Source organism: Trachemys scripta, chromosome 3 (genome assembly GCF_013100865.1).
Source record: "Trachemys scripta elegans isolate TJP31775 chromosome 3, CAS_Tse_1.0, whole genome shotgun sequence".
Taxonomy (NCBI): Eukaryota; Metazoa; Chordata; order Testudines; family Emydidae; genus Trachemys; species Trachemys scripta.
In genome coordinates, this window is record NC_048300.1 from 16,524,283 (window position 1) to 16,663,456 (window position 139,174).

At 44.2% G+C, this 139,174-nt stretch overlaps 1 protein-coding gene across 2 annotated transcripts; it reads right to left on the reverse strand.

Moving 5' to 3' along the window:
• Positions 1–14,778: 14,778 nt before the first annotated feature.
• Positions 14,779–77,952, reverse strand: PELI1 (pellino E3 ubiquitin protein ligase 1). 2 transcript variants are annotated; one of them, XM_034764202.1, is made up of 7 exons: positions 77,656–77,952; positions 31,906–32,050; positions 30,782–30,911; positions 26,737–26,838; positions 17,936–18,133; positions 17,640–17,828; positions 14,779–16,666 (listed from the first exon to the last, which is right to left on the reverse strand). In XM_034764202.1, the coding sequence occupies exons 2-7, from the start codon at positions 31,974–31,976 to the stop codon at positions 16,100–16,102; spliced, it is 1,257 nt and encodes a 418-aa protein (XP_034620093.1). In that variant the 5' UTR covers positions 31,977–32,050; positions 77,656–77,952; the 3' UTR covers positions 14,779–16,099. The 2 variants fall into 2 exon arrangements, with proteins under 2 accessions (XP_034620093.1, XP_034620094.1); XM_034764203.1 differs by lacking the exon at positions 77,656–77,952 and adding an exon at positions 45,391–45,504.
• Between the last annotated feature and the right edge of the window lie 61,222 nt (positions 77,953–139,174).

The following is a 139,174-nucleotide window of genomic DNA, read 5'->3' on the forward strand; positions in this document are numbered from 1 at the left end:
AGGGGGTGGGGAGTGGTTGGATGGGGCATGGGAGTCCCAGGGGTCTGTCTGGGGGTGGGGGTGTGGATAAGGGTTGGGGCAATCAGGGTACAGGTAGGGGGGTAGAATCCTAGGGGGCCAGTTAGGATGGGGGGAGGGTCTCAGGAGGGGGCAGTCAGGGGACAAGAGGCAGGGAGGCTTAGGTAGGAGGTGGAGTCCTGGGGGGCAGTTAGGGGAAGGGGTCCCAGGAGGGGGCAGTCAGGGGACAAGGAGTGGGGGTAGGGTTGGGGGTTCTGAGGGGGGGGAGTGGGAGGGGCGAGGGGGGGCTAGGGCAGGATGGGGCGGGGCTAGGGCAGGACAGGGGCGGGGCTCCTCCCGTCCTCTTTTTTGATTGCTGGATTATGGTAACCCTAACCCTGCTGCTGGGAGCGAGCCCTCCAGCTCAGGGAGACAAATTTGTGCTAGGGGAGCTGGAGCTAGTGGGCTAAAAAAAGCAGTTGGACGTTGCAGTTCAGGCTGAAGCTACAATGCCCACATGGCTATTTGCCATATGCCAGCTCAAGCCCTCCTAGTGCAAGTCTGTCTCCCTGGGCTGGAGGATTCGCTCCTAGCTACAGTGTAGACACACCCTTTGTTCTTAGCAGATAGCACAAGCACTCCCATCTCTCTCTCTCTCTCTCTCACACACACACACACACACACACACACACACACACACACTATATTTAATAGGATTAACTACATTTCAAAATTAATAATTATTAAAATGTCAGAGGTGCTTTTGAAAATTTTAGCCTGAATCTAGGTGACTTAAGCCCCTAAATCTGATGGGGTGGGGAGCCGGGGTCAATGGGATTTAGGAGCTTAAATCATGTAGGTGCTTTTGAAACAGTTATCCACAGAGCTACCTGGAAATAAAGGATATTAACATCGGCCCATTAAGCAAGGTATTCTACATGTTCTTTAAAGTTTGCTGAAGAGATGACGGCATTGCTAGAGGCTGCATCTGCTTTAGTCACATTCATTCCTCTGACTAAGTAATTCTCTCTTCCTCCCACGGTACAGAGCAAACAGTGGGTTTTGGCAAGGATGATTTCACTGAAATATTTTCTCTTTAGCATTGCACTGGAGTGAACTTTTTAGCTTTGCCATCTAATCAGGTGTCAAGGATCAGTGTATGTAACCAAATTCTTGCCCCCTGCCCCTGCCATGTAAGATGTAGTTTCCCAGTTTAAAAAAAATAAACATAGAAGTTGCAACTATAAAATAGTAAGTAAGGATTTGGGGATCGCAAAGGGTAAATGTAACATCTAAATCACATGAGCCAGTAGTAGAAATGAAAGTAAAAGTAACTTGTAATTCTGTGTCAGTGAGTCCGCTCGCTGGCACGTCCCCTCATGGCTGGGCGTGGTGTAATGGCTCTCTTCAGCTGGTGTCCGGCTCTGCCCCTTCTCAGGATGTGACCCTCCAACAGGGTCACTCAGAGTCTCACCCCTATAGGGGTGAACTGAGCTTCATATGTCTGGCACACAGCAGCTTCACAAACACACACAAGTTCTTTCCAGCCCCTATCTCCAGGGCTGCCATACCCCCTTTGCCAGGAGGCTGGTAGTAGGGGAACCCAGGCCCACTCTCTTTGGGTTCCAGAAGCTTCCTCCCTGGGTCACTTCCTACCACAGGCTGCCCTCTAGGCCTTACACCAGCCCCTTCCTGGACACACTCCTTCGCAGATCCCCAAAAGGAAAGACCCTGGAGTTTCGGGGAACAAAGTACATGTAAAAGTCCCTTGCTGGGCCTACCTGCCCCTAGAAGCCCTGATGGCTAGTTGTCATCCAGCCCCGGCCAGCCCTTCCTTCAGGCAGTCCTGGGATAGGCCCCAGGGGCCCCAACTAGCCATCTTTTCAAGGGGCTAACACAGAGGCCCTCTCCTCTTCCCACTCAGCCCCCTGCTGACCCTTTTAACCCCTTCCTCCAGGCTTGGCACCTTTAGGGTTACCATATCTCATAAATAAAAAAAGAGGACCCTCCACAGGCCCTGGCCCCGCCCATTTCCCACCCCTAGCCCCGCCCCAACTCCGCCCCTTCCCCACCCTAACTCCGCCCCCTCCTCCCTTCCACTCCCAGCCAGGGGGAAAGGGCTGCCCCAGTGCTACCGGCTTCAGGGTTTGCCGGGCAGCCCCCAGACCCTGCGCCCCCAGCCGGCGCTTCCCCAGCGCAGCTGGAGCCCCGGAGGGGAAGCGCCCAGCCGGGGGTGCAGGGTCTGGAAGCTGCCCAGCAAACCGTGAAGCCGGTAGCGCTCGGGCTTTGGGCAGCCCCTATGCCTCCGGCCCCTGCGCCCCCAGCCGGGCACTTCCCCTCCCGGGCTCCGGCAGCGCAGGGTCCGGAGGCACGGGGCTGCCCGAAGCTGGTAGCGCTCGGGCAGCCCGGCTCTTAAACAGAGCCGAAGAGTCGGGGAGGAGCAGAGCCGCCATTTTCCCGGACATGTTCGGCTTTTTGGCAATTCCCCCCGGACGGGGGTTTGAGTACCGAAAAGCCGGACATGTCCGGGAAAAAGAGGACGTATGGTAACCCTAGGCACCTTGCAGCTGGAGAGAGGCAGAGCTAATTGAGCCCATAAGTTCTCATTAACCCCTTCCTACCTCACACAGCGTTTGTACACTCGGTCACATAGGGCTACATTAAAAGTTATTTAAATCAAGAGGTAACTACAATTGCTTTATGGCTAGGGTGACCAGATATCAAGTGTGAAAAATCAGGACGGGATGGGGGCCTAATAGGTGCCTGTATAAGAAAAAGCCCCAAATATCGGGACTGTCCCTATAAAAATCAGGACATCTGGTCACCCTATTTATGGCCCAATTCTGTGAAGTGCTGAGTCACTCCTGATCACCCTCAGTTCCCCTTGAAATAACTGTAGAGTCACTTCATCACATGAAGTTAATGGGAAATAAGGATACTCAGCACTTCACAGGATTGGACCTTTATGTAGCAGTATAAGAAGTTAAACCTCTCACCTTCTTTGTTCGCTCATGTTTCTATAATGCCCTGCATTACTCACTCGAGCCTGAAAAAACATCTCAATTTCTTACGTTCAATAGATGTGTTTCCATGCTTTTAAAAATAAAATGTTCCGAAGAAAACTTGTCTGTTTTGTTTTTTAAACAAACATTTCCCTGCAATGTGTGCAAGGGAGAACCTGACAGTTATATAGATAGCTCGGGCAAATAAAATCAGCGGACAGAAATGCAAGTAGCACAGCGAACAGTGTAATGTAAATAGACACTAAACTGGATAATTTAAGGTGATATTAGTTACAGATGAAATGTTACCTGTAGGGGTTTTAATTAGATAGTGCGGAGGCGGATTAAGGTTTTGTGGGATGCTGGGCCAGAGCAAGAGGGGACCCTTCCCCACTTCTTCCATCTGCAGTCCCATCCCCAGACTCCCTACACTCCTGCCAGGGAGGGGGGTTGGGGCGCGGGGGCTTGCCCCACTCTGGCTTCGGCAGTTTGGGCAGGAGTCCGAGCGGCTTTTTTTTTTTTTTTTTTTTTGCGCTTTGGCGCAGCAGCGGGTGCGTGCTCAAAAAAAAGAAATTTACTGATAGGGGTGCGTGATCAAAAAAGTTTGGAGACCACTGCTCTATAGAATTCTCCTACTTAACATAATATGAAACATGGTTCTCCCTCCTAAGGATTCTCTCCACGAGTGTAAATGCATCAGGAAAAGCTAGTCTTTTGCTGAGAACTAGGTTCTCTTTTCTCTTAGACCCAAGAAACAGACAGTCCTGGTGTGAATACGAGGCTATAACTCATTAGAGGGGCCCCACTGTTGTCATTGTTATGAAAGGCAGCAGATCCTTCCTAGGAAGCTAGCCATATACTCAGTTTAGGGCTGTCTGTCAATCTTCATTATAGTTACAGACGTACAGCAGCGGAAGAGTAAAGGAAAGGGAACTTATGGTTTACTAGCGACCAAGAGTTTAGGTGCCACTAACAGCAATATTTGGAGATTTTAGAAACAAAAATGTCACAATATTACAGGACATGCTGAGGTATGATTTATTTGCTTCTCCAGTAGGGGACCATTCCTTACCTCTACAGCTTAGTGTTTGTCCTCTAAGATTGTCTAAGGGAAGCTCAGAGAGACAGAGACTTTAAGGCCAGAAAGGACCATCATGATCATCTAGTCTGACCTCCTGAACCTTGCAGGCCACAGAACCTCACCCACCCACTCCTGTAATAGACCCCAAACCTCTGCCTGAGTTACTGAAATCCTCAAATCAAGTTACAGAGAACCCACCATTTACACTAGTTTAAACCTGTAAGTGACCCAGACCCCATGCTGCAGAGGAAGGCGAAAACCCTCCAGGGTCTCTGCCAATTTACGGAGGGAAAATTCCTTCCCGACCCCAGATATGGCGATCAGTTAGACCCTCACCTTGGGGGCAAGATAAAGAAACGGCTTGAACTGTGAGAAAGTTCTAGTACAATTTGAAGTTCTAAATGTGTTAGTTTCCAACCCTTTCTGTACTTGACCCCCTTTTCCATACCAGGACTCCCACCACCACCACCTCCTTCCCATTTAACACTATGGGAATCCTCTGACGGGTGTTGCGGGTTGAGAACCCCTGCTGTAAGCTACAGTGCTCTTCCTAGGCAGCAGAATGTAAGTTAGGATAGGCATCAGATACATATTGACACGCAGAGGGAAGAGGAGGGGGAAGAGCTTTTAGGCTTCAACTGCTTTTTCAGCTAAAGCATATAAGAATTAGGTGTTTTCCCACCTTCCCTGGCCTCTACCCAGCTGATGTTTATTACTCTTATTCTCTCACCTTTTAATGCTGATTCCGTGATTTCCAGTTGCCTGTTCATCCCTGTTCTGTCCCCCTTATTTGTTCCTGCCTCTTCTCCTCCTGTTATTCCTTCCACTGCAATGCCCCTATTTGCTTCCTGTTATAATTGACAGCAGGAGAGCGATGGAGGGGGTTGGGAGCAGAGGGTTGGAGTCAGGGAGTGGGCTGGGAGCTCATTACTGCCAGAGTTGGTAGTTTGCCTCCAGCCACTCACGATCCCACAAGCACATCCTCAGATGGTGCTGTATAATCATCGTGGTTACCTGGCCCCATGCAGCATGTGGGGGGTGGGAGGCAAGACAAACGAGATGGGGACCTAACTAGAGGTGCCTTTGCATGATTTCCTGGGAATTGCAGTTGCTGAACAGATTTGTGTCAGCCAGGGCTGAGCACAGGCTCTGGCCCCATGCAGAACATAGCAGACAGCATAGAATACAGCAGCTCCCAGGGGACTGAATAGACACTTAGGTACTAATGCCCTTCCACTATGATGTGGTCATGGGCCTCAGCTCTGTTTTAGTGCTTCACCACAGTTCCTAGGTAGGGAAAACTGCCCCCAGCAGGACTGAAGACAGTAATAGAATTGTAGAAACGTAGCACTGGAAGGACTTAGAATAGGTCTACACTGGCAGAATGTTTTCGCCAAACAGTTTAGTCGCTGATAAAAAAAGCACTTAAAGAAAACCGCTATTGTGTATTCACATTGTCTTCCGCTGGTGGCATAGTGTATACACACTTGCGGCACTCGCATCACCAACAAGAGCAGTGCTCTGTGGGTAGCTATCCCACAGTGCTGCTCTCCCCCTTCTGCCGCTAGGTCTTGTGGGAAGGCAGAGGGGATCACGGCGCATCGTGGATCTTCCATGTGCTTCCGTCTTCAGTTTGTGGCATTTTTCAAAGTCCCTTGTTTTCTGCTTTCCTGCCACATCTCTGTGCAGGAATGGATCCCACACTGCTCTGCTAGCTCTCAGTAGTACATCGCGAGTGGCAGTGGAGTTATTCTTGAGGTTACAATGGCAATGGCAGTCATGGATACCCTGTCAGGCAACTAACATGGAAAGCAGTAACATTAGGTTGCTTTTGGCATTCACGGAGGAGCTGAACACAGTGGAATGTCGCTTTTGGGCTTGGAAAACTAGCTCAGAGTGGTAGAATCGCATCGTTATGCAAGTCTGGGATGATGAACAGTGGCTATGAAACTTTCAGATGCGGAAAGCCCCCTTCCTGGAACTGTGTGCTGAGCTCACCCCAGCCCTGTAGTGCAAGGACACCTGAATGAGAGCTGCCCTCTCGATGGAGAAGCATGTAGCAATCGCAGTGTGGAAGCTGGTGACTCCAGACTGCTACTGGTCAATCACAAACCAGTTTGGAGTGGGGAAGTCGACCGTTGGGGCTGCATTAATGCAAGTGTGCAAGGCCATTAATCGCATCCTGCTGCGAAAGACTGACTCTTGGCAATGTGCGTGACATTGTGGATGGCTTTGCAGACATGGGTTTCCCTAACTGCAGAGGGGTGATAGATGGCACGCATATTCCAATTCTGGCACCGGACCACCTTGCGACCAAGTACATGAATCAGAAGGGGGTACTTCTCCATGGTTTTGCAGACAATTGTGGAGCACCATAGGCATTTCACTGACATTAATGTGGGGTGGTCTGGAAAGGTGCATGACGCACATATCTTTAGGAACACTGGCCTGTATAGAAAGCTGCAAGCAGGGGGACTCTCTTTCCAGACTAGAAGATCACCATAGGGGAAGTCGAAATGCCCATAGTGATCCTGGGAAACCCGGCGTACTCCTTAATATCATGGATCATGAAACCATACACAGGCTGAGTAGGTGCAGAATAACCACGGAATGTGCGTTTGGCCAATTAAAGGCATGCTGGTGATGCCTATATGGCAGGTTAGACCTGAATGAGGAAAATATACCCATGGTTATAGCCGCGTGTTGTATGCTGCGTATTTGTGAAGGGAAGGGTGAATGGTTTATTTGGGTGTGTACTGCTGAGGCACAATACCTGTCTGCTGATTCTGAGCAGCCAGATACCAGGGCTATTAGAGGGGTGCAACGTGGGGCAATAAGAATCAGGGATGCCTTGAGGCAATGTTTCGAAGACGAAAACCAGTAATGTTTGCTGCTATGCTTGGGACTGCAATGGTTAATTACGTTTGGTAGGCTAGAAAGCAGTTGTGATTGTTAAGGTCTAGGATTCAATGCAAGGAACTAATGAAAGTGCCTGTTGATTTGCAGGTGCCACGAGATAACATACCTTGCGTGGAAATAAATAAAGAGTGCTTATAATTCAAAAAAAAAAAAAACTTTGCTTTTATTGCCAAATAAACCACACCACCCCACGGAAAAATACAGGGGGGGGGGGGGGGAGAAGGTACAGGGGGGGGGGGGGGGGGGAAAGAAGAGCTGATTTTCATAGCCGAGTATAGGTCCAGCTTTCATTTGAAAAGCTGTCTGTGGGGGTGAAGTGTAGAGAAAAGTGTGAAGTGCCAGAAGGCGGAAAGGAACGCACAGGGGTAGTTTGGGGAGGGAATGTGCTGAAGGGGAAGGTGGGCACGCGTCTGCTCAGTCTGCAGTGTTATGAGAGTCTGGAGCATATCAGTTTGACGCTCCAGAACTTTAATCAGCCCCTCTGTGGCATCCCTGTTGTAAGAATCCTTCTCTTCTCTTTCCTGCTTTTTGCTTTCCCTCCACATCTTGCATTCAGTGTTTTCTACCTCTGACTGTTGCAGCACGAGCCAGAACATATCTTCCTTGGTCCACCTCGGCCATTTTCTTTTCTTGCGCAGATGCTCTGCTGCTGTTGGGGGGTTGGTTCTCAAGGTGAAGTCTGGAGAGGCATAATTCACAATAAACAGACATTCTATTGTCAATTACACACAAAGGATTGAAATAGTAACATTAATACACCGCTGGTAACATACCTATCACTTTCTCTGTGACCCTAGGCAAGCACACACAAGGCAGAAGACCCCAAGAATGGTGAGTGTACCCAGGGGCAGGGCCTTCTGTATTGTAGAAAAGCAACCTGAAAAGGTCACGGGGCACATATGGAGGGCAACACTTTAAACTGTCCCACTGTTTTCCACAGGCAGTGGTCACTATGGAAGATCTCACTCCTGAGGGTAAGCAGGGAAGAAAGGGTGCATCTGCTACATACTTGCAGCTTCTGTCCCGGTTCCTATGTTGCTCACCTGTGTGCAACTTTGGTCCCTGCCCAAGTAATTGCAGAGTGGCGTGGGAAAGTGTCTCAATGGGGGAAAGGAACAAAGCAGCTCTGCCAAGGAACTTCTGGCAGAGAATTGCTGAGTACCTCCAGGAAAGTTTCCTAGAGATCTCTTGGGAGGATTCCTGTGAAATCTTGGAGTGCATCAACTCCCTGTTCTGCCGTACTGCCTAGCTGTGCAAGAAAATGCCCAGCACACAAACAAAGCCAGCCTTCTACATTTCTCTGCCCTTAACCTGCTTCAGAATTCACAAAGCAAAACCACTTACCAGGGGTCTCCTCTCCTGCTTCTGGCTCGCCAGAGAGCAATTGCAGAGACTGGCTAAACAACTCTGGAGTGGAGAACAGCTCCTGGACACATCACGGGGCTCCACATCATCTTCAGCATCCACATCTTCATCAGTGACTTCCTCCTCTGGGTTAGGTCCACTTTCCACTGGCTCCAGAGCCGCCAAAGTATCCACAGTGCTCTTTTCGGTGGAGGTGGGGTCGGCACCTAGGATAGCATCCAACTCCTTATAAAAAAGGGCAGATTTGGGGCACACCATCAGAGCGATGGTTTGCCTCCTTTGCCTTGTGGTATGCATTCCTCAGCTCCTTCACCTTTGCTCTGCACTGCAGCATGTCCTGGTCATATCCCTTTTTGTGCAAGCGGTGAGCAATCTGGCCGTAGATATCAAAATTCCTATGGCTAGAGCTCAGCTGGGACTGGACAGCCTCCGCTCCCCAAACACTTATCAGATTCAGTAGCTCTGCAGTGGTCCAAGCGGGAGACAGTTTGCTGTGTGGAGCCACCACGGATGTGGGAAGATACAATGTGAGCTCTGCACACCAAGCAAACAGGTGTAGGGATGGAAGGTTGTTTACCTGGTGTCAGGGCAGCAGAGTTGAAACTGCTGACCAGAGTGGTCAGAATGGGTATCGTGGGACACTGTCTAGAGGCCAGTAACAGCACTAAAAATCAAGCATGGTGTCTACGCTGGCACTATGGCGCTAAAGCCTTGGCACAAAAAGCCTTATACCTCTCATTGGGGTGGTTTTATTACAGCACTGCAATATGAGTTTTGGTGCAAAAAGTGGCTTTGCAGTGTGTACACCTCTACTGTTTCATCGCCAAAAGCTGCCTTTTGGCAAAAAAAAAAACAAAAAACAAAAAAAAACCTTGCCAGTGTAGACCAGGCCTTATATAGGTCACCTGGTCCAGTTTCCTGCACTGAGAGAGGACTAAGTATTACCTAGATCATCCTTGACAGCTGTTCGTCTAACCTGTTCTTAAAAACCTCCAATGATGGAGATTCCACAACCTCCCTAGGTAATTTGCACCAGTGCTTAACTACTTTGACAGTTAAGAAGTTTTTCCTAATGTTCAACCTAAACCGCCCTTGCTGCAATTTAAGCCCATTACTTCTTGTCCTATCCTCAGAGGTTAAGGAGAACTATTTATCATCCTCTTCTTTATAACAACTTTTACATACTTAAAGATTATGTCCCCCTTCAGGCTTCTCTTATCCAGACAAAACCAACCCATTTTTTCCCATCTTTCCTCAAGGGCCATGTTTTCTAGTCCTTTAATCATTTTTGTTGCTCTCCTCTGAGCTTTCTCCAATTTGTCCACATTTTCCCCAAAGTGTGGTGCCCAGAACTGGACACAGTACTCCAGCTGAGGCCTAATGAATGTGGAGTAGAGTGAAAGAATTACTTCTAGTGTCTTGCTTACAACACTCCTGCTAATATATCCAAGAATGATGTTTGCTTTTTTTGCAACAGTGTTGCACTGTTGACTCATATTTAGCCTGTGAATCACTATGACCCCAGATCCCTTTCCACAGTACTCCTTCCTAGGCAGTCATTTCCCATTTTGTATGTGTGCAACTGAGCGTTCCTTCCTAAGTGGAGTACTTTGCATTTGTTCTTATTGAATTTTATCCTATTTATTTCAGACCATTTCTCTAGTTGGTCAAGCTCATTTTAAATTCTAATCCTGTCCTCCAAAGTTCTTACAACCCCTCCCAGTTTGGTATCTTCCAGACTTCATAAGTGTAGTCTGCCATTATCCAAATCATTTATGAAGATATTGCTTAGAACTGGACCCAGGACAGAGCCCTGAGGGAACCCACTTGATATGCCCTTCCAGCTTGACTGTGAACCATCAATAACTGCTCTGAGAACGGTCCTCTAACCAGTTGTGCACCCACCTTATAGTAGGTTTATCTAGGCTATATTTCCCTAGTTTGAGAAAGTCATCTGAGACACTATCAAAAGCCTTACTAAAGTTGAGGCTTGTTACCCATTCAAAGAAAGATATTACTTTGGTTCGACGTGATTTGCTCTGGTCATCTTCATATTGAGAATCACTTATCACCTTATCTTCTAGGTGCTTCCACACTGATTAACATCTGTACTTGAGATAATGGAGCAAATAAAGTGACTGGTCTATAATTCCCTGAGCTTTCTCTATTCCCCTTTTTATTGATAGGTGCTGTATTTGCCCTTCTCCAGTCCTCCGGATCTCTTCGATCCTCCACAAGTTCTCAAAGATGGATCCCACTACTTACCTGGAATCTAGCCACCACATAGATCCCCAGCCCCAAACTCCATTCTCAAAGCTAGATGGCTAGAGAATGTCAGACTCATGACAAGTGCCTGGGTTCTGTGCCACTAGGTCTCTACTGAGGTGTTTAGTGTAACAGAGGTCTGTATATTTGATGGAATGGAACCATTTCTTGTAGCCCACAGCTAAATCAATCATTGAAGTGTGTGCCATTTTAGAGGGGACCCAAGTGCAACCAGTACAGATAGGGAAAGGACTGTTGGAAAACTCTGTTGTGGGATGGGAGGTAATATAGGTCTTACTTGTGCCAGCCTTACTCTCAGTTAGTACCTTATTACATGAATAGTCCCATTGAAATCAGTGGGGCTGTATGTAGAGATGTACTATTCATTGCGAGTAAAGTGGCCCATGATCGATAATCCTGAAACTAGCATTCAGAAAACACTCTACAGGAGAGCTGGCAGACTAGCTTCGTTTCGTGCAATGACCTCAGCTGGTTCTCTGGCAAGACCATGCTGCCAGGGAGTCTCAAGGCATGAGTTGCATTAACCACTACAGGCATAAATAGGGCTTGTGTGCGTGTTTTTCCAGATCCCCCTTACAATAATCTAGGGTGGTTTGAGTGTCCCCATTTCTACCTTTGACAGACTTACTCAAGTGGTTACTGAGAATACACACTCACGGTCTGCTGATCTTGTTGTGGGGAGATCAGGCCCTGGGCAGTCTATAGGTCCCGTGCCTTTCCCCTATCTGAGCCGGACCTTAGCCTCAAGCTGGAAGCATACTGCTGCTTGCAAACAGACCTGTCAAGGGTCACACATCTCTTGCAATGCTTATGCATCTGACAGCCCTGTCACACCTTCTTGAGTATCAGGAAAAAATCTCATGCCTAATATGAGTGACACCCACACAATACCGTGTGGGGAAGTGGAAGGTGGGCTGAGAGCTATGTACCAGTCTCACCTCTTTGTGCTGCTATGTTTCTGCCTCTATATATTTCACAATCCTTATTACTGATGGCTACTCTATAGGCAGGCAGGCAACGAGCATTCTCACTATTTTTACAAGTAAGGTAACAGAGGCAGCACAAGGTCACTTCAGGAACAGAACCCCAGTCTGTAATATGAAGGTGTAGCCCATTCAAATATTAGAAATTAAGCTGTAGAACAAATGTAATTGTTGAAATGGTTTTATATTGCAAAATGGTAGTTGGTAGGGAATTTGGATTTTTATTGAAATTCTATTATGGTTAATGGGAACTGTCCCTTTAAGAATAGGGGGGCCCTTGACAGTACACTGTATTTGAAGGAGTCTGCCCCTCCCGGCAGGAGCGTGTCCTTCCCACGCGTGTCTCCAGGCCCTGCCTGCTTAGTGCTGCCCCTGGACCCACCGCTCTGCCCCGGGGGCTGCAGGGCTGGAGCAGCCTCCGCGCTGCGCTCCCGGCCATGGCCCGTGTGCAAGCCTGGGAGGGAGGAGGAATGCTGCATGGTTGGGGGAAGAGGCGGTGCCAGGGTGGGGATTTGGGGAGGGATCCAATGGGGGAAGAAGGTGGCAGAGTCAGGGGGGCGAGAGCCCCTCCAGACTCTGCCTGTGAGCCAGAGTGGAGGGCAAAATTGCTTGTTTGTCCTGTGTCCCGACTGAACATCGGTCGGGACAAACAAGCAAATATCGGGACAGTCCCGATAAAATTGGGATGTCTGGTCACCCTAGTTCCAGTTCCCATCAAAACTTGTTACCATGCTTTAAGCTACCTGGCTGCCTCAGAGGAATCAACAGCTGCAACTCCAGAGGAAGGCTCCCCCACTTCCCCAGCAGCGGGTTAGAAGCATACAGGCAGCGAGAGTAAGGCTGTAAGTAGTTTGCCTCGCTGCTCTGGAAACACAGGACTTCCCTGAGCAGGGCTGTTAAGCTGCTGCCTTGCACCAATATTAAATCCACACAATTTAAACTGAAATATGGTCAAAAGCAAATTAGCTCATTAATCTGCATAAAACCATCACATGGAACCACACAGAACACAGCACCTCCGTGCAAACCAACTACAGACTCACTTGCTGTTGTCTCTGCTCCCTGCATGCTGCTCTAACGCAGGCCCCACTCAGGCAAATTTTCCAGGCCTAAAATATTTGCATCCCTTGGAGGCTTGAGGGCCTGGCTCAGCAAGACAGTCTAAGGCCTTGGCTACACTGGCAATTCACAGCGCTGCACTCGCTGCGCTCAGGGGTGTGAAAACACCCCCTCTCCCCCAAGCGAAGCGAGTGCAGCGCTGTAAAGTGCCAGTGTAATCAGCGCCTGCAGCGCTGCACGCTCGCTCGCAGTGCTGCAAGCTATTCCCCTTGGAGAGGTGGAGTACTTGCAGTGCTGCGAGAGAGCTCTCACAGCGCTGGTGGCACGACTACACTCACGCTTCACAGCGCTGCCGAATCCGCAAGTGTAGCCAAGGCCTAAGGGAGCCCAGGCTGGTGGAACAGGTGGGCTCAGTGGTACCCCAGTACATCAGGTGGCACCTGGGCGGGGGGGAAGGGGGGCAACCCATCAGTTTCATTTTAAAAGCTGGTTTTGCTGTAATTGGGCTTTATTTTAGTGTTTACTCAGACTACACTGGGCAAGTAAGAAGCAGTCAGATATGCCCAGGGAGCAGCAACAGTCAGGATTCAGAAGAATGTAACTACATCAGTTAGGTGCAGATCTTGCCCTAGCCATCCATGCCTCTGTCACTTTGAGATCAGACTATCATAATGCACGCTAATAGGCCTGAGGTCAATAGGAGCTTACTGACTACTTCAATGGGCTTTTGCATCAGGCTGTACCTTAAGGTCCCACAATCTTATGCTTGCACAGACTATGGCTGCAGGATCACTGATGGATGTTTCATGTCAACTGTGCACAAACACAACCTACACCGGCTGCAAGTTAGATATCTCAGGGGCAGGTTTTGATCTATAACGCCATGTGGTGTTTGGTCCATTACTATCCAAGAGATCACCTCATCCCCCTCAGGTGATACTGAAGGAGCTCCAACTAGCACAGGAGCTGTCAAACATTTCCCCCCCCCCCTTTTTTTTGGGGCAGAATTATCAGCCTCAAAAAGGAGATGCAGAGGGAGGTATGCCATTTTACCTCTGCCTGGATTTCCACTTTGGACTCTGGGTGTAGTGTAGAGCTGTACTGCCCATACTGTCCTCTTCTGAATGAAGTGCCAAGGAGGGAAGATGGTGAGTAATCACTCTTTCCCATCCTTGCCAAAATGTGGAGGGAGACCCCCTCCACATGGGGGGAGGTATGGATCTAGCCAAGCCATGAACATGCCAAATCTCAAACCCCTGATGGTCATCTCATCATAGTTCTCTGCTCTCAACACAAGTGAAACTAACATGCTTAAAGTGAAGGAGATATTTTCTGAACAGTTGTTTTTAAAAAGTACCATAACCTTTCCATCTTCGCTAAATCTTTTCCATACGAGCAGAAACAAATCCAAGAGAGCAATAGGCAACTCTGCAATTTCTATTTTTAAAAAGTGTTTACTCACATAGTTTGAATAAATTAATTTGAAAATAAAAATTAAACTACAGTATATATAGTCTGAATATAAATGATTAGAACAACTACAATACAGGGATTCCTTGTTGCATAAGTCTCATTACTTAATGCATGAAACCTGAAAAATGTCAAAATCAATTATATTTCTTTGAAATGGAGTAACAGCAGTTACTTATACATGACAGCTAATTGAACTTATAATACAGGTTTCCTGACACACACATTTCCTGAGTGAACCAAACAATATATATATATTTTTTAAAATGGAGAAAGAATTCTTGACAGTTGAAGTAAATAATTCATGACTTCTAAAGAACACAATTCAGTTTGTTTTTACCAAGGAAAGTTCAGAACAGCTTTGTGATAGGATAAATTAAAGCTATGCTACAGAGTACAGGAATTTGCTACTATCCGTTTACACAGTACATATTTCCAATCCAAAGTAGAGAAACCAGTTTAAAAAGCTAGTTAAAAAAAAAAAAAAAAAAAAGCTTACCTCAATCCTAAAAGGATTATTTGAACATTTGTCACAAAGCATGGTGGATTAGCCTCAGGTTCCATGAAATGCATTGGCCTTTTCTGGTAAGGGATTGGGGGGGGGGGGGGGGGGGGCGGCGCGGGGGGGCAAAGAAAGGGGAGCATTTGCGGGGAGGGATATTGAAAGTGAGACTAAAAACTGCTTAAAAATCAGCCACGGTGCGAGTAACTTTTCTGCAAGCTTCCTCCACCTCAAGCGCCATGAATACAACTCAATCTCAGTTTTTCCTGAGCACAGACTGCCAATTGTCCCAATTTACACAATGGTTTGGGGATGTGGGCAAACATCTTAGCTCCAAGGCTGAAATGTCTTCATTTGTCACCTAAATGCACATTTTTGTATCCAGCTCTGTGGAGCTGAAAGGCAAAGCGTATGAAGGTAGTGTGCCACCTACCCACCCAGCATACAAGTTAAGGGGTTAGATTAAAAGCAGAATGAATAAATTTTCTTTAAATTGAACACTCAGCTTTCTGGCTAATTCACAGCTTTTTTCTAAGAGTGATGAACAGATGAGTCTTGGCTGTTCATTTTTTGTTGTTTAAATAAATAAAAAACCTCAAACATGGCTAATGGTAAACAAAAGATTAGTTAACAGAAGGAGAAAAATCCTTAATGTAGTTTAAAATTGCATATTCAAAGAATCAGGTAAATGTTGTCCTGTGACCAGTTCTTTTATTATAGTCCTACCCAATGGGCAGACATTTGAAAAAAAGTCCATCATAATGATCTTTTGTGAGGTTAAAGCATATTTTTACACCAATGTAATTTGCATTAATTTTGTTTAAAAAGCATTCAGCTACTCTAAGAACTCAATAGTACTCTAGATTTTAAAAAGGTACTTCTACAGTTTTCTTCTAACCTTCCCCATCAAGAACTATTCTATGCATCCAGTCAATGGATTTAACACACTACTACCATGCTGCTCCTCTATCAAAATGCCATAAGATAATTTCAATAATAAAGATAAATAGAAAAAGTTAATATACATGTTGCTATATTTTACAATGTTTGCATCCAAGCTGTAAACTAATGTCCTTTGAACTGACCATATTTACCCTCAGTTATACAAAAAAAAAAGCAACTTTTCAACACCAAGGGCATGTCATTCAAAAATATTAAATTGAAGGCATTGAATTTCACTATGCATAAATTCCCTTCCCCTCTCCAAAAGTAGACACTAAACAAAGTCAGGAACTTTCCCTTTCCTCCCCATAATCTATCTCGTTGTTTCCAGGCTTTTCCTCATTTAGAAAGGGATTTAGCTGCTGTAACAAAACAAAACAAAAAATCTTTTTAATGCAAACTGTCAAAGCCCAGAGAATATGAAATACACAGTTTGTTTAAAATCAGAATTGCTTAGCTTATAAATTTAATGAAATCCTTGGTGACACATGTATTAGTCAAGAGGTCCTTGGAAAATAAGTCTGATGTAACCCTGTTCGCCAGCCAGCTGATGTGCACAGAACGGACAGGCTGCATGAAAAGTGTGAGTACCATGAGGAAGAGGAATTTGGGACCAATATGCAGTTGTTTTTTCTGAGCACACGTGTCCACATGGGCTGAATGCATGAGTTGGAGGTCCTGCATCTACATAAAATCCAGCTTCACATCCAAGCCACAGAGGCACATAGGGGCCAACAGAGCGGCACATGGGACATTCTCGATCCTTCCCGTCTCTTTCCTCTTTGTTTCCCCAGTTGTGATAGCCATGTACGTGGCCACAGTTCAGATACACCCATGGTTGCTTTTCATCGACAACATCTTTCCTCTTCATACTAGGAAATGCTAATGTGTTAAACCCTACAGGGCACTGAGGCCTGGCGGCATTTATCTCCTGTCTTAGAGCTTCCAAGTGCTTCACCGTAGGAGTGCGTGAAAGGCCTTCGGCAGTACGCCACAGCATCGTTGCTCCACACAGATCGATTAATGAGCCATCTTGGAGTTGGTTGGTTTCATTCTCAACCTGGGATGGAAATGCATAGAGATCACAAAGTTACTCAAACGGACTGTATAGATTTTGAAGAAAACAACTGTAAAACCTTGCTAGGGAGCTCGGGCCAAGAGTTTCAACTAAGTGATTTTGGGTGCTCAATCTGAGATGCATAAAAGAGCTTGATATTTAGAGGGTGGGTGCTCAGAATTTTTTGAAATCAGGCACTTTTAACTATGTCTTAAGTTCGGGACCCTAAAACTGAAGCCACCAAAAGCACCCATATGCCTAATCATCATCAGCTTCTTCCTGATCATGCATCCAGCTAAGTCAATTAAAGAAAGAGCGATAGTTTGCCATGGAAGCAAGCAACATTAGTCTTACGTTAGTAGTAATGTATCCAAACACACACACACACACACACCGCAACTAGCACATCATCCTTCCTAAACAAATGCACCACAACTTAAAACAAGTAAAACATCCGATTTAAAAAAATGTTTACTCAGGAAAAAGTCATATCAAGACAAGCCTGCTTTTATACATCATGAATCTTTCTAGAGCAAGGTTTACATTACATTAGACTCTGAAACAGCCAAACTACTGTGGGAATTCCCCCCTCCCCCCAATGAGAAAATCGTGAGGAAAGATGCAAATGAAAAGGGAGGGTTAGGAAATAATTAAAAAAAAAAAAAAACCACTTTAAAAAAAGCCCACATCATGATGTAGCAAAGCTTCCACTGCTCACAGACCAACATGCTAGACTGGGCCACTAAATTTAGCACAGCAGTGTAGACATACAATAAATGGCAGAATCTGGCCTGAAATTGTTCAGTCTTACTCAGGTTGAGTAGCATTTTATTCCATGAGCACCCACTACATTTAACCTGACTAAATACAAAGTAAGGCACTATGCTGTTTAAGTCAATCACGCATACTCTGGCCTAGGTACAGCCTTAAACAATGTATCAAACATGCAGCATAAAGTGCTATTCACTACACTTACCATTTTTCCCCTCTGCTGAGCTGATCTGGTTTCACGGAGGCTGAACACATTCCCACACACAGATATCTCCCTCCACACCCCTGGTTTGGAGTCTTCAGTAAATCCATTGCGCGGATGCATAACAAGAACTCCATTTGTGGTTAACCCATCCATCTGTCCATCGGATGTCTTCCACTTGGCAGCTTTTTCCTATAAGGAATGACAATGACAGAACTTCCATTCATCTGTAATTCTGAGGTATAAACTAGTTTAAATATAAGCCTGCAGTGAGCTGGGAAGAGAAAGTGTCTCTTTACCCCAAGAAAGATGTTTTTTGACGAGTCAAATCCCGCAGCGTATATTCTTGCTGTAAAAGGAGGGTTCCGTTCACAGATGATTCTGCAAGCAAACCTTGATATAGTGCTCTGTACGGACTGTGTATCTGAATTACTCTGACTTCCAGGAACCGTATCTGTCACTACGAAGTCAATAGGGCTTTCTGTTGACCGGCCAATCTGAGGAGGGAAGAAAACACACGACTTAGAAGCTACAGTACAAAATATTTAAACTTAACATTTTAAAGTGGTCAAGAATAAACTATGACCTTTCAAAGACTAAAGGCATTTTACCACCTGAGACCCTAACCCCCTCTGAACTGCTAAGTTATTCCACCTCTTATTTTATTGTAGACATATTGTCTCTCTCAAAGTGGGACCAATGTAGCTGAGGTAATATCTTTTATTGGACCAGCTTCTGTTGGTGCAGACAACAAGCGTTTGAGTTTCACAGAGCTCATCTTCAGTTCTAGGGAAGGTAACAGAAGTGGCTAACCTAAATACAAGTTGGGGCAGATTGTTAAGCATAATGGATTCACACATGCTGTAGGAGACCACTTAAAAAGAAGTAGGCAATTAAGGGTTGGCAGGCAGTGGGGTGTGTTACAAATGGTTGTAAAGCAGTGTCTTGGAGTTCATGGATTTTAGCATCTAGCAGAGTTATGAATTTAAGTTCCCAGGCTTGCCTTTTGAAGGTGTGCAGGTTTCCTTTGAGGATGAGGACTGAGAGGTCAGATATGAAGTGATTGCTTTATGAAAAGCGTTTGCCCACAAGTGATACAGCGTTTTTGTCTTATTTTAATGTGGGAGTTCAATTGCTGTGCTCTCAAATGCTGTGCTCTCTTTCATGCACAGAATAGTTGAGGTACATCACAAGTTGTGATAAGATTCATGGGTTCTATACATGCCTAACAGATGTACTGTGGATGGTATTAATCACTGTAGCAGTGGAGATATGTCTGCAGGTTTTGCATCTGTTGTCGCTTTGAGTTGGTGTGTCCTGATTGTCTTGCTTATCCAGTAGCTAGACCACCACCAAAGTCGGATGGTTGTTTGAAGGCCAGAAGTGGGGGTTTGGGAAATATTTCCTTAGGATGTGGTCCCCATCAAATATGGGTTGTAACTATTTGATGATACCCCATATGGATTCTAGTGTGAGGTTTTAGGGGACAACTAGGGGTATGTGATCAGTGGGTTCCCCGTACTGAATCAGGTTCTCCCAGGGTATTTGGGTTACCCTTTCCATGATACAATCTACTTCTTCAGTGGAGTGCCCTTGTTAAGTGAAGGTTTCAAGTGCGTTTAGGTGTGTATTCCAGACTTTGTTTAGCGCAAGTCTTGTGGTATCTGAGTGCCTAGCTGTAGATAGATTTCTTAATTTGTCTGGAATGGTTGCTGGATCCATGAAGGTAAGTATGGGGATCCAGGGATTTCTTGTATATAGTCACTTGTGGGGCTCCATTGTTGAAGCTGATCATGGTGTCCAGAAAGTTGATGCTACTATGGGAGTGTTTTAGAAAGATTGGACAGATGTCACACTTTCTATCAATTAGGACCTTCCACAGAAACACAAGGGGCTGGTTTCCCTTGTCCACCTTCATAAAAGATCTTTACCTAAGCAGGTTTTTCACTTATATTCAATTTCCAGGTATTTCAACTCGTCATTGGTTGAAGGAATCATCTTTCTCAGCTTGCAAGAGCCTGGCCCCTTGTGTCTGTCTAGTGAGAGATACCAGAGATGGACTTCTGTCTTGCTTATATCTTCCAAAAGTTCAAGAGACAGGATGACCTCATGCTGTTTTCCCCTTCCTATGCACTTCCGATCCCCCTGTATGTAAATGGAGCTTCCATTGTTTTGATTCCACCATGCTTAATTTACATAGGAGACAGGTAAACAGCTGTGACATTGCCTCCTGTCTGGGAGAGACTTGTTACTCCGTTTGTTTGGGCACAGACTGCAAAGCCGAATATCAGTGAGTATCCATAATTTCTTATATAGTGTTAATACACACACACACACAGTAGAACCTCAGAGTTATGAGCACCTCTGAAATGGAGGTTGTTTGCAACGGTAAACAAAACGTCATGGTTGTTTTTTCAAAAGTTTGCAACTGAACATTGGATTTCATACATCTTTGAAACTTTACTACGCAGTAGAAAAATAATTTATAGTTAACGTTTAACAATACTGTACTGTATTTTCGTGTGTTCACGCTGCTGCCTGTGTGTGTACTTCTGGTTCCAAATGAGATGTGTGATTGACTGGTCAGTTCGTAACTCTGGTGTTCGTAACTGAGGTTCTACTGCATTTCACAATGACATTAAATGACCAATGTGTTGTTAAGTTTCAAATATATTACATTTTTAAAATAAATATGACACTAGTGTGGGAGGTGTAGTGAATATGTTAGGCCTGACAAGAATTGCTGACAGTGGTGAATCATAAATGGGCCCCCGTGTCGCAATGGATGATGGGAAATTTATGAGAGAGTTGAGATCTGTCCAGAAGATGGAAATATCAATGTATCTCAGGTATATAGTTAGTTTCATGGTATATTATTCCAGAAATTCTTCGTCGAGGTGGCCCATGAAGAGGCTGGCATGCTGGGGAGTCATCCTAGTATTCATGGCTGCTCCCCAGGTTTGGACAACGTGTTTGTTGTTATATGTAAAGTTGTTGTGGGTGAGAATGAAAAGGATGAATTTGACAACCTGTTTAGGGTGGATTTCTGAGCGTTGTACATTATCTCCTAGGTATTTGAGGCAGGCAGCAATGCAATTATGGTGAGGGATGTTGGTGTACAAGGAGGTGACATCTACATGGCAGAGAGAATGTTCTGGGTCGGGGGGTAGTTAATGTCATGGAGTTTCTGGAGGAAGTTGGGTCTGTGTGTGGTGTAGTTTAAGGATGTTTCTATGAGTCCTGATATTTCTTCAGTAAGTGTGCTATGGCCAGATATGATGGGTCTGCCTGGGAAGCATGTAGAACCTGGGTTGGTTCGTGAGGGATGAGGCTGTAGAGTTTTTCTTGGAGTTGTTTGGGGAAGGATTTGATGGCAATTTTAAATTCCTGTGTGAACTGTGGTGTGGCATTTTAGAGTTCTTTATAATAAGTGGTGTCAGAGTTGTCTGTTGGCCCCGATTAAAGACTATGATGGCATCCCCTTTGTCTGCATGTGTGATCACTTTCTGGTGGCTGGATTTCAGATACCATATTGCTATCCTCTCAGTAGTAGAAAGATTGGGTGAACTGTAATATTTGTTGAGGATTTCAGAGTATCTTTTCCTGAAGCAACGAATTTAATTATTTAGAGTGTGGTTTCTGCTGCTGGGGGACATCCAGTCAGATTATTTCTTTTTTTTTTTTTTTTTTTTAAATCTTATTTGGTGCGGATGTGGTAGTTGTGGGGGGGGTGTCATCTTCACTGTGAAGGAATTCCTCGAGGGAGAGTCAGCGGAAGAATTCTTCTAGTTCTCCACATGTTAATGTGGCATCAAGTTCTGTGGTGGGGCAGAATACGATACTTTAGTTCCAATTAGGTGGAGTCGATAGGTTGAGGATGCTGAGGTGTTGTGTAGCATCCATGTGGTGGACCTGATGTCTTGGATTCTCTGGAGTTGTAGTGGTTTTCACTTTTGATTCTGTGTTGGATGGCTGTCAGCTTTTTTGTCTTTATCATTATTTTGGGTTTTCTACATGATCTTCAGGTAGGTTTCATGGTTTTTTTCCCTTCCAGTGTGTGATTTTTGTTTGAGGTGGTCCCTTCTGGAGTATGTAAGGTGCAGGAGATGGTTCCTTGACAACCTCTAAAATTTGGTTTATTCAGGAGGCAGAAAGCAGCCAATAGAAGAAAAAATAGTGAAGGCAGATGTGACAGAAATTCCCCCTAGAGGCAGTCGCATTGGAAAGGTGAGCCCCAATATCTAAATCAGCCCGAGATCAGCAGCTGCAATGTCAAAACAGTGGGAAAGTGATCCCTTTAATCATGGGGGGCAGGGGTGTGTGTGTGTGGGGGAATAATTGAGCCCCTAGTGGCTGCATGAGCCCAGCACACGTTCCAATTCTTGACATCAGGTTTAGGACCTATTGGAAGTACACTTAGAAAGAACAACTGGGACATGTGAGTTAGCCCTCCAGTTCTAATGGGGCATTGGAAAGCAGGGTCCTGCTTGTTAGGAGAGACCAGGTACAAGAAGTTTGCATTTACAATGAAATATGCCTGCCATAACAGAACAACTTTGGAAAAATAGCAGCCTGCTGTAATCAAGCCACGAGGCTGGGCGGGAGGGAGGATATCTACCTTCAGTGCATTTGCTGACAAGGTAGTTCCCCCCCCTCTTCTGATTGCAAACAATTGGCTTAATTATGCCTTCAGTGCAGACCTATTCAACACACCTGACTATAGTAGGGCAGTCAGTTTCATGCAACCCCGTCAGTTGGACTTGTTACAATGCTTGAAGAGTGTACAGGGAAGTTTTTAACCTATTCCATCCAGGACATTCAGATAGCCAGATCTAAATGACTGGGGTGCTACTGAATTCAACAACTTGCTGCCTGAGCTCTCCAATTCCATACCCATTTATGGAATTGACAGACAATCCCTCTCCCAATTTTCATGGTATAGTGGATTATACTATATCTAATTTACTGCTATGCAGAACGACACTGCAAAAGTGAGAGAAAAACTAAGCACTCTGGGTATTTTTTGGTGGGAGAGGAAGGGGTTCGCTGTAGGGGATGTGGGGTGTCAATATATTTCTTCTATTGCATTTACTCTGCTTTCTAGGCAGGATAACCCATCAGCCCACGTGGACTGCCACAGGTGATTTTAAAGAAGCCTGCCTGAAGAACATTTTTACCAAGATAGCTTATTTGTTCCCCCTCTTTAGAGGATCTGGGGAATTACAGACCAACCAATCAGACTAACTTTAATTCCAGAAAGATACTGGAACAAATTAATAAACAATTTTCAAGCATCCAGAGAATCTTCGGGTGATAAGTCATAGCCAACATGGATTTGTTGAGAATAAATCATGCCAAATTGACCTAATTTCCTTCTTCGACAAGGTTACTGGCCTAGTGGAGGGATGAGGTGTAGACATGATATTCCTTGATTTTAGTAAGGCTTTTTATAGTCCCAAATGACAGTCTCATAAGCGAACAAGGGAAATGTGGTCTAGGTGAAGTTACTATAAAGGTATCTAGTTGGGGGAAAAAAAAAAAAAAAAAAAAAAAAATCACTCAGAGTAGTTCTGAATGGTTCACTATCAAACTGGGAGGATGTGTCTAGTCAGGTCCCGCACTATTCAATATTTTCACTAATGATTAGGATAATGGAGAGGAGAGTATGCTTATAAAATCGGTGGATGGCACCACGCTGGAAGGGATTGCAAGCCAGGATTAGAATTCAAAATGCCCTTGGAGAAGTGGTCTGAAACCAGCAAGAGAAAATTCAATAAACACAAGTGCAAGGAAAGAAGGTAGGAAGGAAAATAATCAAATGCATTAATACAAAATGAGGAATAACTGGCTAGGCAGTAATACTGCAGAAAAGGATCTGGGGGTTATAGTGGATCAGAAATGGAATACAAATCAACAATGTGATGCAGTCACAAAAAAGGCTAATATTCTGGGAGGTATTAACAGGAATGTTATATCTAAGATACTGAGGGTAATTGTTCCTCTCTACTCAGTACTGGTCATGCCTCAGCTGGAGTACTGTGTTCAGTTTTGGGAACCACACTAAGATGTGAACAAACTGGAAAGAATCCACAGGAGAGCAACAAAAATGATGAACAGTATCAGAGGGGTAGCCGTGTTAGTCTGAATCTGTAAAAAGCAACAGAGGGTCCTGTGGCACCTTTAAGACTAACAGAAGTATTGGGAGCATAAGCTTTTGTGGGTAAGAACCTCACTTCTTCAGATGCAGGAAGTGAGGTTCTTACCCACAAAAGCTTATGCTCCCAATACTTCTGTTAGTCTTAAAGGTGCCACAGGACCCTCTGTTGCTTTTTAAAAATGATGAAGGATTTAGAAAACGACCTGTGAGGAAACCCATGGGCATGTTTAGCTTGAGAAAAGACAAATGAAGGGGGAGCGGAGAACAGTCTTCAAACATATTAAGAGCCGTTATAAAGAGGATGGTGATCAATTGTTCTCCAGGTGCACTGCCGGTAGGACAAGACGTAATGGGCTTAATCTGCAGCAGCAAGGGAAAGTGAGGAAGTTTTTTCCTAATGTCTAACCTAACTGTAAAGATAGTTAAACACTGGAATAGAGTAGGAAGGTTGTAGAATCCCTGTCATTGGAAGTTTAAGAACAGGTTAGATAAACACCTGTCAGGGATGGTTTAGGTATTCTTGGTCCTGCCTCAGCACAACAGGATGGACTAGATGACCTCCAGAGGTCATCTAGTCCATCCTGTTGTGCTGAGGCAGGACCAAGAATACCTAAACCATCCCTGACAGGTGTTTATCTAACCTGTTCTTAAACTTCCAATGACAGGGATTCTACAACCTTCCTACTCTATTCCAGTGTTTAACTATCTTTACAGTTAGGTTAGACATTAGGAAAAAACTTCCTCACTTTCCCCTGCTGCTGCAGATTAAGCCCATTACGTCTTGTCCTACCGGCAGTGCACCTGGAGAACAATTGATCACCATCCTCTTTATAACGGCTCTTAATATGTTTGAAGACTGTTCTCCGCTCCCCCTTCATTTGTCTTTTCTCAAGCTAAACATGCCCATGGGTTTCCTCACAGGTCGTTTTCTAAATCCTTCATCATTTTTAAAAAGCAACAGAGGGTCCTGTGGCACCTTTAAGACTAACAGAAGTATTGGGAGCATAAGCTTTCGTGGGTAAGAACCTCACTTCTTCAGATGCAGGAAGTGAGGTTCTTACCCACAAAAGCTTATGCTCCCAATACTTCTGTTAGTCTTAAAGGTGCCACAGGACCCTCTGTTGCTTTTTAAAAATGATGAAGGATTTAGAAAACGACCTGTGAGGAAACCCATGGGCATGTTTAGCTTGAGAAAAGACAAATGAAGGGGGAGCGGAGAACAGTCTTCAAACATATTAAGAGCCGTTATAAAGAGGATGGTGATCAATTGTTCTCCAGGTGCACTGCCGGTAGGACAAGACGTAATGGGCTTAATCTGCAGCAGCAAGGGAAAGTGAGGAAGTTTTTTCCTAATGTCTAACCTAACTGTAAAGATAGTTAAACACTGGAATAGAGTAGGAAGGTTGTAGAATCCCTGTCATTGGAAGTTTAAGAACAGGTTAGATAAACACCTGTCAGGGATGGTTTAGGTATTCTTGGTCCTGCCTCAGCACAACAGGATGGACTAGATGACCTCTGGAGGTCCTTTCCAGCCTTACATTTCTATGATTCTGTGTTGGGAATCATTAAGAAAGAGATAGACAATAAGACAGAAAATATCACGTTGCCTATATATAAATCCATGGTATGCCTACATCTTGAATATTGCATGCAGATGTGGTCGCCCCATCTCAAAAAAAAAAAATATATTGACCTGGAAAAGGTTCAGAAAAGGGCAACAAAAATGATTAGGGTTATGGAACAGCTGCCGTATGAGGAGAGATTAATAAGACTGGGACTTTTCAGCTTGGAAAAGAGACGACTAAGGGGGAATATGATAGAGGTCTATAAAATCATGACTGGTGTGGAGAAAGTAAATAAGGAAGTGTTATATACCCCTTCTCATAACACAAGAACTAGGGGCCACCAAATAAAATTAAAAGGCAGCAGATTTAAAACAAACAAAAGGAAGTATTTTTTCCACACAATGCACTGTCAACCTGTAGAACTCCTTGCCAGAAGGAGTTGTGAAAGCCAAGACTATAACAGGGTTAAAAAAAAGAACTAGATAAATTAATGGAGGATAGATCTATCAATGGCTATTAGCTAGGATGGGCAGGGATTGTGTCCCTCGCCTCTGTTTGCGAGAAGTTGGGAATGGACGACATGGGATGGATCACTTGAGGATTACCTGTTCTGTTCATTCCCTCTGGGGCACCTGGCATTGGCCACTGTCGGAAGACAGGATACTGGGCTAGACGGACCTTTGGTCTGATCCAGTATGGCCATACTTATGTTCTAATAAAACCATTTTTGGTAGCTCAGTCATGGCAAATTAGTTTAACTTCAGCACAGCATTCAGTCACTGGAAATTAGAAGGAACAAACCCTAATTTTTAAAAAACAAAACCCTTTCCTTTTGAGGAAAGCTACAAGAGATATGAAAAGTATGCTGTGGGCCCAATTCTGCTTGTATATGCAGACTCCACTGAAGGCAATGGAATGACTTCGGATTTACAATGGTATCAGAAGTGGACCCTATATGCCAACATTTCACAGTACAGAATTCACTCTTAAATATTATTAGACTTTCTTGAAAGAGTTTGTGCTGTTTTTTCACAGCACAAAATAGCTATTGGTCCAACTAGTCACACTTGCATTTCCACTGCACCTACTAGTGGCTGATTCTCAAAGCACTTTGTAAGCATGAACTTCGCTTCAGGCTCCCCCTGTGAGACAGTTATCCCTTACTCTCCATTTTATAGAAGACAGACGAATTAAGTGACTGGCCACAGACACAAAGGATGTCTGTGGCAGAATGAAGAGTAGAATCCTGGTCCTTGTCCTGGTGGATTAGTCAAACATGTTTCACCTACAAACACTGAAAAAAAAACTGAGCAAGAGCATGTCTTGATCGATTTTCTTATAATGGAAAGAAAATATATACTGCACATGCTTTACATACCTGAAACATATCAGTGTTGCTGTCATGTGTATATTCAACCACCACCGTCTGGGCCCGAGACAAGGTATACGATATGCTATGTTGGTCCTTGTTGCTTATTGCCTATAGAAAATTAAAATATATTAAAAATAAAGACTATTTGAGCATCACAAAGGAAAACAAACACTAGTCAATTGACAAAGAGGAACAACCCAAGTTAAACATAGTAGACTTACAGTAGTGACAAGTCAATGCTCATGTTATTTTGTAAGTTAAAAGATTACAAGAAAAAGGCACAAAAATTATGTGGCTTAGCTGTAGACAGATACGGATTTTAAACATGACACTCACACAGTACACTGTCTGAGTCTTAATTTAATAGTCTGGGTTTAGCAATCTAGAGGTTTTGCATTTTAAAAAGGTATCAAGGATATCTTGGTAAAAACCGCAGAACTCAGATTTCCCAGACCTGGTACCCTAAAAAGAATGTAAGTGGAGTATGGACAGCATCAGCGCTGCTCACAGAACACAGACTAAATCCACGAGAGCGGAATTTGGCCTGGCCCCCAAACTAGAAAATCCAAAGTGTTTTATTATCACCAGCAACCCACTTAGTTATTATTTCAACCACCATTCAGCTTTGGAACAAAGAGTTGAGATTTATTCAAGCTATGATCAAGAGTGCGCAGTACAGTAACTCCTCACTTAAAGTCGTCCCTGTTAACGTTGTTTCGTTGCTGATCAATTAGAGAACATGCTCATTTAAAGTTGCACAATGCGCCCTTATAACGTTGTCTGGCAGCTGCCTGCTTTGTCCACTGCTTGCAGAAAGAGCAGCCTGTTGCAGCTGGCTGGTGAGGGCTTGGAACCAGGGTTGACCATCCGCCCCCCCCCCCCCCCCCATCAGCTCCCCGCTGCCCTAAGTTCCCTGTGCGGCAGCTGCCCAGCAGGCTATCAGTTGCTGGCAGTTCAGCTGTCCCTCCCTGCACTGCCATGTGCTGCTCCTGTCCTCTGCCTTGGAGCTGCTCCCAGGAGCCTCCTGCTTGCTGGGGGGGCTGAGGGGGGCTAATGTCAGGGTGTCCCCTCCCCACTGCTCCTGCCCCCCACTTACCCCATCTCCACAGAGTGGGGGGGGCACGACAGGACTCAGGGAGCTTGCTGGCAGCAGCTGCTGCCTCAACTTGCTGATCTACTTAAAAAGGCAATGTACTTAGAGTGGGCTCAGTGTACTTAAAGGGGCAATGTGCATCTCACACACACACACACACACACACACACACACACAGTGTGTGTGTCTGTCTGCCATGCTGTCTCCCCTCCCTCCATTTATGCTGCCTTGTACAGTGTGAGGCTACATTAACAACAATGTGTTAACCCTTGAGTGCTAGTTCATAATTTAGCAGTAAGACATTCCCTGGGAAAATATCCCACTCTCTGACTCCACCACCTCAACCAAGCTTCGCAATCATCATCGCTGTGTACAGTATGAAATTGTTTGTTTAAAACTTGTACTGTGTATATACATAAAATTAGTCTTGTCTGGTGAAAAAAATTCCCTGGAACCTTACTCCCCCCCCCCCCCCCCCCATTTACATTAATTCTTATGGGGAAATTGGATTCGCTTAACATCATTTTGCTTAAAGTCGCATTTTTCAGGAACATAACTACAATGTTAAGCGAGGAGTTACTGTAATCAAAATGAAACATTAGGTAAATGCTCTCCTCACTACATGGCTATGCAAGACACCAACATCAATATCGCTGGGGCAGACTGAAGCCACCCCTTACAGGGATATGTACAGACATAAGTGTGGAAGGAGCCTTCTCGGTTTAATTCCTCCCCTCAATGGCTGCTGACAGTTGCAGTCCCTGCATGCTCCTGGTTACCATTGCTACAAGTGGGGGAGCCCTGATCCTCCTCCTCCACTTCATCTAGTGGAGTTAGCCAACTGTGGAAGAAAGTACATACTATCCTCTCCCCCTAAGGAGGTGCTCCCCCAGCAGATTAGTAATTCTGCAACACCTTGCAATAGAGGCCAGTGTCAGAAAGGCACTACAGAGCTCTACTGTAAAGATAGCAAATAAGCTATGTAGCTTACAACAAACATTAAGGGCCAGGCTATGCCAGGCTCTTGTGTAGGTGCATGGAGGGTGGGGAGTGAGGGTTCAAAGCACTCTTTACCATGTACCCCCACACCCCTCAAGTTCCAGACACAGTCACAGTCACTGCAATCAGGTAATCGCAAGACTGCTCCCTCCTAGCAGCCCTGGGGGAACAATCCACGACAGAGCATGGCACACTGCGTACATGCCTCCTGCACATCTACAGAACTCTAGAAGGGGCAGTGCCTTCTGAGTCTCAACCCCTCCAGGATTTCCTGCTGCAGCTTGGCACTGCCCTCGTTGGTGGGCAGGATACAAACACTATGCTCAGGTCTAGGAATATAGCCAACCTTCTGTTCTGCTTGATGACTGCACAAACTCACAGGTGCAAATCTGCTAAAGGTGTGTCACTGCAGTGCTAAACCTGTTCAGACACTGGAGTTAAAAATAATAATAATAATAATGCAGGACTGATCCAGAAACAGACCCAACAGGTCCCTTCACCACACTGCAACAAGAAACGTGTTATGTGACAGACACATTAGTCATGGCTAGTGTTAGACACACTTTGGCCTAGACACAAAAGATGCAAAGAATGATTAAGCATGGTAAAGGCTAAAAATACAAATGCAATGCTAGTAAAACCTCCTCATCCTGACCTTTTGCAACAGCAAAGGAAAAAAAAAGGTGGATTTTATTTTAACAGCCCTTTTAGTCACTGTGATATCATGGGGTGATTAGTAAGCTACCTGGACAAAAAAAAGCAGTAAGTGCTGCTAGCAAAGCAAGGAAACGGAAATTTACTCACAGGATGCAAGCTATCTAGCACAATACATTAACTTTCAGTTTGTCAGCCAGGGCTGTGGGTTTTTGGAGGTTTGTGCCATTTTTGACTTGCAAAACAATGGCTAGTTGTCTATAACTGAACAAGTCTTCATAGTCTGCTTGTGAATGAAGTACTTGTGAGGCTGGAGAAATAGTGAACTCAGAATAGGAGTTGTGAGCACATCAACTGAATTACAGCATCAGATCCAAACCCCTCTTCTATACTTCTCCCAAATTAAAAAAAGGACTCAGCTATTTGATGTAATTCCCGGAGCTAAAGGTGCATGAACTGGTACTCCCCATTGTCAGAGCATTTAGAGACATTAACAGAGTCAGATCCTATAGCCCTTACACATGAGTGTGTGACCGCATTGGCTCCAATGCATTTAGTCATAGGCTTTAAACGTGCCGAATACTTCCTGCAAGACTGCTGAGCGTCCTCAGTTCCCATAGATTTCAGTGGGAGCTGTGGGCACTTGGCAGCTCACTGAAAAATATTCCGCATCTGGCAGGACTGGTTCCAGTGCAAGTGTCCATGGAGCCCAGACATGGTAGTTATCAGCTCCAGTCAGAATCGCCTTTACGCTTTAAGCTTCATCAGTGCTCGTTCCTGGGTTTAAAACCTTCCCCTCTCTCCCTCCTAGGGAGGATCGGACACTTGATTTTAAGCCCCTTGCAACACTTTAAAACACAGCTCCTTTCACCCCTTGCCCCATCTGTGGCCGGCCACCACCAGCAGTGGACTGAGTAGCAAGTGTACTCTGAGTGCTCTAGTAAGGGAGTGTGGCAAGCACAGCTCCACACGAAGCACAGACCTAGCGCTAGTTACGTAGACTGAGAAAACAGGAAATCTGAACTACACCTTGGTAGCATGCTCTGGAGGAAAACCAAACAAAGTGTTTTATGTGACCAGCTTAACTTAGTAGTTATTTGTGTTATGTGGTGAGGACTGGGCACTGGATTTGTTTGTGTTAAATGGTTTCTTTTTCATTAAGTGAAACCTGGGATAGACACCTCCCAACTGTTTCCCACACAGGGCCTGATGCTTCCAACATCTGGGTAATTACACTGAGCTCAGTAGATTTACACTGGTGTCAGAGTAGAATCTGGCCTACAACTAACAAGCTGTCAAACTTACCTTTGCTGCTTGAGGAGTGCAGGCAATATGCACAGTGCTGGGTTTCACCCCATTTGCCTTGGGTCTTTTAAATAAAGCAAACCTACTTTTCCTTCTTCCTCGATCTCCATTTGGCAGAGAGCCATTATACCTGCGGAAAAAGCCATTATGCAAGATAAACTATATGAAGAAATAAATAATGGTATTTAAATTCATTTGGACCGATTGCTAAACAATTATTGTATTGTAGATCTAAAAACCAAGTTTCACTGTGAACAGTCTTTGTGGTAACTAATGTATTATGAAAAAAGAAGCAGCCGGAAAGCTGCACAGAACTATACGCCTGAGAATAAATGACTATGGTACAGACCTCTCTCTGGGTGCACAGAATTAAAGGTTGAAGTCAGAAAAACAGATGGAGAAAACCAGTCATGTGCATTTAGGGCCCAATCCTGCTCACGCCAACTTCAAAGGGAGCAGGAGCAGGCCCTAAACTGCTAAATGTGTAAGATTTATGGTTACAAGTAGCTTTATCTTCAATAATTTGCTTGTAAAACAGAAGCAGGCTCCGATGAGAAACACTTACTGCAAAAGGACTATTTTTTCCAGAGAAGATCTCAAATAAATAAACACCCCTTTCCTCTCCTTAGGGCTTACCTAAACTAGACGACAAGATGTTTGTATAAAGTGTGTTTGTTAACATGTTTTAACACCCTAATGTAGACAGGAGCAGCCCCCACACATCACATTGATCAGCTAATGTGTTATAGTACAATTTGCCTAGTTTGCACTAGGATTCTAAAATACGTTAGCTAGTGTGTTTTTAATAAAACCCTGTTTATCCTAGTCTAGACAAGACTTTAAAAAGGAGGATTTCCATCTATGTTATCAAAGATCCTGTCTTTCCAGCCACAGACTGGGATCTCTGAAGAGGTCATTAGTATGCTGGGGGTTTAATGCCACATAGCTTGCCTGGCCTGGAAAGCGAGAGAATGGAGCTGGAAATCAAACCCAGACCTTCTACACAACAGTTCAAAGCCCTATCAAAGCCCCATGTGATTGGCTCATTTTTCATTGCAGAAGCACTGCAGTAATCTAACATTTGACCTCACTCCTATGCACTCATTTCTAACCAAGACACTTACCCTAATACAATCAGTTCACCATATTTTACTGGTGTTTTAGATGGATGATTTTCTTGATCAGGAGAAAACATGAGCTTAGTTAGTGACTTCTTCTCAGATTCCAGTTTTCTGATCAAGAGCCTTGACAGACTTTTTTCATTATTTCCTGTAAAATAAAAGGTAAAACAAATTAGCAAGATGGCAAATAAATTACCTACTGTCTGCAAATCAGCTATACACAATGGCTTAAGTGAACCTGCACATCCAACATAACCATATACTGTTCCACGTGTCTATCTTTTGGTCTGCCTGACCTGCTGCAGTAGTGGAATCATTTCATATACACCGTTTTCCCCTGTTTCAGTCTGTCTTGAATAACTGCTTCTGCCTTGTACAGTATATAAAAGAGTGCACACACTAATTCCAGTTAGACTGTCTTCAAGTAACTCCTGGAATCACCAAAATATAGCCTATCAAAAGGCGAATTTAAGTGTGGCAATAGGGTCTAATGTTGCCATGGCAGAATGGAGTTACCCCTCCTGATTATTTAAACATAAGTGGTGTAGAACTGCACTAGATATGCTTGGTGATACTTTGGGGTAAACCCTCAAGACAGGAGGTTGCCTAGTAAGACTAGAATGAAGAATATATTTAAAGACCATATTTTCTGATCATTAATTGTCCAGAAGCACATAAGTTTTATCAAATATATTTGCGAGTCAAAATTATTTGCTGAATAATAATTCTTGCGCTGTTGATTGTGAGCAGTTAAGGGCAAGTATTCGATACTACAGTGAGTTTTGATTGGACACAGAGGTCACACGGTATTGCTTCTGTCTTCAGACTGGATGAGTTTAATTCTTAGAACCTGATTTCCAGTGTAAATACCTGTGATTAAAATTTCACAACTGTTTTACCATGGATTCTCTAAAATTACCTTAAAATGTGTCGTTTTTGCAAATTTCCCTTCCAGTAAAGTTATTCACTAGAGCTACTTCTGGACAGAACACATAGGGAATATGAATGCAGACACAGCGAACAGCCTGTTACTTCAGAAAATGCCCTGAATTATTCTCCCACATCTGTTAGTAAGAATCATTTCCAGTAGTACAGGTCTCATACTTCTAAGGAAATAGACAGGTTAAGTGACTTGCCCCACAGAGAGTGAGTGTCAGAAGGAGGATCTGAACTCAAGATTTCTGCATGCTAAACTCAATCCACTAACCTCTGCTAGCTCAATGCAACAACTCACCCACTTGATGTAGGTGTTTGTGCAAGTAACAACCTCTTTTATCTTCCCATCCCAACAAAATAACGTAGGGTTAATAATAAATAAAATAAATGATTAAATTATTTGTATTACGGTAGCACATAGGATCCCTGGTACTTGCACAGGACTTCACATGTTTAAAAGCTCCTTACAAACCCTAAATCAATCCTCACATTCCTGAGATAGGGAACCATTATCTGCATTTAACAGATGAGGAAACTCCGGCAGAGCGGATTAAATGACTCGCACAAAGGCATTCAGCAAATCAGCAGCACAGCTGGGTGTAGAACCCGTGTGTTCTGGTTCACAGTCCCATGTTCCAACCACTAGACCACACTGTCTTTAAGCTGACCCAGGTGAGACCCTAAATCTTTCACTTGAAAAAATACTAAGGAAGGCAAAAATTTTAAATGACAGAATATTTAATCTGAAACACAGGGCGGAAAAATGACCTGAAGTAGAACTAACCTACATAGTAGCTACAAATCCAGCTAAATTAAAGACTTGTTTGAACACACTCACAGTAGCCATTTAGGGTCTCTTGCAAAACACCATGAACCCTGACTGGGAATCAGGTGTTCAGCACTTAACAAGAGATGCTCAGCAATGCAGAACTGGGCCCTAACTAAACAAAGCTTTGAGTACCCTTCCCAGTTTACTGGCAAATATTTAGATGCGCTTGATATTAAGCCCAATTAACCTAGTCCCACAAGTCACCTGTTATGTTACAGGTCATAAATTATGTTACAGGTAATTGGGATTGAGAAATGTATCCAGTATTTATTTAAGGGGGTGGGAGTCAGGAGTCAAATTAAAGTCAGTCCATTTCTCCATATATACAAATAATGGATTTAATACCTTACCTTAATATTTTCAATTACTTGATTTTTGCCTACACACAGCCCACTAACATGGGGTCATATCTAGTAACATACTGCAAAGAGTCAATCCTCCAATTATGGAGACCAAAGAATTTAGGGCAAAACATTTCAGATTTAAGTACTTAAGTAATTTGCCCCACCAGCAGCTCTCATTAGCTTCAACAGGAGCTACAGGTCCGCAGCACCTTTTGAAAATCAGGGCACTTTTATTTAGGAGCCTAAGCATGGATTTAGGAGCTAAATTTAGGCACCCAGGTTTGAATCTATTGGCCACGACTGCTTAGGAATTCCTACGCAATGAAGTCAAAATCCAGAAAGAAAACTTGCCTGCTGGTTTGATGCTCAAAGTTAATACAGGCAGGCATGTGCGGGAGTGTTTGTTATTATCTCAAAAGATGAAAAGGAAGATTTCTTTTTAAAAATAACCTACAAGTTTAGGGCTCAGTCCTGAAACCCTTACTCACTGAACAGTACTTACATAAACATCACATCAACGAACCGGATCACCAGCCCCCCACACCACCCAGGGTGAATGGAGTCCAGGAATGCAAGAGCCAACACCATGGAGAGACACCGTGCCTACACACCAGCTCTGCTCCTCAGTGGGATTGCTCTTATACCCTGGCAGCACAGTTCCACTGGAGACAAACTACCAAGGACTCCTTGGGGGCCACATCTCCCCTATGATGGGACTCACTAGCAAGATACAGCCTAGGCACTCAGAGCTTGTAGCTTTGGGCCTGTATTGGGTGCCTTGAAGCACATGGGCTTACGACAACATCATCTTTGTTAGCCATAACTGCAGTAACAGCATTTCCTGTTTTGCTTTCTCTAGGGTTTCTCCGTGCAAGTACACTGAAGCATTGCTCAATATAAAATGGATTTACCTCCATGTTGGTCTGGGCAAAAGCATGTTACAAGCAACTATTCATCACCTTTAAAAGTCAAAAACGACACCCCAACATTTCTAGTCTTTTCTTTAAATGACTAACCATTTGTAAAATGCACATAGGAAGAAGAGAGGCTGCAGAAGAGATCAAAGTTCAATCTTCTCTGCATACTCCCACTTTCGCCTTAGCGATCACATTTCATAGTCAGCACTTTGCGTTTTTTCTTCTGAAGTGTACATTGGAAGTCATTAAAATCTTGACATTTGCTGCTCAGTCATTTAACTGCCATGGAATCTGCAGTACTGCCCATTAGGGAATATTATTGGACTGGTAAATAAGATTGTAATGGTACTGTGCCTTGCTTACTTTTAAGAGTACTGAGCAGTATACTTAAAGCTACCTCATGCTGGCAGGACCAGAGGATATGGGAAAAGATCTGAGAGAGAGCAGTTTTGGTTTTGGTGTGAAGAGGTCTGGAATGTTCTCCCCTTGCTATTTTTCAAGTCATAAATTATTTGCTCTGTGGAGTGCCCTGGAAAAACACTACTGCCAGCCCCAAAGTCAGGTATGACCCTCTGCCTCCGACTAGCTGCAATGGGAATTACACATGCACATTGAGAGGCGAATAAACCTCTTTAAAGAATTACCTAAACAGATGGCCAGGCAATCTGTTCTGTAGTGGTCTTCTCCAGAAAGAGAGACCAAAGAGACTCCTACCATTGACCAAAATGGTGGACAATGTTTCATGTTAAACACCAGTTCAGCCAGGACAACAGCCTCCTTTGATGCATCACTTCAGACTGCTAAAGAAAGTTCTTTTAACTTGGAAACCACAGTACAAAAAGATTTTGTTCACACCTAAATCTAAAAACACACCCTAGTTAATTTTTGTTAAGCTAAGAGGAATCCAAACTAAACTGATTTTGTGAGTACACAACCATATTAAGATTTTTATTCCCGCAGGGGAAAATTCAAGAATTACAAATCCAATTATTGTGATCATGGGAACAACTGTTCCTCCACTGCCAGGGGAAGGCAGTAATTTGCATGAATGGTTTTGAACTAAAATTCTCCAGCTTTTTATGCTAAATTCAAGCTTATAAACTTTTGTCAATTGCACATGGAAGGCCTGTTTTTCAGCAGTACCGAACACCAACAACTCCAAAGTCAAGTACCTACAAAACTCAGGCCTGCAGTGACAAATTCAGAGGTGGCATACATGTTGACATACACATGGGTAAGTCAATGTAAGTGGGTGTAATGTAATACATGCTAAGGAAGCCAAGGGGGAGGCCTTCAGCCGTCTCGTGCACTCTCTCACCACCCTTGTTAGTTGCATTTCTTGTGACACTATCCCCTTGACATGTAATTACACCCAATTTTTTTGGAATGATGCACCACCATTTATATCTACTCTGAATATGTCCCCTCTGCCAAACGTTTGCAATGAAACCGGGGCATGCTCTACACTGGAATTTCAGCCATATTGGTTTAAGCCCCTACTGTCCTCTAGCACGATTCACACTAGTGCAAGTCATTTCTACACTGAGGGTTTGCACCAATGGCTGAAAAGTATAGATAAAGCCTTTGTCGGGTTTGTCTTTGTTTTTAGTGTTATAGACAATCATGTTTTCTTAAAATCATCTATGACTTTTAAAAAAGAAATCCTTTACCCTGACCTTTTGTGGACTTCCCACCAAGAATCGCAAGAACCTTAATCATGTCTAAATAAAGTCTTCCAACGAAATTTCTAAGTAGTCTTACTGGAATTTCACAAAATTGAAAATTACACTCAATATTATACAGAGTCTTCTAGGGAAGTGGTGGAGGCTTATTTGCATGAATCATTTAGAACTGGACAAAGTACTTAAGGATTTACTGTAGGAAACCTTTCTGATCTGGCAGGATAGACTGGATTTATCTAATAAGCCTTTTCTTTCTCGATTTCCTGCATTTCTATGATCAGTATAATGTGCCTTTTTAATCTTTCATAAGAAGACAAGAAAGTCTTTAAGAGTCAAATAAGGTTAATGTAAGAGATTATAGAAATACAATTTAGTAGTCTCCTTGAAATCTCACATCTAAAAGATCAATTATCTTGGCACAATGATAGTCAAGATCTTCAGCACAGGCAGCTGAAAATTCAGTAGTTATCAGATTTCCTCCCCCTATTACCTTGTCAGTAATTTCTTCATGTCAGGAAAACTTTCTTCAGTTTTACCATCTAGAACAGTTCAATAAGGAACTGAAAGTGATTTTCTATTTTCTAAGCTTGTAAAGGTTCTTGTGAGGTGATCTAGCCTCTCAGACTTCCAACAACTAATCAGACTGGAAAGAGAATGTTATGAAGCTTTCTTAGCTGAACACCCTTCTCAAAGTCTCCTACTGTTTCCTCCTTTGAAAAGAAGGCATTGTCAGGACATATGCCATACACAGCTCTTAGGTCAGTGGTTTTCAACCAGGGGTACATGTACCCCTGCAAGTATGCAGAGGTTTTCCAGGGGGTACAACAACTGATCTAGATATTTGCCTAGTTTTACAACAGATTATATAAAAAGCACTAGCAAAGTCAGTACAAACTAAAATTTCATACAATGGCTTGTTTATACTGCTCTATATTTCACTGTATAGTACGTAAGTACAATATTTATATTTCAATTGATTTTACAATTATACGGTGAAAGCAAGCAATTTTTCCAGTAATAGTGTGGCTGTGACTTGTCTTTATGTCTGATTTTGTTAGCAAGATGTTTTAAAGTGAGGTGAAATTTGGGGTAGGCAAGAGAAAGGGGGTACAGTAGTCTGAAAAGGTGGAGATCCACTGTCTTAGGACAGAACCCACTAGGCTAACCAATCTACGAGTTGAAGGATTTATGTGAAAACTCACCATTTAGAACGCAGTAGTACCTAAAGGCTGGTTCAACCCCATTGTATTAGATACTGTACAAACAAAGCTACTTTAAAATTCTTAGGAAGGAGCAAGGCTGGTGAGGAAGACACTAATTGCAGAACTTTGGTCTCAAACAAATACAATTTTTACTCCAAAAACAAAAGCCTTATTCATTTACATTTTTGCAAGATCAGAAGGGAAGATGACTTGACAACTCAGAGCACTGGGAACAGGGTACATGTCCTTCACCTCAAGATCATTGCTTCAGATACAGCAAAGGGGTCAAATCTTACATACTCTTATGCATGTGAGTAGTTCTATTAAACTCAATGTGATTATTCATATAAGCAAAGTGACTCATGCATAAGTATTAGCTAGGCTTGCAATGGCTGAAAACCATTATTCTATGGCTGTTTGGTGATTTACATGTAATGAGCTGGTGATCTCAGTCAGCTCTTAAAGGACAGCTGTTACTACCACAAAAGATACCATCACAATGGACACTAATTTGCATCCTTATTGGCAGTCTCAGCAAAGAAACCTAACTACTGAACAGTCATGGTGAATGGAGGATACTTTCACCCTTAGAACTGGTTCCTCCAGAGGAGGGAAGAGCCAGGAGGGTTGGGTAGTTTTCACTGCTGCTGTCCAGGGTGTACGTATATTGTGGAAAGATTTTGTATGCATTTTGTGGACCTCATGTCCCCAAAGCTGTCAAACAGACCAAGTTCAAAACTGGAATATTTTTAAAATGTAGTCTAAAAAAGACAAAGTTTCCTTTCCTAAGAGTTCTCTTCCCCCCCCCCCCCCCCTTTACATCTTCATCTCAATCATGGAAAGGTTTGTCTTTTGCTGTGACAGGAAGAGAGTGAGATTCTCGTATGCAATGTTCTTGTAGCTGTATTGGTCCCAGGATACTACAGAGACAAGGTAGCTTTTATTAGACCAACTTCTGAGAGAGAGAGAGAGAGAGAGAACTTCTGTTGGTGTTCAGAAGTTAGTCTGATAAAAATCTTACCTCACCCACTTTATCCCCATAGATTATTGGTTATACTTAGGCTAAGGGACAGGGGAAGAGGTTATTTCCACATCTTTTCTGTTAATTAGACAATGCATGCACTTAGGAATACTTCAAACCACATAAGGACCAACTCACTTGTATCAAACCATATGTTGTGGGAGCAAGCAATATATATGCAAGAAGCAAACACCAATGGAAACCTGCAACATCTTCACTGACTGCTCTCAGTATAAACGTAGAATTTGGCTGTAATGTAAGTGATACAACAAATGCTTTCATACTTTGAAGGGGAGCTGGCTGAAGTCGACCAAATTTGACAAAGCTTTTTTTTGAAAACTCAGGTTTGTTGGGGAAAAAGCACAACCAAGTATTGAGGTTTTTCTACCAGTTGTACTTTGATGTCCAGTTCTCAGCCACATGATTATCTCAGTATTTTCTGATCAAATGGGACCACATATACATTAGTCTTTCCTGTGTCTGCTATTATAAGTCTATAGATCCTGCCTGGGATTTTTTGGTTTATTCTGACACCAGAGGGAGATCTGATTGGTGCACAGCATTTTGAGGAGTTAATTAACGAAGTCTACTGAACTCCCAACTCAAAACTCAGCTTTCCGAAATGCAAATTAAACCGGCAGCATCTTAATGGTTAACGTGCGGGGAAAAAATGGCGAGTTCAATGAGCCCAAGCAGAGATTCATTAAATACTCTGCTGTGAGCTAAAAATACTAGAATAAAAGTCTCTTTGTAGTAAATTACCATCATTTTCTAAACACAGAGCTAGCATTATGGGCTGTTAGCAACCGTAGTTCATGCCAGACTAGGCTTTTCTAAAATGCTGCGATTAAAAAACCACCACACACAATATATTCATTGACAGAGGTTTCTTTAAAAAAAATAAAATAAAAATATGCTGATTCAGACGCAAAAGCAAATTTTAACTGATGTCACTCAGCACTGCAATATTTTCCTCTTCACGTTCTACCTACAAGCTCTAAATCTTTATTTCTACCCACTAAAAAGATGAAAAAGCGCCACAGACCTTGCAATTGACAAGCACCATAAATTCTGTATAATGTTAATTCTGTATCTGGAAACCATGCAGCCCTTATGTATTCCATTCCTTTCATTCACTTAGAACAGGACAACAGGCCAGTCAATCAGTTTGGATATCCTGGTTCATTTACAAGCAGCAAACCCAGCTAAATTGAAACTGAACTGGTGAATTATACACTTAGCAGTCTGATTCTGTTCTGTCACAATGGTGACAATTACACAGAAATCAATAAAAGAACAGGAGTACTTGTGGCACCTTAGAGACTAACAAATTTATTAGAGCATAAGCTTTCGTGGACTACAGCCCACTGTGGTCCACGAAATCTTATGCTCTAATAAATTTGTTAGTCTCTAAGGTGCCACAAGTACTCCTGTTCTTTTTGCGGATACACAGACTAACACGGCTGCTACTCTGAAACAGAAATCAATGGAGTTTCACTAGTATAAAATAAATGAGACCGCAATCTTGCTCAAGTTAATACATTACTTTTTAGTAAACAAAATTACTCAGTCCCAAAATACAAAGGGTCTTCTAATACAAAGGAAATTCTATGTTCAGTGATGTGGTTGCATGACTAAACAACCCCACAATCAGGCCCCAATTTTGCCAACAAAACACTTACACACGTGCTTAACTTTAAATTCATGGAAAGTCCCACTGACTAACATGACTACTCGTGTGCACAAAGTTTGTAGGATCGGGACTCCACATTTCCCCAGTAATTCTTATGAAGGAATCCAATATAGTGTTTTCCCTCATGTCCTCACCCCAATCACTGAAGCAGCAGTCCTGTTTTCTGGATTTAAAAATGACTGGCTATTTCTCTCTTGCCCAAGTACCTGGATTAAGATTCCAAATGTGTTTTTTCCCCATGCTACCACGGGCCTTTTTTCAGCAGAAGGACATTTTTAATGTGAAATCTAGGAGAAAGAGAGGCAGAGAAAGTAGTAAGCCGGCCTAGTGAAATGAAAAACGTAATTCCCTGCAGACTACCTGCCTTCCTGATAGACTGATGGGCTTTTCCTGTCAATTTGCTGGATCCAATGAGTGGGTTGGAGAGGAGGGAGGGTGCATGTAGTATAACTTCCTATTACACACACACAAGGACTGGATCATGCCACTGAGATTGTCAGCATACATTTATTGTAGAAGGCACACCACCATCTGATACCATGCATTCATTTAAAAAAAAAAATCCAGTTTTTGACAGACTTATCTTTTCATTTGATGCTTTGCTTCATGAAGATGATAGTTTGTTTTATATCACGAACCCGATTGTGAAAGTCAATAACGTTATTGCTGATCTACACTGGTGTAAGTGACAGAAGAATCAGGCCCCTAGACTACAAAGCTCTTTGAGGCAGAAACAATGTCTAAAGCACAATGTCCATCGGGGATGGTATAAAAGCGATAGCGTATATTAAGCTTCAATACATTATATTTTTTCCCCACTCATTTTTTTTCCAGAAAGCTTATTAAACTGACATCACCATTGTCTTTACTTAAGTAATTATGGGGCTCAAAAAGTACATAAATATTGTCCTCTGGTGTATGCATTTATTAGGCCTATAGTTTATTTTCAATGCTTCTCTTTTCCTCCAAATGAAAAAAAACTCATTCCCATATACACGCTGAATTTTAGTTTCTGTGAGTTTTATATTGCATTTGGCTTTAAAGTTATATTCTGCTTTACACTTGAGGCTGATACTGTCCTTTCATAGATTCATAGATTATAGGACTGGAAGGGACCTCGAGAGGTCATCGAGTCCAGTCCCCTGCCCGCATGGCAGGACCAAATACTGTCTAGACCATCCCTGATAGACATTTATCTAACCTACTCTTAAATATCTCCAGAGACGGAGATTCCACAACCTCCCTAGGCAATTTGTTCCAGTGTTTAACCACCCTGACAGTTAGGAATTTTTTCCTAATGTCCAACCTAGACCTCCCTTGCTGCAGTTTAAACCCATTGTTTCTGGTTCTATCCTTAGAGGCTAAGGTGAACAAGTTCTCTCCCTCCTCCTTATGACACCCTTTTAGATACCTTAACTCACATCCCTTTGTATTGGGTAGTTAGGGAGTAAAGATGGGTGTGTGTGAAAGTAGAATGAATTATATTGTAAAAGTAGAATGGACTAAAGAAATGTGGTATGTTGAGATAAAGTTGACAGGAATAGAAACATTAAGGTATTGAACAATGGGTCCACTTAAGCTGATGGTGGGACAGGAGATCGGTAAGAGTTAATAAGGAAATAAGATGTGTGTGTCTAGCTCCAGGTAAACTTATCAGTTCTGCTTCCTTTGTCATCTTGTTATGTTCACGCCCTTATCTGTATAAATAAGGTAGTTTGGGCCTTGCATGGCACTCACATTATCTGGGTGTACTAGCAGAGCACTTTTGCTAATAAAACAGAGTGGTCTGACAAATTGTGAGTCCTGAGTCTGACTTTGACAGGCGTTACGTGTGAAGTGACATCACTGGTAGCATGATTTTACTGTTCTAAAGGAAGAATATTTCATTCTTCTCTCTGTGAAAATGTTGATTTTCTTTTTAAATACCTAAAATAGCTCCGAAGTTCAGTGTACACCTCTTAAAGTCAATGATAGGGGATTAACTATTTGAAGGAAAAAGACTCTCAAAGTCTGTGCTACATATTCCCTTCCCCTTGAGGCCCTAAAAAAGCTTAATCATCCATTGTACACACAGGAGAGATTTCAGTTTTATTTTCAAACATTTTAATATTAGTAACCTAAAAAACCCCACAAGGCCAAACTTAGGCAGCGTGTAGTCCTTCCTACACAGGCCACCAAACATAACATAATATTAAGCAAGATCTGTCAGTTTCTGTGCCCTGAGACTCTTTACTACAATCTCATTTATTAGAGTAGCAAACCTAAAATCTCTTTGGTAAAATAGATTTATTAGTAGATCATTAGCCTTGAAACTATGGTACAAAAGGTCAAACCACAAACAAAGGCTCCAAACCTCCAAATACAAAGACAAGTAACTTTACACATAAGAGTAAACTTATTATGTTGGTCTTGATCAGAACATCTGACTTTCTCCAGTTTAAACGTTAATTTCCATAGAGTTGACAAATCTGTGCTGTAGCCCCACAATTTGTTCTATTTGTATAAATGCAAATCAATGTCTTTGGGTACATCTACACTGCACTAAGAGACCCACCGCCTGAGTTAGAGGACTTGGACTCGTGGGACTCAGGCTGCAGGGTTAAAAATTGCTGTGTAGACATTAGGGCTCTGAGACCCTTCCCCATTGGGGCTGCAGGCTGTTTTATTGCAGTGCAGATATTCCCTTTGAGGCTTCAGGAACCACAGCATAAAGAACAAAAACATCTTTGTCTGATGAACAAGACAAACATTTTAGCAGATGTGAATTACAAACTAGTTAAAAAAAATTCTGCACCTTGCTTATGAGATGTACAAGTCAAAAATATGATTTCTCTTCAAAAGATGGTTAAGCATAGTGGGCCAGATTCTGTTCAGTCATATCAGCATTACTCTGCATTTACACTGAGATCAGAATCTGATCAACTATGTAAACACTACACTCAGGAGGGGGAAAAAAAGTTACATAATACTCCCTGCAATATTAAAAAAAAAAAATCCAGCATATTTTTCTGTTATGAAAAGTAACAGCTGATCCTCCTCTGAGGAAACCACGATGTCCTCCCACAGATAAGTGATGTAATTCAGAGACACTGTGTGGGAAGCTGAGATCATCTTTTAGCACAAGATGGCTATTTTAAAGCTGCAACTTTGATATTACCATCTAACCTCATTAATTAGGAAAAGTCTTAGCCACTCGCAAGGTGGAACATTCACATGCAATTTACCCCTCCTTTCCCATGCCCATTAAATAAGACCATGTCTACCCCATCACTTTTGTTGGTATAACTTTTTTCAAACCCCTGAGTGACACAAGCAGCCCCCTGTGCAACATAAGTTACACAGACAGCACTTGTCCACACTGGCGCTTCTATGTCAGCGGGAGAGCTGTGCCGCTGTAAGGTTGCTAGTGTAGACATGGTCTAAGTCCAGCGATAAAATAATGACAAACCACATAACCTTTGCACAAAGCCCACAAGTTGGCTATGGAGCTTTTTCTGCAACCAAATACTGCAAACCTTATTCAGTTGGACTACTCACAAGAATAAAAATTACTCATGAATGACTTGTGAAGGTAAAGAGCATGGGATCAGGTTTTCAACTTGCAGCTTTATGCATCAGCCCTTGGTTGCACTTGTAATGTAATCTAGTTCATACAATTTCAAAAAGGGAAGATCTCTCCTTTGCACCAGATACCCAACAGACTTAATTTAACTTGTGAAAGTGCTACATAAATATACGATCCCATATGAATGTTTTAAATAAACAACAACATATCAGGTGGCATGCTTATAAAGACATTAACATATCCTTACCCTAGGGAGAAAGCTATCAGCCAGAAAGTAGAGCTTTTCCATTTGCACAAACTGACAGTTAGGGACTGGTTCTCCAAGAGGTAGAGACCAGGAAGAGCTCCATACTATGCAAGATAGTGCCTTTTATAGCCATCTTTGAGTCCTCTGCGTTGAGGCAAGAGAAAAGCACCCAAGAAATTAAAGTAGATCACCTGAAAAAATTCTTCAGTTTGTGTGTCATTGACAGAAGCTTCTCTTCTAGTACACAAGAGTTTTGGCCATGTTTATTAAAAGGCTTGCCAAAAATATAGATGTATACATTTTTATTTTTTAAGGACCATTTATCAAAGTATTTACATATTGGATGGAGATTCCAGTGCTTTTGTGACTGAGCACGTTGGGGGAAGGGGTATCTACCCTATAATGCACCGTTAGCTAAAATAGATGGAAATAGACAGACACTTCCCCACTACAAAACCACCTCTGAAAGCTTGTTCTGCAGATTTGGACCAGAAAGCTTTGATTTTTGACAAGCTTTCTGACAATTAATACCATGGCAACATATAAGATTGTTTAGACAACACATGTTCTAATAGCAATAAGACATATTCAGAGCACCTTTAATACAAATTTAAACTGTTGGTTAGACCAATGCACAGGGTAAAGAAGCTAAATATTCAGACTTTGGTAAGACTGCAGTTAGTAGTCATTTGATTAGACACACCGACTGCTTCAATCACATCTCATCCTTAAGTTGTAGATCAAGATGCCCCAAAATCATCTTAAGCTATTTTCAAAAACACAAGACACAGTGTATAACCTCCACTTTGAAAGCCTCTCCTTATTTTGGGTGGGAGAGGAGCCCACAAACACCACACAGCCTATTATCTCAGATTCCCTCACATCAATTCGAACAAAAAACATTAGCTAAAATGCTTTGAATTATTCTCCAGCTACTCACAGAAGGAAACTCACTTATTTGTTATAAAAAAAAAAAAAAAAACCAACACATGCCTACTAAGTCCAACAAGACAGAGAAACATGATATTAAAACAAATCATCCAAGCACTTACCAGTACCTCTTTATTCTTCCTCTATTTCCACAAAGTATGCAAGGGGGTGAAAAAAGCCAGTCTTTTTAAAATAAAGATGAAATCCACAGAGTTCAAGAGTATCCTTCAAACCACAGCAACTCATAGGCTCTGACTGCCTCTCCTGTGTGTTCGTTTACTTAAGCACTCGGTAATGCCTGCTGACTGAAACGGGGGCTGGCTCAGAGTTACGCAATCTAGGAAAACACTTCACTGCCAATACACCATTGGCTGAAATCAGAGCTCACATCTCCCTTACCCCTCTACAAATTAATTGGTGGCCCCAAAAGGAAGAAAAGGAAGTAGAAGATGTAGAATACAGTTTTTAAACACAAGCCTGATCCCTAGCAATTCTTCTGGATTTGCGCCTCAGAGACTGTTCTATTTCTTGTCAGTCTTACATAACTGTATTGATACAGCCTATACTGGGGGGGGGTGTTAAATCAGCACTTATTAACCAAATTAGCTTTCCTCACCTCCCACATCAAAAACAATTCCCTAATATAGTCCCTACAAACACAGCAACAATGGAAACTCCTCAGGGTACATCTACACCAGAATCACTGCAGCTGTGCCACTGTGGTTTAGATGCTACAGCTATGGAAGGAGTTAGGTGGTAGCTAGGTCAACAGAAGAAATCTTTCGTCTATCTAGCGGTGTCTACTCTGGGCTTAGGCCGTCTTAATTACATCACACAGGGCCTGAAACTTTTCATAGCCCTGAGCAATGTAGTTAAGTTAACCTAATTTTGCAGTGTAGACCAGCCTGTAGGCATTGCCAATCCTGTTTTAAACTAGATACATTTGGACCTTTACCTGTTCTAAAGGCACGTATAGATGCCACTTGTGTCTATCCACTTTCAGACACCAGACACTGCTAGCCAGCTGCTTCTTACGGGCTCACTCCCATAGCATATCAGGTTCTGATCTCATCTCTTAGGGCTTGTCTACACCACACAGATTTTAGCGACAAGGCTGTGTCACTTGTGTAAAGTTAGCGTGTGTAAACGCTCTTTGTTGGCACTTTTGCCAACAAAATACTTCCAGCCTGGTGAGCGGCGTTAGCTTTGTCAGCAGAAGAGCGCTCCTGATGACAAAGCCGCGTTCACACTGCCACTTGTGTCGGTAAAACTATTGAATTTCACGGGGCGGGGGGAGAGGGCTTTTTTAAGTACCCGTGAAGCAACTCCTGTTGAATTAATAGACTTGATTCATTATTGTCTTACATCTCAAGTGATTATTAACACCTGAGCAAAGTAAGTGCAAGACACTGCCAACCAAATCAGAATGGTAGCCCCTACCATTCAACACTCACTTGGTTATCGCTTTGCCCATGTGTAAATGGCTAGACATGATGCAAAGTTGGGGGGAGATTCAGACCCAATGAGTTAGACCAGATTTGCACTAGGGTAATAGAGATCAGACTTTGGCCCAACTTTTCTTATCTGTTTGGGAAAACAGTCCAACTTTCTTTCCTGATGAAATATAATCTTTCATTGATTGTTATAAATCCATCTACCTCTGGCAGGAGGAGACATGGGGAAAAAAATCCAATTCCATTTTCAAATGATCTCATAGGTTCATCATTATCCTCAGAAGAAGATTTATACAATGTTTTTGTGTGATTTAGTTAAAAAACCAAAATAGCATCAGGACTGCCTCTAGTGTGGATGCTGCTATATGGTACAAAGGTACCTTATAATGGTACAGCTAAACACACCTTTAAACTGATGTAATTTCATGTACATTAAGGAGTTGTACAGCTTTAACAGTACCAGTTTCAAACTGATATAGTTAAAGCAGTACAAAACCTGTGTTTAGACCAGCCCTTTGATTAATTTGGCACTCATGAAAGCAAGACCATTGGCAGCACTAGTTGGAGCCAAGCATAGTGCAATTCTGTTGTGCAACTCCACTCCCCAGATAATACCAGCCCTCACTTTTCACACTCCTGTCCTGTTTATATTCTGAACCTTTCCCTGAGCAGAGATGCTGCTAACTGGGCCAGGATCTGTGAATTGTTTGCAATGTGGACAATGGAGAATCTCCCCACAAGATCTCTGCCATTTCTGTGGAGTGGATCCTAACTGCAGAGAAAGGTTCTTACCTGGACACTGAATAGCTCTCCCAGATATACACCCTTGCTGTTTTGACTCCATTGCTTTGCCACCTGGCTCAGGCTGAATTTCCCCCTCCCCTCCCCCCATTTGCTTTTGTGGTTTGTGTGACCAATTGAGAATAGGAGCTTTCATTTTATGAGTAGCAAGTTTCTAGCCATCATGGTCGTAAGAAAACCTTGAATATCTGAACCAAGAGTAAACCAATACAGTTCTCTCCCCTTGTGTGCAGACAGCAGGAAAACAATAGTTCCAAAAGGTATGAACTCTACTTATCCCACCATTAATCTCATTGAGCTATTAACTCTAAAACCCAATGATAAACTGTTTCACTGCTGAGCATGTTAGCAGATGGATGGACAAGGAGTGGAACAAAGCCCATGGGGCAGGAATTGGGAGTTGCTGCAGAGAAGGAAATGGAGAAGGAAGGGGGGAAAAAAAAAAAAAAAATGATGACTGAGAGGAATGAGAATGGAGAAGGAAATGAAAGAAAGGGCAGAATTTGCACTGGCCCTGAAGGAGAACACATTCACATGGAGCGATACTGACAGCAACAATAAGGTACAGAAATAACCATAATGACTAAAGTTTAGGATGGGATTTTCTACAGCTCTGCACACTTACCCAGTATGCACTGAAGTCAATGGTAAAACTCCCATTGAAGCCAATGATTGTAGTCTTGCAGAGTTAGGCCAACGCTTAGTCAGAACTTCTGACAGTCCCACCTTTAATTACTACATAAAAGTCCTGCTCCACCCTTGCTCTTTGTGAACTCCTCCCGGTGACACCAGTGGAAGTGCCTCTGTACATCAAAGCTAGTGTTTCATCCTAAGTTATACCCCACCCACAGACAATAGCTAAAAATGGAGTATGGCCCTCTCCACTGAATGCGTTTGATACTTCGGTCTTGGAAACATCCATGGCTGTTTTGGCACCCTAGAAGAGCTCAGATGACCTGACTGCTCATGGGGTAGGCACCTGGAGATTCCCCTTACCAAAACACTACAGTGAGAGAGAGAGAGAGAAAGTGTATTTCCAGTAGGAGCCAGATATCCCCACCACTCCGTTCATACATTAGTATCTAAAGTGGGAGATTATCGGTTCACAACATGAACCACTCGCCAACCACATACCCTCCTCCAATTCACTCTCCTTTTGTAGATGGCCACAAACATACATCTCCCCCAGTATGTAAACCAAAGAACTGCTCTCCTCAATCCCACCTTCGGCAACAGGCAACATTTCTCCATTAATCTTCTACATACAATCCAAACCACCATCCACCCTTTCTCTACAGACTACCAGCATACTTACTCATTTGCCCTCCACATGCAAGTGCAGGACCTATTTATCCATATAAACTCTAGATATATACCATGATCTTGACCGCACATTGCAGGCCACAGAGTGCCCAGCTCTCTACAGAAGGCGATTAAGTTTCTATTGCTACTAGCTATCCATATGTAGGTTACATCCTACATAACTGGGTCACAGTGTGGAGAGGTCTGAATGCATAGCTAAAATTGTTGTCCACGTTTCTTTGAATATTTACATATTTAATATTCTACCATTCATATATTTTCTAAGATTGTTCTAACACTGTGTGCATGTACTCACATAGAAGTATGCCTCCAGAGAGCAATAAAAATGGACTTCTTTACAGAGGTGGCCTTCTGATAATCAAAGTATTTGTCTCTCAAGGCAAGACATTACTTAACCAGGATGGTCTCTAGTACAACATCCACTGTGCCTATATAATGCGCAATTATTTAACTAGTGAAGACTAAATTGCATATTGAAGTTACCAAGTTAACAGACCACCATTCCATGGCAACCCATTGACTCCAACAAATTACAAACAGCACTGTACCTATGTTTTAAATGTTTCCCTCAATTATTTATCTTCTCCTTTTCTATTAAGGAGAAGAGAAGAACTGCTGTGCCTCTGATTCTGTAATCTCATCTGTCCTTTACCTCTATTGCCTTATGGGCAACTCACTTATGTACCACATGTATAGAAAAATGACACTATTTCCCACCCTTCTAATCTGATTTGGATAAGAAGTTTGCTACCTATAGGAATATATAGGCCACTGAATTCTAGAGGATGCAGCAACCACTTGTTCACCTATACACAATGTCTAGCCATATCCAAATACAAGAAATTACCAAACAGTAGCAAGAAAATCTTAGAGGATTCTAATCCCTAAATTATATTATACACTCAGGACAAAAATCCAGTCTTGTTTTCAGATGCAAATTGAGATTCAGTAATGTAGAGTTGGTTCCACTCCCCTAATGCTTTAGTGCAGCCAAGCTTGAAAATATTCAAAAATGTGAATTGTTTAAGCATTTCTGTGGTAACTTAGAATGAAAAATGAGCCCAAAAAATACTGCTTGCATAGGGTGCAAATCTTCTAGCATCTAACAGCTACGAGAACAGAATCCAGTTCTGAAAACTGAATAAGAATTTCTCTTTGTTAAACCAGTTACATACAACTTTTTGTGCACTTTTACAACTGAATTTAGGGTTTCAAGTGGGAATTGACAATCCAGGTCTTTCTTATACTGTGAACTTTTACTCAGGGATGCCAAGCGAAGTGACCAGCTTCTCAAATGACACACACAGCACCCCGATTATGCCAGGCCATATCCCAGCTAGGATCTCATGCATCCAACAATTCATCCTCCTGGAAATTCATCCCCCTGGCCACCAGCGGTGCAGTGATGTTTGCCAAGTAGACAGCTGATTCTCTTGCTGCTCCCCCTGTTCACTTGTAGCCAGAACTCAAGAGGTAGCAACCAAGTGAAGAGACAGCACTGGCCCCACTCAGGATCCCCCTTCACCGATATACAGATCAGACACCAGTGCTCCATCTCCAATTACAGTCAATGATAGGAAAAAAAATTCATGGTTACCTTCCACGTGCAATTCAAGCCACCAAGCCACTAAGGCACAAATCTAGACTTATCCCAGAAGTGTATGGGACAGCTGATAACACTCAACATTCCATGGCCAGATACTCCAGGTTCCCCACCGACCATCTAGGGAGACCGGGTCCCTGCATTTGTGTAGTTGGTGGGAAGGCCTCTCCAGATGCTTTCCTGTTTTCAAAGGTTTGTTTACCCTTTACTGACTGAAGAGTACTCATTTCATTTAGAGTGAAATAATGCAATCATCAAAAGTGAGTATTTTTTGTTCCAACAAAATGACTTTTTTTTTAAAATAATCATGTTCTCAATCCACTAATCCCATTGCTGTTCCTTCACTTGTCTTCATGGATGTGTGGGTGGGAAGAGCAAGTCAGAAAATGCTTACTACAGAATGGAGGGACATTTTAGGCAACAGTACACTAGGATGTTGAGGTCCACTGTATTAGAGAACTCTTTTCCTAATGAGCCCAAATGAGGGCCAAATTCTGCTCCCATTACCAATGTAAGTATAAAGCATTACACTGCATAAATCCAAAATTTTAACAGAATTTAACATCAGGATTTCTCTCTTTGAAAATAATGTAAGTCCCTACTCAGTCCATTGAACTCACTGGGAGTTTCGCCTTAGTTAAGATTTCAAGATTTGACCTAGACACCAGTAAATTTTAAGAACTCTGAGCTTGAAATCAGTCCTTTTCATGAGAATAGCTGATCATGTTGCAAATGTAGTCCCAGTGAAGAACCTAACGCAAACAGGTTTGTCCAAATGCTTCCTCCACCTCACCTTGGCCTTCAGAATAAAAAAAGGTGTTGCAGTGGTCAAATAAATACCTTTTTCAAACATCTAATACATGACACTTCACACCACCATAGGTTACAAATTATGTTACCCATAGAAAGTTTTCAGGTGTGGCCCTAGTGAATAGTTAAACTTGGAAGGATTTGATTTTTAATTGGTAAATATTGTCAACATCAATTTCACCATATACACAAACTGCAAAAATATTTCCATCTATAATAATAATCAATATACACAGATAGAAAAATACTGCTTGAGAACTGAGTTTGATTTAAGGATATTTACTTCGTATAGTTTGACATTGATGTTGACATTTTGTATTAGCGGTTATAAAGCTTTAACTTTTTGAATTTTAGTGTCTACTGTCTTTAAAAATAATTGTAGTCTGACACCCCCCGACCACCACAATTTTGCACAACTGTGAAAGTTTACATAGATAAAAATAGAAAAAATGCTTAAAAATAAAAATCCATATTATCCATCAAAATTATAAAAAATAAAAATCAAATTCTTATCTTATTCTGCCACGCCTAAGGATAGTTCACTAGATTATTGGTCCACTGAGACATGATTTAAGTCTCAAGGTGGCTAAATTTGACAGCCCTGATGGATATCCACTTGTATCACAAAAAGTTACCTCAAAGCCTTAACTCAAGAGAGACCAAGGCATATTACAGGTTAGGACTGCCGTTTATCAGCAGAGATGTGTGGTGAAGTTTGTGACGAACCTGCCAACACTAAATCTGGCCCAGTGATGTTAAAATATTGGTAGCACAAGGCATTGCTGCCACGATTCCCTCTTTGCTGGTGATAGAACTCAGTGTCCTAGGGAGACTTTTGCTGGGAGACGGGGGTTGCCAATGACTGGGAAATGTATACATTCCCCTCACACATTTAAAGAAAAAAATGCTCTCATAACCAAGGACCAGGCAACACTACTAAGCAAACATTAAGGTGCTTTGACGGACATGATTACACTATGCTTCTGAAAACTGCACTAAGTATAAATTGATAGAACACCAGGGTTTCCAAGTTGTATACTTGGAAAGGCTGGGGAGTAGATCTTGTAGGGTAGTTTGGGGGAGGTTTCTCCTCCTAGGAATTAATTCATTTAAAAAAAAAAAAAAAAAAAAAAAGTCAGCCATTTATTGCAATCTGATCCACTCCAAGGACAAGAAACAGGCTCTTGAGGAATAAATTTTGATAAACCACCTCTGTCAGAGATAATTTAGCATCATTGACAGTTGAATAGAAATGTTTCATTTCAATTTACATATCAAACACTAACAGCTGTTCACTTTGAACACATTTGCATCTTTATTCACTATTCACAAACATTTGTGCAAAACTGTTCACAAAATGCCTACTCTTATGAAAACTAATATTCACTCATAAAAAATAAGAACTGCCATACTAGCTTAGACCAATGAACCATCTAGCCCGGTATCTTGTCTTCTGACAGTGAACAGGACAATTATCGAGTGATCCATCCCATCATCCACTCCCAGCTTCTGCCACTCAGAGCTATGGACAACCAGAGCATGGGGCTGCATCTCTGACCATCTTGGCTAATAGCCATTGATGAACCTATCCTCCATGAACATATCTAATTATTTGTAAGTTACACTTTCACAATAAAGAGATTGCACTACAGTACTTGTGTGAGGTGAACTGAAAAATACAATTTCTTTTATTTTTACGGAGCAAATATTTGTAATCGAACATATAAAGTGAGCACTGTACACTTAGTATTCTGTGTTGTAACTGAAATCAATAAATTTCAAAATGTAAAAAACATCCACAAATATTTAATAAATTTCAATTGATACTTTATTGTTTAACACTGCAATTATGATTAATTTTTTTAGTTAACATGAATTAACTGCGATTAAATCAACAGCCCTAAATAAGTTTGTTTTGTTTTTTAAATGAGTGCAGTACAGCACATTTAAATTATTGCATGGGGAAAAAAATAGAAGGGGTAAGAACCATTCCTATTGAGACCTAGCCTACACAGTGTTTGCACTGGTAAAAACAATTTGGTTAGAATAATTTGTTTTCCTTAAATGGTATAGTTATAGTGGTATAACTGTATATTTGATGTCGTTATCCTGATACAAAGGTCCCTTATACTGGTGTAGTTTATTCCCCTTCCTGTATGGGGAATAAACGTTACTGATAAACACATATTCCACTTTACCTACACCAGGGAACCTTGTGGGTAGACAAAGCCTTCATTGCAAGCATTTTGTCTATAATGGCAGGCATTTTCAGGTTTACAAATCCTTCCACCTCCCCTCCTCACAAAAATGGTTGGGGGGGGGGGGGCAGTGTTCCAAGTACTGCAACTCAATTAGAGCATGATGTATATTGCCCTGTACTTTGTTGAACAAAGTGGCAACAACCAGAGCAATTTCCAGACATACCACTAACTCAGAAAACTCACTCTGGAGAATGGTTTAAAAACAGTGGCTCTCAAAGCTGTGGTCTATGGAACAATAGCGGCCCACTGAGCTGCTTCTGTTACAATGGAAAAGGAACAGTCAGGTCCTCAAACAGGGTGCTTCCTGATACTTGGAGCCCAGTCCAGGATTCTTGTTTTCCCCAAAAGCTTTTAAAAATCAAAATAAACCCACAGCACCTCTCTGCATGCTGTCTGGTGCTCCTGTCTTTGTTGCTTTTCTTCTGTGTACATTTCAATGTAAAGACGACACAAACCGCAGAGGTAGAAAATAAACAGGAGCAGAACTAAGCTGTTGAGTGATCCAGAGAGATTAAAGCAGTGGGGATTGCAGGTTACCAGGGGAAATGCAGTACTGTAAACAGAGTCACATTAAAACAAGTTTATCTTCCTTCTGTTTGGCCTTCAGACTATCTAAACAGTACGTTTTGTTCATAAACAGGTTTTATAGTGACCACAAGAAAGGTGTGGGGATCAGTATAGGATTGGGTAGGGAGATAGTCCACAAAGGACCTATGTTTAGGAAGTGAGCCACAGTGTGGAAAGAGTTGTAGAACAGAGTTGTCAGCTCAGGTATGAAATAAGTCATTAATCAGGTCTCATTTAATGCCCAATATGAGATTTGGTGCTAGTAGTAACCCTTGGGGCCAAATTTGGTCTTAGTTGCACTGGTGCAAATTGGAGTAACTAGATTGAAGTTAATGGCATTCAATGGCTGTAAATCTGAAATAAATGGGATCAGAATGAGGGCTATTTTTATTTATTTAAAACAGAATTGCCAAACCCCCTCCAAGACGGAGCAGTTGGAGTGTTCAGCAGTTGCAGTAGCCTCCATATATACTCCCTCTGTGTATGAGCATGTGGCCAGTGGAACCAGACTGTTTTGTTTTTGAAGCAAATGAATCAGTGACAAACAACCCCTCCCCCCATAAATCTGGCCCCAAACAACCATGTGATTGTCTTAAATCTTAGTCATTGGATTATTTCATATCCAACTTTAGTACTTGAAAGGTATGGTATAAACATTCTACCCGAGATGCACAAAGACAGCAACTTGCACAAAGGCTTAGTTCCAAAACTAGTTCCCACTGGCATAATAAATCCACCTCCTCAAAAGGTGGTAGCTATGTCAGCCACCGACATAGCGCCGTCCACATCGGTGCTTAGGTCAGTGTAATTCATGTTGCTGAGGGGGGTGGTTTAGTCACACCCCTGAGGTTATACCAAAGTAAGTGGTTGTGTAGACCTGGCCACAGACTGAGCCTTACCAAAATTAAGCAAATGCAGCTACAGATAGACTAACATAAAGAGGCAACAAAAGTTTAAAATTAAAGTCCCCATTCATGCCACAGCTGATAAAAAAATCAAGGATCACAAATAAGGCCTCTTAAAGCACAGAATAATTTAAAACAGCTAATCTGTTGCCAAGATCACATGCTTCCATAGAACCTCAGCTTTTTGGAATAGTTATTTGTAATCATGTTTCCAAAGATGTGACTAACTCTGGCACACACTGAAAATGTTCCATAAAAAAGTTTATTCACACCCTATAAAAGTTAACTCAGATAGAAATGCTGCAGTGAAATTTCCCTTTTTCTGGGGCTCTTTAATGGATTTGGCATACTTTATTTAAATGAATAATATAAATAAAGCCATTGTTAAAAAGCAAAGTACATCTCACTATTGCTGGACTAGCCATGGAACCAGTTGGAGAAGGAGTATTTCTTGGTGGAGTAATGTAGTGGAGTGCTGAGGTTTTTTTGGACTTACTATTATGAAAAACAGACCTGAGGGGGTTGTAGACCGTGTGATCAGCCAGTGACGGGTCTACATTTGTAGGGATACTGTCCAATAAATTCTCAAGTAAAATCATATTGGAATAGGGAGAGTGTGTTACAAGTCAAGTTCTGTCCTTACCCCTCTTGCAACCTCACTGAGCGAATTGGTAGAATTCTGAAGTTAATTTCAATGAATTCAATGGAATTAAGCGACTAAGTGAGATCACTATCTGGCCACTTGACTTCAGGGAGGTTGCATTGGGACAGATTTGGGCAATACATATAATTTAACTAACCACTGTGGTTTAGGGTAAGGCAGACACTTTAGAAATAATTATAGTGCAACCACAGAGGATTCTCGGATGTCAGTTCCCACTATTTTATTTTGTTCACATCTTGTTCAAAAAGACTTAGGCCCCAGAGGGCTATGTATTTTGCAACAACATTTCAAGACACAAGCTTCACAGACAGTTGTACAGCATGTGTCAGTTAAGGAGCAATTTAATTCTTTGCTGAGACTAAAAGTTAAAAAAATATTACAAATTAAAAAAAATCCATACTATGTGTTACGTACCTGTACATCCTCCTCCTGCCCCAAGGCTAATAGGGACATTGATAAAGAAGATTATTAGAGCTGATGGTTTTCAGAATTCATCTGCATCACTGCTATGGGCCCTATCAGCGCTAGTCCACTGATATTTAAAATAAACCACTATCAACAAAATAAGTTTCCAAAATTGTGTCCCAAAACAGATTTTCAATCCTAGATGAAGAGATCAAATACAATGGGCATGATTCTTCTCTCGCTTTCATTAATATTAATCAAGTGTAAAAAAGTAGTTCAAGAGAAGAGAATTCAGCTCTCACAATATCCCTTTCCATTAACTTGGTGCCAAAAATAAACTTTAAATAATGCACTAAAAGGATTTTTACCTCCCTAACCTGACCTCCAACCCCTTGATTTCCATGTTTCTCCTAGGGTAGCTGATGAGCCTTATGCTGATCACACTAACACTAGTGAAAATTAGGAGTCACATCAGACTTCAACAGTTTTACACTAATGAAATCAGAATTGGGCCTGATGTCACTACCTGCTCCCCTCACCAACTTTTCAGTGGTTTCCCTAGGTTTCAGGAGACAAGGCTGATCAGTAACTCACAGTCTGAGAAGTATTTGAAATTGTCTACTCCTGTTTTCTAGTAGGTCCAAAGCCTCTCAACCTCCCCAAACCCTGGGTGGGTGAAATTCTTCACAGGGGTTGGTGATGAAATCCTATCGTCCCCCTCCAAGACGGAGCAGTTGGAGTGCTCAGCAGTTGCAGTAGCCTCCATATATACTCCCTCTGTGTATGAGCATGTGGCCAGTGGAACCAGACTGTCACTGATTCATTGGTCCACCCACCAGGCCAACCCCCTCACAGCTACCACCAAAGGAGATGACGAAGCACAACTCCACGCCATGCACAGTGCAATCCTCCATATCTGGGATTCTGAGACAGCACTCTGCGGAAGGACAGGAACAACTCTGCTGCCAGGTGAGCTCTGCATGCCCACAGAATGGGATGGAGAAGGGTTTGGAACATAACTAAATCCTTACAATACTGAAAACGACTACACTCCTCCTCAGTGCCTGAGCCGCATACTCCAACACAGGCTCGGCCATCTTACCCTCGTCCCTGTAAAGCACAGGAAGATACCCCACCCTTCCCAGCAAGCCCCTGGCCTCTCATAACCAAATTTGCAAAGCCTCCAGTTATGCCACCCTAAGGAGGCATCTCTGTACCCAGGATGTGCTCCTGACATCAACCCACCTTCCTTTTATTGGCTGTGCCTGAGCTTTAGGCAGGACCTGGTTGATGTTGAGAGCACAGCCCTGAGGGTGTTCTAGAAACAGGGAGGTGGGGCCATTTAGCAGAGAAATTTATAGTTAGGCATAAAACTCCACCCTTCATAATGCTCATGGAGCATCTTATTACAGTATCATTTATCCAGGGTCACTGGTGTACATACAACTTCACAGACAAGCTCACTGCTCCAGTCTTGCAAGCTCTTAGATGAGTAGTCCTTACTCACACAATAGATCCACTGACTTAAGTCAGAATACTCACACCAGCAGAAGCTTGCATGATCAGGTCCTAAACGTACCAAAGAAAGCAGAGAATGGATGCAACATGCAACAAAGAGAACTTGGAAGTTACACATGACACTTGTTTTGTTCGTCCCACAGTTTTTTACTTGTTTGATCAATTAATGTTTAATCATAGTTGACCTAAATTAAATGATTATCTGGAGAGGCATAAGGGTAGGGGATGGAACATGAATTGGGAAAAATGAGGTTTGTAGAAGTGTCTTAAGGGGGAGAGCCATATTAAAAATAATGGGTGACAGCATGTATTGAGTTCTTACTAGACAACTCATTTATTTCAATAGGAACTTGAGGTTAAAAAAACAGCTGGTGTATCTCTGATCTCATGTCATTGTACGTACCAGATACCCTGCATAGTGAGTAAAAGAGGGTGAACGTAGAGTTCCCATCATAACTAAGTTTCTTGAACTTTGAAGGATAGTGTCTTAAGTTTTCGTATTTATAAGTAAGAGCCAGATTCTAATACCCGTCTTCACCCTGAGCAATGGGACTACTCGTGGAGTAAGATCCTACTCGTGAGTAAGGAAAGCAAAATCTGGCCACAGTATTTAACCTGATCACCATGGATCAAATTCTGATTTCAGTTACACTGATGTAAAACCAGAGAAACCTAGGGAAGAATTTGGCCCCTGTCCTATTACTTGTACATTACCAAAAACATGATAGGTGCTTTACAAGCTGATCCTTCTCCAAGGAGCTTATTTTGTGCAATAGCAAAGAATGATGGAGAGAAGGTAAAGGGCCAGTGAAAGCAAAGGATTGGGTTACAATAAAAGGATCACACTGATTAAAATTGTTGTGTTCCTACCATGATGGTTCCACGAGGGTAATTTTGTCCTCTCACCTGCATGTCTCTTATTGCTTCCTTCTTTGACTGACATGGGTTATGGTTTGTGGGCTTTGAAAAAGAAGTGACTCTTTAGAAGTGATTTTAATGAGAAAAGGGAGTCTGGTAGACTGGAGCCAAGTTCCACGTGTAGGGTGGCAAAACCACCACGTAACCTCAACTTCCCCCGTGGAATTAAGGAGGCAGATTAGGCCCACGACCAATTGGGATTTTAGTTCCCTCTTGGGAGGCTCTCAGATACCACAGCAAGTGGAGCAGTTATAAGCAAACAGACCGGATAGAGGGAATGCAAAGGCTGGCATCCCTGGCAGAGCAAGGAGGTCAGAGGGATATGGGAAGAAATGAAAGCAGAGATGCAGACAGGGGCAGAGATGCACAAGGCCTTGAAGGCAAGGGCAAGAAGTTTGAACCTAATATGGTTGGCAAAGGGGATCCACTGCATAGTCAACCAGTGTAGGAGATTTAGGTGGCAGTACATTATCAAAGCACGAAGGAGGGCAGCAGAGGGTTGTCAGTCCTATTCAGCAAAGTACGCCTCCCCTTTTCTTCTTTTGGGTAGATCAGCATGGGGGTGTTCCACTCGCAGGTACACTGTATGCTTTATAGAAGCTGCTGTATTATACTAGCTTTCTAAGTTTAAAGGAATAAACTTTAATACTTCCCCTGGCTTCTCCATTTAGTTTTCCCACACCCCCTCCTTTCATACAGGACTATAATATTTGCCCAGCATTAAGTATGGTTAAAGACCGCAAGTAATAAGGCAATACAAATATATGTGGATCTAACACTTATACTGGTATACAAATGATACCATCTCAATTAAAATCCTAGGAGGTAACTGAAAGACTCGTTGCCAACAGAGTTGTAGGAGTGCATTTAATCAGAGAGAATTGTTTCTAATATGTACTTGGACAGCAGTTAATGGACAAAACTGTTGATCTTGGAGGAATACAACAACATCTATCACATTAAACTAAAAACCTGAATAAAGAAAAAGATTAAAAGCGTGGGTGCTAGCTGACATGTTATAGCACCGCACGCTGCTAGGCTTCATGTGACTGTAAACGCACTACGTCCAAAAACAATATGATTGGAGACTGCACTTCCACTTGGATCTAGGGTATGTGATTGAGGCCCCCATCTGCTTTGGGAAAATGGCCTGTTGCTGATGAAAACTTTGAACTATAAGTCCCCTCTATTGCGGAGTTCAGTTTAGTTGTTAGTGTAGACAGGAGAAAATAATTTTCAACACCATGACAGGAAGCACTGTTATATGCCCATCCACTCTAGCAGCTAAACAGAACCACCAGTTGAGAGGAGTACCAGCTAGGGGTGCCTGTCGTTCTAAACTGCCAGCAAGAAGCTGTTCTCTTATGTGTAGATGGGGCCTAAGATTTCACAAAATCGAAGGCTGACTGACGGTCTACAGCTGCACTATTCCAACATACACACCAGACTTCGAAAATAAAGTCATCATTTTGGTACTTAGTTTGTCTTTTCCAACATGGTGTATGCCTTGTGTTCAATCAGTATTCTAGGGCAGTGGTATTCTACAAACTCAAATGCTCAGTTATCCAAAATAGTTCGACTGACTAAACAATTTCAACATACTAACAATTTAACAAACAGACTTCTGGAACTTAAAAACCCTGCCATAAAATGATTGCCAATCCTAATAATGCTGGGTAACTAAGTCCACTCTACTCCAGTTTCCACAATAAGTAGTATTTTTCAAAGACAGGAAATAGTGGCATGTTAAAGTTTCACACGTGAAAGTGCAACAACATTATTACAATTAAAATAGTCAGCAGAATCAATGGCCTAATGCTTTTGCAAGGCTACACGAGAGATCCAGGTTCAATATACAGGCCTGACAGAAGCTTGGCACAGAGGAAATAGAACGGCATCAAGGTGCTGGACGACTGGGATGCGAATGAATGCTGGTCACATGGAAAGCATCCCTTCTTGTGTAGTAGTACTGCTTATACATTCTATAAACTGCAGCTGTGACAGTACAGTGTTACCACACATATTTGAGTTGGTCTGGCATTATAGAGGGAGCTGGTAGTGACCCCAAGGCCTTGTCTATATAATTTTTTGTTTCAAATTTAACCATTAATTAAATCAGTGCAACTTTTGTCTTTAGATAAGGTCTTATACCTAGCTTGCGCAACACTTTCCATTATAATTAAAAAAAATTATTTTCAGGGGAGAAGTTTTCCATTCTTGGCAGGGGAATAGTGCCTTTTCTTTGTACTATGAAATTCTGTTCAGGTTTGGTGGAGATAGTGATTCTTAACAGTCTCTATTTCCCTCTCTCGATTTGTGCAACCATAAATCTGACATTTCCAACTTTTAAGTGCTTGACTTTGCAATCAAATAATATTTTTAACATTTTGGTTTTGGACTTTAAAATGTATGCAGATAACACACAGTGCAAGGACATACATATCACAGAACTCTATTGCATTATTTGAGAAATAACATGCAATTATAAACCTTGCTGTCAAGTTTGCATACAAGGGGACAGAGTTAAGGCTGTGCCTGTAAATTTAACTCTAATTTACTTTTACTTGCTTCATTGTACAAGCATAAATATTCTATTAGCAGTTTAATGAGTAACTAAAGTAAAGAACTTAGTTAAAAGACCCTGTCAGGATGCATACCAAGGTTAATACTTAGTTTATCTGAAGGGTTAAGGTGTTAAAATTAAACAAACAAAACAGATGTTCAGGTATTGCAGTAAACTAAAATCTTGAATTCAGTTTCTAGGTTACAGCAGTGGAATCACAATGTTCTCTTAGAATCACAGAAACATAGGGTTAGAAGGGACAGCAAGGGTCATCTAGTCTAACCCTCAGCCAAAATGCAGGATTTGTTGCGTCTTGACTCTTAGTCTGCCGTCTGCAGATTCAGTCATAGCCTATAAATTTTTCCATATGCTAATTATTCTATTACATTTTGCCATGCTCAGGATAACTAGATGCTCTGAAGGAAATCTCAATTTAGGACAGGGGCAGGCAAACTTTTCGGCCTGAGGGCCACATTGGGTTTCTGAAATTGTATGGAGGGCCGGCTAGGGGAGGCTGTGCCTCCCCAAACAGCCAGATGTGGCCCGGGCCCTGCCCCCATCCAACCTCTCCTACTTCTCGCCTTCCTCTCCCCCCTGGGATCCCTGCCCCTTCCAACCACCCCTTCTCCCTGTCCCTTGACCGCTCCCAGAACCTCTGCCCCGACTGCCCCCTGCCACCCCATCCAACACCCCCTCTCCTTCCTGACTGCTGCCCCTCCCCCCCAGGACTCCCGCCCCCATTCAATCCCCCTGTTCCCCACCCTCTGACCACCCCGCCCCCTATCCACACCCCTGCCCCTGACCACTACCCCAAACTCCCCTGCCCTCTATTCAACCCCCCCCGTCCCATCCCTCCCCGCTCCCTGCCCCCTTATGGTGCTGCCTGGAGCACCAGTGGCTGGCAGCGCTACAGCCGCACTGCCTAAAGCACCAGGACAGGCAGGAGCGCGCAGCCTCGCCACCCAGAGCATTGCTCCGGCGGTGCAGTGAGCTGAGGCTGCAGGGGAGGGGCCACAGCAGGGGAGGGGCCAGAGCCAGGAGTTTAGGGGCTGGGCAGGAGGGTCCCACGGGCCGTAGTTTGCCCACCTCTGATTTAGAAGAGGGAAGAAGCAAACAATCATTTTCAGCCTAATCAGTTCTGAAACCTTGCAGCAGCAATTCTGTTTTTTTAGGGGGACAAATAGCCTCCAAATAATTTCCGGAAATTATTTGGAGGCTAACAGTTGTGAAAACTGGTCTAAGCTGAATTTGTCCACTAACATTAAGAAACCTGTCATAGTAGGAACTCTTTCTAGTTAGCTTAATAAAACTGCCGCATTGTTTAAAATACAGTACACTGTAACAACTCTTGGGGGCCATATTGCAATCCTTTACTCCTGCCAATACAGTCCCACACACTTTAATTGGAATAACTAGTGTTAATAAGGCCTGTAGGATCCTCAGGCCTGTGGCCGCCACTGAACTGCCTCCTCTTTAAAGGTTTGCTCATAGGAGACGCTGTGCACCCTCATTTTCCATCAGTGAGAGTTGAGGGTGCACAGCAGCTCTGCGTACATGAAAGTAGGTATTGCTGCACTGAGGGATCATTGTAAAATGGGGTCAAGTTAGAGCCACTTCTCCCCACACCCCACGAGACTTGGAACTGTGGAGGGGAGATCTCCTGCTCCTGGGGGCACTAGGACCCAGGTGGCATCCCCACTTCCCCCAGCCACATGGCCTCTGGAATGAAACTGTGGGGATGAACTGGTCAGAGACTACACCCGGCAGCAGCAGCGGGAGAAGCAGGGACCAGTAGTCATGGAGGATGACTGCAGTTCTCACTCAGAACATTTCACCTCTGGCACTGACTGGCTGTCTAGGAAAGGACAACAGGATTGGAAAAACCTTTGGCTGTCCATCCAGCTAATCCCCTCCCACCATAATCCCTGTTCACGCCACTTGTATGTGCTATCCCTTTCTCCTCTTTGTGCTATCTATCTAGATTGCTAGCTCTTTGGGGCAGGGGCTCTTGTTATACATTTGTACAGTGCATGAACGTACCACCACAGAGCCCCGTTCTTGGTTCTCTCCTAGGCACTACCATAAATAAATAAAAATAAAGAGGTCAGATTAAGTAATCAGAATGGTCCCTCAAGATTTTCAGAATGCAGGATAGCTGAGGGGCTTGTGCCTCCAGGACTATCCTTAGTCACACAGCATCCAGCTTCATCATGAAAGACAGGAGTTAAACAAAATAATTCACTGTGTTCATTTAACTTTACAAATTGAGAAGCAGGTAATCTGGTGCCCAGTCCTGCAGCTATTACTTACAGGAGTAGTCCCACTGACTTCTATGGAGCAAGTCACATGAGTAAGGGCTGACAGAACTTCCCCAAAGTCTTACAAGGAAAGAATTTAAAATGATAGTAGTTAGGATGTAGGAATTCTAAGAAAAATCAATGTTAGCTGCAGAGTCTAAAATTAAAGGAGGTCTGTTTTTGATGCTTTCAGTACATGCAGTATGTTTCTGGCATAAATCCAGTGGAACATAAAGTACTTGTGGACAATGTCTGCCAAGAGCTAGAAATATAGCACTTAGGCTTTGAAGAACAAATAGCATCTCTGTTTCCATTCAATGCACTTTAAAAAAAATTAAATCAAGGTGAGCCTTCTGAGGGCACGACTGCATTAGAACTAACTGGCATGTTTTAGTAAAGGCTGTAATGAATACATGCCGATTGGAAGGGAATCAACGCCTGCCATTTTATAATCCATTTCCCTAGTGACAAAGTTTATATATACAGATGTTAGACTTCATGGATTACAAATGCAGTTTTCCTCCCAATATCAGGTAAATACTCAACAGAAGCTCAGTGCTTTCCTTTGACCTGCCTCTAGTTCACACTTCCACAAATTCCACCAATTGTTTTAGTACTGCATATAAAAGAAAAACCGAGCAAACAAAGATAGTTGGAATGTAAGGCTATGTCTACACTGCCCATGTTGTGCCCAGCGCTGTGACATGGGCAGTGTAGTCATGCTACATCGCCGGAGGAGAGCTCTCCCGGCGATAAAAAAAACCCACCCCAAAGAAGCAGCGCTTTATAAAGCTACCACTATCTATACTGGCGCTTTTCAGCGCTAAAACTTTTGTCGCTCAGGGGTGTGTTTTTTCCACACCCCTGAACGACTAAAGTTTTGGCGCTGAAAGTGGTAGTGTAGACACAGCCTAAGACTCAATTAAAAGTGCTTTATCAGTTCATATATCATGCTTCACGCATCTGTACCTCAGTTTACATACCTCAGAGCGATGCTCTGAAGATTAGTTAGTAATTGAATACTAATTTGCATTTCTATAGCAGCTTCCAAACATTAGTGAATTAAGCCTCAACATCCCAAGGTAGTTACCATCAGCCTTATTTTAATAAAGATAAGGAAACTGAGGCACAATAGGGTTAATTTTCTAGTGTGGAATAGGCCTTAAGTTGGCTTAATTGTGTTGCTCAGGACTGTGAAAAATACACAGCCCTGAGTGGCATAATTAAAGCTGACCTAATCCCCAGCACAGACAGTGCAATGGAAGAATTACACTGGTCTACAATTTTTGAGAAGTCGCCTGCTTCAGAGATAAAATGTGCTATTTATAATGTATTTTGATGTGCTGAATTCAAATATGACAATTAAAACAACTGATTGGCTACTGTTTCTAAGATATTTAAGTTTTTACATTTTATGTCTATGTATATTGTGTAGACAGAGTTTTAATCATAAATTGTAAACCTAGGTCTTTTCATGTGTTTATGGTTGCTTTACATGATAATATTTCACCTGTCCTGTTTATGTAACACTTTAAAAATCAACAAAAGGGTTATATAAATAAAATTTATTATGAAACAAAAGGGAAGAGCTATTATGTACATAGTTTAGTCCTATTCAGTGTCTACTCGGCGCTTCTTGGCTTGTCTCTTGTATTCATTAAATGGAGCATCTCTTGTCACTGTCCAGCAATAGTCTGCAAGCATTGATGGGCTCCATTTGCCCTGATTGCAAGAATGGAGAAATGCTATGTCCTGGTGAAATCGCTCGCCATGCTCGTCGCTCACTGCTCTGCAGTTCGGTGGGGGAAAAAAAAAAAAAAAAAAAAAGCATCTAGATGAGAGTGCAAAAAATGTATCTTTAGTGACATGTTGCAACCAAGGCTTTTGTATGCCTTGAAGAGGTTTTCCACCAACAACTTGTAGTTGTCTGCCTTGTTGTTTCCGAGAAAATTTATTGCTTTCCATGTCGTCTTTTCCTTGCCACGCAGTGCATGGTCAAATGCATCATCTCGAAGAAGTTCACGAATCTGAGGACCAACAAAGACACCTTCTTTTATCTTAGCTTCACTTAACCTTGGAAATTTTCCACGGAGGTACTTGAAAGCTGCTTGTGTTTTGTCAATGGCCTTGACAAAGTTCTTCATCAGACCCAGCCTGATGTGTAAGGGTGGTAACAAAAATCTTCCTTGATTCAACAAGTGGTGGATGCTGAACACTTTTCCTCCCAGGCTCCAATGACTGTCGGAGTGGCCAAACTTTCTTGATGTAGTGGGAATCCCTTGCACGACTATCCCATTCGCAGAGAAAACAGCAGTACTTTGTGTATCCAGTCTTCAGACCAAGCAAGAGAGCAACAACCTTCAAATCGCCACAAAGCTGCCACTGATGTTGGTCATAGTTTATGCACCTCAAAAGTTGTTTCATGTTGTCACAGGTTTCCTTCATATGGACTGCATGACCAACTGGAATTGATGGCAAAACATTGCCATTATGCAGTAAAACAGCTTTAAGACTCGTCTTCGATGAATCAATGAACAGTCCCCACTCATCTGGATCGTGAACGATGTTGAGGGCTGCCATCACACCATCGATGTTGTTGCAGGCTACAAGATCACTTTCCATGAAGAAGAATGGGACAAGATCCTTTTGACGGTCACGGAACATGGAAACCCTAACATCACCTGCCAGGAGATTCCACTGCTGGAGTCTGGAGTGGGTCCTGTGACATTGATGGTTCAGGACCAGAAGTTTCATCCTCTTCCTCGTCTGACTCAAGTGAGAATGATTCTGGTGCATCAGGAACCGGCAGTCCTTCTCCGTGGGGTACTGGGCATATAGCTGATGGAATGTTTGGATAATGCACAGTCCATTTTTTCTTCCTTGACACACCTTTCCCAACTGGAGGCACCATGCAGAAGTAACAATTGCTGGTATGATCTGTTGGCTCTCTCCAAATCATTGGCACTGCAAAAGGCATAGATTTCCTTTTCCTGTTCAACCACTAGCGAAGATTTGTTGCACAAGTGTTTGCGCATATGTGTGGGGCCCACCTCTTGTCCTGATCTCCAATTTTGCAGCCAAAATAAAGGTGATAGGCTTTCTTAACCGGAGTGGTTATACTGCGCTTTTGTGATGCAAAAGTCACTTCACCACAAACATAGCAGAAGTTATCTGCACTGTTCACACAAGTACCAGGCATCTCTGCTCACTTTGGCTAAACAGAAATGTGTCCCTTTGCAAAATCAAACACTGACAAATAAGAGAGCATGACACTGTATGATTTCTAGAGCTGCTATAGGGCAATTTTTGTTCCACAGAGTGATGCAAGCTTCGTTATGATTGTATCATCCATGACTTCTAGGAATAACATGATGAAATTCATATCATGTATGATGCAATACCAGCTTCAGATTGCATCATTCATTGTTTTGCCTAAAAAGCAAGTACTGTCCAAACCCAGTCATAGATTTATTCATAGATCCAGTCAAAGATGTATTTTAGTCATTTCTGGTTTAAATTGAGATTCCCTTCCCTTTATAACTCACTTATCCTCTGCCATTCCCAAGTCAAGGGTCGTATATACTGACCCAATAGCATATCTTGAAAACTGGAGCCAATCAGCAATTTTAAGCATCATTTTCGTTCTCAGTGACCCAGAATTAGTAAAGTTTGACTACATTTATTTCAGAAGCATTTTGGCTGTAGAGCAGTGTTCTGTTGTCGACCTAGCTACTGCCTCTCGGAAAGGTGGGTTACCTACACCGATGGAAGAATTCTCCCACTGGCGTAGGTAGTATCTACTCCGAAGCATTAACAGTTCTAAATGTAGACAAATCTTAAGTCATCACACAGCAAGGCCACCTAGTCACTCTGCACCGCAGTTTTCACATCTGTAAGATGGAGATAAAAATATATAGGGCTCAATGTGGCTTACACAGGAATGGAGCGAACAATCCATCTGCTCCCAGGGAGTCAGGGTGGAGCCCGTCCACACTCTCTCCATGGCCAACATAAGAGGCTAGTGCAAGAAAATATCATGGCCACATCTCCTTTTGGGGTATCTTGCTGCCCAGGAGGTGCTAGAAGTGAGTAGACCCTGGGCTTCTCTACACTTGAAACACTACAGGAGACTGCTGCAGCAGCACCACTGTAGCATTTCAGTGCACACACCCCAAGCCGACAGGAGAGGTTCTCCTATGGTCATAGGTAACTTACCTCCTCGACAAGTGGTAGCTAGGTTGATGTAAGAATCCTTCCATCGACCTAATACTATCTACATTGGGGGGGGCTACGTTGGCTTAACTACATCATTCGGGGTGTGGATTTCACATCCTTTAGCAATGTAGCTGGGTCAACCTAACTTTTTAGCTTAGACCAGGGCCTGTGATTGTACCTGGCCAGTGTGGGAGAGATGCAAGACAGGATGCTTTTTGAACCATCCCCTCTCCTTGCAAACCCCGACACAACCTGGCCCTTTAAGGCCACAGAATGTTAGTGTTCACATGGCCTGTTGGAAAATATGAGCTCTTTGCTTCTCCCTACCACACATGCACCTCTACTCTTCTTCCCAGCCTCTCCTGGCTGTAAGAAAAGGCAAGGGTTAACTCTCCCTTCACCATCTTGGATCAAATACCTATTTCTGCTGCTGTTCATAGAGACACTGCCAACTTGAGTTTTGGAGAGGAGAGCTGATTTAAGATTTCAGTAACTGAAAGATCAGAGAAAGATATTATTGCTCTATTTTTAGAGACAATTTCCCCTGTATAGTCAGGGGTTTCCCCTGCTGAATGTGTGGGTCTTTCAGAGCAGTGAGGAAATATTATAAATAGGAAAAATACAATTACGAAACTTCAAATATCGGCAGCAGGACTCGGAAACAGGTGCAGCAGGTAAAGCTACTTTTAAAACACATTTACTGAAGCTGACTAGATTGTCTTCATGGGGGTCCCTATAGTTTTCCCCAGCAACAGTGTGATGTTTACAAGAATCTACTCCGTTTCACATCTGCTACTCAGAAAGCTGTGGGCAGAACTAGGGAAAGAAATAAGTGATCAGTTGTTTGTCTAGGATTTTAATGTAGATTCTAACACCTTATGTAACTTGTTCTACCAGCTCCAGAATATAAAAAAAGAACAATTACATATGGCAATGTGCTTACTTATACTAGCATGTGCAGAAACATGACACTGGGCTTAAAACACTGTCATTATCCAATAAGTGTGAGCATTCTAATCGCATGATTGCCGAAATTATTATTCAGAAAGGAAGGGATGGATGGAGGTAGGAAAAAGGACGAGGCTCCTATCTACATAGTTCAGGTAAGCAAATTCATTCCTTCTGCAAGCCCATTTTATGGCAGCTCAAGAATTTTGATTTCCTTTATGATCCATGCTGGAAGGACAGGTAACATAAGAATTGTCAGTGATATTTCATACCGACTTAAAAAAAGGCCTGAAAGATCTTATCTTAGAAATATATGGAGAACGTTAAATTGTCTGCACTGTTTTTGCTGGGGATCTCCTTGGAGGACCAGAGAATATCTGCTAGCCCTTAATTGAAGGAGCCGGGGTGAAACTTTAACAAATGTATTTCCTCCCAGATGTATTTCAGAAGTTTTATTTATAGGTATTAAAATGATTTTAACTGGTTTGGCTACTATCCCTTCCTGTCTCAATTGCTTGGTTTTCCATCACTAGTGATGTAACAATCTCACTAGTTCTCCAATAATCAAATCCTCTCAAAAAAATTGAGTAGATAATACCTGTTATTTCTCAGGTAAAAAGCAAGTTGAAAATAACTTCTCTGGCAAAAGAAGGCCTTGGTGTGTGAGGTTTTCTTTATACTCTTATGAAGCAATAAAGGGGGCAAAAGCACATTAAATGTCACTTTACAGGCACATTTATTCAAGGTGGCACAGCAAACATGAGTACATGTACTCTAATCTCAACCTCTGGTGAAAACTCTAATATTCCCTCTTAACCCACCCTTCATCCAAACACAAAACTCCTTTAATTACACATCACTCATGGCAGAAAATGGTGTAGGTGCACGAGGCTGTAGTCTAAGTTTGAGGCCAGGTTATCTACCACTCAATAAATTACAGAAGAAAGAATGCCAGACTATATTCATTTTCTGAGATAGGAAGACTACCTTCTAAGTCAATATGCAACCAACAAGTTTGGCCCATGCAATCACACGGATTTGTGAAAGCTGTATGTATTTTTGTGGTGTTTGCCTTTCTAAAACTGCAGTTGAATTACAATGATGGTTAACTCAGTAACCACTAACGCAGGACCAATGGCTCACTGGATATTGGATTCTGGTTTCAAACCTGGAAATGCAAGGCTTTTCTTCCATACGACAACAAATGCTACAGATTTTTTTAAAAAAAAATAAATAAATCTCACGAGGTTTTGGAAAACAATCTCTCCCCCAACTCAGAAACAAGTATCAAGCCCCAGACTTCCAAAAAAAGGTATTGCGTACTCCATTTAAAAAATGAAACAAAAAATATACCTCACTTAAGAATGTCTATTGCACTAAACATACTGTACACTCCCACATTTAGCAATGCACGTTTAAAGTTACCTTTGATTATCCAATGAAATATACCAATGATCCAATCACAACAACTTGAATTACTAGCTGCATTTTATTTTCTACCATGTTTAAGTATTCCTTAGAGTATTTAAAGCAGTTCAGGGAAAAAGCAAACTATTGCCAAATGAAGGAGAAGAAAAAAAAATTACAGTGGATGATGGGAAACAGCAGAACTGACATATTTTTAGAATTAGCAGCTTATCCCAAGAGGTGCATAATAGAAGGAAAACAAGCTACAAGTTCTTTGAAAGGAAGTGAATTACTCTATAGTAAGCCACATGTGTGATGCATTTTAAAAAGATTCCTAACCACATACCAGACATTTGGTTTAGCTACATGAAGTGACAGTTCTGTTGTCATATTTTCCCAGTTGAACCTTGTGTTAAAACACTGTTAAAGCAATCCACATCCTTGCATAAATGGCATAGTGAAATGTAAAAACATTTGAAAAATGGAAAGAGTGTATTAAGGTAGCATTACTGATACAACAGAGTAGCGATCAATGTGCAAAGAGAATCTGAAAGTGCACTAACAGAAATAAAGCCTACGACCCTTCTTGGGAGTTCCTTAGAGGCCACTTCTTTTAGGATTTAATGATTTTTTTTTTTTTTTTAAATGCAGAGGATCTAAGTGAAGTACTCAGACAAGTTTACAACTATATTGGCTATAAACCCACCATTTAAGTTGTTTAATACTGCTGATGACTAGGGCACTACCAAATTCACAGCCATGAAAAACATGTCACGGACCATGAAATCTGTGTAGAATAGGGTGTACAGAGAAGACCAGATTTCATGGGGAGATCAGTCTCTCTCAAACTGGGGGTCTGGACCCAAAGGGAGGTTATGGGAGGGCGGGGGGGGGGGTCACAAAGCTTTTGTAGGGGCATTGCCGTATTGCCACCCTTACTTCTGCGCTGCCTTAAGAGTTGGGTGGTCGGAGAGCAGCAGCTGCTGGCCAGGCACCCAGCTCTGAAGGCAGCATCATGCCTGCAGCAGCGGAGAAGTAAGGGTGGCAATACCATACTATGCCATCCTTACTTCTGCGCAGCTGCTGGTGACAGGTCTGCCTTCAGCAGACACCACTTTCTGGCTGCCCAATTATGAAGTCAGTGCTGCCACCTCCAACAGCGCAGAAGCAAGGGTGGCAATACCGTGACCCCCCCCCAAAGTAACTTTGTGAACCCCAGAACCCCGTTTTGGGTCAGGACCCCTACAGTTATGACACCGTGAAATTTCAGATTTAAATAGCTAGAATCATGACTTTTTAAAATCCTATGACCATGAAATTGACCAAAATGGATCATAAATTTGGTAGGGCCCTACTGATGACCAAGAAACAAAGCGATCAATGATTCAGGGTGGAGAAAACAGTCACAAATGGTGCAAATTTTCAGCCTTCAATGCGGTCTTAGGAAGCCAATGCGGTCTTAGGATGCATTAGGCGAAGTATATCTAATAGGGATAAGGAGGTGATGCTTCCATTGTACAAGACACTGGTGAGACCTCATTTGGAGTACTGCGTGCAGTTCTGGTCTCCCATGTTTAAAAAGGATGAACTCAAACTGGAACGGGTTCAGAGAAGGGCCACTAGGATGATCAGAGGAATGGAAAACCTGTTGTATGAAAGGAGACTCGAGGAGCTCGGTTTGTTTACCTTTACCAAAAGAAGGCTGAGAGGGGATATGATTGCTCTCTTTAAATATATCAGAGGGATAAATACCAGGGAGGGAGAGGAATTATTTCAGCTCAGTACTAACGTGGACACGAGAACGAATGGATATCAACTGGCCCTGGGGAAGTTTAGGCTTGAAATTAGACGAAGGTTTCTAACCGTCAGAGGGGTGAAATATTTGAACAGCCTTCCGAGGGAAACAGTGGGGGCGAAGGACCTGTCTGGTTTTAAGATTAAGCTAGATAAGTTTATGGAGGGAATGGTTTAATGGGATAACGTGATTTTAGTCAAATCAACAGCGTGCCATCGCTGGTAAATAGTATCAATGGCCAATGAGGGTCTGGCTGGAGAATCTTGCCTACATGCTCGGGGTTCTACTGATCGCCATATTTGGGGTCGGGAAGGAATTTTCCTCCAGGGTAGATTGACAGAGGCCCTGGAGGTTTTTCGCCTTCCTCCGCAGCATGGGGCAGGGGTCGCTAGCTGGAGGATTTTCTGCGACTTGAAGTCTTAAAATCACAGAATTTGGGGACTTCAACAGCAGAGTCAAGGGAAAGGGGTTGGGTCAGCTTTTGTGGCCTGCATCATGCAGGGGGTCAGACAAGATGATCATAATGGTCCCTTCTGACCTGAAAGTCTATGAGTGGTGTGATGTAAACACAAGATCTGGAGTTTCTGGTTCCTTAAATTCTAATAGTGGTTCTGGCACCAATTTAATGAATGGCCTGAGGTAAAGCACTTAAGGCCGATACCTGTTCCCCCCCCCACACACACACACATTAATGGGGAAGCACAGACTGATTTTAATGGATGCAATACCAGGCCCTATTCTTTGTGCCTCAGTTTCCATGCCCCTTCCTCATGTGTAAAATGGGGATGCTATCCTAGCTCAAGGGAAAGAGGGGGATTTTTAATGTTTGTAAAGCATTCTGAAGACGAACAAAGTGATACATAATTGCAAAAGTATACTTGAAAGACTAATGGCTAAATATGTCCAAGTGGAAGAATTAGTGTGCAAGGGAGACTATAATCATTTATGGTGAACTGCTTAAAGGGACAAGTTTGATTAGGAAGGATTATTATAGATTTTAAGGCCAGAGGGGATCATTATGATCATCTGGTCTGACCTCCTAAATAACACCGGCCATAGAATTTCACCCAGCAATTCCTATATCAAAGCCATACCACCCTGTGGTTGAACTAGAGAATATCATTTTAGAATGACACTCAATCTTGATTTAAAAGACTTCCCTAGGTAAACTGTCCCAATAGTTCATTACCTTCACTATTAAGAATTTGCTCCTCAATTCTAGCGTGAATTTATCTAGCTTCAGACACCGGATTTTGTTATGCCTTTGTTTGCTAGGTTAAATAGCTCTCTACTATCAGAAATGTCAGTACTAACAGACCATGATCAAGTCACCTCTTAATCCCCTCTTTGATAAAATGGAGGCTTATGTGATTAATGAATTACAGGCCTAAATATTAGTACTTGGACAAAACATAACTTGGCTGATATTGCTGAACTGCCAGTATGCAGAGGGGCATACCAAAAGTCTCATTGGCCTCTGTGGGATGCATAGCTGAAATCTGCTGCTCCCTGCTCCACTAGAGAGCAGAGGGGGAGTGCTTGTGGTTCACCTCAGATAGCTGGCCACGTGCTAGATATTGGCATAGGATCAGAGATCACAGGTGTGTGTGTGTGTGTGTAGTGTAAACTGGGCCTTGGAAAGGATATCACATCACTACACTTTGTGAGGCTCGGGTGCACCATTCCCACTGAGAGCAAGGGCCTGATTTGGCTGTGCACTATTGGAGGTCATACAGAAAAATGCTGGGTTGTAAAGGAGATTACTATTTTTCCCCACAACAGTTCTATCAAAGGTTTGGTAGGACTTTATAAAGCCAGCAAGACAGTGACTCCTAAATACTCTCTTCCTCACAGGCCAATCATATTCAGATTTGAGACAGGTGAAGCAGAAGGGAAGATGGTTAGAATGCAGGGGGCATATGTCTCTCTACCAATGGGATCCATCACAGCATACAGAGGTTTTGAAAGTGATTTACTATACATTTAATTATTTTCAAATTATATTTAATATGTTCTTTTCTGAATCTGCCAGGGGTTCATTCAAGACAATCATTTTTTCTATGTTGGAAACACAGGATTCTTACTGCATTTAAAGTGAAAAAAGCAAAAGGGCAAAATTCAGTTCCTTCATAATTACATTTGAAGTTTTTTAATGTTATTTTGGGCCTGTTATAAAAAAGTTTTAGTTTCGTCAGGAATTTCCAGTAAAAAACAAAAAACACAAAGATAGACTAAAAACACAAGACGACATGATTTCTGAAGGCATCACTACTAGTTGTATGTCAAACTAGAAACACTGTTTTCAAGTAGTTCATGCTGATGAGTTATGTCAGGTCTATTGGAAGAATGTTAGAGAAATCTAGGATACTAATAAATTTTGTTTTGTGGTGGGGTGAAAACATGAGAGTGGTGTGTGTATTTGCCAATTCCCTGTCCCTATCCCTATCCCTCCTCCCCACAACTACCTCAGAATCTAGTAACATCAAGGAGAAGGGTAGTGGCAGCACAGAGGAGAAGAAAAGGAAGGAACATATGGTCCAAGTCTGCATGATGCACTGACTTTGATGGGAGTTGTGGGTGCTTGGAATCTCCTAGGATTAGGCCCTTAAGACAAATGCAAAAAACTCTTCCCTCCCTCACCATTAACTCCGTCTACCCAGATACACTGCAAGTACCAAATCAAGGATGCAACACCAATTTTAGTGAAACTAATGGCCTCTGGTTGCAATGTGCAATATATACACGTATCCTGTGACAAGTAAACTGAAATGAAACAAACTAGATCAGATGGAAACATGCTCACTTTGTTCCACTGAAACTGGCTCAGCAGTATTTACCAGTGCTTGACCTAGTTCCTACACCAGCTCTTCACTGTCATTTCCTTAGACAGTTTGTCAGTGCAGTTGTGAATCTAGAGATTAAGGAATGAAAGTTTGGAAACAAACACCCTGGGCTCTCTCTGCTAATACCATCTACAGTCAGAACTTTTGTGATCTAAGCAATAAGGTACGCAGTCCTAGAGTAGCCTCTTTGTACAAACAGCACAGTACTTCAGAATAGCTGATGTGCTGCAAAAGGCTTAAACCTTGAAGCAACTGCTGTATACTACTTTACTGCACTCCGAAATGAATGTTTGGAGTTTGATTTTTGACACTGCCCCTAACTAGAGAAATCAATGTCAACTCTCCATCCCATTTTTCAATCAATAAAGAGTTCAGTATCTGCAAACAGCTTTAGGGCTAGTCTACGCTACCGGGTTAGGTCAATGTACGCTGCCTTGTGTCAATCTAGCTGTGGAAGTGTCTTCCCTTAAATTTGGCTCCCGCCAACGTAAGCAGCTCTCTATGCCAATTCAGTAACACTACCTCCCTGAGCGGCGTATGGTCACGCTCGATATAATTAGATCGATGCAGTGTCTATGCTGACACTGCGTTGATTACATCAACTGTTATTGGCTTTCAGGAGCTGTCCCACAATGCCCCACACCAACAATACAATCGATACGAGTGCTCCTGGTGCGGACACGCACCACCAAAACAACAGGCCCCCCACACAAGTGATTTAGTAACCAATGTAAGTTAAGTCGACATAATTTTGTAGTTTAGACATGGCCTTAATTTTCAAACTAGCTTACTTGTTGTATTCCACAATTCTTTTTAAACAAGGCTTTTTTCTTCTTTCATAGAAAAAATATTAGGACTAGATTTACTGCTCACAAAAGGGAGGTACAAATACTGTTGGCCTGAGGCAGATGCTGTGCTCAGTTGTCCTACACAGCTCTACCACTGTACCTCAACCCTGACATTAAACAGTCCAGTTTTCAGTTTGGGGCTTCTTGACAGGAGAAGCAAATAACACTGATGCTAAACTGTACAATGGTTTCCTAATATACTGAAATCAGGATTATGAGAAGACTAAACAAACTCATTTTCATTTGGAACCTCAGTAATTATTTTTGAACTCTGATCTCAGAGGTAAAATGCTAGTGCAATTCATAGATTCCAAAGCCAGAGGGGACCATTGTGATCATCTAATTTAACCCCCTGTATAACACAGGCGACAGAACTTCCCTGAAATAATTCCTAGACCATTGACTTGCTGCACCTCCTAGACCCGAATACTTTAGCTGCATGAGGAAGATATCAAATCAAGTTATATCTAACGCCCCCAAATTAAGCACTTCCCCAAAACAGTAACAATATTCTATGTCCTCTAAAATAAAATTAGTTTAAAAACTGGCGCATAAAAACTAAGTCTCTTTGCTAGCTAATTCTAGATTATTAAAATTCATTAATAACCATATTATATGCTTTGGTCAAGAGTAACTAGCGATTTTAGATGTCCAAATTAAGAGCCTCAAAGGGGCTTGATTTTCAGACTGAGTACTCGGCAATTTTTGAAAATCGGGCCTTTTAAAAAGACATCTTATGTTTGGCACCCAAAAATGGAGACAACCACAATCACTAGTCACATTTACAAATAAAATTAATTTTTTTTTTAAATTCTTAACATGAACCATGTTCTACTCCTCAAAATAAATAATTCAGGAAACTTGCATAGGAAACCTTCAGTGTAGGTTACGCAAAACACATTTACTGCGTACAAAGTGCTAAATCCAATCATCGTAACAGGACATTACAGCTTTCCTATTTTGCAACATTTTATGTTCACACACACAAAAAAAAGAAATTCAACCTTCTCCCCGCCCCCCACCTTGCAAATTCAAGATGGGGGGGGGGGAAGAGAGAAATCATCATTTTGCTGAGCATGTTCAGGAGCAACCTTTCCAGTTCAGTCTATTACCAACGACAATTATAAAATATTACAGAGTGGTAGATTTTAAACGGTCAGTCCAATCAATACAACAAAAACAAACGCAAGGCCTTTGAAGGTAATATGAAAAAACAAAGTACTACTGTTAAACTACAGTGGGCATGTATATATGCAAGGGACTATGTGTAGCAGAGATCAAGATAACTGCACATTTTGGGTCACATTTACTTAAAAGAAAGCTGAAAGTTATCAGTATAAGAGTATTGGCCACTCTTCCTGTGGAAAGAGATTTTTGGGGTGGGGGGATGGGAAGGAATCGCATCTAAAAATATAGCTGTTCTTCCTCTTTGCCTTTTAAATTCATCTCCTTTTTTAATAATAGTGTCTCCCAGTTATTTTACCTCTGCAAATACACTGCTTACCCCAGTAAAGAGTGTGGGGATGTAGGTTGCACAATTTTGTTTCTTCTGGCAAACTAAAGCTGTGCTGGATCACAGATCCTTTGTAAACGAGCCATAAAATACAGGAGAAGGGCACAGAAAAATAGGTCTGTACATTGTAATTCTAAGGAAGCTTAAAAATAGAAAGAACAGAATAAAAAAAATCAACTCTCTTATCGGTGATGGGGATTCTGCCCAAGTAAACAGTAGCAAAATATGTTGTCATACAGGAAAATAACGACGTACAGCTGAACACACGCACACAAAATCCCCCTTTGTTTGGTTTTTGCCCGTCTGCTCCCATGCCGCTCCACTAACCGGGTTCAAACCGGGATTTGCGCAAAAAGGAAATGAAGTCAGAGCTCAGGAGACGCATCTTGTTTTGGGGACAAGAACTAAATGAAGTTTTCAAGGAATGAAACAAAGCCAGAGGCGCTTTCTCAGCGGCCACTCCGTGACAAAGCACCGTGCTCAGCAGCACCCCCGGGGAGGCTGGGGGCTAGGAGTGGGGGCGGCCCCACTCGGGAGCCTGGGGAATCCCCCCAGGGAGGACCGGCACGAACAGCACTACCCAGAGAGGGAGGTGTCGGCACAGACCCACGCACCGTGCCAAGAAGTGGGGGACGCAGCCCGGGACAGCTGGGTGCACCAGAGGGGATGTCCGACCCGCCCCCCCCGCCTCCAGGCTAACACGTCCCGGCCGAGAGTCCCGACACTCACCCGGCCCACACCAGCGGCGCCCACCGTGGCGATTCCGTGCGGCTCGAAGCCCGACGGAGAGCCCCGGGGCCGGAGGCGCGCCCCCGCCGCTATGGGTCCAGACCCCCCGCAAGGGGGAAGGGGGGAGAAGTTCCGGGCTGGCGCGCGGAGCCCAGAGCGCCTCCCGCTCAGCCGGCAGAGCTGCGGCACGGCTCGGGGAGCTCCCTTTGTGGCCGGGATCGAGGCGGACGCGAGCGCGAGCTACCAACCGCCAACGAGCTTCCAGCGCTCTGGGTCGGCGGTGGCGGTAGCGGTGGCTCTAACACCCCACAGGGTGGGCGGGGGCGCGGTGACCTCATCACTCCGCGCCATCGCGCGGGGAATCATGGGGGTTGTAGTTCTTTCCCCCCCCGGCGCTGGGTGGTTAGTCTCTGCCCTCACAGCGGGGTTGATTTTGCCAGAGGAGGTTCCCAGCCCTTTGGGCGGCGGGTGCGGGAGCTGCCGGACTGTGGGGCAGGCATGGGGCAGCTAACCCAGAAGCCTGGCTCCCATGCTGGCCAGTGCCAGAGCTTCAGGAAAGCCTACAGAACAGGGCAACTATGGAGTGATCCATCCCGGCTTCCACTCCCCACTGCCAGCAGTCAGAGGCTGAGGGTCGCCCCCCTCCCGCCCCCCTGCACGGGGCTGTGTCCCACACCATAACAGCTCTTGGTGGACCTATCCTCTGTGAACTTATCTCATTCTTTTTGGAACCCAGTTATACTTTTTGACCATGACAACCAGTGGCGGATTAGCCACTGGGCCAACGGGGCCCATGCCCAGGGGCTCTGGCCAATTGGGGGCCCCCTGGAAAAATGGGTGTCCCCGTGACCAGCTCCGCCTGCCCAGCACTCCTGCACTCCAACCCCATGCCCCAACTGGAGCGCCGGGTGAGGGGATGGGGCGGGGAAAGCCCCTGCGTTTCGACCCTATTTCCCCAACAGGTGGGCTGGGGGGGATTGCAGGCAGAAGGGATGGGGAGGGGTCCTCCCACATGCTCTGACCCAGGGCCCCACAAATCCCTAATCCACTTCTGAACATCCCATGGAAATATGTTCCATCGGTTAGTTGTGCACTGGGTGAAAAAGGAGACTTCCTCTTGTTTGTATCCAACCTGAATCTGCCCCGGGAAGCCAGGGCAATGGGTTGGGAAGCCTGATGCCACGCTAGCTGAGCGCATCTGCCCACGGGAGTCTCAGAGCAATGCACTGTGAAGCAACTGCCAATTGGGGATGCCTGACTGGAGCAGCATTGCCAAACTCAAGCGCTCGAAAATCGCCTAAAAAGACAAGCCTAAAAAAAAATCACAATTGACTTAATAATCATATTTAAAATAAGTAAATAATTCAGGGGTGAGGGTTGGCCTCAGAGAGGGGTGGGTTCATATTTTCGGGCAATTGTAATTCATTTCCTTGAAAGGAAGGCGGTCACCTTAGCCCTGGGTGTAGGTATTATTGCTCCAATGCCCATTTTACAGAGTGGGAAACAGGGACAGAGAAACTGACTTGTCCAAAGTCATACAACAAGTCCATGGCAGAGCCACAAATCCAACTGCTGAGCCACAAGGATTGGATGTAAAACAACCTAGTCACATCTGAGGCAAATGCTACGCTATGATACAAACTTAATCATGTGATGGTGATGATGCTCAAAAGTAATTTTAGGACTCTGTTGAGCCCTGGGTTGCTTTGCTGAAATGAGGACAATTCCAGAGAAAACCGTCCAGAACAGCAGCAGGTCATTTAATTTATCTGTGCCACAATTCACCCACAGCTGGGGAAAACAACTTACCTGCCTGCCAGTGAGGTCATGAGGCTTAGTAAATGTTTGAGCTTGGAGATCTCAGACAAAAGGCCCTATATAAGTGCAAAATATTATGATTAGATTTTATAAGTTCCTCCCCCCATCCAGTTAATCAGAGACACAATGTGCATCCCAAGGGCCCTGTGTGGTCTATGAAGTCTTAAAATACATCCCACCACGACTCTCATCTCCCTATAGTTGTAGAGGGAAAATAAAAAGCTGATCAACTCCAGATTTTTATTCCTGGCGAACATAAACAACTAACTTTTCCCTTTTTCCATCAAGGAAGATACAAGTAAATATAATGATTGTGTGTAGCTGTAATTGGTTTAAATGGATGCATATGTATATAAAAAAAATTAGGCATGATTCTTCGGATCCTGGAGTGCTACTAATAGACCCTTCAGCATTACATGAGTTAGGCACCCTACAATGAAGCCATGAAAGATATATTGGAAATAGAAGGCAGGAAAAGAATTGACTCAGATCCAAAAGGCACCAGCTGTGATTCATCAACAACAGCTTCAGAGACATACATATTTAAACAGAGACAGTGAAATTATTAAATGATTATTCAATGATGTATGAGAATTCCCATGAGATACACCTGAGATGGTGGTATGATATGACAAGTAACTGATCATTGTAGTGGTGATGATGATACACACTCACAAATATGTACGTACCAACTACTGATGTATTAATATCAATTATTAATAATTACATATATTACAGTAGCACCCAGAGTGCCCAGTTGAGACCTCATTGTACTAGATGCTGTACAAACACACAGTGAGTGCGGAAGCATTTTTTTCCCATTCCCTTATACTTTAACCCCTATTTGATAGCATTTTTCATCCCAGAGCAAACTGAACTGAACTGGTACACGCCATATATAGGAATCACTTCTTTCACCAATTAAATATAACTATCTCCCAGACGAAATATGTCAACTGTGCCAAAGCACAGCGTTACACTACACAGCAGTTTGGAACAGAAGTGAAGGATATTTTATCCATTTGAAACTACAGGGGGAAATGTAGATAGGAAGACTATCCTTACCCAAGCTGCAATTTGGTTGAGGTTAACACCTCTCTTTCGTGTAAAAAGTGCCTTAGGATCTTTAATTACCATAAACAGTTAAGACCTCTGGTTTACTCTCATCCCAAAGATGGGAGGACGAGGGAGGATTCTAGCATGTTGCTACAGATGCAGAGGAGGAACTTGGATTATATGGCAGATATATTTGAAGTCAGGGGGAGGGTTGGGGAGTGTGAGGGTGGCTGACAGACCCAGAATGATAAAGTAGGTGAAAATCTTTAGATTTCAGATGCTACACCCTACTTTGTTGTATGGATTGGTTAGGTTAGTGGGGGAGGTTCTGATTTCTGTGGGCTATTTACATGGCAGAGCTTTTGTTTCCTCTTTCATTGATGTTACTGTGTACAAAATTGCATGGATTCTACATTAAAATGTTCACTAGAGCCTTGCATAGACAATTATGGAGTGTTTCCTTATGACCACCTAAATATAGATACTTTCCTCACCTTTTCCTAAATGATATTATGTAGTAGAGTTGAGAGTTCATTTTGTGAATCAAATCTACACACTGAACAGAGCAACTACCCCTCTACCCCAATATAACGCTGTCCTCGGGAGCCAAAAAATCTTACCATGTTATAGGTGAAACTGCGTTATATCGAACTTGCTTTGATCCGCCTGAGTGCGCAGCCCCGCGCCCCCCTTCCCCCGGAGCACTGCTTTACCGCGTTATATTCGAATTCGTGTTATATCGGGTCACGTTATATCAGGGTAAAGGTGTACCATGAAAAACGGAAAGCTTAACTCATTTCATGTTAAGACACAATGAACTGAGACTTATAGTTTTGTATTTTCCCAATCTTACTTCTTTTCATGAGTGAAATGAATAATGGTGGATATCATAACCATGGCAGGCTGCCAAATCCTGCCCAAATGTGTCTGTGTATATGTGTGTGTGTGTATATATGTAGAGACATACATACAGAAAATACAGAGAGAGAGAGAGAGGTTAAAGATCTCTGCCTTTGTATATCACAGCACTACTCTAGCATTATTGCTGATGATTATTATATCCGTTTTCATAGATCACTTGGTCTGGGCAAAATACATACTCTGAATGACTAGAGTACTATTTCACCTGAAGTACCCTTGTGGTGGTGGAAAAAAGAACACATCCGTTTACTTTGTTCTATTTTTTCCCCCAGCTTACGGAAAATCATGACCTGAATGTGGCCTCTGATCTGATTTTCTCTTTCTTGTATATATTTAAATATACACAAATAAATGTCAATGAACCAGATTTTTTTCATATGTAGAAAACCACTACCAAAATCTGAATTAAAAAAAAATTAAATTCCTTGGAACATTTTGTTTTATAATTAATTTCAAATAACATGTTTTATTTTGTCTGAAGGAAACTCCTGATGGAATAATTGACGGGGGAGAGGGGGAATGAAACAATATACCGCATCTATTTATCACCCAACTACATGTTTACCACACTGTGTTATAGCACAAATGGGTTCTGGTCCATGACTGGGGTTCCTAGTGCTACCACAATTAATAATTATTATAGTATATTATATGTAATATATTGTATACTAAATTATTATGATTTAATAAATGTGAAATTACACAGTGAAACTAACTGTGCATTTGGTACTGTATATGGGAAAAAATATACAGATGTGCCTTTTATTAGGGGCCTTGTCTATGGTGGGCTTTTTCCTAAAAAATGTCCCATCTTTGCTAGCACTGATGTAGCAGCAGGAGAGGGCTGGTATTGACATGGTGATGGTGGCCACATATATTTTTACCACCATGTTGTGTAGAACTGATCAGGGGGATTAGATGACATTGGACCCACGCCCATATAAGTCAGTGGGACCCCTTGGTTTGAGCAGTCTGGCTCTGATCCAACAAGGTACTTAAGCACATGCTTAATTTTATGCACTTGATTAGTCCCTTTAAAGTTAAGCATATGCTTACGTGCTTGGCTGGATTGAGCCAGTTTACTCAGCACCTTGAAGGACTGATCCCATGGTATTGAAAACACCTATGACCGCTGGTGTCTTCTCTGTACTAGTACTCCTATTTTGCTACCACCGGAGTTAGCATTTGTGGATCATATTTCAGGACATAAACTAATGTAGACACAGTCCTAATAATTGCGATCTTGAATTTACTTTGTGTTGGATTTTTGAAAGAGAGGCTGGGAGACCTGGAGATGATATACTTCCATATCTTCCATAGGGCTCACTTCCGGTTTTTATGGGACCAGTTCCCAGTTTCCAGTTCCCAGTGAAGTCTGTGACAAAACTCCCATTAACTCTACAGTGAACATGCCTCTCTGTTTTGTCAGGGAGAGACACATGGGCAACTGAGGAAGAACAAAATGTATGTGACTAACTAAATTAACGTGTGTGTGTGTGCCCGTGTGACATCAGATCTGATGCTTGCAGTGAGGCTGGGAGGGTGGTGGTGGGGGGGGGAGATTGTTGTATTAAGTGCTGCCACCAGGACAGGAAAAAGTGGAGAGTGGCAAAATATTAAGTAGACAACTTCCCCTGTTCTTTACATTGGGCTATGTGCTTCTCTCTGTGGTAAAAAGGTAAGGAAAGGATTAGAAGCTGCAAAAATCTACTGAATAAGTTAGTATGCATCATGGGAAAATAATGCTTGTGTTGTTATAATAACCATTCATAATATTTAGCACTTATATAATACTTTGAGTTCAAAGCACTGCACATACCTTAAATAGTGAATCATTCACCATATACCTGTGAAGTAGATATGTGAACATATAGTATTATCACCCCCAGTTTATGCAGGGGAAACTGAGGCAAAGAGAGCTGAAAACCATCCCTAGGCAATTCAGGGGCAGAACCTTAGCAAGAATTAAGGAGATCCCAGATTCCAGTCCTGTGCTCAGTCTACTAGACCATATAGTAACTAGCAGGTGACATGCTATAATAAGTAGCATCTGAACCACGGAAGAGATTTAAAGAAACCTGCTCATCGTGTGTGTGGGAAGATCCAGCATGTAGTGTCTATAGTAGGGGGACAGAGCTTTTCCTTGACCCTTCCAATCTGTGATGTTTGCACCCCTATACACAAACCATTGTCAAATGGCCCCTGCATGCTTAGGTATCCACCGAATTAATTATTTATATCTTGCCAATGTGAGTGTGGATTTTGATTGCACATTGCTGCTCAGAGCATCACTAATTTGCTGTCACTTTTCTGTAGTAACTGATGTGTTTTTATCAGAGTGGCACTTTGGCCTTTGCTAGACTCCCCACACATTTTATTCAAATCACATCCCTTTTTAGAGAGTTTTCTGATTTTCTGGATGGGGTCAGTTTTATGTCGAAAGTTGCTTTAGCAGCCAAACCAAGTAAAAATTATCTTCTTGTGCATAGAATTTTGGGACAGGTTTTGTAGTAACTTCTGCTATGTTTTCAGTCTACAAGCCACAGGAACATATGGCTCATGGTTCTGTTCTAGGCCCAATTCCCTATTAGATAACAAATAGTTTATGGTTAAGTTTTAGGGGCACTTCATAACTGCTACGTTCCCTTTGCCTTTGTATCAGCCTAAAAATACCCCTTGCTCATTCATCAGTTTGATTCCGTTTGTCCTGGCAATTTGCGTATTCCTTTTCTTAAGAACCAGTCAACTTTCCAGAACTTTTCTTGTTCTAACCGGAAGAGTTTCAGTCCTAATCCTCAAAAGGTTTTTTCTATCAGGGATTAAAAGAAACTGAGGATATAGTCAAGTTTGGCAGCCCCAAAATGGGGTTTCTTTCATTTTTTTAAAGATGTCTCCCTAACCATGAAAAACACCTAACAACTTCCCCCGGAAAGAGAAGCTTGCAGTCCATGGTAAAACTATCACTAATTCAATGGAAGCCACCGCTAAAGTCCAGACTTCTTAACTGAGCTACCTGCCAGCAATAAGCCTGGGGGGCTGATTTTCTCTGTAATTGTGGTACATTTCACATTATCCCCCCAGTCTGTTCCACTCTGGCTAGACAGCATGGTGCCATAATATATAAGAATCTTCCTCGTCCAGGAACAAAACAGACAAGATGAGCACACCCAGAACCAAAATATAGTTGGTTCTGTGGGTCTAATTTTAGACCAGCTCTCTTATATGGAATACCGTGTCTGCTGAGCCATTTCATTTGAGACCCGTTTGCCTCGCAGCATTGGAATATAAAGTTGTTACATGGGAAAACACTGCACTGAAATTGTCTTTGATATTTAAATGAACAGTTTCTGTTTTCTGACAGCCACATACTGTTCTGGCATTTGTGTCTAACAGGCTTTCTGAGTCAGAGGCAACATAAAACGACACATGGAAGCCTCTATTGTTCCCAGCAAAGAACATATGTTTCTATGATCTTTCTGCAGCTACAGAGGGTGAGTAAAAAGCAGTAAGGACTATTGTTCAGATATGATGTCTTTCTAAACTGCTTTACAACCCAGAATCTGGGACCCAGCGCACACTCTGAGTATTAGGCCAGGCACTGGATGCCAGTGGGGGCTGGAGGAAAGGAGTCCTCATCTCAAGTCGCTAAGGGTATGTCTACACAGCAATTAAAAACTCGGATCTGGCCTGTGCCAGTTGACTTGGGCTCAGGCTGAGGAGTTTAATTGCAGTGTAGACATTCAGGCTCAGGCTGGTGCCCAGGCTCTAGGACCCTGCAAGGGGGGGACTGGGATGTCTAATTGCAGTATTAGACATACCACTTAGGGTACGTCTACATGGGGATAAAAGCCCTATGGCATGGCTAAAATTCACTGTGTAGACATTTGGGCTTGGGCTGGAGCCTGAGGTCTGGGATCCTCCCACCTCGCAGGGTCCCAGAACTCGGGCTCCAGTCCGAGCTCAAATGTGTACAAAGCGATTTTTCAGCCCTGGAGTCCGAGCCCTGAGAGCCCTGGTCATCTGACGTGGGTCTGTCACGGTTTATCATCCCTGTGTAGACATACCCTAAGTGGTTCCACAGCAACACACTGGAGACTAATTCAGTTTAAGGGCTGAAGTAACCCTGTAAGGCCTCAACACATCTCCACTTCATTGCCCAGATCATGTATCTCCCACTTCTTTCCTGGCGCAGCCCCTATTCACCCCCCTGTGCAATGGTATACCGGTCATTCTTGTAGACCTGAACTTCACACTGCACTGGGAGTACACAGACTCTCCCACAGCTCCCTCAATCCAGCCTCCACCTTGTGCTGTGGAAACATACCCTTTCCACTGCAAATGGACCCCTGCAGCTCCAAAGGGGAGCTTCGAGTTGCCTGCCTTATTTTATATTAATTGATTTTCTATTTAAAACAGCACAAATCTAAACCAACTTTACAGAAAACATTTTGTGAGGAGCTGAAACTTTGACACCAAATATTCTGGCGTAGTGGACAACTGCTCCCGTTACAGTGATGTTCTGCAGTTCATGCTTAACTAGATAATCACCCCAGTTCTACATGGTGATCTGTAATTAAATCATTAGTCAGAGTTCAGATGCAAGAAAATATTTTACTTTGTGAGTCCAAGATGAACTCTTCAATAGAGGCGTCGTCATGCAAGTCAATATTTACGGTACAATTTGCTGGTGTAAGGTGGCAGCTTTGTAACAAAAGGCTAGCTAAGGAGCACAGTAATTATGATGATTATCAATTATTTGGTTTAAAAATATGATACTTCCTGACTCAGAGAGTATATTATAAACCCAAAAGAGTATTTGGTCCCTTAACAGTTCAACTTCCTAACTAGAAATCACACCAAACCAACGAGTCAATCTCATCTTTACCATTACTTTTTAGCAGATGTGAATGTGTACTGCACCTGTGGCAGTGTTCATACACGGTAAGTAGGTGGATGTGTAATCATTGCAATCAACCAGTCTGGTCACAAACGAGGATTAAATTACGTTCTTCTCAACTTCTGAGAAGTGTAATTTGCTGTAAATTAATAAGCAAACATCCAACATCTTGAGGTCTATTTGCAGAGATATGAATTCAAAGGGAACTTTATGATGGAAAATTGCAATGATTGAGAGAGCAATGCAAGTATATTCTGCTGTTGTGCCATCAATAGCATTTAGTTACAGTTGTGCTGGCATTTGCATTAGAGACTGTTAGTTTGCTGGGTGAATAATACTTTAGCCATTTCAATGTACATTAGTCAGAAAGTTGGGGCATGATCCTGAAGTCCTAATTCAGGATCCCATGTACTGCGCAGCACGAACGGGATCAAATTCTGTTGCAAGAATCCCTACCTTCCATGACACTGTTAATTTATTCTCTCTATGTGAATATATTGGGTCCCCATAACAATGGCTCCCATTTCCTCCCCAAGATAGGTCCTTAGAGGAAAAGTCGGAAGTGGGAAATGTCCGCTGTTTAAGCATTTTATATAGCACCCATCACTGTAGTATGTGGAGATAGTGCCTGTCATTTCCACGGGCTGTGCCCTGCTCATCATTACCACAGTGCTTCCAAAACACTTTCAAGCAAAAATAAAAATGGAGGTGGGGATGAATCGCATTTTCAAAAGTGCCCGAGGGTCAGATTTTTAAAGGTATTTGATTGGTGCTGTAGCAGGGTGCTAACCCAGAGCGCGCCCGCCTCATGGCACAACATGGCCCCGCAGGCACAGTACCCTCCATTCCCTCTTGTCTCTCTCAACTAACTTTTTCCCAGCCCAAAGTAATATTTCCCTTCCTGGGGTCCCATTTATTAAACTCTCTACAAAGATGCAGTCTCCTGTGGCCTCTTAGGCCCAGACCCTTCACCCGGTCAAGACATTCCACAGCCTTCCCTTTTGGGGCTGTGTACTGTTTAAGCCAGTTTTCCAGCCCAGCAGTAGCCATGTTCCAGCCCTGCTTCACAGAGCCTCCCTTCTCTCTCCTCAGGGTTTTTACCCTGTTCAGGAGCTAGCTCACTGCTTAACACAAGACCCCATTCACCAGCTTGTCTGCTGCTCTCCTAAACACCTATTCCTTAAAGGGGCCATGTCATAGAGCAGGTTTAGCTGGCCACACCAGCCTGTAAGAGGTGCCTATTGGGATTTTCACGGGCACCTAACCCACACTGAAATCAAAGGGAGTTAGGAACCTAGGTGCTTTTAAAAATCCCACTAGGTGCCTAAATCCCTTTAAATATTTGGCCCTTAGGTACTTCGGCATCTAAGTCGTATTGATTTTCAATCAGCCTTAGGCTCCTAACTGCCTAAGCCACTTTTGAAAATAGGACTTAGGTGCTCTTGAAAATGTTACCCACAATGTATAAGTCAAATACTAATCTTTTTCCTTGAAAAACACCAGGACTGGCCTTTGGCTGTAATTCACACACAGTTGCAAAGTGCAGTGAGTGGGTTAATTTTGCAACACATTGGTTCCTCTAGCCTGGGCTCTCACAGTACTGGGCAATGTCATAAACCACTCACAAAAAACACACATGAAGGCCTACACTCCATGTGGTGGGGCGGGAGCAAATTAAGGTAGACGCTTCCCCAAACCCATTGAGTGGGGAGTGCTGTGGCTTCTCTGTGTTCTCTTCACTCAGCCCAGGCACCGTGGAAGCTCAGCTCTGTACTCAAGGCTTCACGTCCATAGGAAAGGGAAGGGGGTAGAGACAGAGCCGCAAAGAAGAGTCGGGGGCCACACTTCCCACACCTTACTCCCTTCAGGTGGGGGTGGATTTTTATTTTGAAATCTTCCTGGGAGTTACAGCAGGTTGAATTAAGCCTTTGCCTATACCTGGTATTCAGTCCTTGGTGGCCAGCAAACGGTGCCTGTGTCCTGATGCACACTCCAAACATAGTCATGGAAAGCAATTTGTACCAGCTGAGTTTACTGCAAGTACAGACAAGCTCCCAGGAATAATTGCGACTCTGTGCAGCTACGCAGTGGCTGCATTCTTCCACTTCCAAATAGGGGCCAAGTAGGGCTTAAATGGTTATTCGGCTTTGTGCAGAGAGATGAATTTCACCTAGAGTGCATAGAATAATGGGTATGTTGGTTGCCCCTTTGCAGACTGCAGTACGTTTACACAGCCCATGGCAGTGAGCCTACGAGCCTGGGTCCACAGACGCAGAGCTCACACTAAATATTGCTGTGTTGATGTTGCGGCTCAGGCTCTGACACCTGGGAAGGTGGAGGTGAGCTTCAGAGTCTGAGCCCCAGCCCGAGCCGCAACCTAAAAGTGCTGTCTACACAGCTCTTTTTAGTACAGAAACGCAAGCCCCAGTCTGGGTTGGGAGGCTCGCTGCCACAGGCTGTGTATAGTATGCCCTCAAAAGCCTGCGTGTACATTTCATTGTCTTCTCAGCATGTGGGTACAGATCTAAAGTTTATTCCAGGGTCACACTTTCTTCCAATGGACTGCATCTTATCCCTAACCATCTGTCTCATCACACACAGTCAGCATGCCTCATACCATCTGTATGTTACACTCATTACAGTATAAAAATGATTCAGAACGGGGAGGGGCTTAGCCATCAATCATCTCACTGGCATGTGCTGGGTGAACTGCACATGTGCCGGGTGAACTCCACATGTGCCGCAGGCCATGACAAGCCACAATTAGCCTCCCCAGCTAGAGCGTCAGAATGCAAGTCACCTGGGTGATGTAATGCCTAGTGTAGATTCTATAACACCTAGCCGCCAGGAGGGATAATTTGCATGTGAGTAATAGGTGAGCATCATGTACATACAGCAACAGCAGAGGAATCTACTGATGAACATATCTTAAGTATATCTCAGAGTTCAAGAGAAGGAACCTTTGTGTTGTAAGAGTCCCAAGGGCAGGCCTGGGAACAGAACATGTATTTAGAGACAGACGAAACAGTGTTGCCAACTCATGATTTTATTGAGAGTCCTGCAATATTTGGTGTTTTTCTAAGGACCCAGCTCCTGGAGTCATATGATTCCATGAGACTCAGCTTTTTTTTAAAGTAAGTTTCTAGCCCTCAAGATTGCAGAGAAAAGCTTGAAAATGTAAACACTAAAGACTCAAAATACCTGAAAGCAAATAATAAATGGGGGCAGGAGTGGTTATTTCTTTTAAACTCTGTTAATTTTTAAGCCAGTCTTAGGTTTCTGGGGGGCCTGACTCATGACTTTTGAATGTGTGGAGTTGGCTTACTGCACTCCCACACATCCTCCCTCAGAGAATGAGCCACAGGAGATGAGGACATGCTGATAATGTTCTCACTCAACCCACAGCACCGCAGGCAGAGTGGAAGGGGCAGGTGTGACTTCAATAAGTCATCCTTAAAAAGTATAATAGGTGAAATAAAAGCCACATATTACACCTTTGAGTTACCATATCAGCCTGCTGTGTTATGTAATAATACTTAGTACTTATAATCAAGTCACTTCATAAACATTACCTAATGAATCCTCACCATACCTATATGAAGTATACATTTCAGAGATCGGAAAACTGAGGCACAGAGAAGTAAAATGACTTTGCCCAATAGATTATTGTTCAACAGATCAAGACTTACAAAATGATACTTCACAAGGAATACTTTGTACAAAACATATCATAATCATATCACAGTGGTGAAAATGGAGGTTCCAGGGTGCTACTTTGAGGTACAGAGTGTCACAATAATGGAGCCCACTCTGTGCAAAGTTAAAGTAACAAAGCTGCTTTTGAGTTAGTACTAATGTGGATACGAGAACGAATGGATATAAACTGGCCGTGGGGAGGTTCAGGCTTGAAATTAGACGAAGGTTTCTGACCGTCAGAGGGGTGAAATATTGGAACGGCCTTCCGAGGGAAACGGTGGGGGCGACGGACCTGTCTGGTTTTAAGATTAAGTTAGATAAATTTATGGAGGGAATGGTTTAATGGTAAAACATAGTAGTCAAGGAAAACCAAGAAATGGTAGGTAAATTGTATAATGGCTGACAGGGGTCAGGCTGGAGACTCTTGCCTATATGCTCGGGGTCTTACTGATCGCCATATTTGGGGTCGGGAAGGAATTTTCCTCCAGGGCAGATTGGCTGAGCCTCTGGAGGTTTTTCGCCTTCCTCCGCAGCATAGGGCAGGGATCTCTAGCAGGAGGGTTTCTGCCGATTGAAGTCACCTAAAACAGGATTGGGGACTTCAACAGCAGAGTCCAGGGAAGGGGTAGGGACGGTTTTATGGCCTGCAGCATGCAGGGGGTCAGACCAGATGATCATAATGGTCCCTTCTGACCTTAAAGTCTATGAGTCTATGAGTCTATGAGTTCTAGAATCCCAAGAAAGCACATGAAATCAGACTTCTACATGTTTCTTGTTTGCATTCAATTTACAAGCAGCCAACGATATCTTTTTCTGCATGTTTTGGAAAAAACCTTGTACACTCCGCCTGAGACCTCATATGGCAAAAGGCCTGTTAAAACTATGATTTAAGCCACGTGAGTTGGCTGAACACTAACAGAATAATACTCTTTTTTCACTCAAAAATATGACTAACACGGCATCCTCTGGCTGGTTGAATTTACAAAGGGGAAGGAGGTGCTATCGCAATGAAAGTAGTTAAAGACACGGAGGCCAGTAATGGGTTTCTCAAAACAGAATTAGTTTATTTCAATCCTGATTACACTTGTAAACAGAATCATTGCATTTCTTTGGTTGGCAAGGCAGAAAAGGAATGAGCTCGCTGCTTGGTTGAAATTCTGGCTTGTGGTAAACTGACAAGGATAGCAGCAGCTGACTACATCACATCCCATGGCTTTTCAGTGCCATTTCACAGCTTTGCCAAAGGTTCATAAATCATGAGCAGGCCCTAAAACTTAAGAGATTTGTTTAACAATCACGAGATTTGAAAATAATAAATGTTGGCTTCTTCTTCTTCTTCTTTTTTTTTTTTGTCTTCTGGTTCTTGAGGTGGGAGAGTTCACATTTCCAAGCTTTTCTCTGAACCATAGAGGCTAGGAATATACTTAAAAAAAAAAAAGAAAGCTGAGAGTCTTAACTGATCATGTTACTTCAGAAAATGAGGCTTTCAAATGCCCACCAAATACTGCCAGTTTAGTTCAGCTGAGGGGGCTAGGAGCCTTCAGAGCTCTCTGTTCCTTGTCAGAGCAAAGGCAATAGGGTGGGTTGGTGGGAGAGAAGGGAAAGCATTTAAAATACTCATGTTTAAGTGTCCTGAAGAAGGTTGCTCTGATAACACAGCTAAACCTTAATGACTCAAAGACTTAGAGCTCTGTTCTATAGAATCTATGTCCCAATAAGGATGCATTTCTCTCTTTCCAGCAAAAATGGGCTCTCTTGCCAAAAACATAAAATCAAGAGTCACAGGAGTTTTTCCACTTTGTCCCTGATTCAAAGCCCAATGAAATAATTGACTTCCCTGGTTTTTGGATCAGGCTCTTAACGCTTATTTGATTGGCATTGGCGGCATGTGAACAGCTAAAAGGAAAATAGGAACGACTTCAAGTACTGGACTGATCTTGCAGTTCTATGTGAGGAGCGTCCATTGACTTCAATGGGCTTTAGATCAGGCCTATGGGATTATACCATAATGGACAAATTCTGCCCTCAGTCAAACCTGTGCAGTCCCACTTGGGATTGAGTTCCATAGCTTTTCATTGAGGTTCAATGATTCCACATGAGTTGGGGCTTACTTGTGGTTGGGGTGTTTTGACAGAGTTACACAGGAGTAATTTACAGCAGAATGGAAAGATTCCCATTGACTTCGATAGGCTTTGGATCAAGCCCTAAATGAGGAGTTTGCACCAATTTGCAAATGCAAAATTTAGGCTTAAGAAAACCAAGCCAATCTCCAGCTATGAACTAACCTGCTCTGTGACCCTGGGCAAGTTATTTCCTTTCTCTCTGCCTTTCTTTCCCCTTTCATCCTATGTAAGTCTGATCTGTGTATATTGGAAGCTCTTTATGTCAAGGAATGTTACTTACTAAGTATTTGTACAGTGCCTAACCCAATCAGGCCCTGATTGCAATAAAGACCTCTAGGTGCCAGGGCCAGCTCCAGGCATCAGCCGAGCAAGCTGGTGCTTGGGGTGGCAGCTTGTAGGAGGCGGCATTCCGCCCAATCCTAGGGCGGAACGGACGCTTTTTGTTGTTGCTGTTGTTGTTGTTGTTGTTCTGCTCCGGCCGCCCTGTAGGGGCAGCGGTGCGGAGGACGGGAGCGCCCTGCAGCAAGCCCGTCAGGGCAGCCCGCGTCCTTCCCTCTCAGGAGACCGGAGCGGTGTGGAGCCCTCCCAGCAGGGGGCACGGCGGGAGGGGCCGCGTGGCAGTGCCCCGCTGAAGCCCTGGCCGCCCCCTTCTCCCTCTCCCCCTGCTCCCTCCCCCTCTCCCCGCTAGCCGGGGCACATCTGCAGGGCAAGGAGTCCCCCTGCACCCTGGCTCCGGCCGCGCTGCAGGTTTATTTATTTATTTTTATTTTTTTGCTTGGGGCGGCCAGAAAGCCAGAGCCAGCCCTGCTAGGTGCTACTGAAATACAAATAAAATAATAATAATACTTGTAGCCGGGACTAATGAGAAACCTCTGAAATTGGTCCAGTCCTTTCTCTCAGGATGCTTTCAGCCAGTGGTGATGGGTAACTAACTGCGCCTTTGCTTGTAGGATACCACAAGGCTTGATTCTCTCCCTTATCTACATAAACAGATTTTAAGTCCAGAAGGGACCATTGTGATCATCTAGTCTGACTTCCTGTATAAAAAAAGCCATAGAATTTCCCCAAATAAATCCTAGAGCAGATATTTTAGCAAAACACGCAATCTTGATTTAAAAATGTTCAGTGATGGAGAATCCACCAATACCCATGTTCCAAAGGTTAATTACCCTCACTGTCAAAAATGTACACCTTATTTCCAGCCTGAATATGTCTAGCTTCAACTTCCAGCCATTGGACAGTGTTCTACCTTTCCCTGCTACACTGACGAGCCCATTATTAAATATTTGTTTCCTCATGTAGATACTTAGAGACTATAATCAAGTCACCCCTTAACCTTCTCTTTGTTAAGTTAAACAGATTGAGCTCCTTCAGTCTATCACTATAAGGCAGGGGTCGGCAACCTTTCAGAAGTGGTGTGCCAAGTCACTGTAATTTAAGGTTTCGCGTGCCAGTAATACATTTTACATTTACAGGGGCTGGCAGACAGAACCCCAGACTGTCAGTGGGCTGAGCGGGGCCGGTGGCCGGGACCCCGGCTGGCAGGGGCCAGTGAACGGGACCCCAGACTGGCAGCGGGGGCCGGCGGACAGAATCCCAGACCAGCAGAGGGCTGAGCGGCTCAGCCCACTGTCGGTCTGGGGTTCCATCCGCTGGCCCCTGCCAACCTGGGTTCCTGCTGCCAGCCCCACTCAGGCCGGCAGCGGGCTGAGTTGGGCCAGTGGACGGAACCCCAGGCTAGCAGCAGAGTGCCACTGAAAGTCAGCTTACCGGATGTCTTTGGCACGCGTGCCATAGGTTGCCAACCCCTGCTATAAGGCATGTTTTCTAATCCCATAATCATTCTCGTGGCTCTTCTCTGAACCCTCTCCAACCTATCAACATCCTTCTGGAACTGTGGGCACCAGAACTGGATGCAATATTCCAGCAGCCGGTGCCAAATACAGAGGTAAAATACTCAAGGTTCCCCCATTTATGCATCCCAGGATTGCATTAGCTCTTTTGACCACAGCATTGTATTGGGAGCTCATGTTCATCTGATTATCCACAATTACTCTCAAATCTTTTTCAGAGTCTCTGCTTCCCAGGATAGAATCCTTCATTCTGTATGTATGGTTTACATTCTTTCTTCCTAGATGTATTTACATTTAGCCATATTAAAATGCATATGGTGTGCTTGCACCCAGTTTACAAAGCAATCCAGATCATTCTGAATCAGTGACCAGTCCTCTTCATGATTCACCACTCCCCCCAATTTGTGTGTCATCTGCAAACTTTTATCAGTGATGATTTTATTTTTTCTTCCAGGTCATTGATAAAAATAAAAATAGCGTAGGGCCAAAAACCGATCCCTGTGGGATCGCACTGGAAATACTCCTGCTAAATGACAATTCCCCAGTTACAATTACATTTTGAGACCTATCAGTTACCCTGTCTTAAATTCATTTAATGGATGCCATGTTAATTTTATATCATGCTACATTTTTAAGCATGAGACTTTTAGGGGCATGGATTGTGAGATGCCAGGGCCTCAAATGCCAGCTGTACACAGATGGCACCCAGCTCTACCTCTCCTTTATTTCTAATGCAAGCAATTCCATCTTCCAGCTTGTCTGAGATCACCACTTGGATGAAGGACAGCAGGCAGACACTGATACTGGGTAAAATGAAGTGATATAGGCCTTGTCTACACTGCAGAGTTTTGTTGGCAAAAGGCATCTTATGGCGGCAAAACAGTGGAGATGTACACATTGCAATGCCATTTTTGGCAACAAAACTCTTCAGGTTTGGCGAGAAAATAAAACCACCTCAACAAGAGACATAGGGCTTTTTGCAGTAAAGTTAAAACGACAAAGTGTCAGTGTAGACCAGGGATAGGCAACCTCTGGCACGCGTGCCAAAGGCGGCACACGGCTGATTTTCAGTGGCACTCACAGTGCCCGGGTCCTGGCCACCGGTCCGGGGGGCTCTGCATTTTAATTCAATTTTAAATGAAGCTTCTTAAACTTTTTAAAAACCTTATTTACTTTACATACAACAATAGTTTAGTTATATATTATAGACTTATAGAAAGAGACCTTCTAAAAATGTTAAAATGTATTATTAGCACGCAAAACCTTAAATTAGAGTGAATAAATGAAGACTCGGCACACCACTTCTGAAAGGTTGCCGACCCCTGGTGTAGACATTGCTGTTCGTTATATCACCAGAACTGGCCTCCCCCAATATCCCACAATGCCCGCCATGACCACTCTGTTCACTGTTTTGAACTCGGCTGCCATGCAGGCATGCACCCCTCCCCTTTCAAAGCTCCGACAGCTGTGCATGCGGCTCTGCTTGGGGAACCAAGAGCAAATCGTCAATGTAGAATGCTCCTGCTCTCTCCCGCACTAGGAACACACAGAGGCAGGCAGGGGTGGATGTGTGTGTATGAGAGAGATTGCTGGGCTGCGCGGAGCCAGGTAAGGAGGCGGGGCTGATGTTGGGGTGTTCCCCTTCCTCTGCCCTGCCTCAGGACTGGTTTCTTTCGGTCGCTGTCTGAACTTAGAAACAGCATGCCAACACTCTCATGCTCCCCCAACACACACTTTGTCTCTCCCCCCTACACATGCTCCCTGTCACACTTCCTCCATCCCACCCCCACTTCAGTTGAACAGTGGCTGGCAATCTAATAGGACGCCCATCTAACGATGGGATTGAGAAACCTGCATCATGTGACACTGTACCTGCCCCACAAAGCATTGCAAACCCTTCCCAAAGCACCCTGGGGCCAGTTGCACAGTAGAATAGCTACCCACAGTGCATTGGTCTCTGTGTTGATGTAAAAGCTGCTAGTGTGGATGTGCTCTGCCGACACAAGGAACATAGTGTGGACATACAACAGCAGTTTAATTAAAGCGGCATAACTTTTGGCGACAAAACTGTGTGGTGTAGACATAGCCATAGGAACAGAGGTATTGCCATACTGGACCAGATCCAGGAGCCAGCTAGTCTAATGTCCTGTCTTCACCAGGATAGTTGCCAACACCAGATGCTTCCAAGAGAGGTGCAAGGCGGCAGATGTAGCAAAATCTGCCTCTATTAAATGCTCATCTTAATCCATAACCCTTAGAAATAGAGAAAGGGATGAAGCCAAGAGTGAAGAGAGAGGGAGACGGAGAAGACAAAACAGAAGGAAATAAACAAAAACAGAGGGGAAAATTATCATTTTTTAAAAAAGCATAGTCCCAACTGTGAGGAAAGGGGGAAGAGAAATTAACCGCCCTCCCACCCCACCCATGAGCTGTTTTTGAGGCATTCAGATGGCACGAGAAACTATGTAGATTAGATTGATCTGCCCTTTCTGGCTCAACTATATGAACTGAAACCATCTTCAAGACCGGATGTCGAAAACAGTTTCTGAATACAGCCAATTTCCCAGTGCAGATGGGGCCTCTTTCACGGCCCATGAAGCGGCCTCACAGGGAATATCAGCATCTACAAACTGCTGAAGCAGGCCTCCTATACAGTGAAACTAGCTACTTCCCGGGCACTACCACTGGTGGAAGCTGTCACTTCGGTTGCTTAGCAGCCTGAAGGAGTCTGAATTGACATGTTCCCAAAAAAGTGGGGTGCGTGGGTGGCGACCTGCACACGGGATTGGAGCAGGAGCTCTTGAAGAAAGAGAACACTTACCAACTTCAAAGGGGTGTTGTGAGGACTAATTAGTTAATGTCTGTACAGTGCTTTGAAGATGATTACAGACAGCAAGTGCTGGGCATTGGGAGGATTCTCCTATTTGAAATCTGCACTCAAGCACACAGATGGCCACATTCTAGCTGGTACACTGTGTATCTTGTATGTTCAGCTGGCTGCATGCTATGTCCTGCCATACAAATGGTTGTACAGGAAAATAAAAAATGCATATAAATAAAGAGGCAGAGAATACAAAATTGGAATCTTTCTATATCAGTGCTAGAACCACTTTGACCCATCAAAGAAAATCAAACATAGGCCTAGTGTCTGAGTCGGGATCTGGTCAGCATAAGTTTTCCCTACCTAGCAACAGTTGTTATGTAATAACAACAATACTTGGCTGTTTTCAAAGCACGTGAGAAATATTAATCTTCACAACACCCCGTCAGGGAGAAAGCTAAATGTTTTCATTCTCATTTTATGGATTGGAAAAAAGTGAGATAAAGTGACTTGTTCAAGGTCACAGCTTCAGAATTAGGATTCAAAAGCCAAAACTCTTGGTTCCTAGCAGTGCGTTCAGGCCATTTTTTCCTTCTCTTTCTCTCACACAGTATAGAAGTCAAGCTTCTCTCACATTGTCCCACTGCACGGCCATAATAAAAGGCCTTGGGAGGCTGATTCAAAACTCACTGAAAATCTCCCATATATGTCTGGTGTCAAGTATCAGGGGGTAGCCATGTTAGTCTGTATCTACAAAAACAACAAGGTGCCACCAGACTCCTTGTTGTTTTCATATATTTCTGTGGGCTTTAGATCAAGCCCCAGGAAAGCACTGATATGAAGTCTTTCAGCTGATTTTTATCATACATTCAAGATAGAAAATGTGTACAAACTAACTCCCACTGAAAGATGCATAGCTCTGCTGCCAGGATTTGGGGGTGGGGGTGGGGGGATTCTATCAGGATGACAGTATAATTAGTAGAGTTGAGAAATCTTACTGTAGTCATAAGAGAAGGGGGGTGAGGGAAGAGAGAAACCTCACATAGCATCTGTGAACTTTTCTCCTCAGGAAATCCTTGTTGTTTGCTGTTCCTGTTAAGTGAGGTAATGTGCTTACCCATTTCATCTCATGGAAAACACATCCCCGCCCCAGCAGCACCAGAAAAGAAGCAAATAACACCGCCTTGGAAGAGCGATTGCCAAAACACTTAAAAGCAGCACTTGTTACCTGCACACTCCCTAGGGCACCCACCTTTACCCTTCTGTGGGCTCAAGCCATAACCTTGTTAATTTAGGCACCCCCACCCTTTCCCAGTTCCTAGGGGTATGGGTATAAGGCACCCAACTTTACCTCTCCGTGGGCGCTGGGCTCTACTCCACCATGGGCTCAGGGCTTTACCCCTCCGTGGTCTCAGGGTATAACACCCATACCTAGTTCCTAGGGCTCAGGGCGTAATCTTCTGCGGGTTTATGGGGTCTTTTATCAGTGAAAGAGCCTAACACAGTAATATCCTACTTAACCTCTATTTATTAGCAATCCCCAAAACAGAATGCACACACTAAGCATACAATTCTCACCACTCCCAATAAGGCAGATGAACTTTTCCTGCTGGCCAGTCAGGATCAGGTCATGCAGGGACTCCAGCTTCTGCCTGGTATGATTGGCAGGGGGTTGAGCTCTGGCAGTTCTGATCTTGGGGCTGTGTCCTGGAGTTGGTTCCAAAGAACTTCCTTTTGGACCCCAGTTTATATAGTGAAACTTGAGTCTTGCTTAGCTGTGCCTTAACCAATCATTGTAAACTAAAGTCCTACAAACCAGTATTTTTCACCCATTCTAGCCCATTATGAAACAGTTCTTTAACCAATCAGATCCCACCACCATAGTTGATTTACGCCTAGCAAAATTAATTATGTAATAGACAGAAACAATGACAGAACCACAGAGACCCTACAGATAAACAATAGAGAAGTGGGGACCATAAACAGAAAACAATAAAGAAGTAGGGATTTCACAACCACAACTGTTGATCAGCGGTTTCTTGCCAGACCGAATGCTATCAAACTAAGTTTTCTTTAACCATCTTAAGATCTGTTTCTTTATCTGGTATTACAATAGGATCTCCTTCTGAACAGCCCAATATGACATTGTTTTAATGCAATTTAGATGGAATATGAGGATGTGACTTCCTTCTTCTTGGCTCATGGCTGCTGCTCTCCTAATATGGCTGCAGGAAAAGGGCCTCAGACTTCACAATATGGCTGCAGGAAAAGGGCTTCGGACTTCACAATATGGCTGCAGGAAAAGGACCCAGCCTTACACCCTCAGAGACGGCATCAGAGAAGAGCATTCGTGCAAGAAATAACCAACCAACCAACCAGTGAATCAAGACATGCAGAGACTGTAAGGAAGTGGCCTGTTCCCAGTCCAGTCCACTGAAAACACTTCAGTTGTTCCCCAGGTCAGAGGGATTTTTCTATTGGCCATTGTGACAGTTCTTGGGGTACCCAGGACTGTGAGTTACCATGTTACTTCCTGCCTCTTGTGAGAGGTAGCTTTGCCTGTGGTAGCTAGCTGTTAGCTCCCTAACACCACCAGTCTTTTAGCCACTCATGCACTCTTCTCTGAGTTGAGCTAGTCCTGTCTTTGCCTTGCAGGTTAACAAGAGGTGCACCATAATCTCCTGGAAGTGATCCCCTGTCAGGGCCGGCTCCAGGTTTTTTGCCGCCCCAAGCAAAAAAAAAAGCCGGAGTGCCACCGCCGAAGCAAAAAAAAAACAAACAAAAAACCCGGAATGCCGCCCCTTGAAAAGTGCCATCCCAAAGAGCCGGAGTGCCGCCCCTTTAGAAGTGCCACCCAAGCACATACTTGGAACGCTGGTGCCTAGAGCTGGCCCTGATCACATCTCCCATGTTTATGAGGAAACTATTCAACTATTTCTAACCATACAGTGACAAATAAACAACGTGCTCATTTTTCCTGCCCTAAAAGTAGATCCCAAAATTACAGAACTGTAAAGGAGTGCACCTGCATTGTATTACCCTTTTGTATCTTAGATCTATTGATGCCATTTGTGTAGATTATAATCTTTTACGAGCTCAAAATAATGAGCAAGTAAATAACCCATCAGTACTTCCAGTTAAGTGTACTTTTTCTGGAGGTAAGTATTTATTTCCCGCAAGTGAGGTTTTTTTTTATTTTGAGGGAGGTTCTCATTCTCTGTTGCTCTTGCACATCTATTTCTAATCCAACACAATCCAAAGCCCCACTGTATTTTAAAAACATTACAAAGTCCCGTTTAAAAAAAAAAATCAAAACTTAAAGGTGGAGATGTATGATTAGAGCTGGACAAACAATTCACAAATAATGTGTGTACTCCATTAATTTCACCTCTTCTGGTTGTAAACTGTCTGTGGCAGATTCTCTCTACTTTGAAGCTAAATTGAGCCTTTGCTCAGTGACCAGAGTATGGAGAAGCAGACAATTCTTTCTCATCTTCCCGCTTACTCCTGAGAGGGTGAGAACAGATGTCATTTACGATGAGCTTTTTCAAAGTGCCGCCCAATCCTTCCGTTATGCTGCTTCAGCAACAATGGTCAGCACGTTGTGGGGCAACTAATGCTTGTACTATTTAACTGTTTTTCTTCGTGATTTGTTTTCTAGTTTCCCTCTCTTTTCCATTTTACTGTTCTTTGTTTCTTTTTAATATTTCTGACCAGTGCCTGATTATAGCCTGGAAGCCGAAATCCTCTGATTTTGCACAGAACAAGTAGAGCATAGGCCTCAACATTGCTACTTTCCCTACACTAACCATCCAACGAGCCATCAGCCTTGATCTCAGTGGACCATCTCTAAAGGCAGTTTAATCTCCAGAGTCTACTCAACCATTAGGCGCTTTACTGGGACTGATAACAAGAGGCTTAGTTAACAGTCATGGTTTTTGTCATATAGAAACCTGCCTACTGGAATTCTTTAATTGTGTAAAATTAGTGTAGACATTAGGCACCTGAAAGTTTCCCTGGATCACAGTGGATTCCAAGTGCTATGAAAAGCATTCAATTGTTTAATCTAGAAGTATACGCAGCGCAGTATGACTTCCAGATATGTACGTCTGCTAATTGCTGATTAGTTTAACACAGCTTAAAGAGTAACTGAGAACATATTTGAAAAAGTATTCCCTGGGGTCCTAAACTATACTGTTCCCTTCAAATCTTACAAAATCAATATATATATATATATATATAAATAAAAAAAAACCAACCCCCACATCTCCCACTTTTTCCATTGTTAAAAAAATTACTTTAGGAGGTTATCATCGCAATTCCAAAGGTGTGAGCATTACTGAATCCATTCAAGAATTTAAGTTCAGATACTTTCCCTGAGGGTGTAGATCAGGCTACACACAAAAGGCAAAACACAGAGATGATCTTACAAAGTAGAGGCAGGGGGTCTATTCTGACCTTACATGAGAGAAATTCTGTTGACTTCAGTGAGTTATACCTGATTTATGCCCATGTAAGATCAGCATTGTGCTCGTGGTGTTTTGTTTGTTTGGGTTTGGTTTGGTTAATTCATTTTAGTGGATTTTGATAAAGAAAGAGAATGAAATGTACAAAAAGGTAAATGACTTACAGCATGTATATCTTTCCAAATACCACATGCTTCACGGGAGCTCCAACAGAAGTATGCAATTACACAATTTTACAATTTGTCAAAGCTGCAAGACTGGTCAATACAAAAACAAACAATACTACATAGACCCAGGGGCGGCACTATGTATTTCCCCGCCCCAACCATGCAGTGAGGCAGTCTTCGGTGGCGCGCCTGCGGGAGGTCCGCAGGTCTTATGCCTTCGGCATACCCACCGCCGAATTGCCACCGAAGCCGCAGGACCGGCAGACCTCCCACAGGCATGCCACCAAAGGCAGCCTGACTGCCGCCCTCATGGCGACCAGCAGGCCGTCCCCCCGTGGCTTGCCGCCCCAGGCACGCTCTTGGTGCGCTGGTGCCTGGAGCCGCCCCTGTCCCCTGTGATATCCAGCCCTTGACATGGGCTGCTCATAGAAATCCTAGATCCTCTGTTCCCAAATGATCAATGTGTCCCAATTTACTAGTTTTACCTTCAATCACTGCTCCTGTGTAACACAGAGCACTTAAAATAAAACAAAAGTAGGTTTATTTAAGAAAGAATAGAGATTCTACTAGAAATAAGAGTGATGGAAACAAATGGTTACAATATAAAACGAAAATCACAAGTCGTGAACTAGGGCCTACTGTTATTAAGAGTTACCTTTCTTGTCTAATAAAGTATGTCCCCCCACACACACCCTCCCTCCCAAAGATAAGTCTGTTGCAGAGCTGGCTGGCTTCGCAGGAACCAGGATCCAAACTTTCATGAAAACACCCCCATTCCACAAGATGTTTCCTCAGCGAATGGATAAAGAGTGCTTCTCTCTCTTGTTGTACTGAAACACTTTATTTTCTCTGTTCACAGACAGGACGATCCCATCTGCTGTAGTGTTCCCTTTTTACGTACAAGTGGTTTTTACTGTTTGAAGTTGTCTCCGATGGCTTTCTATTAATAATCTGGGGATGAAGCAAAGCTAGACAACTGAGCATGGGTGATGGGTATAATATTGGCAGCCGCCGGACCCCCAGTTGCAGGGTTTGGTGGTGAAGTTTTGGCTTTATTATGCTCCATGCAGGTTCTGGGGTGTCTGAGGAGGTGGTATGTGCTATTCAGCTTCTTGGGTACATCAGTAATTTCCTTGGACTCCAGAGAGATTATTGATGAACCCAGAAACCTGAGTAGCAAATACCGCCTCCTCAGCCACCCCAGAACCTGCATGGAGCATATCAAAAGCATCTTCAGGAAGAGACGCTTTCCCCCATGGTGGCTAGGGTCTGGGGAGGGGATGGGCAGTGCAGTTGCGGCTGGCCTGGGATCCTCCAGGCAGGTGGGGGCGGGGCTCGGGGCTTTGGCCATCCCGGGGCTCCTCTGGCCAAAGGGGGGGCACTTGGGGCTTCTCCAGGTGGGGGGGGCGGGGCTTGTGGTTCCAGCTGTGGGGGAGGGGGCAGGGGGTCTCAGGGTTCCAGCTGCAGGGGGAGCAGGGGGTCGCAGGTGGAAGGGGTGGAGCTGGGGGGCTAGCCTCCCCAAAGGGGGGTTCCACCCACCGCCCATGCAACTGAGCCTTGTATTGCATGACCAGATAACCAGGGAGGGGTGACAACTCCCTTCTGCTTGAATGGGCCATCACTGAGACCTGTTATTCCCTGGTGACCAACTTTTAGTCTAAGACCATAAAGCACACTTTCAATAGTCACATTATTCCTTAAATATTACCCATACATACATTTCACACTGATTATTAATCCTCATAAGTTGTAAGGTATTTACAGAAAGCTCACCTCTTATGCATAAATACCCTTCAAGATATGTGTTTGGTGTAGTGAGTTTGTCAGGTCTGCAATGAGATAAGTTTATGGAGGGAATGGTTTAATGGTAAAGCATAGTAGTCAAGGAAAACCAAGCAATGGTAGGTAAATAGTATAATGGCTGACAGGGGTCAGGCTGGAGACTCTTGCCTATATGCTCGGGGTCTTACTGATCGCCATATTTGGGGTCGGGAAGGAATTTTCCTCCAGGGCAGATTGGCTGAGCCTCTGGAGGTTTTTCGCCTTCCTCCGCAGCATGGGGCAGGGATCTCTAGCAGGAGGGTCTCTGCTGATTGAAGTCACTTAAAACAGGATTGGGGACTTCAACAGCAGAGTCCAGGGAAGGGGTAGGGACGGTTTTATGGCCTGCAGCATGCAGGGGGTCAGACCAGATGATCATAATGGTCCCTTCTGACCTTAAAGTCTATGAGACTTGTTTGTACAGAACAGGGGACCCTTTGCCACGGAACTGCTGAGTCACAGCTCTGTTGCCATTTCTCTGCCCTATTGATTATATTAATCACTTTGATGCTGACATCTAACATCAACCTTCATTTAAACTGCGACTTCTAGACGTCAGATATAGAACCGTCTTCTTTAAATAATCGATGAGTAAACTCAGTTGGGAGACTGCATATCTGTGCTCTCTTCAGGCAGGATCTTCCAAAGACACTTAAGCAGCAGATCCAAGTCTGTTGGTACACACTGTAGTTAAAGTCAGCTTCAGGGAAGAAGAGATCCTCTTTCTGGATGCCACCCAGGGCCAGCTGCCAAGTGTCCCCACTCCCCGAGGGCCTGATTTAGGAATGGAGGATTGCCAGAAAGCATGAGAACACACCCTTGCCCCAGCCTCACCTCCGACCACAGCAGCAGCTAGGAAGAGGGTGTCACAGGCGCCTCTACTCCAGTTCTATGCCATCCGAGGATCTGGTCTGGGCTGATCCTTCCATGGCTACAGGGCCTTTTTTTTCCCAGCCTCAACCATTCCAGGGAGGCTGCAGAAAAAATGCCTAGGGCCATTCCTGCATGGATGTCTGCCAACAGGGTTTTTTAAGTGGACACAGCCCAGCCCAGAGTCTGCTTGCTGGTTGTTTGCCTATTTCCAATTAATTTAGGGACCTGATTTTTTAAAGAAATGAACCAAGATTTATTTGGAAACTCCAAGTAGTTATTCAAGTCATGAGCTCCATGCACCCACATTACAACAAATGACGAAAGGACGGTAAATTAGGAGTAATGCTAACGGAGGTACACTGAAGTGAAATTGGTGTGAGAAGAATCAAGCCCATTGTCTGTTAGCCAATGAAGCTTTATTCTGGATAGTAATGAGCCTACTCAGGCTATGAATTAGCCCTGAGAGGAATGACCAGCTGGCCCATTACCATCCAATTTACTCTCAACAAAAGGAGACTATGAAAAAATGCCCAGTAAAATCACAGACACAAAGACAGTAAGATATTATGATTCAGGGTTCCTCCCCACTCCGTTCATGGTTTATTTTATTGTTTACAAGCTGCTATTCTCATTTTACTAGTGACACTGTTATGCGGAAAACATGGAAAGAAATCTTTCAATGATATTTGTCAAAGCAGAATACTGGGCTAACACTGCAAATAAAAGCAGAAGAAAGGACAAGTAGGTGGATGCTGATTTGTAGTTAAAGATGCCACAACAATAAGTAATGTTTGTTAATCTTATCTGAGAGATCCCAATCATCATCCTCTACAGGCTTGAAAGAACATTGTACTATAATTTCAGCTTGACTAGTAAGCAATTTTCCCAAATACTGGTTATGATTGAACATCTTTTCCTCACATGTTATTTTTATGAATACTATATATTGTTTTGTAAATGAATTTCCATAATAAATCCACTGTGCAGATTTTACTAACAGAGACCATTTATTCTCTAACTACAGTATGTCACTGACTAAAATATAGGTGGAGATGTATATGATTTTTACTTATTCCTACCCCAAAATACATTTTTACATAGTCAAAGTGGCAAATCTTTAGCCTAAGTAGAGCTCGTTGAGATACTTTTTATGAATAATGTCTTGTGCATGTAGCCCCTTATTGGAGCACGTGAATATTTTGTGACCAGATCCTCATTTTCTTTGACTGTATTAATTGTTCTTTAAGTATTTACCAAGGAGTTCAGATGAATTATTATCAGAGTTAGCTTTGTTTGTGAATGGCACTTTGACCATTTGATATCCATTATTCGTGGTAAAACAGTTGGTTACTCACGTCTCACTGTATCTTTTCTACTTTGTGATCAGAGGACTGACACTTTTTAAAAAGGAAATCCTGAATAAATACAACACTTCAGGTATACATTTTCTGATTTAATTCTTCCTAGAATTTATAACATTGCCACAGATTTTCCTGAATACCAAGCAGTTCCCTGAATGTGCATGAAAAATGTACAATATGATTCAAGTCAAAATTCGATATCATCCATTGTTATGTGCAGTGTTGATTCCATGTTGGTCCCAGGATATTGAAAGCCAAAGTGGGTGAGGTAATATCTATTATTGGACCAACTTCTGTTAGTGAGAGACTCAAGTTTTCAGGCTTATACAGAGGTCTTCTTCAAGTCTAGGAAGATATTACCTCACCCAACTTGTCTCCACAACTCAGTGCTTTTATTTGTGAAAGGTTCCAAAAATCACTATTACTGCTTGGTCCTATCTAACTAGAAAATTGTTGTTCTTCACTCTTTCATTCATAGTACTCTCTCTCAAATGCTTTTCCTATTGGGCATGCTGCATTGCCCCATTGCAGTGCGTGATAAATTTACTCTTATGCTCTAATAAATTTGTTAGTCTCTAAGGTGCCACAAGTACTCCTGTTCTTCTTTTTGCGGATACAGACTAACACGGCTGCTACTCTGAAACCTATCATGCAACACGTTATCTCTTAGGAATGACTGTCCAATGCAACAGACTTTGTACCGTTGCCAAAAAGATGTTGTCACTGCAAAACCCTTTATTTAATCCCAGAATTTTTTTGTCTAAAAAAGGACATGGACTTGGTAAGCACATGTCACATTCCCCGCCCTTTATCCTGCTGTGATACCACATTAATCCAGTTCCCTCTGCTTCAAAGGATGTCTTGGTTTTGGGAGTGTGAGCTGGCTCATGGCTCCCAGGCAATTGCTGGTGACCTCATTGGGGGGGCAGATAGGGAACCTATTCTAGAAAATGGCTGTGCAACTTAGTATAGTGGGACAAATTGCATAGGAGCAAAGGGCGTGCCTGCACAGCACTGACTAATCCAATAACCTGCTTCTGAAAAGTGTCTGAGTGATGCTTCAAAGGTAGGAGAGAACTTTCCCAGCTTCCCCACACACACACCTGCCACCCACAGGGCAACCAGCCAGTTATTTTGGGAACAGAAACAGTTAACAGCTATCCATTCAGAGGCCATAATGCCTTGTAATTAGTTGCCAGCCCATACCTTCAGCATCACGGCTAACACAGCCTACCCATTTGTAGTTGCCTCTGAATACAACCAGCAGCACCATCTGAGAAGTTCTTACCAGAGCGGAAACAACCGGGACAAGTTAATGCTGATATTGTCATTATAATCTTAGTGGGAAACATCTGCCCAGTTCATGGGGATGATGCGGTGCAGAATGACTGTCTCCTTTGTCTCACCTCCTCCTGCCTCAGCCCATTCCCTCCAGAACCACAGAGCCCTGACAGCACAGTTCCCACAAACAGGGACTTGCACAACCTCTGGAGTCAGAGAGGACATGCTGCAGAAGCATGGCTGGCCCCACTTTCCCCCACTGCATACCTGGAGAATTTGCTGTTCTATTTTGCTCCCACTGCTATATGTGGTAGAGGAGACCACAAGGCCCTCTGTAATGTAAGAGTTTTTACACACACACACACACACACCTCTCTATATAAACTTTAGCAACACACACACACACACACACCCCTATATATAAACTTTAGCAGCTATATATATAACTATAAAAAATCATGTCAGGCCTGACTCATTGGAGTCAATGGGCATTTGGCCAATGAGAGCAGGATCAGATCCTTCATAACAAAGCTCTTAGAATCTTTTTGTTTCTGTAATCCCATGTCAATAAAGCACTTTACTAACAATAAAACATTTCAAATTAATTTCTGTTCCAAAGGGATCAAATACCGAGCGATTTTAAATAAAAAAAAATCGTACAACCTTAACCCATCCCCTTGCTTTTCTCATATATATATACACACACACCCCTCCCAAAACACACACACACACACACGGAAGAGGAGCAAAAATCCCGAGGTTTTTACCTGTGGTTTGGCCTTAGTCTGCAGCTCAGGTCTGCGGCTGATATGGTGTCACCAGCGGAGAGCATATGGCCGTGTCAATTGAGGTGGGAACCAGTGTTCCATGGTGGGTTTAGATTAGAAACTGTGAGACAAAGTAAGGGGAAAGGATGGAGGAAGAGTAGTTTTAAGCTAATAATGTATTGGAATCGCCTCTTGGCCTGGACCTCGGAGGCATTCAGCACATATTGGGCCTGATTCTCCATTGCCTTGCACTTTGTGTAAGTCATTTACACCAGTGCAAAGTGGGTGTAAACTCACTACCACTCTGACCTGGTAGCATCTGACACCCACCCTTTGCACTGGTTGAAATGACTACACAGAATACTGGGCAGCAGAGAATCAGGCCCATTACTTCTGAAGTCGTTCCATTTAATAAAAATAGCCATTTGCAGATGCCCTTTTAGGAAAGTTGATGGCGGTCCACAAACTCCTGTTTCATGTAGGACTGTCTGAAGACATATACATATTTTGATGCAACAAACTATTTTTAGTTTCCTTTTGGATATGTTTGGGAGCAAGCCAATAACTGTTGCTGTGCTGCTATGGAAACAGTATCCATGTATACTGACATGTTTACAATTGTTTTAAACACCATAAACTTTCAAGGGCAAAGTCAAGCAGCTTATTTTCATTAAAGTCACTGTCCAGTGTTTTTGATTATTACATTGATTAAGTTAGGACCTCTCACCTTCCTGCGGGTCTCTAGCTTAGAAAAAGTTGTGGTGATGTGTCTAGATGTTACGTGCTTTCATATTTGAGTAAATGAGTGAGACAGGAGCAGTTGAGAATCTCGCTTCGAAAATAGAAACATCCTGTAAACTCCACTCCCCTTCCCCAACCTAAGATATTAAACAGATTTTATTGGACACCAGGGTGCTTATTCAAGGCTAGATTAGCAAATCACAGGCAGTGTTGGAGATAGAGGCAGCTGAAAGCCAGTTTTTCTCATCTCTTTCACTCATGCTATAAACTCTACATTATTGGAATGTCTTATTCAGAACTCTTCCCTCGGCACTAGCCACTTGCATCCACCTTGGGCCTATAGGGATATCCCATCAGCTCACATTGTCTAACAATAATGGGTCGGATTTTCAAACTGGAGTGCCTAAAGTTAAGCATCTTAATCCATATATAGGCACCTACAGAAGTGTGCAAGATGAGTCAGTGTCCTACTTCTTCCTAGCTGCCTGTCAAAGGAGCTGCTGACGCCTTTTCCTTGCTGAACAGTGCAGGGCTGGGCAGGACAGAGAAAGAATACCTTGGGCCTCCTCAATTCCCACCCCACTGGACCTCCTACTTAACTCCTCGTCTGCCAAACTTAGTGTGAGGGCCACATGCCCAATCACAAGCATTTTCTTTGAAAAGTCACCCCCGTCCTCCACAAAAGAAAAACGAGGAACATTTTCAGAGTCAAGGGCAGGCAGCTGATTTATGTGCTTGATTTTAATTACACCATAACTTCAGCTCTTTCGGAGTTCCTCTTCCACCTCCAGCCTTATCGAAAAACAAAAGCAAAACAGAAATCTGCCCTCAGATGAGACCTGTGCAATTGCAGGAGGCTAGGTTTTGTTTTGGGGAAGCGGTGGTGGTTGTGGGAAAGGCGCACCATTGAAAAGCACGGTTATAAGGAGGTGCTAGCTCCAAGGTAACTGGCACTGCTCTTGCCACACATTAATAATGCTGGCTCAAGGAATCCTGTTGGGGAGATGGGTATCTCAGAGTGTTTCTAGTATCAGGGGGTAGCCGTGTTAGTCTCTAGCTACAAAAACAACAATGCACTAGATTATGGCTAGCAAGGAAAGGCAGGGAAAGGAATGGCGGGGGACAAGGTGTAAGTAGCCTTCTCTTCTACCAGGCTCATGGGATAGCCATAACCTTGGTCCTTGTGTAACCCACACACCTTCTGGGTGTGGTGTTCTGTCCCATTTAGTGGCACTGAGAGCATTTAAAGAGAGATGAAAAGATGAGTCTGCTCAGGGGCGGAGTTGGGGTGGGGCCCGAGGGGGGGGGGGGGGGTCGAGCACCCACCGGCACCAGCAGAAGTAGGCGCCTATGGGTGAGGGCACCAGCTAGGGGTGAAGGCTCTGGGGAGAGGCTGGGGATGAAGGGTTTGGGATGCGGGAGGGGGCTGGGGCAGAGGTTTGGGGTGCAGGCTCTGGGGTGGGGCCAGGGATTAGGGGTTTGGGGTGCAGGCTGCCCCGGGGCTGCGGTGGGGAGAGAGGACTCCCCCCAACTTTCTCTTGTCGCAGCAGCTTGGTGTCGGGGGAGGGGCGCCTCTCCCTGGCCACGGCAGCTCCGGCGGGGCTGGGTGGGAGGAGGGACTCCTCTCTTCAGCAGTTCCAGCCCGCCTGGGCTGGGCAAGGGGCTCCTCTCCCCTGGCCGCAGCAGGTCTGTGCTGGGGGAGAGGCATCTCTCCCCGCCGCAGCACTGAGCCCCTGCACGGGGCTTAATAGGCAGCTGCGCAGCCGCGCAGCTTAGGGGGAATTTAGGTCCCTGGTATTTATCCCACTGATAAATTTATAGAGAGCAACCATATCTCTCCTCAGCCTTCTGTTGGTTAGGCTAAACAAGTCAAGCTCTTTGAGTCGCCTCTCATAAGGAGGATCATCCTAGTAGCCTTTCTCTGCACCTGTTCCAGTTTGAATTCATCTTTCTTAAACATGGTAGACCAGAACTGCACACAGTGTTCCAGATGAGGTCTCCCCAGTGCCTGGTATAATGATACTAACACTTCCCTGTCTGTACTGGAAATACCTCGCCTGATACACCCCAGGACCACATTCGCCTTTTTCACAGCCACATCATAGTCATCCTGTGATCAACCAACACACCCAGGTCTTTCTCCTTCTCTGTCACTTCCAACTGCTAAGTCCCCAGTTTATAGAAAAAATTCTTGTTGTTAGTTCCTAAATGCATGACCTTGCACGTTGAACTATTAAATTTCATCTATTTCTATTATTCTGGTTTACAAGGTCATCCACATCTTCTTGTATGATATTCTGGTCCTCCTCCATATTGGCAATACCTACCAACTTTGTGTCATCTGCAAATTTATTAGCACATTCCCACTTTTTGTACCAAGATCAGTAATAAAAATGTTAAATAAGATTAGTTCCAAAACTGATCCCTGAGGAACTCCACTAGTAACCTCCCTCCAGCCTGATAGTTCACCTCTCAGTGTGACCTGTTGCAATCTCCCCTTTAATCAGTTCCTTATCCATCTTTTAGTTCTCATATTAATCCCCATCTTCTCCCAATTAACTAATAATTTCTCATGTGGAACTGTATCAAATGCCTTATGAAATCCAGGTAGATTAAATCTACTGCATTTCTTTTGTCTAAAAAAATTAGTTATCTTCTCAAAGAAAGATATTAGTAACTTTGTTCCTACCTTTTGAATACAACAATTGAAACAATTGTGGAAAAATCTACAATTACTTTCTATCATTTAGGCTACTTACTTTTTGCAGTTCACCAGGCTTGGAAAAGATCATTTAACTTTAGGAAACATCCGAACAGCCCTTTCTTATCTTAATCACCCATCTGAAGAAGTGAGGTTTTTACCCACGAAAGCTTATGCCCAAATAAATCTGTTAGTCTTTAAGGTGCCACCAGACTCCTTGTTGTTTTCATTAATCACTCTGTTTCTAAACAAAACTCCCTGCCTCATGGGCACAAGCTAGGAGCAGCAGTCTCCTGTCTACTCTCCAGAACTCATTACATTGCACACTCAGGCTGCCTGCCTGAGGCTTGCAACTTGCGGGGGCAATGCCCTGCCATGCCCCCACCCCCCTCCAAATCTGCCTATGGATCTGACCTCAGTAGGGAGAATTTGGAACATTTGACAGCAAGTCAATAGTCTGAAAAAAAACCCTGCTGATTGCCAAGATTCCCTGCTATGATGCAGATGAGGACGAAGCGCACTCAATATTCCACTTTTGGGAGGGCTGTCAGACATTTCCTCTAGTTTTATTGGGAGGCGAATGTGTGTGTATGACCCCTAGGAAACATGAATTACTGACTGTAAAATTCCGTGGTGAGAGGTGTACTTTATTTTGCATTCATTCAACGATGCACACATTTGTTTTTACTTGGACATGCATCCCCAGGAGTACAGAAACCGCAATTTTAGAGCAACAGTGAGCTCCATGAAAGCAGATGCCTGCACCCAGATAGAGATCCATTGAAATCAGTGAGTGAGGCACTACATAGTCATAGGAATCCATCCATATAGAGCTTTTAGCAGGATCGGGGCCTTAGACTGCACACTCTTTGCAGTAGAGACTTTGTATTCTTATGTTTGGAAAGCACAGGGTACATGCTACCACATTCTAAATAGTAAGGAGAAATTCAGACTTGGCTAATTAGGCACAAGTCCCCGTGACTTCAATAGGACTTACATTTACTTATGCCAGGGCTGACTTTGGTCCAATCAGAGTTGAAACTATGGGGAAAGAGAAACAAATCATCAATTTTAAGCTTAAAATTGTTGTCCTGTTTGTTTTTTAATTCATTGCTTGTGCTGAGACAGTTGAAATAAATACCCACTATTTACATGAGGCTCCCACAAAAAACAATGCGGTGTGATTGTGTGCTCCTGCTGCTTCTTCTACAGCAGCCGCTGTACGGGAGACGTTTACAAACAGGATCAGTTATTATATGTCAATGTGCAAACCAGGAAGTAAACGAGAGCAGTCAAGTTAGCTGAAGTTTCATTAGAAACATTGGAAATTGGGGGAAAATCAGGGCTGTGATCCAGGGTAATATATCCACAGACTTCTGAGCTGCATAAACCGCAGAAAACTGGCTGCTGATTCCATATATGGCCAAACTATCCAGGGGAAAGAAAGTCAATGGAGACTTAGACTCCCAAGTACCTAAATCGCTTTTGAAAATGGCACTTAAGGCCCAGATCTTCCAAAGGTGTGTAAGGTGTCTATTTAGGCACTTAACTCCCTTTGATCTCAACACCCTTTGAGGATCTGGGCCTTAGGTGCTTTTGAAAATGTTATCCATGGTCCCTAGACAATTCCTCCCTGGTCTTATATGGGGTTGAGTGCACACTTGGACAGTAAGTGTAGAGATGCCCTGTCCAAGATGCCCCTCCTACTTTCCTAACATCCTCTGGGGATGGTGGGCCAGTATTTTACATCCCACAATCTCCTCTCCCCTTCCTCCTGCTGACTACTTTCCCTACCTGACTGTTCAGGGCACTGGCAAGTAGGTCTGCTGCCTAGCACACAGAGGGTCTTCTCATGCAGGGTCAGGAAGCCTTCCTTCCTGCTACATTTATCAGACATGGTTCCTGGGATACTAATTTCCAGGACAGCCAGGCTGCCCCTATGCATTATGAACATCGCTCCCGCTTAGATCACACGGACTGACTGAATAATGTTTGCAGTAGGGGATCCCCGCTCACAGAGCAGCCTCAGCAATGGAGCCTCAGTTCCACCCGTGTTAAGAGCACTAGGTTAAAAAATGTCCATTCTCCTCTGCCCCCACTCAGCCTAGACCAGATTGCAAATCTCACACTCCCGCTGGCAAGTAGCTTACCACATCAGCAGCCCCACTGAAATTAAAAGGACGCCTGCTTGTCCATGGCAGTAAGGGGTGCATAATTTGCCCCTTTAAGTTACCTCAAATTTTTTTGGAATTAATTGCCAGTGCCTGTAAACTAGACTGCATTAAAGTTGTTAGTAGAACTGTGTTAGTAACGGATGTTTCAGTTTGCTGTCTAAACAAAAAGAATTGTTTTGGGTCCCCTCACAACAGACTGGTCTTCTTCCATAGGGGGACTGGGCGCGGCTGTGACAGAAGCCAATGCATTCAAGGGGATTACGCACATGCTTATAGTTATGCTTAAATACCTAGCTCAGACAAGGCCTTAGATGGAAGTTTCTTGAGGCAGAGACCGCACTATCTTTGAATTTTGTACAACACCAAACGCACAGTTCAACAATAAAATATAAGAAATAATTCCCTTAATCCCGATGATGCTGAACGCGAATTAAGCCCTGCTCAGGGGTGAAGGCATTCAGCCAGCATTCCAGCTGGAACATACCAGGTATATGAAGCAGTCTCAGATTTGCAAGGACAGTAACACCACTGTTAGATACAGTCTGCTGTGCTGATTTCTCCTAAGAACCACCACATGGATTTGAAAAATGGAATTGTTTCTAAATCGGAAATCACATAACACATGGGTCTATGGAGTTAGCACAGGGGATGAGCTCTAAGCATCCCAGAACATGGTTGTTCTGAAGCTGGTTTACTGAAGTTTGGTTAGTGGCAGAGGCACTGCATTGAGTAACATTTCAGGACTTAGTGTAACAGAGCAGAATTTAGTCCAGCCTTGAGTTCAGAGAAACCACTGAACTCAGTGGAGTTACTTCGGATTTATATGGGTGTAATGGAGCCAGTTATTTGAGGTGCTGGGTATCCTCATCTCCCAGTGAGATCTAAGAACCTTGAAATTCTGAGCACTCTGTCACTGGGTCAGATAATCAGCTGGTGTACATGAAAGAGTTCCATTAGCTTGAATGGATCAACACCGCGATGAGCCAGCTGAGGATCTAATCCAATTGGTTTTATAGATGAGAACTTCCAGCCACTTGCAAGATCAGATCCTTGTCTCTTATGCTTGTTTTATACATGTGACTTTCCTTGGACTTCACCAGAGTTACTCCTAATTTACATCAGGGTGAGGAGAATCAGGACCTCAGGGTTAACTATTTACCAAAGGTCATGGTGGTTCTCCATCACTTGCAATTTTAAGAATCAAGACAGGATTTTTAAAAAAAAATATGTGCTCTATTTCAAAAGGAATCATTTTGGGGCAGTTCGATGTCCTGTGTTATACAGGAGGTCAGTCTACATCACCACAATCATCTCTTCTGGCCTTGGAATCTAGAGTCAGCTTCAGTGATAAGTGAGAATTTTAAAACAATCTATTATAGCGCATTACAACAGGGCCCGTAATATAGTTAAGGTGGAGGAGGAGTTCCCATTGTAACTCCCTTTTCTTTCCACTTTCTACCCAGAGTTGTTCCATGCTTGATCTGCCCAGAGGTGAATTCTTTCAAAAGTTTGAATAGTAGCGTTGGGAGAATGGAAAGTAACACATTGTCCCCCTTGTGTTAGAATTTTTCTTCTAACAGAAAATGAATAGAGCTACGATGAAGCATGACTGACACCTGAAACTTGGCAAGGACACGGTCCTCACAGAGCAACAGCTTTTGATTGAAGAAAGAATTGGTTTGCCTTTAATGAATATGACTTTTAGATGCATTGAGTTGAATAGGGCAACTGACATGCTTAAAGTTAATCACACACATGTGGTTTACTGAATTGGGGCCTATAAAGGCACCATAGAAGGATTTGCACAGACCTTTCCCATATTTTCAGTCAGATGAAGCACAAAACGTAAAACAGGGAGAGGCCAACAGCTTTGGGAGTGTAGCACAGTGGCTCAGTCTTTCCAGACTGCTGTACCCCTTCCAGGAGTCTGATTTGTCTTGCATACCCCCAAGTTTCACCTCACTTAAAAAAAACTACTTGCTTACAAAATCAGACATAAAATTACAAAAAAGTGTCACAGACAAACTATTACTGAAAAATTGCTTACATTTTCATCATATGATTATAAAATCAATCAATTGGAATATAAATATTGTACTTACATTTAAGTGTATAGGGCTGTAAAAACAAGTCAGTGTCTGCATGAAATTTGAGTTTGTACTGACTGTGCTAGTGCTTTTTATGTAGCCTGTTGTAAAACTAGGCAAATATCTAGATGAGTTGATGTACCTCCTAGAAGACCTCTGGGTAACCCTGTTTGAGAACCACTGGTGTATAGGAATTGGGTAATATTCCTTTACTAGTCCAGGAACCCCCTAGTGCAGGAGTGGGCAAACTACAGCCCACGGGCCGGATCTGCCTGAGGAGCGGAGTCTGGGGCTTGCCCCGCTCCAGCGTTCCAGCCGGGGTGCCAGGTCGGAGGCTGCACCATGCGGCTCCGGGAAGCAGCCGCATGGCCCCGCTCCGAGGGTTGGGGGCCGCTCCACACATAGGAGCTGGAGAAGGGACATGCAACTGCTTCCGGGAGCTGCTTGAGGTAAGCACCACTCGGAGCCTGCACCCCTGTGCCTCTCCCCACACCCCAACCCCCTGCCCCAGCCCTGATCCACCTCCTGCTCTCCGAACCCCTCGGTCCCAGCCCAGAGCATCCTCCTAAACCTGAAACTCCTCAGCTTCGCCCCAGAGCCCTCACCCGCTCCCGCACCCCAACCCCAATTTTGTGAGCATTCATGGCCCCGATATGGCCCTCAGGCAGAGGTGAAAATAAGCCGGTAAGAGCCGGTACGCCGTGCCTGACTGGACCGGCTTCTCCGGCGGTGATTTAAAGGGCCCAGGGCTCCTCGCAGTGGCCGGAGCACCGGGACCTTTAAATCCCCGCCTGAGCCCTGCCACCCCAGGGTAGCTGCGGCAGCGCTCCCGCGGTGATTTAAAGGGCCCGGAGCTCCGCGGCGGCCAGAGCCCCGGGCCCTTTAATCCACAGCCAGAGCCCCAGGGCCTTTAAATCTTGAAAGGCCCCTCTTCTGGTTGAGGCCACGCCTCTTCCAGTTGAGGCCACGCCCCCACTCACAACTCCAGCATACTGGTAAGAGCTTTAAGTTACTTTCACCCCTGCCCTCAGGCCAAAAAGTTTGCCCACCCCTGCTCTAGTGAGCCTCCTTATCTTCTATTGCAGAAGCAATCGTCACTTAACAGAGCAGCAGCGTAATGTAACTCAGCTTTGTATATAGTAAGTAGTGTTCTACGTTTTCAGTTTTTATTTGTAAAATATTCTGGGAATTTGTTTGTTTTCCTAACATTAAAACCGGAATGTAAGTGGGTTTAAAAAACAAAACAAAAAACACCACACACTACACATACAGAAAAGAACAAAAAAACCCTTTCATAATTACACATTTTACTACAGTATAATTGAAACTTTTTAAAAAATGTACAATGGTATTTTGTCTCTGAGCTAGTAATTTGACCAGAAATCCTGGGGGTTTGTGTACACTCACATAATTTCCTTCCAAGTATCCTCACTCATGTTGAACCTATTGCTTTCCTGGAGGTAGTCCAACTTTGAAAATAAGCCCTCTGCATCAACAGATACAGGAGATGCACTCAAAGCTCACTCTGCCACTTTGCTGAAGTTGGGAAGTGTGTCTTGATGACTGCTACAAAAAGCCAGGACATCGAGTTTCACATCGTCAGGGTTAGACATGTTCATGTAAGTAGTAAATTCCCCTTTCAGATTTGAAATGTCATCTTAATGGCAAATAGTTGAAGCACTCTGCATAACGGTCACAGTCCGCTGCAAAATTCACCTTGAGGAAGTGGTGGCAACACCTGGATGACATTCCAAAAAGAATCTTTGGCAACCACTTTGGGGTTCAGATTATGGGCCACGGTTGTCTCCCATTTCTCGCTGAGCATTGTGTTGAAGGTTTTAAATGCTTTTTTGATTCTCTCCTGTTGCGGGGTGGGAAAGATTTCCAGAAACAGCTGGGTTTTCGTCATATGTTTCTCTTGCAGCTTTTGTGCTCACTTCAGCTGAGATTTTGGTTGTTAGGACCTGGTAAACATCTATATTGGCCACTGTGTTGGCAGTAGTTGGAGAAAACTCCAGTGTTTTCTGTGTGGTTATTTGCCAGTCTCTTCAGAGTTTCTCCTTTAGACCCAACAAACTCAAGATGATCTAGGAGACTCATTAGCATAGGTGCTGATTCCGTGGCTGGAGAACCTAGGGGGGAAAATTAGTGGGTGTTCTGCACACACTGGCAGCAAAGCTCCCCTCACCCCCTGCCCCACCTACTCCTCCTCCCTCTCCCCTGAGCGCGCCACATCCCCGCTCCTATGCCTACCTCCCAGCACTTCCCGCCTGGCCACCACCAAACAGCTGTTTGGCAGCAGTAGCATGCTCCGGGAGGGAGGGGGAAGAGCAGGAACGTGGCATGCTCAGGGGAGGAGAGAGGGAAGAGGCGGGGATTTGGGGAAGGAGTTGGAATAGGGGCAGGGAGGGGGCGGAGTTGGGATGGGGACTTTGGGGAAGGGGTTGGAATGGGGGCGGGGAAGGGCCTCATGGAAAGGGTGGACTGGGGTCGGGGCCAGGGAAAGGGGGGGGGTTGAGCACGCACGGGAAAGTCGGCGCCTATGGGCATTAGCACAGTCCACACATTATTTATATGACATGCAGTGAAGTGCACGCTCATTCACCGATGTGACACAACAGGGATAGGTAATCGGCAGTCGGCTCTGCACTATTCTCGCACTATGTAAAACAAAGACTTCAACTTGTTCACATGCTTGAAATGGCCCCAAATCCAATGATGCAAGATTTCACGTCTTTCATTTCTTCTGTAGCAGTAGCTGCTGAGAGTGGAACGTTAATCAGATGAGCAGGACAGGTAATACGTAGCAGCTCCAGTTTCTGGTTGAACTTAATCTCCAGTGCAAACTTAGTCATGTAGGAAGCATAATCTGTGTTAGTTGTGGGTAGAGGGGGCTGGGCAGGGTCAACCCCCCCACCCCAGATTTGCTGCTGAAGCTGGCTGCCCTCACTCTGCCCTCTCACTATCAGCAGGCAAGGGTCGCCTCCGGTTGTGGCCACATTTTCCCAAGTTAGCTGGTACATCTCAGACATGTCAGTTACTGCTGACTCAACAAAACGTACATCAGCAAAGGGGACAAATGTCACATCAGCACAAAACAATGGGGGTTTATTCGCTTTGAAATAAAAAAATGAAAACAAAAGGCCAACAATCGGATGGTCCAAAGCATCAGGAGACTGTCAAAAATCAGACTAGACACCACGTTCAGTTTAGATACTAAAGCAGTGCCATTTTCTTTCAGATACTTATGAGTGAGGTTGTCTGCATTAGGAAGGTTTTTTGCTGCTGGACAGTATTGTTGCACAAAGTCACCGAGAGGCCCCTCTGCAATTAACAGTGGTTGTCCAGTGAAACAAAGAGCACGCACAAATTCATTGACAATCATAGAATATCAGGGTTGGAAGGGACCTCAGGAGGTCATCTAGTCCAACCCTCTGCTCAAAGCAGGACCAATCCCCAACTAAATCATCCCAGCCAGGACTTTGTCAAGCCTGACCTTAAAAACATCTAAGGAAGGAGATTCCACCACCTCCCTAGGTAACCCATTCCAGTGCTTCACCACCATCCTAGTGAAAAAGTTTTTCCTAATATCCAACCTAAACCTCCCCCACTGCAACTTGAGATCATTACTCCTTGTTCTGTCGTCTGGTACCACTGAGAACAGTCTAGATCCATCCAGTGCCCTGTCTTTCAGTAAAGCCCTGGTGAAAGCTCCCAGTATTGACTGTTTATCCCGAAGTTCACTTTCGTCTTTAGCTTCTTCTGTTGCTTGCTTTTGACATGCTCCTTTATTCTATCAGCACGAGCACCAACCTCAATGCTGCAGTACTTGCAGTGCAATGCATCCTCCTCGCTCCTGTCTTTACTTTTCTTGAAAATTTCTAAGCACTGATTTTTCTGTTGATATTCAGGCATAGATTTGCCTTTTTGCCCCAGGTTTACCTAATCTTTATCTGCCAAGGATTGATGACTTAAATTCAGCGCTGCACTAAACGGACACAAAGAAATAGGTGGGTAGCGTCTCCTTGTGAGCCAATCATAGTGCGATATTAACATTGTTTGATTTTCTGACCGGCACCGTGTGTGTGTTGTACACTGCGGAACGGCTTCAATCACAGAGCTGCAGGACACAACAATCATGTAAAGTGTTAGTGTTTAAAATATATTTATTGAGTGGACTGATAAATGGGTAAAAACTGAACTCCTTTCATAAAAAAGTCTGGTAATTTATCAGTAATAATCAGTAAAAACTGAAGACACAGAACACGAATAGGAAGTTAACATGGTTATTGGGAACATAGCTATCTGTGCTATTTCCTTGTATTCTTAATGTCATGCGGAGAGCTAACCATTTCTGAAGAGGTAGAAGAATATGGGCCTGATCCCAGTAGCGTAGCTAGTGGGGTTCAGGGGAAGTGGCCGCTTCCCCTGACCATATTTCCCAAAAGTGGCGCCTGTGGAACGGGGCCGCGGGCTGGCTCCCACCACTCCGGGCGGCTGGCGGAATGGGGCCGCGGGCTGGCCTGCTGGCTCCCGGCACTCCGGGCGGCTGGAGGAACGGGGTCGCGGGCTGGCTCCCGGCGCTCCGGGCGGCCGGCGGAACAGGGCTGCGGGCTGGCTCCCGCCGCTCCGGGTGGCCGGCGGAATGGGGCTATGGGCTCCCGGCGCTCCGGCTGGGACTCCGGCCCTGAGAGCGTGGCCGGGGGTCTCGGTGCCCCGGACAGCCTTCCGGATGGGGAAGCGGGGTGGACCTGTGCATGCACTGCCCTGTTTTTCAGAGGCATTTCAGTGCATGCGCAGGGCCGCCGAAATACCACCGAAGGACCGGTGCCTTTTTTCTCTGCCGCTCCTCCTCGGCTGCAACCCTGGCTACACCACTGCCGGATCCTGAACTTCCAACACCTTCAATGGGAGCTCTGTTTGCAGAATCCTTGCAAGATGGGCCTTCTGACTGAAGCTAGCAACACTTTTTGGTCGTCTAAATATTCTAATGGTGTCTGGTTTCTTTCACCATCTTAGAAAAATGATTATTTTCCCAAGGGCCATTGGCATTGGCAGGTTAAAAATCCTGGGCCTAAGCCTGTCATCATTGACATAAATGAGCACTGATTTCCATGAGGATATGGCAGGACCCTATTTCTTAGAATTCTCACTTCAGTTTGTGCGTTACAATGGCTTGAGCTAACCAGAATGGATTGTTTTGCTCAGTTAAAAGCAAACTGAGCAGAAATAGGATTTTTTTTTTTAAACATGTAAAAATCCAAATTCGTCATTCCTTTTCTCAACTGATGCTTAGCTTACTTTTTACATTCAGCCAATGGACAGTGAAACACCAGTGAGAGTTGGCTGGCCTGTTCTGTCAGATTTCTAGTTTGCTACCCAATTATGTAAAGTTTGGAAGGCAAGCACTGCAGGGGTAGGTGTGTCCCCAACTTAAACACATGTTTCAAAGGGCTCATGCATGCAACACTTACGATTTGGGCAAGGACTTGCATTCACTTAAATGGGACCCGACTCACCTGAATAAACAGTGAATGAGTAAAGCTTCTAGGGTTGGGTCGGGGTCAGTCTTGCAGTGTCATCCCTGTGGGTGCCATTGTAAGATCAGGGCCCCTCTGATTTCATTGGGGTTCCATGTGGATGCAGGGGTGAGCTCACATTTAATTGCAGGACCAGGGCCTTAATTTGCAAATACTTGTTTTATACCAAACCCCACTCTTTGGTCTGACAAGCTATTTTATTAGGAAATGCATTTGCTGATCTGTCTCCTAACTGCAGAGGGGCAATAGATGGGACACACATTCCAATTTTAGCACCAGCCCACCTAGCCTCCGAGTACGTTAAACGGAAGGGATATTTCTCTATGGTTCTCCAGGCACTTGTGGATCACCGTGGGCATTTCATCGACATTAATGCAGGTTGGCCTGGAAAGGTGCATGACACACGCATCTTTCGGAACACTGGCCTGTTCAGGAAGCTGCAAACCGGGACTTTTTTCCCAGACCAGAAGGTCACTGTAGGGGAAGTCGAAATGCCCATTGTGATCCTTGGAGACCCCGCTTACCCTTTAATGCCGTGGCTCATGAAACCCTACACAGGGAGCCTTGACAGCAGCAAGGAGCGGTTCAACAACAGACTGAGCCGGTGCCGAATGACTGTGGAGTGTGCTTTTGGCTGATTAAACGGCCACTGGCACTCTCCGTATGGGAAGCTGGATCTGGCCGATGACAGTATCCCCAAGATTATATCCACGTGCTGTACCCTCCATAACATTTGTGAAGGGAAGGGTGAAAGATTCACTCAGGCATGGAACTCAGAGGTTCAACACCTGGAGGCTGAATTTGACCAGCCAGAGTGCAGAACTATTAGAGGGGCCCAGCGCGGGGCTGCAAGGATTAGGGATGCCTTGAGGGAGCAATTTGAGGCTGAAAGCCACCAGTAATGTCTGGTGCCCTGCATGGGAGTGAAGTGCAGTGGTTCCAATGTTAGTAGGAATCTGTGTTTGCTACGCATGATACACTGACTTGCAGTGCCTGTTGCTTTCCTGGGCTAAGGCATCTTTCGCTTTATGCAGTAATAAAAAATGTTTTCAAAGCCAAAAAATCCATTTATTGAAAAGAAATAACTGCTTGGGAAACAGAAAGGGCAAGGGGGTGAGATGGGTAATGGTACCATCACAGATTTGCGTATGTCCTGTTATCATACTCAGCCTTTCTGTCCGGAGTGCTGTGCAATGAGTGCTGCACTTCAGGATGGGTATACTGCATGGTGATGGGGGTTCAGTGCAGTGGGTAAGGGTCATAGTTTTCAGGGCTGGGTGGTGAAGCTACAGTGTTGGAGGCAGCTGGTGGCGATAAGAACCCAAACATTGGGGAAAGTGGGTTGGAGGTGACATGGGGACACAATGGAAAGTTTTGGGACAAGGGCTTCGGGGGGGGTTGGGGGGGCACAGTCCGCCTGCATGGCTACAAGCACCTGGATCGAGTCTGCTTGGTGCTCCATGATGCTTATCAGTCGATCCGCGCTTTGCTGCCGGACCAGGATGTCCACACTGGCGCTGCGGTGCTCCAGCGGGGGTGTATTAAACGTTATTCCACTCGCCGAGGTGGATTACCAGGAGAGCTCTAGCCGTGGAGTCAGAGCGCTCTACGTGCCTTGCCAGTGTGGACGGGTCATGAGTTCGAGCACACTGGGCTGCTTTAATGTGCTCTAAGTCACAAGTGTAGCCATGCCCGAATTAGCTGGGAATCAAGCTACTTTGGGTTGTGTTATATTCTGATTTGACTTCAGGGAATTAAGAGTTAATCCTTTGAGATTTAGAGCTGGTCTACACTACAAAGTTAGGTCAGCTTAACTACATCGCTCAGGGCTGAGAATAATTTCATGCACTGTGTGATCTAGTTAAACCAACCTACGCCCCAGTATAGACACTGCTAGGTCAATGGTAGAATTCTTCTGTTGACCTGGCTCTGCCTCTTGGGCTGTGTCTACACTGCACAGCTTACAGTGGCACAGCTGTTCCACTAAAGCCTTGCTGTGTAAGGCAGGCAGTGTAGCTGCTCTTTGCCGGAGGAGAAAGCTTTCCTGCCAACAAAATGAAAATCACCCCCAACAAGGGGCGGTGGCTTTGTCAGCGGGAGTCTTCCACCAAATCAGTAACCTACTTGTCGTGGATTTAGGATTTTTTGGCCACATACTCAAATCCTTTGTTAATAAAAGGAAAATTTTGACAAGAAATACTACACGTTTATTTAAACTTTGATCCCTGGAAAAGCATAACAAATTAAAAACCGTTACCAGGCCCGATTCTGCTCTCACCTTCACCAGTGAGTCAGCCATTACGCCACTGCCCTCTTTGAAAATTAGTCTGATAGTGAATGAACCACAGGATGGCAGATAAAGACAAGCAGCCGGATGTTAGCTGCAGGAGCAGGATGTAGAAGCTGCCCTGCAAGTACTTCAGACCTATTATCATTAACAAACAAGATCTGATTGTATCTGTCATTCTAATGGCAGCAGACAGTTCAGTTCAAACACAGATGCCACTGATCCCCATTCCTTTATGGAAAGGAGCAGGGGAATAAATGCCTTTTGCAATGGCTGGAGCTTTAGAATCAAGGTGAAGGGAAGACCAGGAAGAACTAAGTTAAAATAATCTAGGCAGGAGTTAACTATCCACTAATGTCCTTTTAAAGAGGGCTAATAACTGTAGCAACATTTAGCAAAAGTACAGAAAGGTCAGATAGACATGTTCGGATCCAGTCCTGTAAACCCTTCTCCACCTACGCACACCTCCAAAAGTAACGGAAGTCAAAGTACATGGACTTGCTTTGTCTGTAAGACAGTGAGGCAAGTACAATGTTGCCTCCTTTCTTATAGCGGCCTTCATTCCAATCCCTGAAAAAAGGGATATTAGTCAGTTGGAACAAACTTATGTGCATAATTTGTTTATAACAAACTACAAAAGTGGACAAGCAAGACCTAGTACCTAGGACTGCAGTCATTTCAAAGACGATTACCCTTTTATATGTTGCAGCTAAGAGTCCTAAAAGCCACTGAAATCAATTCCAACAATAGTTTACAGCTGACAGACTGAAATGTCAACTTGATTTTGGATGGCATGAAAGTTTCCGCACCCACCCACCCCTGCCAAAGGAGCATCATTCTTAAAACTTAGAAACTGGGGATTTACTCACCATTAAGTTTTTTAAACAGTTTTACAACAGCTTTGGTAACAAAGGTGCATGTCAGAAGCTGATAAAACAACCTAAAGAGGATTGAAACGGATTAGATTGCAGCTTCTCAAACCTATTGGGCCAGAAAGCAGCCAGATCCACCCAGCTGAGAGTTTCCTGCCTGTGTGCGGGGAGCTCTCAGATGGCAGAGCCAGCATACCCAGCTCTTGTGCCACCTTGTTCACCTGGTGTTGGGGGAGGGGAAGAGAAGAGGGAGGTTAACATCACATTCTGGCTAGATACAGCTGGCATTCTGTCCCTTGGAAGCCATTGCCAGCTGGCACAGGTTTGGGCACTCTCTGCTAGAGTCTAAATCTGCTCTTAGAATCACAGATTTAAGTGTCCCCATTGCCAGCTACTGTGCCAAGAGGAAACAGCTCAGCAGAGAATCTGGCCATTGTGCTTCTCATGAGCTTTTATACCACAGCTCCCTAACCCTAAACACCAAGAGATCTGTTTGCATGCACTGAACAATAGCAGGTTTATCAGGCACATCCCTTCATTCAGAGGCTTCATTTTGTCATGAAAGAGATCATCTTCCCCTCCTTAACATAATGTGGAGAAACGTGCACCAAGTGTGTCAGACGGCAAATAACTAACGATTCACTCTGAAAGAGGTGATAAAAATCAAGCCAGTGGCACTCTTCAGGCGGCTAAAATGGAGGCAAAATCCTGCTCTCAATGTAGCACTGAGATAAAGCTGCCTCCCTCACATTGCCATGGCGCCATATTCTGTAGGGGGCACCCAAGCAAATGCAAGGGTGTTCAGATCAGATCAACGTGGCTTCTAATTAGCTAACATTGAAGTGATTTCACTTGTCATTTAAATGGAGTTGGGCCAGGCCTTGAAAGCCTAGGGCTTGATTTTCAGAGGTGCTGAACGGTCAAGAGGCACTAAAAGTGTGTTCAGCATTTCTGAAAACCAGGCCACCAGGACTTTAACATTTTCTGCCACCTGAACCTCTCTCTCTCCCCTTTACTTTTTGGGTAACACAGCACTTGGTCATAGATCCCTCTATGATCCGGACAGAGGTAGATACAGACACAGTACTAAAGGACAAACCTCTAGTTTAGTAGTCAGGAGACCTAGTTTCCATTACTGGCTGTTACAGAGTTTCATGTCACCCTGGGGAAGTCACTTTACCTCTCCATACACTATCTTCCACCCCATTGTACACACCACCCATCGTGCCTTCTTGTGTCAGGGGGCAACACTGCAAAGAGTCCTCATCTCCAGTGCCTCCTGTTGGCCATCTGCCTCTGACCAGGTCTTCCATAGCTCAGCCCTCTGAGCAAGTCCCATGAAGTTCAGTCCCCTTCCAAGGCAACAAGAAGGTCCGACTGAAAGTTCATAAAACATCTCAACACAAGAGAGCCTTCAACATCCCCCGCCACAGCTATTCCTCAGTCTGTGCTTTGGGGTCAAACTTCAGCCTCCCCCTAGGCTTGATATTCCTTACAGCAGGCTTCCTCAGGGGCTGGTGGGGGAATCCAACCCATGCTCTACTCTGGGTTACAGCCCAGGTGCCCTGTATTAAGCAGCTAGATCTACTTCTTCAGACCTACTGGATTGTTTCTTCCAAGCCCCCCCTGGTGCTGCTTCCCCCCAGCTTATGCTTAACACAGTCTCACTTTGGTTCCCAGACCTGTGCCTGGATCCTATGCTCATCTCTAATGAACTAACCACTCTTCCACTTCTTCCAGGCTCCACTGAAGTGCTTTCACAGATATTATGGTGGGGCCTTCCCCCCAGCAGCCTAGCCCTACTCCCTGGGAATCCTCCTACCTGGTTTCTTGCCATTTAAGCCCTATTTCAGGACTTCCCCCACCGAGCTGAGCCTGTGGTCTCTGGGATCTCTTCACAGATAATTCCTGCCTCCTCAGCTTCCTTATGAGGCCCAGGTACCTAATAAGCCTTACCTTGCTCCACCCCCTCTGGCCGAGGGGTAGTCAGCCAATCACAAGAGCACTAACTGGCATGAACCCCTTGTCTAACAGGTGATGGGAGTAAGCCCCATCACATGGGGGTAACAATACCACCCCAACCATGTAGAGCACTTGGAGATCTATATACAAGAGCTAACTATTATGTGACTATGTTCATGTCCTTTTAGTGCCTTTCTATTTTGCATTTAAAATTAGTCTGTCTGAATATTTTTACCACACTGTGCTTCTCTCACTGCCTTTGGAAAGATTTTACTTTGGGTAAAAGACCCTTGATAACATTTGTTTCTTATTACTCAGATGGCAGCAGTATGTATGATCAGCTGCTCAGACTTCTGTTTTCAATGTTCTGTGATGCTGCCAGAATCTATGTCAGAAACCAACCTCTTGGTGGTTTTAAATTAAGAAAATGGAGCCTTTCCCCATATATATGCAATAAGCACTTCAAAGAATGAGAAGCAGCCTAGCTTTTACACATACGCAAATGAAAAACAAGCCAAAAGGAGCCCTCTGACAGTATTTCACTAGCTGCTAGGGTTGTGCAAATGAGAAGGAACGTACTTCCTTTCATAAACATTGAGATCAGCAGTACCAGCAACACCTGCTTCAGGAACTACGTAGACCACATTGAATTATGTTCCATATTATTTCTGTGGCGTTGCATATGTGAACAAAATGAGAAAAGAAGGAAAACACTCTGGATGGACTCTGAGCAGAAAAGCTTGCACCATCTGTTACTCTTATCTTCCAGGGCAACTTGGTACACGAGAGCAATTATGGTTGTGCAGAAAAGACATTCACCATTGGGATCAATTATGTAAAATGCCTGTGGGGGTTAGGGGATTCCTTCACATAATAAGCCAGTGGGGGTATATTTCTGTTAGCAACATTCACTAAGAAGAGAACTCTACAAGCAATTGATGGGGTAAGACAAAGTCATCAAATAGCGATGAACAAGAGCTTTCCAATATTGTGGTCAGGGCTTCTTGTGAAATCTGGAAGTTACCTTTGCAAGCAGAGCTGCTATCATTCCAGTTCTTTCATAGGCCAAAACTCCAGCAGGCAAGATATTACTGATACCCCCAGAGGCAAGACTTCTGTGAGAAGAAATAAGGAGAGAAGATTTTCTAAATGTCAAGGCTTCTCGCTGACACACTTGCAGACTGACGGCTTGTCTACACTACCAAGTTTTGTTGACAAAACTTATGTTGACACCCAAAAGTCGACAAAACAAAAATCGCCCAAGGGTGTTCACGCTTGCTCCCTCTGTCGATAGATCATGTCCACATTGGGGACACCATCATCGACAGGGTGAGCAATGCACCTTGGTTATGTTTCCCACAGTGCAGTGTTGTGGGAAGAAAGAGCTGTTCCCCAAGCGGAGCAGCACATGGATACTTTGAAAGGGGAGGGGCGCATGCCTGCAGGGCAGCAGAGATCAAAACACTGAGCAGAGCAACCAGGGCAGGCATTGTGGGATACTGGCACAAGCCAGTCCTGTCGACAAAACAATCAGCAGTGTCTACACTGGCTCTTTGTCGACAATAAAGGGAGGGGGAAAGACAAAAGTCTCTCCTAGGGGTGGAAGCTTTTTATCACCCAAACTGGGCGTTTTTCACGTCAAAAGTCCCGTTGCAGTGCGTACGCTCTTGCTGTTTTGTCAACAAAGGCAGTTTTTGGCGACAAAACTTGCCAGTGTAGACAAGGCCCCAGGGGCTCTGTATTTCTTTGAGCCAATGGAGTCCATATTGTCGGAGAAAAACAGAGTTCTCACTCTCTTCTTTGGGTGCAGCAAATCAGATACTTTATGCTCAAGCAATTGCATAGAGGGAGAGAGTGCACTAGGACACAGGGTTTCCCCCTCCTAGGCAGGTCTCTCAAAAGATAAACAATTAAGGCAAGCATTTATACCTATTGTTACATACAATAATGAACAACAGCTGCATTTTGTTTATACATAGGTCATCCTGTTATCTTATATTTCACATCTATTTAGACTCTAGTCTACATTCCATATTTATCTACACAAGGTTGCAACAACTACTCACACAGTTCTTTCCCACTCGCCTCACACAGGGCAGGGGGTTGAGGTGCAGGAGGGGCGTGGGGTGCAGTGGGGGCTCAGGGCAGGGGGTTGAGGTGCAGGAGGAGCGTGGGGTGCAGCGGGGGCTCAGGGCAGGGGGTTGAGGTGCAGAAGGGGTGCGGGGTGCGGCGGGGGCTCAGGGCAGGGGGTTGATGTGCAGGATGGGTGCGGGGTGCGGCGGGGGCTCAGGGCAGGGGGTTGAGGTGCAGGAGGGGTGTGGGGTGCAGCGGGGGCTCAGGGCAGGGGGTTGAGATGCAGCAGGGGTGCGGGGTGCGGCGGGGGCTCAGGGCAGGGGGTTGGAATGTAGGAGGGGTGCGGCAGGGGCTCAGGGCAGGGGGTTGGGATGCAGGAGAGGTGCGGGGTGTGGCAGGGGGTTGGGATGCAGGAGGGGTGCGGCAGGGGGCTCAGGGCAGGAAGCTGTGGTGCGGGGTGCAGGAGGGGTTTGGGGTGCAGGCTCTGGCCCGGAGTTGCTTACTTCGAGTGGCTCCAGGGTGGCAGCAGCGCACAGCAGGGCTCAGGCAGGGAACTTACCTTAGGACCACGCCGCCATGGGCGTGGCAATCTCCCGGGCTGGATCCAATGCCCTTATGGGCCATAGTTTGCCCACCCTGATCTAGTCTGACCTCTGGCATAAGACACAGCAGAGATTTTCACCTAGTAATTCCTGTATCAAGCCCATAACACCTGGGTGACCTAGAGCGTAGCTTTTAGAGAGATATCCAGGCTTTATCTCAAGACTTCACATGTGGAAGGATCCACCACATCTCTCCCCAGGATTAATTACCTTCATGGCTAGACTGAAGAGCTCTCAAATATATTCTCCCTGTGTAGGTACTTCTAGACGGTGATCTCACCACATCTTACCCATCACTTCAATAAGCAAAACAGACTGAGCTCTCATGAATGCAGCTGCAAAATACCATTTAACTTCCCCCCCGCCCAGCAATTTGACATATGTGCAAAAAGGCATCTGCAGCCACATGCTTCTACACAGTCATGCATTCCATTGAGTTTAACGGGAAGGAAAAGAATCTCAGAGCTATTATCATGCTTCTGTCTCACCCCTATGCATAATGGAAAGGACCAAGGATATGGCCAGGGGGAAAATGGCTTCTTTTAACATAGAGAAGATTTGCTGGAGTCAAAAGGTTTTTTGATTGGTTTTGTACTTAAGACATTATCTGGACTGATGGCTCAGGTGATTAGCAGTAGGAAGAAGAATCAAACCAGTAACCTCTCGGTCACTGATTTGAGTTCAGTGGGAGCTTTGGGTTCCCAAGAAATGCAAGACTGGGCTCAATATTAAGGCCCCGTCTACACTGGTAAGTTTGTGCATGGTAAAGCAGCTTTGAGCGCTGTAACTCCCGAGGTGTGCATACTGACAAGCCACTTAGTGCGCAGAAACTGGGCAGATGCAGCACTCTAAAAAAAACCACCTCGATGAGAGGCGTAGAGCTTTCTGCGCCGTGGCTACAGCGCTGCTGTGCCAGTGTAGACACCATGATTTCAGCGCTGCGATTGGCCTCCGGGAGGTGTCCCACAATTCCTGTTCTCACCTCTCTGGCCATCGGTTTGAACTCTACTTCCCTGCCCTCTGATGACCAACAGTCAGCCCCACCCCATACATTTCTTTGCAAATTTGAATGTCCCCTTCCTGTTTGCTCGGTGATGCATGCAGTGGTCTCAGCACATCTTTACAGGTGGCCAGGCCTGCTCCACACACCAGGCACTCCCCTGCTTGGAGCAATGCCGAGCTGCTGGAGAGGAGGGAGTGCATTCACAGCTGTGCTCCAGCCATTGGAATTATGATACCTATGGACAAATTTCACAATGCATGATAGAAAAGGGCCATGACCAGGACACATTGCAGTGCAGGGTCAAAGTGAAGATGCTGCGGAATGCCTACCACAAGGCACAGGAGGCAAAACGCCGCTTCAGTGCTGCGCCCATGAGCTGCCGGTTCTACAAAGAGCTGGACGTGATACTCGGTGCTGACCCCACCTCCACTGCGAAGTCCCCTGTGGAGACTTCGTTGGCTCCATTGCCAGTCGAGAGTGGACCGAACCAGGAGGAGGCAATCTTGGATGAAGAGGGGGAGGGGGAACCAGAGGCAGAGGATGACTCGGAGGCCAGAGATGCATGCAGCCAGGAGCTCTTTTATACCCCGGAGGAGCCTAGCCAGTCACAGCTGTCAGATCTTGGCGAAGCGCAAACAGGAGAGGAGGCTCCTGGTAAGTGGATCTGATTTTGGGAATTGCTGAAGTGAGTTTTTGGGGGCAGGAGGGTTGCAGAAAGCAGGCTTTGTCTCCCACCTCATGCCTAGTTTGAGTAGCGAAACAGGCTATCGATACACTCCCACACTTCATGTGAATCTCCCTCAGAGAACTCCAGGAAATTCTCATGGAGATACTGGGCAATCCGCTCCCGCAGGTTCCTCAGCAGAGCTGCTTTGTTTCTTGTCCTATTAACAGTGACTTTCCATTCCCCCATCACCCTCCCTGCTGATGAATTTTTTCGTTTGACTCTCTCCTCTGGTTGTTGTCTTTCAGTAAAAGAATTGTGTTTGTTTGAAAGCAATCTTTATTCTATTAAGTAAAAGCAAAAAGAGCACTGCCAAGCAACATACAATTATGTTAAGGCCCCTTCCTTGCATCTTGTGCACCAATCACCTCCTAGCATTACAAGCAATCCCGAGCATAGCAACAAATATTAGTGGCTTTGAGCTTCAAATAGCTGCCTCAAAGCATCCCTGATCCATATGGCCCCCGCGCTGTGCCCTTCTAATAGCCCTGGTCTCCGGCTGTTCAAACTCAGCCTCCGGGCACTGAGCCTCTGCAGTCCAGGCCTGAGTGAAGCTTTCACCCTTCCCTTCACAAATATTATGGAGCATAGAGCATGTGGCTATAAACATAGGAATATTGTCATCGGCCATTCCAGCTTCCCATACAGGCATCGCCAGTGGGCTTTTAAATGGCCGAATGCACACTCCACAGTCATTCTACATTTGCTCAGCCTGTTGTTGAACCGCTCCTTGCAGCTGTCAAGTTGCCCCGTGTATGGCTTCATGAGCCACGGCATTAAGGGGTAGGTGGGGTCTCCCAGGATCACAATGGGCATTTCAACTTCCCCTATGGTGATCTTCTGGTCCAGGAAGAAAGTCCCTGCTTGCAGTTTCTTGAACAGGCCAGTGTTCCGAAAGATGCATGTGTCATGCACCTTTCCGGACCAACCTGCATTAATGTCTGTGAAACGCCCACGGTGATCCACAAGCGCCTGGAGAACCATTGAGAAATACCCCTTGCGATTAATGTACTCGGTGGCTGGTGCCAGAATTGGAATATGTGTGCCATCTATCACTCCTCCGCAGTTAGGGAAGCCCATTTGTGCAAAGCCGGCCACAATCTCATGCCCAGAGTCACGGTCTTTTGGAGCAGGATGCGATTAATGGCCCTGCACACTTCCGTCAACATGAGTCCCACATGTTTCCCACTCCGAACTGGTTAGCGACCAATCGGTAGCAGTCTGGAGTAGCCAGCTTTCACAGTGCAATCGCCACATGCTTCTTCAGAGATAGGGCAGCTCTCATTCTCATGTCCTTGCGCCGCAGGACTGGGGTGAGCTCATCACACAGTCCCATGAATGTGGCTTTCCTCATGTGAAAGTTCTGCAGCCAGTGCTCAACATTCCAGATGTGCATCACAATGTGATCCCACCACTCAGTGCTTGTTTCCTGTGTCCAAAAGCGGCGTTCCACTGTGGTGAGTGAGCATTCTCATGTCATAGCTACTACGTGTGGCAAGATCAATATCGCACTCCTCTTGCCTTTGTAGTTTAAGGAATTAACTCCACTGCCACTCGTGACGTGTTGGTCAGTGCGAGCAGCATTCTTGTCAACAGCTCGGGATCCATTCCTGCAGCCAGAAAGAGGCAGAGCAGGGCGCGCAGTACAGAAACGGTTGAAAGATGGCGCCAAATGCAGATGGAAGCACAGGGATTGCTGGGATGTGAAGCAATGCATCACGGGGCACTGGGACAGGACCCAGATGCCCTATGACCCCTTCCGCCTTTCCACAAGTCTTAGCAGCAAAAGAGAAAGAGGTGCTCTGTGGGATAGCTGCCCAGAGTGCACCACTCCGAATAGCCCCGCAAGTGTGAACACGCTATTGCACAGGCAGCTGTCAGTGTGAACACACAACAGCGGTTTTCCTTCGGCGCGCTCCAAGCGGCGCTGTAACTGCCGGCGATGTAACTCTGCCAGTGTAGACGTGCCCTCAGATTCATGTTGTTTCAATATGGTCAAATATCTTATTTTTACAATTGGTAAAATTAGCACCCAGCCTGAGACCTCAGGGGGGCAAATGTACCAAGCCCCGTGACATTGGAAACCCACACAAATATTCACAGACCTGGGGCACAGGGAGAACCCTGCATTTTGAGGCACTAATAGGGTCCATGCTCCTGGAAACAGGTGTTTAGAAGATCAGTGACCACACTTGCTCATATAAACATCAGATTTTGCACAGCTCTCCCAGGCCCTGATTCAGGAACACACTTAAGCATTTCTTAACTTTAAGCACAGGCTTACATCCCATTGACTTTATGTGTTTCATTGACCCCCCATGTGCTTTTTCTGAACTGGGGCTCTAGTTCATAGACTCTGAAAATGGACCCCCCATACAGTCTGCCACTGCAACTAAATCAAATTTCTGTGACTGAGGCCTGGTCTACACTGGGGGAGCGGGAAATCGATCTAAGATACGCAACTTCAGCTATGAGAATAGCGTAGCTGAAGTCGACGTATCTTAGATCGACTTAGATTGACTTGCTTCGCGTCCTCGCAATGCGAGATCGACGCCCGCCGCTACCCCGTCGACTCTGCTTCCGCCTCTCGCAGCAGTGGAGTTCTGGAGTCGACGGGGAGCGCGTTCGGGGATCGATTTATCGCGTCTAGACGAGACGTGATAAATCGATCCCCAATAGATTGATCACTACCCGCCGATCTGGGTTACATTCCTGAAAATAGGGGTTCAGTGAAAACATTGGCACAAACTTTTCTAACAGTATGTACACTACAGAGGACCTTAAAGAATGTGTAAAGGAGGTTTTGCTTTATCCTCTCACTACACACCACATCATGTAAGATCACATTGCAAACTACTGCCCAGACAGAGACTGCATTATTTATTAGAACAGGCTACTGATCTTAAACAGGAGAAAAAACAAGGAAGATAGAAAGCAATGTTACTTAACTGTCAGAATAAAAGGACACAAGAAACAGGGAACAAACAATACCTCTAGAGAATTTACGCATACAGGAAAGTCATAAGCTATAATTTGTTTTAAACACTTCCCTACTTTTTGATGGGGATGGGGGGAAACTTAGGTACACTGTTAACATTTTATTGGTGACTTAGAAATTTACGTAACCTACATTTCATAAATCCCGATACACAGATCACGTAGAACCAGGAGCTCTGACAGCTGCTTTTTTTGGTGGGAGGGGAGAGGAGGAGAAGTGAGGGGGTGGAGAAGGAAGCAAATTGGTTCTCTGATTCCTCCCTTTTTTCAGATGCAGAGGTCTGGATGCTGAGGGCTTTATCACTATTCTCCAGCATTTTTACTTGCTTCTTGTGTAGTATACTTTGACTCACTCAGTTATTAGATCCAGACACAGCCTGGTGCTTTATGAGACATTCCCTTCAAAATTCCAGTGATGGGCAAATTTCAAGAGGTTTTGAGATTCATTCTGGATGAACAGCAGAAAGTTTACAACCTTACTTACATCTAACTAAAATAGATTTGTTGTCCTGAGGTTTCCTTAGAAGATAGTGTGGTCTATTACAGAGGTCCCTTGGGGGGGCATGGAGGAATGTCCAGGGAGGCGCAGTAGGAGCAGGGTGTGCCACCCAGCTCCTCCCTGCCCCCAGCTCTACTCTGGTCCCGCCCCCAGCCACGTCCCCGGCTCCCAGCCTCAGCACAGCTCCACTTCTGCCCCCAGCGCCCCCTCCCCAGCTAAGGCCCAAGCCTCGGCCCTCTTACCCCGTCCACGTTCCTCCATCGCCCTCCCCCCGAAAGCCACGGCCCTGCTCCCGTCCCCAGCTTCAGGGGGGGGGGAAGGGGGGCATGGACGGGGTAAGTGAGGGGCACATGAACATCAAAAGTTTGGGGGTAGCTGGTCTATTTCAGTGGCTCTCAACCTTCCCAGACTACTGTACCCCTTTCAGGAGTCTGATTTGTGTTGCCTATCCCCAAGTTTCACCTCATTTAAAAACTACTTGCTTACAAAATCAGACATAAAAATACAAAAGTGTCACAGCCACACTATTACTGAAAAATTGCTAACTTTCTCATTTTACCATATAATTATAAAATAATTCAATTGGAATATAAATATTGTACTTACATTTCAGTGTATAGAGCAAGTCTGTATGAAATTTTAGTTTGTACTGACTTTGCTAGTGATTTTTATGTAGCCTGATGTAAAACTAGGCAAATATCTAGATGAGTTGATGTACCCCCTAGAAGATTTCTGCATAGCCCCAGGGGTACACGTACCCCTGGTTTTGAACCACTGGTTTAGTGAGTAGAGAAAGGGGCTGGGAATCGGGAGACCTGGGTTATGGTGATGCAGCTCTGCTGCTGACATGCTGTTTGACTTTGAACAAGTTGCTGAACTGTTTTGTTCCTCTGTTCCTCCGCCAGGAAAATAGAAATCATATCTATGGCCCTGTGCTACAAAGCATTTAAGCAGATGCTTCACTTTAAGCGCAAGAGCAGTCCCACTGAAGACTACTCACATGGTTAGAGATAAACACATTGCTGGATTGGGGCCAACTTTGTAAAGTACTTTGATGAAAAGTGCGATGTAAGTGAAAACTATTATTTGTTTTAGGTGTTTAGAAATTAAAGTCAATACATGATATCCAGTGAAACACAAGTATTCAGATCAAATACTCTGCCAGCCAAGTGGGTCATCTCCTGGCTGTGCTTAAAGCTAAGCCATCCTCTGCAAACTCAGCTGATGGAGATTATAGAACAGGTCTGAAATATGCAATTTCCAGATTCCATCAATTCCTGACTGAATTCTGAGAGCTTCAAAGTTTCATGGTGAATAGCACTGGCACTTCGCACAGCATTGCAGCCACCACTACTGATTAAAACAAATTTGGAGTTTCTAGACTAAAGTATCATTTTCAATATGGCCACATACATGGAAAAGAAAACTTCAAAAAGTGAAAAATAATGGTCCCATATCTGAAAAGTGTCTTACACTATTGATCTCAAACTTCCCCTGAAAATTCTTCTCTGGTTAGAGAATACACAAGCAACATTTCAGCTACTGTGACAGACCCAGACCAGTGGGGTACAGGAGTCTGGTAGAGGGCAAATATACTGGTCACTGGATGAGTAGTTTTCTGTTCCCTGAGTGACCAGAGCAGGGACTGCACTAAAGTAATCAGGAGCCTGCTAGAACCAGTTAAGGCAGGCAGGCTAATTAGGACACCTGGAGCTAATTAAGAAGAAGCTGCTAGAATCAATTAAGGCAGGCTAATCAGGGCACCTGGGTTTTAAAAGGAGCTCACTTCAGTTTGTGGTGGGAGTGTGAGGAGCTGGGAGTAAGAGATGCAATGAGCTGAGAGGGTGTGGGTGTGCTGCTGAAGGACTGAGGAGCACAAGTGTTATCAGACACCAGGAGGAAGGTCCTGTGGTCAGGGCTGGCTCTGGCTTTTTTGCCACCCCAGGCAAAAAAGCCTCCGGCTGCCCCGCCCCACCCATGCAGCAGGGGAGGGTGGTGAGCCTTGGCTGGGGCTCCGCTCTCCCTGGCGCCAGGGGGAGAGCAGCCAGAGCCCTGGGAGGAGGGTGGAGTGCCCGGCCGGGGCTCCGCTCTCCCCGGCGGCCAGAGCGCCGGGGGGAGGGCGGCGAGCCCAGCCGTGGCCCCGCTCTCGCTGGAGCGCTGCACTGCGCCGCCCCCCTCCAGGTGCCGCCCCAAGCACAAGCTTGGTGGGCTGGTGCCTGGAGCCAGCCCTGCCTGTGGTGAGAATAAGGGAGGTGTTTGGAGGAGGCCATGGGGAAGTAGCCCAGGGAGTTGTAGCTGTCATGCAGCTGTTCCAGGAGGCACTATAGACAGCTGCAGTCCACAGGGCCCTGGGCTGGAACCTGGAGTAGAAGGCAGGCCCGGGTTCCCCCCAAACCTCCCAATTGACCTGGACTGTGGGTTCTTCCAGAGGGGAAGGTCTCTGGGCTGTTCCCCAACCCACATGGTGAATCTCTGAGGCAAGAAAATCTGCCAATAAGTGCAGGACCCACCAAGATAGAGGAGGAACTTTGTCACACTACTTAGAGACACACAAGCAAAATTTCAGCTGGACAGGAGGTTTTTAAAGCAAATTTGGGGAATAGATTTTTAAATCAAGCTTATAAGAGAAAGTGAATTACCATCTTAATTAGGGATTTGCTACTTCTAATGTTAGTGATTCATTGGATGGTAAAAAGAACAGGAGTACTTGTGGCACTAACAAATTTATTTGGGCATAAGCTTTCGTGGGCTACAGCCCACTTCTTCGGATGTAGACCGCGAAAGCTTATGCTCAAATAAATTTGTTAGTCTCTAAGGTGCCACAAGTACTCCTGTTCTTTCTGCGGATACAGACTAACATGGCTGCTACTCTGAAACCTGTCATTGAATAGTATTATTCAGTTTGAGTCAGACCTCAACCAATGGCCCAGCATTGTGTGTAAGGGGCACTATGCGGTTAGAGGTGCCTGATTCACATGAGAAACTGAAGTAAGTTTTTGACAGCCTGTCATCATTAAAGATCCCATAGCACTTTTGCCCTAGCGCATTCCAGTTTGAGTAATTGCATTCTGCCTGCCTATGTTTCCCCTGGAATTTCAATTGGATATCCTGGATGAAATCCTGTCCCCATTGAAATCAATGGGAGTTTTGCCATTGACTTGAATAGGACCAAGATTTCAACCCACATTGCCATCCTATATTGTTGTGTTTTATTTAAGTATCAGTAAGGTGCCAATCAACATAGTATGTAGGGCTTGATTTAACTTCCATGGAAGCCAATGGAAAGATTTCTGTTGACTTCAATGAGAGATGGATTAGGCCCTTAGGTACTTGTTTCTTGTTCTGAACTGTTCATTTTTGTTGCTGTGCGGTGCTAAAACAGCTGCCCATTCCACCCCAGAAGTGGCTGCCATTCGGTGATATGTGTGAAGGAGTTGCTATACCCACAATTTAAAAAGCCTTTGGGGGTCCATCTGGATGCAAGGTATTATGCAATTGTAAGATGACATGAGTCTTAGATATTTTCTCACTTACTTATTTAACTTGGGCCTGTCTTGTTTCAGAGAAGACTATTCTATTTTTTCCCCTCTTGCACAGCAGATGTTACTGTCATACTGTTGTGTTGCGATGGGATTTGTATATGTGTCTGTGTGAGAATTCAGTTGGTTAGTAACTATTATATTGTGCTATACTCATACCAGCAACCTGGGCCGGCTCTAGGTTTTTTGCCGCCCCAAGCAAAAAAAATTTTGGCTGCCCCCGGTCCCAGCCCTGGGCTCATCGCCACACCCCCTCCCACCCCAGCCCTGGGTTCTCCCCACCACCCGCACCCCCCTGCCTCCCCAGCCCTGGGCTCTCACCCCTCTGACCCACACCCCCCTGCTGCCCCAGCCCTGGGTTCTCACTTCCCTCACCCGCACCCCCTTGCTGCCCCAGCCCTCGGCTCTCCCACACACACACACCCTGCTGCTCCAGCCCTGGGATCACCCACTCCACCTGCACCCTCCTTCCGCCGCAGACCTGGGTCACTGGTAATTCGTTTCCACGGCAAGTCATTCAGCAGGAATTTTAGATGTGCACAGAACACAGACAGGATTGGTTCCCACATGGTTACAGAACTGCAGTAAAGTGGATCAATTTTCAGCTTGTGTGATTGGAGGATATCTGGATGCATATTATAAGACTGTCCTACATAAATGAGGAAAAGTTGAGCTGTTGTCTTTGTTTCATGTTCATAGAGCCATAGCCTAATAGCCAAGGCAGGAGGGGAGAAGAAAGTGTACCAGGGCAAGTGCAGGGGTAGGATCTGGTCAAGTGCCCAGCTCTCTCCCAGGTTTGTGGGTGAGAGCTAGGACAGGTCTCTATTGGATAAAGGACAACGCCCTGCTCCTTACAATCCTCTGTGTCCATGGGAGAGAAGGGATGAATCCCTCCTTGAGAATCTCAGCAGCTTCCTAGGAAGGAGCCAGTGCTCTTCTCAGAGGGTCTTCTCCTGGACCTCACAGGGGTCTGATGCTCTCACTCCACAAGCCTGCCTGGGGCGTTTGAGTTAGTGCTCAACAGAACCAGGAAGAGCCCTGTTGTCGAGCACCAGCGCCTTCCCTCTATCCCTGAAGGTGGAAGGGCCCCAACGCTGCCCTGCACTCATTTCTCTGACCACGGATGGCTCTCAGGTAGGAGGACACAACGGAAACGTAGATCATCGAGTCATTTCCAGGCCTCCCCAGAGCTAAGGTAAAAGAGGGGTAACATCATTTCCCGAGAGGGGGAGTCTCCCCCTGACACTTGATTAAATCCTATGGCCTGTTCCCACCTCTGCCCACCCCACCCCCAAATTAGAGCAGCTCCAGCTACCGAAGAGAGCAAAAACTAGAGGCCTTCCTGGCCCTTGGGACAGAGGAGTAGGTTGATGATCTACCTGGAGGTGAATTTTGGTCTTCCCCGTGCCTATGCTCTATACTCCCTTCAGGACAGTGCACAGGAATCCACCATGGACTGCTCCACCCTTGTGTTTGTCCCTACTTCAGTCTGCTTCATCTCCGTGCCAACCGTTTCCTCCTTCACCTCCCTGCAGCACCCGACAGGGGGTGTGTGTGGAGGGTCAGCATGGTCCCTTTAAAAGCCCAGTCACCACTTAACCAGGACAAGAAGAACTTGACTCCAGCCAAGCTCATTCTCTGCTCTGCCTCTGCCTCCCCAAGAGGAACACTCCTAACCCACAGCCCCTGCAGCAGCAGATCCTACAGCCAGTTGGAGCCAGCCCGCCTCACCCCTCCTGGTGTTGGGAGGGGAACAGGAGAAAGGACAAAAGAAGGAAGAGATGAAGAGAAAGGAAG

Coding starts and splice junctions, on each gene's coding strand:
- PELI1 (XM_034764202.1), bottom strand. CDS start 31,976: ATGTTTTCTCCTGATCAAGAAAATCATCCATCTAAAACACCAGTAAAA. Junction 17,829..17,935: donor CAAAAAACATCTTTCTTGGG/GTAAAGAGACAC, acceptor CATTCCTTATAG/GAAAAAGCTGCCAAGTGGAA. Junction 16,667..17,639: donor CTCAGCAGAGGGGAAAAATG/GTAAGTGTAGTG, acceptor TTTCCATCCCAG/GTTGAGAATGAAACCAACCA.